This window comes from Xiphophorus maculatus, chromosome 17 (assembly GCF_002775205.1).
Source record: "Xiphophorus maculatus strain JP 163 A chromosome 17, X_maculatus-5.0-male, whole genome shotgun sequence".
In the NCBI taxonomy this organism is placed as follows: domain Eukaryota; kingdom Metazoa; phylum Chordata; class Actinopteri; order Cyprinodontiformes; family Poeciliidae; genus Xiphophorus; species Xiphophorus maculatus.
The window spans coordinates 9,898,764-10,032,624 of record NC_036459.1 but is presented as its reverse complement, the minus strand read 5'-3'; the positions used below and the strand labels follow the sequence as shown (position 1 = coordinate 10,032,624).

The window sequence follows — 133,861 nt, the reverse complement described above, 5'->3', positions numbered from 1 at the left end:
CAGGCGGTTCTGGCTGTGCACTGAGCTGCAGCTGGATTCACGTCGGTGCAGCTGCAAGTCACAAATAACATTGCAAGAGAGCTGGTTTGACTTTACTGTCATCATGCAGCACTGCTTACTTTTTTAGTGAGTTTCTACATTGCACATCTTCAGTTTTTGTAATGACGTTCTTTTCTGAAGCAAACCATCATACTATGTCATTCTTTATCTGCATTAAGAACACGGCACTGTCTCTTCAACGATTCCTATCAAAGTAGGCTTCATTTCACAAAATAATCTCCATGTTCTTAAAGAGCAGATTATGCTCTAACATACTTTAGTGTTACAAGATTAATACGTAGCTCTTCCTGAAACCTTTTCTGGTTATTCTTACTCTATTTGAGGAATTTCTTTTTATTTACTACATGTATTGATAACAGAGTGAAGTGAGGTGAAGGAAGCAGTAACTTTAACTCCATCTCTTTTACTCATTTGGAGTCTAGAGGCTAACAGAAAGAGCTGAGACCACATTTGACTTTGAAACATACTTTAAGGTAGATCAATGACAAAATAATATATTTACACCATGGCCTAAACAACTCTACATACAGAATCCTGATGACTCTCAAGAGGGAGGAGTTTGTCTGCTATCCCCAGGCTTTGTGTTAATTGTTGCCTGCCACCATAGAGCTACTACTGAGAGTGAGAGGGAAGCACTAAGCAGATTTTGCTTACAAAATTATGATAACAAGTCACATGCTGGACTCGAACACAGGATTCTTGTGTCCAAAGCACAGACACTATCCATTGTCATATGATCTTCAGTATATTTGCCAATAAACACCACTCACTATTTTATTTGGTTTTTTGGTCTTCATTAATTCTTATTACAAACGATTACAGAAACTTCTGGATTACATGGATTACAGTTGGGAATGCTGATATTGCTTTTTACAAAACACAATGTTTGTTTTCTCCCCATAAAAGTACATTTTTCACTAAATACTAACATTCAAGATCTGAATCGGCCCCCGTGGATGTTTCGTGGTTCACCTCGATTTTCTCGTCAACACTTTACTTTTCCACACGCCTTGAAAGCTTCCCACATTCAAACCTTATTTAAATTACCAGACGAGTCTTTGCGCTGATTTCGACAATAACATGTAAACAGTCGTGCGTTTTTCTACTATAGTGTCTGCGTGTCATAAAGTGTCAGAGTGACTCACAGGTAAAGAGCCGAAGGTCCGACCACCGACGCCAGAAAAGCAGAAACCGCTCCGGAGCCGCTGCCCACCTCCACGCACACGCAGGGGCTGCAAAGAGCGTGAACGGCCCACAGTTACACAATGATCACGGAAACAAACATCATCCACAGGGGAAAGTGCAGCCGTGCCTCATCTGCTGCAGCGTCTCTGCATCTTTCTCCAGCGCGTCCATCAGCAGGAACGAGTCCTCCGCGGGCTCGTACACGTCCTGGAAGCTTCCGCGTCCGGCGTGGGAGTAAACCGGCGTGGGGTAACTGCTGCTGCTGCTGCTGCTCATGTTAGCCACATCATGTAAAGAAAACCCTGAATAACAGAACACTAGTTCTTCTCTCTAAACGCTTTCGGCTGTGATCTGCCAAACAAAAACCATGTGTTGGTGTGGAGCGTTTCGTTTGTGTCCAGCGCCACCTGCCGCCCAGGAGGAAACATTACAAGAGCTGCCGCATTTCCAAAACTGCTACGGTGATGCTTAAACCTGCCAGTCTTCATGTCCATTATAAGAATCGTAAACCACCGTTTAAGAAACTGGATTAAAGTGGAAGATTCGCCGTTCTGCATAATTTGATTCTTCTGAAAAACAGAGAAATACAACGATTCTTTTTTCCCCCATCAAATACATTCAGATAATTAAACATTTTTGGTGCTCTACGTACTACGGAGCCCTCTAGGGGACATGGGGAATTTTTTTTCTTTTGCGTTCCCTCGCAAAAACTTTTGCGTTCCCTCGCAATGCTGTACTGGTCAGTTATGCAGCATAATTGAACACTGCAAGCCTTTCTTACGGTGGGCGCCGTACTTTATGCTTTAATATAAGGTTATGTGAGGTTTCTCCATGAATGTTAATATCTTTTTGTGAAATATCTGAAGTTTTATATCTTTCTTTAGGATAGAAAGGCGCCACAAACCTACGATATAAACAGAAACTTTCCGTAAGTAGGAAACAAATAAAAATACATTATAATTTGGACTATTTCTGAGTTATTATCGCGGGTAATAAATCATCTGACAGTTTTGATTGTGTCTCTGTTGTGTTCGTAGTCTGAATGGTTTAAAGAGCTGCTTTCAGTTCCATCTTAGCCTTAACAGACATAAACATGCAGTAAAAAATGAATCGATTTTCAATCAGTGTTTTGCACCAAACAGTTAATAATAATAAACAAGTTTTCACTGAGGCTCTGTAAGAGCCATATGAATGAAATAAGTAATTATTGATATAACAGGAGCAGAGGCTTTGACACTTAGGTGTGTCGACGTGGGAGTGACGTCACCAGGTATGAATGGGAAGGACACTGGCTTTGTGTGTTTTAGGAAGCGGTGAGCGGGGCGGTCAGTCCTTGCAAAGTTTGGAGCCTGATCATCAAAATGGAATAAATCGATAATTGTGACAGAACAAAGAAAAGGTTTGGAGCTGATTGATACACGGACAGATGAGATTCCCCGAGTTAACCCAGTGCGGCCCTTTACCATCATTAGTTTGTCGTGTTTTTAATAATAAAAACTTGTTAATAATAAAAACTGTTTGGTGCAAAAACAGATTGAAAATCGATTTATTTTTTACTGTATGTTTATGTCTGTTAAGGCGAAGATGGAACTGAAAGCAGCTCTTTAAACCATTCAGACTACGAACACAACAGAGACACAATCAAAACTGTCAGATGATTTATTACCCGCGATAATAACTCAGAAATAGTCCAAATTATAATTTATTTTTATTTCTTTCCTACTTACGGAAAGTTTCTGTTTATATCGTAGGTTTGTGGTGACAATTTCTATCCTAAAGAAAGATATAAAACTTCATATATTTCACAAAAAGATATTAACATTCACGGAGAAACCTCACATAACCTTATATTAAAGCATAAAGTACGGCGCCCACCGTAAGAAAGGCTTGCAGTGTTCAATTATGCTGCATAACTGACCAGTACAGTATTGCGAGGGAACGCAAAAGTTTTTGCGAGGGAACGCAAAAGAAAAAAAATTCCCCATGTCCCCTAGAGGGCTCCGTAACATTCCTTCAAATTCATATAATTTGTTAAATTCTGATATACTTTCATCTTTTAGAAGGTAAATTATTTGCATTTCCTTCAAGCACTTGCAGGAGTTCTCTTGAGTAAGCAACTGACTGAAGAAATCACTTTTACTACTTTCATTCAAAGGATTGTGAATATTGCACATAATGTTTTGGCTTTCATGTAACATCTTTACTTGATGACATCCTAAAGTTCTACCATCATCCAGGTCTAGTTTCTCGGGTTGTTGAGCCTTTTCGTGTCCCTGGATCTGAGACGGTGGCTCTAAAACAAGAGACTCTAAACCTCCTTTCTTCTAAAACTGCAGCATTTTAGCTTTCTGTCAAAACACAACACACATTTTTTTAGAAAGCTTTACTTTAATACATAAATCTATTGTACATGATCAGCTTTAGCTCTTCATAACAGTCAATATGGCTACCTCTCTCTGAATAGGCGCTAATTACATAAAGTGACCGAGCGAATGCATGAAAATGTTTACATTCTTTAATCTGAATATTTGATCTGCTAAACATTCTAACAAAAAATCACAACGTATGAGTTTTTTTAACATTCATAATGCATGGTTACGGTCATAACTCCAACATAACACGCATTCCAAACCAGATCAGAACAAAAAGACTCCTTTTTTATGGAAGTAAACATTGAAAACTACTTCCTCTTTTCTTTATAAATAAGTTGTATGCCAATCTTTACCATTTGTGGCACCAACAAATACATCACATAATGTTGATTAAGAAAGACCACGTGATGTTTGTACACCAATAATACATTCATCTCCTCCTGTGGTTGCGTGCTGTACATCATGACATACAAGAATCCTGCGATACGTAACAAACCGGCACCTCGGTGTCTCCTAGATAAACGCGGTGGAAGAAACAGACCGGCCATCTCTGACAGAGGATCCCACACATTGTCTTTACCGCAAACTTGTTTTTGTTTGTCGTTCTTCCAGGAGTTTGGAAGAAATGTCCTTTCTGTGGTTTTGTCGCAACATTTTACATATTTCTCTTTAGTGGTGATTACATTAAAATGACCACATTGAGAGAAATATAGATACATAGTCTTTGGTTACGTTAGAGAAACATATACTTCCATTTGTTTAGTTGTTTTTTTGGTGTGATTACTAACATACATGTATTTCTATTTCACTACAATGCAACTTTAGTTTGTTTTTTTTACCATTGCTGTGTTTCTATTAGGAAGATTTCTTTTGATTTCATTCTTTTTAGGAACATCAGCCAGGTGTTTGGCCTTCAAATGTTCCAATTTAGCAGATTTATCTCATCACTTGAGTCCAGAGTTTCTCTCAAAGGTCCAATTTCTCTTCAAATTAATTCACCAAACCATCTGAAAAACACTGAACTTCACATTTTCTAAACTGTACTTTATGAGAATACATAAAAAAAATTACAAACTTTACATTGACGGCCAACAGTTATCTTTCTTCCTTGCTAATAATCAAAGGAGCATTTGGAGTGTAAAGATACAAAAAGACATAAAATCTGAACATGAGCAAACCGTTTCAAATTGAAACTGAGACAAATAAACACTGAAATACAACAGAAAACATTGGCATATTTATACTGGCCATTCAGAGTTCATTTTAACTCATTAAGTGTTTTTTTTTTAACATTTAGCGATTTAAATGATGCCCAGTGTTAGAGTTATTTCGCAGAGTTGATTGAATGGTGTTGAATCAACTCTGCTGGGAGGAAAATAAGCTCCTCCCCTCTGCTTCACAGTCTTCGTTTGATTTCAATCTGAACACGGCTCCATTTTGTTCATCTCCTGTTCTACACGGTAAGTGTCCAACTTACTAAATCTTTTGTCCAGCACTATTACATTGGCAGTGAGTGATTTGACTTTTTTTACTAATTACTAGTGATGGTGAGATGAAGCCTCATGAGGCATTGAACCACTTGAGCCAACTGGTTCGAGAAAGGGTTCATTTCTTGAAGTTTCATGTGCACACGAAACCACCTACTGGCCAGGTGTATAATCACAGCCAGCTGTATCTTAACACGTGTGATGCATTGAATTTTTGTCTATTATGGCTCTTGGGAATGACTTCACAAAAGGTGTAGGACGAAATCATTTGTCTACATAAATTATGTATACACATATGTGTATAATAAAATATTGTTTGAATGTATTCTCTGTGTGTAATTATTCCCAAAATAGTAGTGTCATGTGATATGGCATGTTGTGTAATAAAGTTTTTCTGTGACTCTAGAAAAATGGCATGGGCTTAATCAGGCAGAGGACAGTGAAAGTGCTTGTGGAACTAGGGAGGGGGTAGTGAATAGGCTAATGCTTGTGTAACTTGGATGATTTCATGCATTTTTATTAAGAAACCACAATTTCTCCACAGTTTTTGGTTTCAAATGATTTCTCTTTTTTGACACTACTTCTCCAGTCTTTGAAAAGACACGCTCACATGGCACAGATGATGCCGGGGTGCATAAATAAATAAGTGCAAGTTTGTACAGATTGGGGTACAGTGACCGATGATTAGCCCAGTACTCCAGGGGGTTCTCCAGCCTGCTTATGTTTGCCTCTGACAGGTAGCGCTGGACCTCTACGGTGGAATGCTGACACATTTTGAGTCCTCTTTGCCTCCATGACACTAGTGTCCAATCTTTGCCAAAGTCTGCTACCTAAATGGAAACCACAGGTCATGTTAGTAAGTGTTGTAATAGGAATAAGTAATCTCAAAATGTAATATAAAAGATTACCTCCAGTGAATTCTTGAGAGGTGGAAGCCTGGGGAATCTCGTGAGCGTTCTCTTCTGTGTTCCGTCGGATGACGGTGGCACACTCTGAAGTCAAGCGCTTCACTGTTTCAGCAGCTTTTGTGTTGCTGAAAAATGCTATAAGTTTAAATCGTGGGTCCAGGAGTGTAGCCAGCGACAAGATGCTCATTGACTGCAGCATGTGCAGCTTCTCCCTGAGCTGTCTGATGAGCTGCTCTCCTATTTCCACTGCTACTGCAGGTGCCGACTTGGTGTCTTCCTCCTCCTGAAGGGCTTTCTCTATCATCTTCAGGAGGGGGATAACTTTTGATGCCGACACGTGTTCTTTTGCAGAGAGCTCCGTGGTGGCGTCATAGAAAGGAGAGAGTAAAGAAAGGCACGCTACAACAATGTCAGTGAAAAAGGGAATGTCAGTGTGTAATCCAGCCAATGCCGCTCCTACTGGCTCCCTCAACTCCACCAGACGTTGCAGCATCAAGTAGGTGCTGTTCCATCTTGTTTCCACCTCCTGCATCAGCTTGGTTGCTTGCATGCCCAGCTGAAGCTGCACTTGTGTAAGCTTCTCCTTTAAAGATACAGAAGAGTAGGCCATTAAGTCACTGCAGTAGGAGTACAGACAAACTATTAACATTATATATTGGAATAAAAGAAAAGAGCATACCTTAGCAGTGGTGCTGCTTCTAAAGTAGCCAACCAGCTTCCTTGCTTTGGCCCGGAGGCCAGAGAGCACAGGGTGCTGGTCAAGCGCCCTCTTCACAACAAGATTGAGGGTGTGAGCAACACAAATGTGATGGCGAAGCTTCAGCTCTCTCCTGCATGCCACCATATTAGGAGCACCATCGGTGACCATGCATGTCACCTTGCCTGAGATTCTCCATTCCTCCATCAGGGAGGCTTTCACACAAGCAATATTTTCAGCAGTGTGAGACTGGGGGAATGCCTGCACTCCCAACAACACCGAGCTCAGCTTTTCGTTCTCCTCCACAAAGTGGCATGTCACTGGCAGGTAGGCATCCATGTTGATGGATGTCCACATATCTGATGTAAGGCTAACAGCAGCCACCTTCTCTACTTTAGCCTTAGCGTGCTCCTTAGCAGACTCATATTTGGCCTCCACCATGGCCTTCAGAGCCTAAAGGAAGAAATATATATATATTGTTGAATTGTGACACATACAATAATGTAGTCATTCGTTTCATGTATGGACCCACACATACCTGTCTTGTAGGGAGAACATAATTGGGATCCAGCTTAGACACAAATGTCCTGAATCCAACGTCATCCACAATAGTGAAAGGCTGGATATCCTTCACTATCATGGAGACTAGAGCTTCATCCAGCTCTTGTTTTCTGGTGGCTGGTTAAAAGGGAATAAATACAGTGTCTGTTACCTGTCTTTATTTGCACAACAAGCAAACATCAGCATGCAAAAATTGTGATAGTGTGTTTGTAATATAGTAATGAAATACCTTGGCTGGGAGAAGCTCCAGTTTCCTCCCTATTCTCATGCAAGGCACGGTAGTGCCTTAGCATGGATGAGGTGTTATTATTGTACCCCAACTCCTTGGAGCACAATAAACACCTCACCTTTACAGAAAATAAGAAACAGTGAAAAATACAGTTCCTCATAAGCAAACCTAATGCATCTGCAAATATTCAGTTCACCTTACCTTGTTAGGGCTTATCAAATCGAAATGTTCCCACATAGGGGAAATCCTCCTCTTTCTCGCCGGCTCCATCCTACTCCTGTCCTCGTGCTCCTAAATCTCCTATCTATCTCTCTCTGTCCTAAACTCTCCAAACACCAAACTAACTGTCTCAAACTAAATAACCACTATCCAAACTATCAAAACTCTATCCACTGTCTCAACTGACCACAACTCTCCTACAACAACCCACATTTTGAATGGAGCCTGTGGGGTTTCTAAAGCTGTCAAACCTCGCGCCAAAATCTGAGCCACGATACGCGCTTTACAGAAACGCCCCCTCCATTACTCGACACACGCCTCGAAGCCTCGGCACATCACGTAACATCACTAGAAGCAGGACATTGCTCTATTCCACATGCAAACCGATAATTAGCTGTGTGTTGATGTTTCTTCACATGACTACAAAATTCTGTAAATTCTGAAGTACAAATGCTGCAGAATTTACACCTGTACATAGTTGCACCTGTTAGTACTGACTTAACTTTAAATTTACAGGAGCATGGTTTAAACATGTGAACAGTCCTTATATGTAACCAGGGTTGGAAATTAACTTTTTTTGTCCACCTGCCACTGTGGCTGAACCAACTCAAAAAATAACAGAAACTACTTTAATGTTTTTCACCTTTGTCCTCATTTACAGACTCTTATACACTATGTTGGAGATGTAATGGTACTTTTGCAGGCTAACCAGCTGTAGCAAGCTCAAAGTTATAGATTAGGTTAGCTGCTCCTCTACATTTCCAGACTATTTTGTGGCTTCAAATATGTTTGAAGAGCTGTCTTTTTACCTGTTGTCTTGTCTTTTGAAGAGATGAAGCTATGTTAGCAGTCAGCAGGACAGAACTGCACAGCCACTTGGAGGGAAAAAGCTTGGGAGTTAAAAAAAAAAAGTCATCTGAAGAAAAGAAAAAACGTTAGAATTCATCCTTGCTGACCTACGTAGCTAATCTGCAATTTTAACAAGATCGTGGTTTAAACAAATGAACAGTCATTACATGTAAAATAAAGAAAAGGGGGGGAGGATCTATTATCAGTTAAGGTTATATTGTTTGACAAAGGATGTAACAACAATGCTAACAGACACTCAGCACTGAGCTCATCTCAACCCAAAGCCGCCCGAGGAAGATTAAGCGGCAAAAGTCAAGCTAAAACCTTCAACGGTAAAATTAGCACCTTAGCTAACGTTAATTCCGAACCAGCTCAAAAAATAACATCATATTTTCCTTTCTTTCACCTCATTTACAGACACGTAACTTATAACGTTGCAATATGCCAGTTATATAAACTGCGTGCCAGAATTATATGCAAATCGATCTTTTTGCTCTAAGTCAAATAGTTTTCAATAAAAATTTGCGATACTCGACACGTTGCATGACAATGCTAAGACATGTGTAGATCTAAAATTTCAAGCTGATCGGAGCAATAGTAAGCAAACGACAGCCTTTTTGGTAATATCTAGTCTGTGTGAGTGAGCCATGTTTATATGCAAATCATTGTTAAAGTGCCAAATGTGGCAAAGTGAGGACGGAAAATCAAAAACATTTATTAGATTAGGAACATTTAATGTGAAAACAACAATAATACAGAGCAAACGTAGTCAAAAAGGTTTCTTGGTACAATCAGTGTTTTATGCAATTGCCATTTTTGTGGATAAGAGAAAAAAGCCTTTGGTCCATCGAAGATGTCAAACTTCCAATGTCATCTGATGAGATGTCGTTGGCAGCAGGCAGAACGGCATTCCAGAGTTCATCCTTGGAAGAGTACTGCCTCCCACCGGAGTAAAGCTTCCTTTTCAGGATGCTCCACAGATTTTCGATGGGATTCAAATCTGGTGAACAGGCTGCCCATTCCATAATTTTCCCATGCTTTGCAAAAATACTCTGCAAATATTCGTTGGTAAGCCTCGCAGCATGAGATGGGGCATTATCATGCATGAATACCATATTTACCCTGTTCAAAAAGGGGGACCGGAGGTTGTGCTCCAATTATAGAGGGGTCACACTCTTAAGCCTCCCTGGCAAGGTCTATTCAGGGGTCCTGGAGAGGAGGGTCCGTCGGATAGTCGAACCTCGGATTCAGGAAGAGCAGTGTGGTTTTCGTCCTGGTCGTGGAACACTGGACCAGCTCTACACCCTCGGCAAGGTCCTGGAGGGTGCATGGGAGTTCGCCCAACCAGTCTACATGTGTTTTGTGGACTTGGAGAAGGCGTTCGACCGTGTCCCTCGGGGAGCCCTGTGGGGGATTCTCCGGGAGTATGGGGTACCGGGCCCTTTGATACGGGCTGTCAGGTCCCTGTATGACCGGTGTCAGAGTCTGGTCCGCATTGCTGGCAGTAAGTCGGGCTCGTTTCCGGTGAGAGTTGGACTCCGCCAGGGCTGCCCTTTGTCACCGATTCTGTTCATCACTTTCATGGACAGAATTTCTAGGCGCAGCCAAGGTGTTGAGGGGATCCGATTTGGTGGCCTTAGGATCTCATCTCTGCTTTTCGCAGACGATGTGGTCCTTTTGGCTTCATCAGATCGTGATCTGCAGCTCTCGCTGGAGCGGTTCGCAGCCGAGTGTGAAGCGGCCGGGATGGGGATCAGTGCCTCCAAATCCGAGGCCATGGTCTTGAGCCGGAAAAGGGTAGAGTGCCTTCTCCGGGTCAGGGGGGGTGTCCTGCCCCAAGTGGAGGAGTTTAAGTATCTCGGGATCTTGTTCACGAATGGGGGAAGAAGGGAGCGGGAGATCGACAGGCGGATTGGCGCAGCGTCTGCTGTCAAGCGGGCGCTGTACCGGTCCGTCGTGGTGAAGAGAGAGCTGAGCCAAAAAGCGAAGCTCTCGATTTACCGGTCGATCTACGTTCCCACCCTCATCTATGGTCATGAGCTTTGGGTCATGACCGAAAGAACGAGATCGCGGATACAAGCGGCCGAAATGGGTTTTCTCCGTAGGGTGGCTGGGCTCTCCCTTAGAGATAGGGTGAGAAGCTCAGTCATCCGGGAGGGACTCAGAGTAGAGCCGCTGCTCCTTCACATCGAGAGGAGCCAGTTGAGGTGGCTTGGGCATCTGGTCAGGATGCCTCCTGGACGCCTCCCTGGTGAGGTGTTCCGGGCACGTCCCACCGGGAGGAGGCCCCGGGGAAGACCCAGGACACGCTGGAGAGACTATGTCTCTCGGCTGGCCTGGGAACGCCTCGGGATTCCCCCGGAAGAGCTGGAAGAAGTGGCCGGGGAGAGGGAAGTCTGGGCCTCCCTTCTGAAGCTGCTACCCCCGCGACCCGACCTCGGATAAGCGGAAGAAGATGGATGGATGGATGGATGAATACCATATTTTTCCAGAATGACAATTTCTTCTTCCTGTGCCAAGGTTCCAGGTGTTCCTTGAGGAAGTCAATATAGAGTTTGGCAGTCATTTTCACCCCATCTGCAACTCTGACTGGTCCTATCAGCTCGTTTCCAATGATTGCCGCCCAAAACATCACACCACCTCCTCCTTGCTGACACCTGATTCGATGGGGACGTGGACCCTCCTTGCAATACCATCCTCTCTTCCATCCATCGGGTCCATCAAGGGTCGCTCTACACTCGTCGGTGAACAAAACTGTTTGAAAATTGACTTTCATATGATTTCTTGCCCACTCCATCCTCTTCTTCTTGTGAACATCCTTTAATGGTGGGCGAACTTCTGGTTTTCCACATTCCGCAACCTTCCTCAGGATACGACATCGAGTTGATTTGGGTACATCTGGAACGCCTGCGTTTTCAAAAACCTCTTTGCTAGTTCCAAGAGGGTTACGGCGGATTTCTCTCTTGATTCTTCTCATTGCTCGATGCGAAACAGGTGCTTTCTTACGAATCTTCCCTTTGTCAGAACGTCTGTTGAAAAGTTTGGGTTTATTCGCAAATCTTTTGATGATACGATGATCACGGCCCAATTCTCTGCTTATTTCCAAGGTAGATATGTTATTATGAAGCCTTTGAATTATTTTAGATTTCTCAGCTTGACTCAAAGCACCTCCACGTCCCATCTTGCATATAAAGTTGGCACGTTGCACCAGATGAAATATCATCACAATTTCTGCCGTTTGTTTACAATTGCGCAGAACAGCTTAAAGTTTTAGATCTGCGCATGTGTCAGTATTACCATATAGCAGGGGTGTCAAACTCCAGTCCTCAAGGGCCGGTGTCCTCCAACTTTTAGATGTGCCTCTGCTGCACCACACCTGAATAGAATAATTAGGTCATTAGCAAGGCTGGGAGAACTGATCTACACAAGGAGGAGGTAATTAAGCCATTTCATTCCAGTGTTTTGTACCTATGGCACATCTAAAAGCTGTAGGACAGCGGCCCTCGAGGACTGGAGTTTGACACCTGTGCCATATAGCATGCCAAGTTTTGCGAATTTTAATTGCAAACTATTCCAGTTAGAGCAAATATACCGACTTGCATATAATTCTGGCACGCAGTGTAAAACACCAGAGTTAGTAACGTAAAGGGAACGTTATTTTACCAGGCTAACCAGCACAAACGAGCTCATGCTATAATGCTAAGTTATAGTATTATAGCATGATGCTATAACTTAGCATTATAAGTTATAATATATATTATAACATTATATTATAAGTTATAATGCTATTACTTAGCATTATGACTTATAATGCTAAGTTATAGCATGATAGCATGATGCTATAAGTTACTTTAACTCCATCTCAAATGTACATTTCCAGACTAGGTTTTGGCTTCAAACAGTTTTCTAAGAAGTGTTTTTTTTACCTGTCTTGAAGAGCTGAAGCAGTGTGAGCCCACAGCACGGAGACAGAGCTGCACTTGGAGAGAAAAAGCTGGTTGGAAGCGAAGCCACCTTTGATGACGTAGCTAGATAAACTGCATTAATGTTAGCTAGGGTGTGAAAAAAAACAAAAGTACATGCTCTCTTTCTGCCTTAAAAATATGTTAACCACTAAAGGAGTAAAAATACAGAAACAGGGAACCACGATGAAGCAGCTATGATGACCGTTGGAAATCAAATATAATTCTTACTGTATATTATAAGTACAGAACCACTACTGTAATGTGTAAACAGTAAATTACTGCAAATTCAAAACATACAGTAAGTTACTGTAATACTATGTACTATACCTGTTAGCAGAGTCACCCTTCCGCACAGCGTTCAACGTGACAACATGAGACTCACACGGGTTGTGGCTTTCGTGTTGAACCCTCTTTGCATGAAGGACACACCCTTTATTGTACACGAGTGTTTTAAATTAGACAGGTCACGTGATGTGACACACAATAATCCAATAATGATAAAAACAACAACAAATGAGAGCACAAAAACATTCATACTGTCAACAATACCCATAATGCAATGCAAATTACAGTAACTACTTGTAAAGATGTCTTATGGTAGTTTTACTGGGCATTTTGTGGTATTTAACTGTAAAGAATACAGCAAAGGCTAACAGTGTAGGGCTATGGTTAGCTAAGGTAAACAGATAGTTAGTAACTAACTAGGTAGCAGATTAAACGCAACAAAATATCCACTCTTCTGATTGGCCAGTTTGGCTATAAATGAAGATTTTAGAAAAAAACCACGTTAAAGCCTAAATCCAGTTAAACTGGCCAATCATTTGTTCTGTAAAGGAGGGATAGTTAAGAAAGACACAAAACCATCTCTCTTGTGATTGATTAGTTTAATTGCGCCAAAATCTGGACTTTTTATCCTTAAATGTTTCAATTATTTTGATTTGAGAAAACAGTTTAAAGTATAAATTTGTCAAAGTAGCCCTATTAATCATTTATGTGATTTCATGACAAAATATGAAACTTTAAACAAAAGTCATTGCCTCCTTTCAAATTTATTCAGTTAGAACATATTGTGCACTGTGAGATAAAAAATATCTCAACACAACATGACAACATAAAGCACATTCCCCAAAAGGACAATACTTACAAAGGTTCCCCAGTTGCTCAACACATTTGGTTCAATTAAATTATTTCTGTGAAATTCTTATATTTATGGAGCAAATGAGTCTGCAGGGCATTTTCCTGGAAAAACGTGATGTTATAAATTTAAATGGCACGTGACATTAGTGAGATGTGTGGTTTATGAACAGTTGCTGATCATTTTATTTTAATTTGCTTCTTTAAGAATAGAAAACAAAAAATAGAGCATCAGCTATACAGAATGCTGCAGGAATTATCCATTTATTTTTACAAACTGTTGTAAAAATATTTAGTCTGAGTGAGACCTCCTCCACGACGGAGTACTAGGGCCATACTGAGAACAAATAAACAAAATAAAATTACAAGAATAAAAGTCGAAATAATGAAAATAAAGTCGTATTTTGAGAATAGTCATAATACTTCAAGAATAAATTCATAATACAAGAATGGTCATGTTTCAAAAATAAAGTCAAACAAATACGAGAATAATCATATTTTGAGGATAAAGTTATATTATCAGAAAAGTCAAAATAATATGAGAAATAAGTTATGTTTTGAAAATGAAGTCATAATAATTCAACAAAAAAGTCTTGTAAATTTTTTTTATTATTATTTTCAATATGTCGCCCTAAATCGCTGGACTCCTCGAAGCAAAGTCTGCACAAACTGAAATATTAAACTCTCCTTACAGCTTTAAGCTTAAATTAAAGTGCTTTACTCTTTCTGTGAAAATGCGGGTGAAGACAGATTTTAAGGCTGGTTCATTAAAGTTCCTGGCTCTATTCTCTGTTGCCGGGGTTACGGGGCGGCGGCGCTCCCTCCATCGGCGCTGAGCTGGGAACCGAGAGCAGCTGGCCGCCGTGCATGCGCTCGTTGACGCGCAGCTGGCAGCCGTCCTGCAGCATGCGGACGGCTATCCGGGCGATGTTGTGGGAGTCGTCCAGGCCGCAGTGAGGCCGGCCTTCGTATTTCATGCCGAGCTTTTCCAACATGGTGCTCAGCTTCGTCTGCGTGCGTGGGACCTGGAGGAAACGAGGGGTGCGAGTTTAAAAGCCGTGGCAAACATCAGAAAATGTTGAAAGAAGAAATTCAATCGAGCAAAAGTCATCTCTAAGTGATTAAGCTTAGATTTAGCTGAGTGAGATTGCTTAAAAACAAGATCACAAATTTCTTGTTTTTGCTTGTTTCTTTTCTAATTAAGAAATGACCAAAAAAACGTCTTTTTTTTTTTTTAAATCCCGAGTTGTACAATGAAACATCAGGGCCAGGCTACAAAAATGTGTTTAATTACTAGAATATAGTCATAATAATAGCCAAATGGATAATTTTGCCAGAAAATTAAGTTTTACGTAACTACAAAAGTTACAAAGTTTGCTCAACATTCATTTTAAAATTTTTATTTCATGTTGGATTTCTCAAAATTATGCCTTTATTCTGTTGATATTATGACATCATTCTTGTATTATTTTGACTCCATTATTGTAAGACTGTATTCTTGTAATAAAAAGAAAATTGTAGCCTGGTCCTCATATTTACATTTTCCAAAAATTACATCTTCAAAATACCAAAATTTGATTAATTAAAAAAATCTATTTATCGTCCAGCCCTACCTTGTAGAAGTTGCAGTAAGACTTTCTTATATTTATCCATTTCTTTGCAAACTGAGGATATCGGATCCGGCTGATCCGACACTGGATGTTGAGGAACTTGCTCATGTCCCACGCCCTGCGGAAGGAAACGGAAACATCAGAGCAACCAGAGAGAGGAACGCCAAATACTGCATCAGCAAATTGGGTCGTAAAGTAAACCCACCCGTCGGTCAGCATGGCGTATTTGTATTTCGTCCCGAGTTCCCTCTCCTGCAGCCATTCCACTACTCGGTGAAGGACGTCTGGAAACGGATCCGCTCCGTCCACCGTCTCCTAGAGCCCAAAACACCAAGAGGTGCGTTAAGACTTCAACTTTTAGACGTTTAGGAGACGTTAAAGAAGCAACTCAGACCTGTGTGATTCCTGTTAGCTTCACGCAGAAGTCGGAAAGCTGCGGGTTCACCTCTGGTTTCACGTACGCCTGAAAAGTGTCCACCTGCACAGAAATCACATTTAATGGAAGAAAATCTTCCACTAATTACTTACAGACAGACCGGGGTGGGTAGAGTACACAAAGACTGTACTCAAGTGGGAGTAGCAATACTTCATGATAAAATTATTCAAGTGAAAGTAAAAAAGTATAACGCAGAAAAAATACTCAGAAAAAAGTTACTTAATTAGATACTAATCAACTCTGAAGGCAGGTCTAGTTATTGATTGAAAGTTGGTTGATCTTATCGATTAACTAATAATTGATGAATGGCCATTCTCTTGAATCATATATTCCCATAATATGAAGAGCTAAAGTTGTCACAATATAGTAAATATAAAAAAACATTAAATTTTATTTTAAGCATTTTATTTCAGCTGTATGAAATAGTGACTGAACAGAAAATTGTAGTTTATGCACGTTTTTAGACATATTTATAAAATATGAAAACAGTAACATCTTAGGATGCAGAATAGAAAAATAGATGAAAAGAATAAAATATGTGAAACACTTAATGAACAGAGATGTCTGTTGCTCTTTAGGAATATTAAAACTCTTAAAGGAATATTAAAACATGGTTGTTAGCATCATTTTTTAAAATCATGTTACAACTTCTTAGCATCATCTTCGTTTTTCTGACACATTAGTTTCACCTTCGTTAGTTATTGTTGAACAAGAAATTGACGCTGCTTCGTCATGTGGCTCGGCTGAATGAGCTCTATTAAGGTGATAAATTAAGAAACTTGTCGACTGTTTACATTTCTGAACAACTGAAGAACTTGTCGAGTGTTCATATTTCAAAACAGAACCGCATAAAACGTATTTTTCATCCCATATCGGACTCTGTTTGGACCGTTTCTCTTCCCCGTTCTGATAAAACGCCGCCATCTTAGTTTCTGTATCAACATCTATCTGAAGAATGACCGCCTGCGCCCTCTGCTGGATGGCGGGCAAACTACAACATTAAAAAAAGTCTTAACTGACGCCATTAATTAATTGATTGATTAGAACAAATTTTAATCTAATAAACAATTAATCAACAATTAACTGTAAATCTACTAACTGTTTGGACTTACGATCTGTAAGGTGTGCGTGTTGATGAGGACCATGGGGAACTCGATGATCTCATGCAGAAAGTCTGAGGGATTATCCTCCTCGCACGTGGCCTCAAAGTCCACCACGCAGATGTAGTCGTAGTAGGTATCGGTGGGCCCTCCCTCTGCGGCTGACTGCAGCAGCTTCTGCTTCTTGTAGTGGTTCTTCAACCTCTTCTTCATCACGTCCTTTACGCCTCTTCACGCACAAACAGATGGTAGATTTTGGGAGCGGACACCGAGGTTTCTATAGCTGAAAAAGTGAAAACACTCACCTGGTGTCGAGCTTCAGCTCCGACAGTTTGACCCGCAGCTCGTCTTTGGACATGCGGTTGATGTGGCCGTTAGCCAGAGCGATCTCTTTGTAAACCGGGTGACTGAAGTCTTTGTTGGACTGAGACGTCTCCGGAGCTGTTTCGTCATCGGGACATATTCTGCTGCGGGGTTTCGTCTGGAGAAGAAAATGTAACTCAGCTTGACTTCCGGTCACAGGTTACTATGACCTCCTGTAAATTCACAACACTTGAATACTGCCTAATAATCAAGTTTATCGATTAATTTAATTTTTGGAAATGTTTGTTTTTTTTCCCCCACTGGTGCATTTTTGGGGTTTCAATAGTTCAGACGATAAGCCGCCATCTTGTTTTACAGTTTCTATTTACTTGGACGTTGAATTCAGATCAAGTCTACGTTCAAATATCAGGGCCAGGCTACAACGTTTTAGTATTAATTTTTTTTTAACACGAGAATAAAGTCATAATATTACAAGAATAAAGTCTCAGTAGTACAAAAATAAAGTGGTATGACAAAATCAAAATAATGAGGACCAAGTCTTAATATTACAAAAATAGGTCATAATATTAAAATAAAGTAGCAATTTTATGAGAACTACAAGAAAAATAGAAGAAATAAATGAGGAATATTAAATCTTGTTATACTTTGGTATAAGTTTTACAGATAATACTAAAAAATCTTTTAACATATCAGCACCAAACTATTATCAGAATTTGAAACTAGGGTCCAAACAACTGTCTTCTATCTTTATAACTAACAAAACTTTTTTTCTCCTTATTTTCAGACTTTTTTTCTTTGCGTCTTTATTCTGCTAATATTATCACTATTTTCTTGTAATTAAACAAATTCTCGTGGACTGTCCCTAATACTGTGTTGTGCAACTCACAGAAATGATGGCTGAATAAAAGCCACTTTTTGAAAATACTATCTGTTCTTTGTACTTTAAATTTTAGAAACAAAAGCGAGAAAAAATAATAGAAATTGATCTAATGTTTTCTGGTAAAACATTGGCGATTTCACTGGGAAAGCAGGGCTTTATAGAAGAGGAGAGCAACCTTAGGAAAGCAACAGGCTGATCATCTGTATAGTGAGTAATTTAAGCAAACGGAGCCCCAGCCAAGTATTGAGGGGTGACACTGGGGCCAACCTTTCTGCATTAAGACTACATTTTTATTGGCCTTTTATCATATTTTATCTATCTGAGAATCTAAATTTTTTGTTTTAAAGATATTTAGTAGTCAAGATGAACAAAAATAACTGGACTACATCACTAAGTGTGTAATGAATTGCTATAGAATATGTGGGTATTACTTTTTATATTGAATCATTGACATAAAATTAAATTTTTGATAATATTTTAATTTCCTGTGATGCATTTTCAAGGTTCCTCCTCCTCGTTAGTGATTAAATAAACATACTTTTCTAAAATGTACACAATTTACTCGTTTGCAGCAAACAGATTAATGAAGATGGCAGAATGATAGCTCATCCATATTTTAAAAAGACATTAAAAACACTTAAATTAAATTCCAGACTGTGTATGGAACCTTATACAAGTAAACTTAGAAATAGTTGGGTTGGATCATTTTTAGGATTCATGTTTAAAATCAGTCCAGTTTAGCAGTAGATCATATTGTTCTTATAATGTTCAATACACATCCAAACGATGTACGTTTAAAAAAGTACACTAACATGAAATATGCTAAATTATTTAGTTGTTGTTTTTTTTACAGCACAAATGAAATTTAGTCTAAGAGAAACATGTTTCTTTAACTTGTAAACGTCGGATTTTCTTCACAATTCAACGCATAAAATAATAATGACAGATTTAAGACTGAATTAAGAATAAAAGCATGTTATACTGTCGTTAAAATAAAAAAAATATTTATCGGAAACATGTTAATTTATGCTAGACTTACCTTTTCATCTTCTTTTTCCTCTGACATTTTCACATTTACGTCTGTTCTTTGAATGTTCTCCTTGTGTTCATCCATTTAATGGTCAAAAAAGATAGCAACTGTTAAAACAAGCAAATTTCATGTAAACAAAAACTCGATTTACAGCCAAAAATGGATGCACCAGGCGATATTAACTAACATTAACTCTTCCTTAAAGCTAAAAGAAACGTGCAAATGTCATTACAGAGCAGCTTGACTGTATGTATTTATAGAAAATACGAGCAATAAGACATCCTGAATAAACAACGTCTCTCCTAAAGCACCGCTACTGCGTTAAACTTTATTTTATACGGCTGGACAGATCAGGAACTGTTTCCGGTTTGCGCCAAAAACGTCCTCCTTGCTGCTCCTCACCGCCACCTAGCGACGAGGAAGACCAGTTACATTTGAAAATCCTGAAATGCTCTACGATCAAGGTCACGTCCAAAATAAATTTAATTAAAAATAATTTTCAGGTAGTTTTAGGTTACATAAACATTTAAACATAAAAATACTTAGGCAATATATTTTTCAGTATTTTATATTGTATTTTTGCAATTGAAATTTAATTCAATAATACTTTATTTATCCCAAAGGGACATTAAATTCTCATGTAACTTTAAAAAATGTGTGGCTGTTGATGCTGTGCGTGGGAAGGCTCTCTGGTAGCAGCCAATGTCGCATCAAATCTGAAGAGACCTCTGATTAAAGTTATGTACTAAATCCTGAAGCAATAATTGCCCCAAAAAGCAAAGCCTTTACCCAAAGGATTGTGACCAAAAGTCTACAAAAATAACAAATTAGAATTAAAGCAAAACAGCCACTCCAACAGGGTAACACAATGCAGGTCCTATAAGGTTAAGCATCGTGGGTAACGATAACACAATATTTGCAAAACTGACTTCAAATCTGGATTAAAAATTCTTCTTCTCACATTTACAACCCTTAATTTATAGAGCAGTAAATAAAGTATCTAATAGGTGTGGGTTAAGATCGATTATAAGATCATTAACAATTCAGCGAAAGTTTTTTTTACTGAATTATTTCAATCAAATACAATAAAACACTTCGGACATATCAGCTGCTTTTAAGTTCAATGATTTTGAAATTGTAATGCTCATTAATGACCACTAGATGTCACTGTTGGCCAAACTTCAATTACTGAACTATTCATCGCCTAAAATGGTATTTTCTCAAGATTAGATGGTTTAGCTCAGTTTTATTTTATTATTTGTATAAACCTGAAGAGTTTATACTAAATCAATGAAACGGAAGCTTTTGAGGGACAAACGTATTAATTAAGTAGGAAACTAAATGGACGGATGCACAAAATTATGTAAGGATAGATGAACAAAGCATTTAGATAACTGGATAAGGATTAAAATCCTGGAATACAAATATTTTTCCATATTTCCAGATCAAGTCCAGGCAGAATCGTAATGCAGAGCTGCTGTCAAACTAATTTTCTTCGTCTTTTTGATCATTTTCCCATGACAAAAGCAGAGCATCACGGGATTCACGAAATGGTGAGGAATAAACAGAACCAACATGATAGAAAAACAAAGATTTATTTCCTTCTGTGAAAAAAATAAGAAGAATCTTATGAAACCCACAACTACGACCTAAGCACAGAAAGAAGTGAGAGAGTGTTTCTTCTGCTGAAAGTAGTGTTTGAGCAAATTTTGAAAAACATTCAGACAGAATGTAAAGGATTATCCATGTTTGTTGTTTTTAAATGGACATTAAACATAAAAAGAGTCAGAAGAGAATGAAGAAGCTGCATTGGAAAGGCATCAGTCCCATTTCACCGTCTTCATCGACAAACAATTTGGGGAAAATCTGAGCTACAAGTTTCAGTTCCCAGTTTGTGATGCTGCTTTCAGGTCCTGTGGTAAAAAAGAAATCCTATCACTTTTAAACCAATTTGGACAGTAATATCTTACGGAAATAAATCAAGATCTAAAGGTCAACAGCAGCTTAAAAACATGAAAATGTTTTGTCTCAGCCAGAGTACTTGGATTCCCACTGGACTTGAACGCAGCACAGCATCAAAGGCTTCATGTCAGAGTTCATTTATTCAGGTCAGTCCATAAAAAGGCATTTTGATGAGTCGCATTTAAAGTTTGCAGGCGCTGCCTCTGTCCTCACAGTACATGTTTGCACAAGTTAGCATTTTCTCCTGGAGTCTAGTTCTGCTCAGAAGTTTACATACACGTTTGTTTTGCTTTGTTTTGGTACAATTCAATTCTAAAAAGAACATGATGACCGTAAACGTGGGAGCAGAACCGCAGCTTTAAGGAGCCAGTGTCAAATGAAAACATTTACATACATTAAAACAACTTATAAAAAAAACACATTAAGTTAACAAGACGAGAGGCAGTTCAGAAGCTGTGCTGGGAATAAACCAGTTTGTTTTACTGGGAGTTTTTCTGTTTCTTTGCTGGTTCAAAGTGAAACTAAAAGTCAGCAGATGAGAAAATCAGGCTGGAAAACTGCTGATCTGAACCTCGTAAATGTGCTTATAAAATCCTTGCAGGATGGTTTTACGGACACTTTCCAATCATAGTTGAAACATTTAAAGTGACATGTCTACGTATTTCAGTATAAATGATTTTATTAGGCATGCTTTAGTGTCTCTGTGGAAAGATTTTCCTCCTGGTTTTGTGAAAGGAACTGTGGTTTATCAGTAAACCTGACTTGAAACCTGATTTCTGGTTTATTTTACACAGGAACAAAGACGGATATTTCTCAGATTGTTCCTTTATGAAATCCAGCAGAGACACACGAGACGAAGGATCTTAAATTCAAATCTTAGAAATGACACAGTAGGAGGCGCTCTCCGCCACGCTGTGTTTGGTCAGAGGTCAGAGGTGAGAGGTGCAGCTGCGACGGATGCCTCTACGGCCCGACTCGAGCCCGGCTCAGATTCCGATCCAAAACAACTTCGTCTCCTGATGCGTTCGGGTTTTTGTGGCGAGGCTCTCGGTTCGGACGGGTGAAGGTGTTGGCTACATTTCCGGCGCCCTGGCCGGTCCGGGTCAGCGCGGGAGGATCATCCTGTCCAGAGTGAACTCCACCTGTTCCCAGTTCTTCCACAGCATCACCAGCAGGGACACGCCCACGCAGGTGAACGCCATGTGCAGCCGGCTGCGCAGCAGCGGCGCGGTGAACTTAGCCGCCGTGGAAACGCAGACCAGCAGGACGGTGGCGATGGCCAGCATGATGTTGATGAGGCGGCCCAGCAGCACCTTGGCGTCGGTGTTTTCCAACTGCACCGTCTGCTGCTGCTGCTGCTGCTGCAGCTCCAGCTTAGAGACACGCGTCTGACACGACTCCAGGACCTCCTGCACGAGGCAAAGGTCAAAGGTCAGGTTAGAAATTCCCGCAGAACTGCAACCTGCGGCTTATACGATGTTTTTAAACACAGGTGTAAAAACAAATGCAGGTTTTAGCTGTTTTTCATGGAATAACTGCACTAAATTTCCACAACACTGTTAGTAAAAAGTACGAGCAACATTTATTTTATTTTATTTTATTTTTTTACATTAAATCACAGATTTTAACACGCTGCAAAAACACAAGATCTTACAAAGTATTTTCGGCCTATTTTTTGTGTTTATTTATTTCAAGTGTACAAACAAAAAAAGTTCTGGTTCTACTGGCAGAATATTTCACTTATGACATGGAAAATGTCCTATTATTAGTGAAATAATCTACCTGGGGAACTTGAAATTATTTACTTAAACCAAGCCCTTAAAACTGAACAGTTATTTGTAAGTTAGTTTTGTTTTATTTCAAGTGGAGTAAGATATTTGAACTAAAAATACTTGGTAAGATTTAGTTTTTATTTGCAACAGCCTGTAGAAGAACATTAATTTGTTTTTTTGCAAAAGTTTGTTTTAAAACCATTGAAAATTAAATAAAATTGTCAGAACTTTAATAATAACATTTATTTTAGTTGCTATTTTCTCAACAAAAAAAAAACATAAGCTGGCTAGATGGGTCTTTTGTGTCAAAAATATCTAAACATTAAAAAACTTTTATTTATGTTTAAAAAAAATCTAAGCAGAAGCTGCAAACAGTGAAAATAAAGCAGCCGAGTTTAATAAAGGCACGCTTCCTCCAGAACTCAATATCTGATTTATGCTTTGAACTGTAACAAGACTAAGGAAAATAGTCATCCATTAACTTCCAGTTTTACAGCAGGAATAATTGTTTTTGTTTACTTAAGCAGCTTCAGTCTCTCAGACTTTGTGGAAATCTTTCTGTGCCAGAAGGAATCAAAGTCTAAACATTGTGAGGACAAAAATCTGCAACTTTCAGCAGTAAAACCATAAACAGTGATTATTTTATAATGGTTTCTATTTTATAGCTTGTAAATATGCACTAAAGTGCTTTTAAATGTGTAACTGTGGGATGTTTCAGTTCATTTCACAATGCAGACTTCCTGCTTCTCCATATTTGAATGACGACATTTGAAACAGGATTAAAATCCAAACATCCATCCATCCATTTTCTAACACCCGTGTCCCTAGTCGGGTCAGGAGGTGCTGGTGCCTCTCCAGCTACGTTCCGGGCGAGAGGCGGGGTCACCCTGGACAGGTCGCCAGTCCGTCGCAGTGAAATCCAAACAACAGATTTTTATATTCAAGTTTAAAGACATTTTTCAGGTCCAGCTGCCAAACGTTTTATGAGTTATCTCTGATATAGAGATCCAGATTGTGACTTTTATTATTGTTTATTACCGAAGAAAATTAAGAAAAGTTTTATTGTTGGTAAAGAATGCTGTCGGGCGTGCCGTGGTGGCTTAGGGGAAAGCGCGACCCATATTTGGAGGCCTTGAGTCCTCGACGCGGCCGTCGCAGATTCGACTCCCGGACCCGACGACATTTGCCGCATGTCTTCCCTCCTCTCCTTCCCTGTTTCCTGTCAGCCTACTTTCGTATAAGGGACACTAGAGCCCACAAAAAAGACCCCCTCGAGGGGTAAAAAAAAAAGAATGCTGTCAGTTTGTAGGGAAAGCCGTCCTACTGATTTGTATTTCTGCTGGAAAAATGTTTTTTTTTTTATATAGTTTTGATTTAGAGTTGACATTTGATGGTGCAGAGTTTTTGCAGGTTTGACCAACTCAAATGTAAGATTTTAAAAGAATTTTTAAAACCATTATGAATGGAATTTAAGTTTTATATCTCGACAGAAATGTCTGAACTTCGTCCAAGCAGTTGGTGAAAAAGTTAGACTTCCCCATAACAGATGTAGAAAGCTAGCTGCTAGCTAATTAAAGTGTGTTAGCAGTGAGTTAGCGGTTGACTCAAACAGAAAAAACCCACAAGAAATTATCTACTACTTATTCTTATTCCTGTTAAACATGGGGAACCATTATGTAGTTTTATACTTTTACCATTTTGTCTTTTGTTTATATTTTCTTCTAATTCATCTAGAGAAACTCCTATTAGTTTATAAATTGTGAAGTACTTTTGTTTTTGTTTTGCTCTTCTGCTTTTTTTTGTTTTGTTTGTATTTCCTCTAACTCTAGCACTGTGAATTGTCTTGTTCCTGAAAATGTGCTTTACAAATAAAATTACCTTCACATTACCTACCTGGAGTTGCTTTTGAACCATCATAAACTGAACAGTGATCAATGTGTTTTATGCATATTGATGATTTTAACTCGACCAAATGCAACATCTGTTACTGTAGCTGAAATGCTCTACAAATAAACTTTAATAATTTATTGATTTTTCATCTTAATAGAAACATAATTCCCCCTAATCAATGGACATTAGCTAACAGAAGGTCAGTTTGATTAAAGGATCATTTGTTCTGTGTTCAGCAGGAGCCGGTTCAGGTACCTGGATGTCTCTGGCCCGTTCGTAGGCCTGGTAGGCCACCTTCTCCTCGATGCTGGCCAGTTCCTGCTTCAGGTTACTGGTCTCGTGCTGGTGCAGCTCCGTCAGGTCGTTCAGCTGGTCCTCCAGGCGCTCATACCTGGCAGACGGACGCCCACGCACGCAGGGAGCCGAGGAGAGAGCCAGAAACAAAGCAGGACTGAGCGAGTGTGTGGGCACAAGAGCCGCGCAGCAGTTTATAACGATGCTGCTCTGTGTGTGTGGTTGACGTAGCAACAGTCTGCTGGTTTGTGTGTTAATGTTTTAGCATGCAGCAGCTTCTAAAACGGACCATTAAACTGTCAAAGCTCACAGCAAACAACTCCTGTTTACTGTAATCTGAGACAAACATCTTAAAGGCCAAATTTAAACATCTTCCTCTGCGGAGCCGATGGAAATAATTTCAGCTCAAGAGATAAGACAGCAGATATAAAGATTTCAATTAACTTGATTTCTAAATCAAATTAATGTTGGCTCAGGTGGAATGATTTTACAACAGGCAACTTCAGTCAATTCTAAAAACAAAAACTGCCTGAACAAGTTTAAATTTAATAGACAAATCTAAAATCCAATATAGCAGCTCGTATTTTAGTTTTAACCTCAACAGATTAAAGGTTTTAAAATTCTTTAATCAATTCTGTACAGTTCAAGAATGGAAAATAAAAGAATATTTAATAAAAGGTCACATTTGTATTCTTTTGCGACCTCCCTCTTTTCTGATTTTGAACTATCTCTCATTCTGTTGTAAAAAAAAGTTTTTGTTTTTCGCTCATTTTTCTTTCATTTTTAAAAAACTGGCAGCCAGGGAAGAGAGTGATCTAAGACTGTTCTGTGCCAACGTTATTTTTTGTATTTCTCCGACTGTTTTCAGTCTTTTCGATGCATAGAAGAAGAGCACCTATTGTTTGTTGTGTCTATGGGGCTCAGCACTGCCCCCTATCAGTGAGGCACGGTACTTTCTGCCTCACCCTGCGCATTTTAACTGCGTATTTAGGGCCAATTAGAAAGGCTAAATATGTCACTTACATTAGTTAAATGTACTAGACAAACTGTGAAACATCAACATATGCAGAAGACGTGCGACTATTGTAGGCGATACGAAGAGACACAGCTACAGATGGATCCGCTGAAATTATGTTTTGTTTATTATGTGTGACACAGTGCCCCCAGAGGTGAGACACAGCACTGCACTGCTTTCATGTATTTAAAAACCTAATTTATATAAAAGTCAAGCGGATATTTTGATTTTCTCTCATCACTGTTAGCATCTATTTCACTTCTTGTGTATTTAATTTGTAAGGATTAAAGGTGAGGCTCTTAAAAAGCTTGTGTTTGCTGATATAATGAATCCTAACACCATCTGTGACAACATAAGTTTTGAGCCGACAGTCAGTGAAATGTAGCCGGTTCTTTCTACAAAAAACAAACAAAACACTGCAGAAACACAAAATCTTGCCAAGTAATTTTGGTCTAATTCTAGGGGAAATATTTTGGTATATTTGAAATAAGACAAAACTAATTTACAAGTAACTTTTCAGCAAAACATAGGAGGCAATAACATGGGGAAAATGACGTTATATGTAAAATAACCTGTCTGTGGAACATTTTATCAGCATAAAGGAATTGTTGACGTGAAACAAGCTCCTGTATGTAAGCTAGTTTTTTGTCTTGTTTTAAACAACATTTGCTCTAGAAACTAGACCAAATTTTCTTGTTCAGATTTTGTTTGCAGTGACCCTCAGTGGTTCTTCCTGCGCTGCTCACCTGTATCTCTCCTCCTGCATCACCTGAGTAAAGTAGGAGTAGTCTCTCTTGAACTGCATGTTCATGGAGTCCATGTCCTCAGCCAGCTGAGCCTGAGCGTCCCTCACCTCCCGCACCATGTCCAGCACCTCCAAAAGGCGTCCGCTGGAATCGGACCTCCCTGGGCCCCCTGACCCAGTCACAGATCCCCCAGCCGGGTTCCCGTTGGAGTCGGCCGACGCCGACGTGCCGGTGGAGCACTCGTCGTCGCTCTGGTACTTCGAGGGTTTGGCGACGGCGTTGGCGCTGCCGCTCAGGCCCCGGGACGTCCCTTCCGCCTGCAGCCCTGAGCCGCTCTCCATGGAGCTCTTCAGGTGGGCGATGTTGTCGGCGCTGCCGAACTTGTTCCTGATGAGGTTGGCGATGTCGCGCGGCTTGTTGAAGAAGAACGGCGGCGAAAGCGAGACGCCGGGGCCGATGGTCTTGATCTTGTCCAGCGCCGAGTGTCGGCCGGAGGAGCCGATGTCCCGCAGGCTGTCGTCTTTGCTGCGGGAGGCCGAATCCTTGCTGCTGCAGCTGCTGCTGTCCTTCTGGCTCTGCTTGCCGCTGGTCTCGCCGTCCTTCATGCGCCGGTGGTACTGCTCCAGCTTCTTCTGCAGGCTAGTGATGGTCTGCGCAGACTTCTGGTTCCTCTTCTCAAACACCTGGCGGATCCGGGTGACCTGCTGCTTGTCGGCGTTGTTCACCAGCTTCAGGTACTCCGCCACGTCCTTGTCCCGCGCCTCCTGCTCCACCTTGATCTGCTCCGTCACCTGAAGTTAAAACCAGCAGGAGGAAAGCTGGTCATAATTAATGCTCGACATTTCTCCTGTTTCGCTCATCAAATCCTGGGGACGGTTAAAGGGTTCAACTAGGCCTGTCGCAATAAATCAATTAATCGCATGATAAATTAAACCCAACTCAATCATTTTCATTTGCATGATTTATTGTTTCTCTCTTTTTCTACCAAGAACTGGTTGACAAAAAGTTTTGACACTCCTAAATAACTGGATAAGGCTGTAACATAACGAAGTTCATCTGGATGTGAGTAAACGCACCTTGAGGATCTTCTGCTGCAGTCGGTCGATGCCGAGCGCTCCCTTTGTAAAATCCACGCCGATGCCATCGACTCCATCGCTGTCCACCACATCCAGGTTGGACTCTGAGGAGCCGCGTCGCATCGGCACCGGGATGCTGAGGGTGTTGGCATCGTTGCTGCTGCGCTCTGCCTGTGGACACAGAGACGCCTGGTACTCAATACCCTGTATTGGACTAAAGTTCCAATAACATGACGAAATATTATAAATATTTGCCATAAATTGTGCATCCCAGTGTGGAGGAACGAGGGAATAATCAAGAGATTAGGGCTGCAATAACGATTACCTTAGTAAGCAATTATTCTGACGATTAATCAAATAAGAAATATGGCACATCCTACAGATTTTTTATGTAACCTCGTCAGGATTTTTATACAGCATTAAAAATACATTAAAAGATGCAGATAAACAAATAAATCAATTCTTTTCTAAGAAAATAAAAATTTTTATGCTGTGCTTATACCATAGGATTCCTTTAATAAATATGAACCAGGTGAAGATAAAACTATGCCACTTGAAGAGTTTCCGTAAAACATACAGAGAAAAGGTGTTTTTTATCCTAAAAATGCTAAATGTATAAATATTTTTGTACAGTTTTTGGCTTAATTACTGCTCTGGACATGTTTTCTTTTCACCAAATTGCCTTTTTCAGAGTCTGCATACTCCAGTTAACAATTAATCGATTACTAAATTACTTGAAAATGATTTCAATAATCGATTAATCACGATTAATCATTTCAGCCCTTCTAGAGACACTGCAGATGAAAGAGGCTCCTGTTTGCCTTTCAGACAAACTAGGCAGTGTCAAATGACAGATGTGTCCAGGTCTGAAATGATTAATCAGGTTATTGTGATGAATCGATTATGGAAACAACTGTCAACTAATTCAGTAATTGATTAATCGTTAACTGGAGTATAACAACAACGAGGAAAAAATGCAGTTTGGTGAAGAAACAACAGTAAGTAAGCCAAAAACTTTGCAAAAATGAAATACAGTTTGAATTTAATACAAGCACCTTTGTTTGTAAATATGTTTTATAAAAACTCCTCAAATGGCATATTTTAGCTCCAGCTGGTCCAAATTCGCTAAAGGAAAGCTTTGTTGTGGCATTTTAGACAATAAAATGCTTATTTTGTTATTTAAGAAGGAAACTGACTTATTTGTTTATTGCATCACTAAGGAATTTCTAATATTGTATAAAAAGTTTTAAGTGGTGAAATGAAAAATCAACAGTTTCTTTGTCCGATTAATTGATTAATCGATATCTAAAATAATGGCTAGCTGCAGGCCTGGATGTGTTTTGGAGGTTTTCTCTCCTCCCTGTTCTGCCTCTTAATGAGTCCATCTAAACTGAGGAGAGAGTGGAAGATCTCCAGAATGCAGAGCTAAACATGAATACCAAATGTGAGGATTCTTCTGTTTAGAGAGCCGATGAAACGGGCGCAAAAGGCAGTAAATCTGTTTTACGGCCGCACAACAGCGAGGAGCCCTGGAGCTCCAAACAAACAGCCTCCGGTGATTCTTGTTCACTGCACCGACAAAGGCAGAGGATTACATAAGGATACCTAAAATATTACTAATTCTGGTTGCCAGGAAAGCGAACCAAAGCAAGCTGCTGACATCCCCCCGAAGGCGGGTTTTTATCCCCCTCGCAGAGAGAGACGGGCTGAATACGTGACACTGTAATTGTGTCCCGTGGTTGAGAGCAAGACAGTCTGTGGCGCAGCCTGCAGAGTCAGCATTCATCATCCATCACAGGCCCACAGCATCAAAACACAAGCGCAGCATGTTTGGATGAAAACACAGACAGATGTAAGTCTGAGAAACTGGATCCTCGTGTTGTCACCCCGAACACACCATCCCACGTTATCAGTTAAACACCTGCTTTCTTTAAAATCAGAGTTTGATGGGTTGTGAAGGATGTTCTACAACTTTAATCATTACACAGCTTTAGCCATTTCCTTGTTAAAATCTGTAATAAGAGTTAAAGCAGGGCTTCTGTTTACAGTATAACCAGCTTGGTTGGCTCAATGAGGGAAAGAAAGCTTAGAATTACATAAGAGGCAACAGTTGTAGGTTTACAAACCACTGTGGGGTTTCTGAGTCCAACCCTGGCAATTACTCAACTAAACACTGCAGCTGGAGGTATACAGACAAAAAACGTCGTGTTTATTTACTAAAGCTGAGCAGCCTGCAATAAGATGCTTCAAATATGTGCATATTTCAGAGCTAAAACAGCTACAAATATTAAAATAATATGAAATAAATTATTATATTATGCCTTACCTTTGCTTTTTTCTTAATAAACACTTTTTGATGGAATCAAAAGCCTCTCAGGAAGTGAATACCATATGTGGATAATTAGCCAGACCACCAATCAGCTGCAGTTTATAGGAAAATGCTTTGTTTTATGCAGCATGTCTATCCACAAATAACATTAATTCAATAACTTCTTGTTCCAAATTATTCAGTCAAGACTGCTAGCTGCAGCTGATTGAGTTTCTAATGGGTTAATGAGCATCTGCGTGTTCAGCCCGTCAACTCGTATGAGCTAAAACACACTGGTTATGTGGAGAAAAGTGCGGCTTACACAATTACTACACAGCTTTACAAACTAAAGAAGGCTGTTCTGGTGACGCGGCTGTTGAACGGCACATCAGAGAAACAATGTCAGTCAGAAAAGACATTAGCACCTGAACACTAAAAAAAATTTCAGACTTTTATTCACAGTTTGTGTCACAAGCGTAAATTCTCCACCGCAACAAATTAAAGTGAAGCCAGGTTCAAAGTCAGAGCACTTCTAAACGACTCCATAGAGTGCTGGTTTGTAAGGTCTGACTCACAGACATTTCTTTCGACCATTTCGTCCTCTCTGGACAAACCACTGATTAAATATTTACTTTATGGAGTTAAATTCAAGCTGGAGACTTTGCTGTGCAGTAAATACTTTTTGTCTTGGGTGGTCATTGTGTTGCACAAGCTGGGTGATTCAAATAAACATCATCTCTCTGCTACTTCTGTCTGTAATCTCAGCTGTCTTGTAATCCACTTGTTATTTTGTTTTACTTTCTAAAAAGACAAACGAGGGAAATTCTCCTCGGGTTCAGATATGAGAATTAATCCATAACAAAGCCAAAATATTTGTTCCAGTCTCTCCATCTTTGCCTCTCAGACCTGAACAGTCGTAGCGTTGTGTGCGCTCCCCCTGCTCTCCCTGCACGCATTTAAAAGTAGGTCTGAGGGCACCCATAGCGAGCATATGTCTGAGAGGACACACGTGCCCGCTTTAGAGAGCAGATATCTGGTCACTTCTCACGATGCGACCCTGATCTGCATTCTGGGCATTTAGAGAATTATACAGATGGATGGACATGGAGCCAAAACACACAAGGACATGTCCCCATGGGAAACCAGAGGGCTGCATGCATGCTGTGGCGACAAAAATTAAATAAAGAACAATTTAAGCATGATGTGAGCAGAACAGAGCATGTTGCAAGTGAACTATGTTTTCACAAATGAAGAAGCAATCATTAAATGTAAAACCCCGACGACTGAGGCGGTTCACTTACATCTGATCTGGTTACTGGGTTCATAATGTAAAAGTAAAAATGTCACAGGTCACATTTCTGATGTCAGAAATGTGACCTGTGACATATAGAGATATGTGACCTGTTCTAACATAGAGCTACTATGTGAGAAAAGCTGCAACATAAACAAGTCGACAAAAAGATATTGCATTTTCTCACCACCTGAATGTCAACAAATAAGAAGACCTGAAGGGATCCTGAGGCTTTTGAATTATTGAGTAAAGCGAATCATTAAAGCACGTTGGAAGCAGTTAAAAAGTGAGAAGGTTTTATTGCAACGGTCTGAGAGAGAGCAGGCGGATCATTTAAGTTAAACAACTCACTGATGGTTGCAGCAGTTTATACTTAATTTCCATTCAGTAAGTGGATGGATAATTTCTCATCCTGAACACGTAAGCTTGTTATCTTTATTAACAAGCTTACGTGAATTTTCCAATTATTAAATAGGGTCTATTTGGGTGATTTTGCACCAACTGTCAAAAGTTTGGACATTGCTGGTTGTATATCTTGGTACATTTACAGTTGATTTCCTTTCATTTTCCTTCTATTTCATAATTATGCTCAACTTTGTGTTGGTCTATCCAAATAAAATACATTGGAATAGGCCTGTCACAACAAATTTTGCTGGATGGTGAATTGTCCCAGACGTTATTGCGATAAAAAATAATATTGCTGTTTTGAGACCATTTTCAAGTAATCTAATGGTGACAGTGCAACAATGCAAATGAACATTTAACACTAGAACTGGAAGACATTTTAAATATCCAAAATGAATAAACAAAACAACATAAATAACAAATAAAATGAACACTAAAGTCTCTGTAAGCAAAATTATCTTTCAAAAAAAAGGGCTAGCAGAGACCAAACTACCAGACTGAAAACTTTTGTCATCCAGTTTTTGGTAGAAAGAAAGAGAGAAAAGAGAAAGATTATAAATTACGACAGGCCTAATTGGAGCTTCTGTGTTTTATGTGGCAGATGTACATAAACACTCTTGAATTGTGCAGTAAAAGATGCAAGATGAGCCAGAAGGCAGAGAGGTAGTTTGCATCAGGCTTTTGTATTCAAACTAAATGATTAGAAACATGAGCTGTGCTCTGTACACGAAAAATATTCAAAGTCTGGCAGCTCGTCTGGCCTCAGAGAGTCAATGGCAGCATGGAGAAAAAGCTCCTGTAGTTGGTCCCCACATGGAAAGATGAGCCATTTACCGCGGCCTGCAGTCCACTGTTTTACTTTCCACCAACACAAAGCGGAGGAGGAAACAAATCCAAGACGAGGAAACCGTAAACAACATAACGTAATCCCCGCCCTGTCACTCGGCTGATCAGCACTAGCCGGGAAAGGCTGCAGCATTTTGTCAAAAATCAATCAGCTTTACGCGGTCTAATGGACAAATCAATCCTGGACATTTTTTCATTAACTCCAGGCAGTTTGTGGGGAATTTAGAGCCGCTTTTTCTTCAGATAAGCACCAAACATCAATGTTATTTAGCGAGCGTCAACAGCGGCGCCACAGGAGGCTTTGGCGTAGAAACTTCACCTCAGCAATGAATATTAATGAGCTGATGGGACGTTGGAGAAAACGTTCAGGGTCCAGCGAAATAAAGCCAACAAAAATAAATTGTACATTACACAATAATAAATGTGTAAATAAATGCTTAAAAACCCAGTAAAATGTACCGTCAGCTGTCTAATGGTGTTGGAGAGACATCCGAGAGGCAAAACAATTAATTAGGTGCTCTTGATTCTGGGACAAATGAGTGCTTAAAGCAGAGAGTGTGACAGATTACACCACATTAGTCATCCATTAGTCCCAAACCCCGCGTGGGGCCGCGCTCCGTCTGAACCGGTGAGCCAGATTAATACTGGCAGGGGTGAACTGGTGTGTTGGAGCGCAGGGGAGGAAGTAATGGGATTGGGCGAATCCCGATCAGGAGATTTAGAGGGCGAGGTGTTTATAAGTGGGTTAGTAAAGACAATCGCAGGAATCTGTCACATTAACAGAGTGGAGTCATGTGGAGAAATAACCGCCTCGGATGGAGCAGACTAGTACTTAATGTAACCATGACAACGATACTCAAACAGAGAGAAAAAACACAAAAACAAACTTAGTTTACACATTAACAGGAGAGTTAGATACTCATTTAGCAATGCACTACCAGAAACAGCAGCAGAGTTGCTTTGAATACCATCAAAAATCCATTTAGTTACTTAGAATATTCAGTTTTGACATATAGTTAAACTAATTTTAAACTTAGAAGCAAAAATCTTTAAGAAAAGTACTTATTTACATCATAAATGTACCTTATGCCTCCATTTAGGGGGCTAATAATAACATACATTTCTATAAACTTTTCTTACGTCTTTTGATTTTGTGCTAACACTTAGACAACAAGTAGTCCCTTCAAAATAAAAGCATTACAAATCAAACAAGAAGTTGATCATATCTTATAGTAATTAAAAGTGATAAGAAACAAGTAAATAAAGGAATATAGAGTATTTTACAAACTCAGTTCACCAAGTGAAACATATTGCAAAGATTAATTACACTGATTTTACAAGCCTAATTTTGGTTAACTATGATTATTTTCTGCTTGCAGCTAATGAAAACATGACATTTAAGATTAGAACATTAGACCTGACCAATAAATGAAACATTTCATGAAAAGTATGTTTAATACCAGTGCTATTTTAAAAAGGTACTTTTAATCTGACAGCACATATTCTCATTTATTGTGTTATCATATGACTGTACATAGAAGATGTACGGTTGCATATTGCTTGTGGCTAGGCCTTTCACGATAGCAAATTTTGCTGAGCGATTAATTGTCTCAAAAAATTATTGCGATAAACGATAATATTGTCTGAAGACCTTTTTACACTGATTTAATGGAAATGACGTAATAATGCATGTGATTTCCTGCCAAAGATACACTTTATTTTCAAAAGAATATTTAACACTGGAACTGATAAACAAAATAAACAAAACAACCAAAAACAAAATGGATTCTCAGTCTCTATTAACAAAAAATGTACTTGATAAAAACTAAACAACATAAAGCCAAAGTGGAAATAAATACTGCATTCAACCTAAGACTGCAGATTATGAAGTCTGTATATTATGTTGCCCTTCAGTAATAATTAGATTTAAATAGAGAAGATGGGCACATCGACTACCTGATGCAATTATTCACACTACATGATTTTTTGCTCCTATTTTTCCCCTTATGACAATCTTGAAACGTTGGTCTTTCTAAGATTGTGTGGTTTGTTACGGTAGATCGTCGTTGCCGCTCTGATCTAAATCAGGGGTTTTCCCAGACTGGGAGCTTTAACGCAGCCTGTTGAATGTGACAGGCAGCCAATCAGAAAGCGTGGATTCTCCTCAGTGTTTTCTGATGGGAAATTACGTCGGGGAATCCCAAACAGCTGACAGGCGCAACCCGAAGTCCAGCGGACATTGGAGATGATATGTGGAAACAACATTAATGTTTATTCAACATGCAAAGAATATAGAAATGACAAGAGGAGGAGTTGGAGCGAAATTGCTACCGCAGTTGATAAACCCGGTAACTTTTCAGCTGTTCTTCGTTAACGTGACGTAAATAGTTTATAATGATTTTCATTCAGTCAGGACTTTACGCTGACACTAGCCACATGCATTGCAGGTAGATTGTAGTAAAGCATTGATTAATGCCTGGTTTTAAAATTAGTTCACTGAACTTGTAGCCATTATTTTGTACCCATTGTTGGACACCACACGGCAGGAACGAACCCGATCGAACCGTTTTACCAAGGATTTCTGTCGGCTGTGTGGTCTATCAGGTTTTGAAAATGGGCCGACAATCGGCTGACAGCTCTAAGATCGTGTCCTGTGCGCTGGGCTTTACACTAAGGAAATGAGGAAGGGAGGGTCAGCGGAGAGCACCGGAGTTGAGCTTTTTTTCATTCTGTGTCATCAACAGAAAGAGAAAAAGGCCGGAAGAGACGATAATGCCGATAATTGAAATGACGTCGATAGTTTTAATTTATCGTACGATTAATCGATTTATCGTTTATCGCAACAGGCCTACTTGTGGCTCTTTTCGCGTAAGTCCTGTCGCCAGGGTAACGATAACTTGAATATGTAACGCTAAAACAAGTTTAGGTGGCAACACTCAAAAAAGCATTATTTCTGCTTAGAACATATATAAACTTAGAATCACTGTCATAAAATGAAAAATGGCTATCCCAAACAACTTGGCCCGAGTTGTAGTAGAGAAGATAAAAAGAAAACAGAGAAATGAAAAAAAAAAAACACTACCAAATTTACTGAAGAGGAAAAATCAGCTTTCTTTAGTGTTTGGTGGTGATAAGTGGACTCCCTCCTGCCTTGTTCATCATGCTGACCTCCTCCCACACCCTTCCTTTTTCACCAAACGCAACATAAAACCCTGCATCTCGTTGGACAAGTATGGCGATGTTCTCGGATATCATTTCAGGTTTTCGCAGGTTAAATTCGCCAAGGCAGCTCTGTTCCAGGAGCCAAGAGAAAACAACCGATCCTTTTTATTTATGACTGCGCTTCCTGGGGGCTACAGAGAGCGCTCACACATGAAGCCTCATGCATCACTCTGCCGAAGGAGAAGGTGGAGGTTACAGGAAGGAGCGCACCTGCAGGTGAATTCAAATCCAGTCAGGCTACAAATAAATCAGATGAGAGTCGCTGGTGAAAGGAAAAAATCAGAATGCAAACATGAAATGAAAATCTAGTTTGGTATAAGATGAAATGGGGAAGAGGGATCTGCCTTGACTTCATTACCCTGCAGGGGAAACCCTATGGGGCAGAGGGGGAGCTGCAGAAAGACACAGCTCCCTGTGGGGGAAAATTATCCAGAGAATAACGACTGAGAAAAAAACAGCAATGGAGCAGATGGAAAACGAGAGACAGGCTGGCAACGGATCTCAAGCGAGAGCAAGTTGAACCCTTACTGCCACATTTCAGGGTTTTTATTGGGGGGAGAGTCAGAGTGCTTACCTACTGCACAGGTATTTAATTTTCTAAATCTATAAAATGATGATAAAAACGATTTCTCTCTGTCAGAAAATGGTATTCTTACAAGAAAGTATTGTTTCACATTTCCTCAATAAAGCTCTAAAGAAACACCTTAAACATAGTAGGCTCAACGTAGCAAAAAACTGATCAAATCTTAATTCACAACATTTAAATATTGCATCTGATTTTGGTATTTATGTCAATTTCTCCTCTTAATAAATAACGTCTTTCATTCCATCTTGTTTTGAGATTTTAATGCATATGTTTCAATTTAATGTCTTCAGAAACACTGACAAAGTAAATAAGTACAATCTTAACTTCACCTTTGCCCTTCCTACAGTTACTGCCTGCATGCACACTTACACCTGCCTGGGGCCAGTTCAGGGCGGGGCAGCGGAGAGTAGACAGCGTGCATCATCACTTCAGCGAAGCACCGACTTCAGGTCTGAACTGGTGACTTTGCAGACACGCCTACGGGCCGAACTGACGGCGGGCAGAGCGGGACACGTTCCTGTTCTGCTGCTCTGTTCGAACATGGATCCTAAAGACGGATTGCATCGAGCTGGACTGTTTTCATTTACTGGATATTCACCGATTGACTTAGAGATATTTTAATTGGACCGTTTTTGACTTTATGCATTAGATTAAATAGATTTATAAACTCAATATGTGCAAAAAAATGACTGTAGATTATAGAAGTCAATGCATTTATTTAAAATAACTTGTACACAAATAAACAAATATATATATATAAGAGTTTCATTTTGATTATTTCCTCTACCAATTGTGGAAATAGTCAAAAGAAGAAAACTAAAAACGAAGCAAAAATAGAACAAAGTACAAAAATAGAAATAAGTACAAAAATTTAGGAAAGAAAAAAAATTCAACCTGATGCATAATTACTAATAAACAGTTAAAAATATGTAAAAAAAAAAACAACAAACAAAAAAAAAAAAACAAGTAAACTGATTCATGTATTTAATAAAATGTACAAATATTAAGCAACTAAGAAAAGATTCTAATATGTTCTTCATGACCCAGAGTGACAGGTGAGTCAAACCATCTGCTTTTGATTGATCCTGAAAAATAACCGCTAGCAAGCAACAATCAGAAACCAAAAATCGGTAAATAAAAAATCACAAAAACAAAAGAAAGAAGTTAAGCAGACTGCATTCGCTGCAAGATGTTTTCAGATAAGGCAACGTAAGTGTAGTTGGGAGGCAGAAATGTAACTTTAGCCGCAGTAATTAGTCAGTTCCAAGGCGCATTAACTTCAGTGCATAGTGAGAGGATGAGAGAAGGAGAACTGGCTGCCACTGACAACAGAAACGACAACAGATGTAGTCACAGCTGAGATCTCTAAATATCTCCGGAGGTTTCCGACCACATTTACAGGAAAACTACCAGGCTCTTTACTCCAACAGGTACAGCATTCACTGCCTTCATCTGCTTTACATTGCGGTGTTGCTGATTTGTTTCCAGTCCAACCCTGCAACCGTAACGTCAGCAGGTGCTCCTTTATTACACACAGGCACAAAACGACAGTGGTGTGTCACGCTTTCTGTCATCGGGGTTACGACAGAACAAAGAAGGGTGTCACTCTTCACTCTGCTTTCACCGTGACAGAGATTTTATTTTTTTAAAAGTACAATCTAGAAGTTTTTTCTCAAGCCAACGTGTTCACACTGTCACAGTTGGAGTGCGATGGCTTCTGAAAAGCCCACAGAGCCTCGTTAACAAACCACAGATGGAGGGATGAAGGGTGGAGGGTCAGAGACCAACTGAGACTCGCTGCTCTCATCCTCCGCTCACCCATTTCCCTCCGACAGTCAGAGCAAATTTAAACTGTGACAGCTAAAAGTGTTGCTAGGGGAAAACGGTCGCAGACTCACTGGATGACGCAGATATCCGTAGCACAACAAGAAAACAACAGACGTCCAGGTACTGAACGCATCAGCATCCATTATCCGCCTGCATCGTGATCGAAATAAAACTCTTCATGTGTCCAGCTTCTACTTTTTCCATGAAATTAGAAATTCTAAGAATCACTGTCATCCATTTTCTGTCGTCATCTTATTCTTACACAGGCTTGCTACACAATTTGCTTTAGATTTCTGCTAAATTTGTGTCTAAATCACCTCTCTTGCTTTTTGCAAAACATCCTGTTTCCAGGTTTAAATCTTTCTCCAATGTCGAGGGTAAAAACAGCCAAAGTAAGCTTTTTAAACCGAAGAAGAAAAGTAGGCAGCATTCATCTCTGAAAACCAAACAGAGACAAGTTGCCATTTCTTCCAGCTCCATTGTAGCCAAGGACTGGATGGGTTTTCAGATTAAATGAGCAGCATTATGGTTTCCAGGCACATACAATTAACTATGTTAATACAAAAATTGTATATATATGTATGTATATATAAAATATGACTTAAAAGAAATTTGAGTTTGCAATTTAACGCCTTTAAATTGGGCCTCAAGCAAAGACAAAAGAATAACATTATAACATGATATAAAGCTTAAAAAAAGTTATTATTTATACAATAATTTAAAAAAAAAACTAATTTAAAATGGGGGGAATACACAAAGCAGTTAATAGTTGAGTTAGGAATGTAAAGTTTATACAAAGTGAAGCAGACTTTATGTTAGATACTTGTAATATGCAATCAATGGAGATATTTTATCTGCTCAGTGACTGAAGACACAGGAGGTAAATGAACATATAGGTTAATTTTTGTGTGCGTTTGTTAAAAACAACGTCTCATTTTCTGTCACATTTCTGCTTTAGTAAATGAGGGGAAAAAGATGAATACAGTAGCTTTTTCATTTGGACTCATGCATTTTCCCAGAAACCTGGAGTTTTTTCTTGCAAATTGTTACTTCTCTAGTAGATATCTGACTATTTCAATGTAAAAAATCTGAATTTCCAGTATCAGTGAACCTCCTGTCTGGTCTCCTGCTGCTGTGCTTATTAAATTAAAAGGCATCCATAATTTCTGCCGGAAGCCATGACAGCTCATTTTATCTTCAAATGTAAATGATTTATTTCACAATTTGAAGGACGATTTAGGGTCAGGAGTGTTAAACTACTTCAAGATTAGTTTGCTTTTAAGTAAACAAAACCCTTTGGGGCAGATTCCAACCACGAGAGCAGAGGTCAAAGTTCATATGTACAGTAAATGGAATTAATCCACTACAGTGGTCGACCAACAACACAGGGAGATAACCCAGTGGAAGCATAAATCACACGGAGAAACACGGAGCTGTGGATGGATATTGAGCTAAAAATCAATGAACTACTGGCAGCTGGTTTACTATCACGGGTCTGCAGCATGGTCTAATGATGTGGTAGAAACACACACTGCCACAACACACACACTAAAAATATGAATAACGACCTGCAAGTTTACCACAGCGTGGGAGCCATGCGGTTGATTGTATTACATGATAACACGCAGTTTGGGACTCGATACAACGGAGAAGTAGTAATCCTCCGCTCTTGCTCTCCGCTTCATTCGTAATCTGAGATTTAAAGCTCTTCTTTCCAGGGAAAAAAGATTATCCACCGCTGCTCTCTTCTTCTCAGACAGCAGCCAGAGATACGAGGACAGATGTGAGCGCCTGAGGAAAACGACAGGAGTAGCCAAAGGGATTCAAAGGACAGCAAGGAGGAGGTGAAGCAGATCAAAACTGGCAGAGAAAAATGTGAGATAAAAAAAGCAAACGGTCAATGTCTGAACTCCACAAGTGGACAGTCAGAATCAGATCAGAGCTTTCAGACAACCAGCTATGTTGGAGTTCAGACAGTGGCTTTTAAATACCAAAATGTGTCCAGTTTTAAAAATTGATCACAGCGTACAGGTTTCAGATCAATCCTTGGCCTTTTGTTCTCATAAAGCTCATTTGAATCAATCAGCTGAGCTACAAAAACAAAGCAGAAACTAATCTATAAACAATCTGAGAGCAAATTTCCTACTGACATCATCCAGCAACATCAACAAAGTAACAAACACAAAATCTAACAGGGTTTCCCTCAGTGTATTATAAGCCTGGCGGGCCACTAGACTTTACTTGTGCCCCCACCGAGCTAAGCATTGCTTATTTATTTAAATCTTTTTAAAATATTTGCATTTTTCAAGACTTTATAGTTGGTGTTCTTACAATCCTTCAATAACACATGATTATCAAGTGACATTTTCATATTTCCTGTCAACTTTAAGCAGTTTTTAACTCAAAAACACAACGGCCCGCTGGATGAATGACTGCCCTAGCACCCAACCACCGGGTCTTTTAAGTGCAACAAATTTAGATTTTGACAGATTGATAAACATAAAAAAAGAGTTTTTGTTCAACCCAATAAAATGTAGATCAAAAGTAAAAGTGGTTTGCAAACACTTAATGAACTGGGGAAAGAGAATCCAAATATTTCAGTAACTGACCTACTAATCAAGGCTATTCAAAGAAGAAAAATATCACCAATTCCTGTCTCTGTCTCTGGAAAAAACTGCTCAAAACTCATCTTACAAAACGGCACAGTCCTGGCAACGACTCCCATGTCTGCTGAGGAAAACCCATGACAGCAGTCGGTATAAAACAGCTTCAACATTCATGTTTCATTTCTACTCTCTCTCTTAAGGCACTGCAGCAGCTGACACATGTGTCTGACATCAGGGTCAAAGAATTTTACAACATGTTTTCACTTATTTTTCTAAGTTGCTTTGGACATATTTTAAATGGGCGATTCCACTTCCTGACTATTTTATTTTGCAGTTCGTATATTGCAAAAAAAAAAAAAAAACACACAAAAAAAAGCAACAGCATATGTTTGTGTTTATAAATGACGTCAGAGGAATACGAACATGTCCAAAGATGCTTACAGGCTGCTAGAAAGGGAGAGAGAGCAGGACTAACTTACTACAGCCGAGTGGCTCTGTTTAATCCATTTCTATTGTAAGATAAAGATCATTTAAAATGTCAACTCCAGTACGAAAAAAGCCAGAATGCAAACACCAAGGAACATATTCAACAACTTTAAGGTATGTGATAGCACTGTAACATTTGGCAATATTAAAACTATGAGTAATTTAATGTAATATTGACATAAAACATTTAAAAAATGCAACTGTGGTATGAAATCTGAAAATAATAATGATATTGTTTACAATTAAGCCACTCCTTTCTTTAGTATCTCAGTCACTGAAATATCAGAAACTATTATACTTCAAACATAATATCCTACTAAATATGAATTAATTCCCCTTCAATAAAAACTATGCACCACTTTTACATATTTCAAAATGAACCATTAAATCAAAATGCAGAAGGAAAGTGAACCCTGCTCAGGTAGCTCTGATCATTTCCCTCTGATTCAGACGGACAGTTAATTTTTTTATGTTCAGTTCAGTGCAGCAGCTCTACGTTAAAAGCAGCTTCAGGTTCGCTTCAGGCGATACGGGAGAGCAACATCTGGGCTTCGCTTGAACATTTTAAGCAGCCATGGTGAAGTGGAAAACGTAAACAGGAACAGGAAACGGATCGACGTCATAAGGTTGTGCCAAAACGTCTGGGCAGCATCAAGTTACTGCTTTCCATCAGGCCGACTAATCGTCCCTGCTTTGTTTTTCCTGAAAGGAGAAATGTTAGTAGGTCAGACGTGCTGACGTCACTTTCCACATTTAAAGTCTGAACCGCATGTCGGCACGGTAACAGACATTTAGACTCCAATTTCATTATTTCTGTCACAAAAAACATTCATAATTCAAAAACGGCAATGTATATATTTTGAATTCTGATTTTCTTGTCAATATTTAACAATATCTCCTCAACTAGAAACAGAAAATTGCATCCTTCAGATTTATGAGAACAACTGACAACAATCCTACTCCTAATCCTCAGATATCAACTACATATAAATAGTCACACCAAGAGGAACCACATAGTGCACAGTCCTTTCCGTTTTTAGAAAACAAATGTTTGAGCTCTCCATGATTCACAATATAACACTGCTCTGAACTCACGGCACACACACACACACACGACGGTCAAGCAGCATACGCTCCTCCAGAGCTGAGGACAATAAAATGTTGACATGAGTGTAAGTATAGCCCAGCGGCTTCATTCAGACTGTGTGGGAGCATTTTAAAGTGTCCCCTGGGGATTATACAACTAAACTCTGCAGGTGTTAACGGGCCCGGGACTCTGAAGTCGGACCGCGCTGAAATATCTCCGTTTTATAACAAGGTGTTGCATAAATACATCCTCCATTTAAAACGGTCCTCTGTGATTATTAGAAACGGAAAAATCCCACATCAAAGATAAAAGAATCAGTGTATGTAACAGCCTTAAAAACTATTTATTCAAGAAAATATCAATACAGAAACTTATGTATTGGTCATTTTATTAGGAATACACACTTTCCTGTCAATATTTAATACTTTTTTAGCCATTTAATTGTTCAGATAGAAGAATTAATCATGGATTTATACCATGTGAAACCTTGGTTGGAAAATAAGTCCACAAAAAAGCCAGAAACAATGATTAGACCAACTAACATTTGCTGACCTTCAGTGTAGGATATTTATTATGTTTTATAGTTTCAGTCATGACTTTACAGATATATCTAACTTTTTCTATAGTTTTTTAACCCAAAAACTGAAATAAAGTGGCGTTTCTTTCAAACAAATAATTATCCAATTTCCTACAGTAGATATTTACCAAGAAATATAAGTTGTCCTTCCTAAAGGTCATGTAACATTAGCAGCTCTAAACAAGTTTTATTCAGCTGGACTGATGGTAAAAATGGCTCTTAGGATGTAAAAGTTGCAATCCTGAACATAAAAACAAGCAGAAGACATTTATGAATGAATCTGTTGGAAAGGTGGATTATACTGCGGTGGGTTTCAACAACGAGCTCGGTAGAAACCAGCCGTGAATCAGCTTTCTATCATGTGACTCAGGGCTAAAAAGCGTGTTAGCCCAACACTGGATCTCTTTAATGGGTTCAGTATCAGTGTGTTCGTTAATCCACTGTTCACACACAGATCACTGCCGCTGTGCGTCTGTTCACTGTCAGCTTAGCCCACTCCATCTGTAGCCCAAAAAGCCTGGAGAGGAGGATGAACTGGATGAATGTTTACATTTAAAACATCTAGATTACTCATATTTTACTGATCGTTTCTCCTGCAGCTTCCTCGTCATCCCTCATCTCGTGTCATTTACTCCTACAACAGACAAAGGGAATCACATTCCTCCGGTTGCCCTGACGACAGAGGCGGCTCGGTGGATCTGGCCTCGCACCTCGCCGTAATCGCAAACAAAGTGAGTCGAAGGCGAAGACCATCCGTCAGAGCCCATTCAGCAACATTCACTCCTCCCTCTTTGTTCAGTCTGAATGGCCCAAACAAAGACCGGAGCTCAGCTCATGGCGGAGGACCGATGAGCAGACGAGGTCTCGCTCTCTGAGCCGGCTTTAAAACCAGACCTGATACAAAAGCTGCTTTCTGCTATCCAGAAAGGAAGATGGGAAGCTCTCATCCAGCCTGGTGCTTTGAATAAATTCCTAGAGTTTCTACTCCTGCAACTGACCATTCTGGTGATTAATCGATTAATTGGATAAAAGAGTTTCCATTTACTATTTAAGCCTTTTTTAAAATAAGAAAATAAAATGCAATAACATAGTAGAACAACTCTGCCTAAAACTGCAAAAAAATAAAAACATATTTTTCTTGTCTTTCTTGCAAGTAATGGGGGCCTTTTAACACCCAGCTGACCGGCAGGGTGCAGCAACAGGTGGAGCATCAATCTGAGACTCTATACAGCCAGAGAAAACACTTTGGTATTTTATCTGACTTTTAAATTACTTGAAAACTGTAGAACAGTGTAATATTTTTTTTTTGCAATAAATAAATACTTGGCTTGCAATACAGGCCTAAATTTCAAATATCAGCAACTGTTTTTAGCACTCTCAATTTGCCAATACAATAATTTCAGAATACTGGTTTGAACTAGATTTCTACTAGATTTTAATCTAAACCAACTGGTTATTCTATTAAAAGTAGTTCAGAAAAATCCAAGTTGTTATTCATCTGTTTATTTCAATTTTTGACATAATAAGAACTGACTGAAAATGTACTCAAAAATTATTTCTAAAACATTGCCATTACATTATTTTCTATTCAAATTCAATGAAGTTAAGTAGAATTGAAATTGATGCTCACTGAATAGTAATAATAATGTTATGAACTGTAGAGAGAGAATTTAATTTGCTTTAGTTTTGCTCTACACAGAGATGGATTTGTAACTGATGGGGCAAATTGTTATTATTTTCGACCCAAATGAACTAAATGTGTAAACAAACTCGATGTGCCTGTTTGTAGACCGCAACTATTTTTGGTCATGTTGAATAAATTCCCGTTGGTGTTCTGCCAGGACAGTGAAATTAAAGCATCGAGGAAGACAAGCTTCCCGTTAAGAAGCCTGACAAACGCGCTGTTTCCCAGAGGGAGCACCGTCAGGAGCTGGGAGTCGGAAACACACCCCCATCCTTTTTCCTCCTTCCTCAAAGAGAATAAAGTCTTTGAAAGCGTCTGAAAGTGAGCCTGCCCGGCCCATGAATTATACACACACTCAGACACACATACCTGCACAAGCTGACCTTTCAGAAACCAACCGTATTGATGTCTGAAATACCAAGTCAACACTAGTTCTGAACAAGTCCTTTTCCTCGCTGGTATCAGGTCCTTTTTCACAGTGAAAGTGAAGTTAGTGTGTCCCTAAAGAGCTCATCAAAGTAAACAGAGATACGAGAAATCGACTGGTGATCAGAATCAGATGGTTTTCAGCTTCCTTGGTACCAAGTGGCTGGTTGAAAACTCAAAAATCTGATCCTTTTCCAGACAGTATGGATGAGGTGGAGCACAGAGATCAAGGAAGATATTTAAAGGGAGACTGTATGTGCTTTGACAAGCAGGTGGTTCGTTCAGGCTACAAGAGAAAAACAGGTTATAAGCAGATAACAGAATGACAGAGCACAGTAAAGTTGCTTTGGTGTTGGTGCAATTTATTCTAAAGATAAAAACAATCAGAAATTAAAAGAAATTTCACTTTCATCAAAATCTAATACTTCAAGATTTACAGTGCTGGAAAAAAGTTGCAAAATTGCAACATTTGTGATATTTTTAGCTTGTGTGATTGTACCGTTTAACACAAACTGAAAAACGATCCAAACTATTCGAAAAACTTGTTCCCCCTTTCTCCTGTGGTGGCGCAGCACCAAGAACCACTGAAGAAAACAACACAAAAACGTCTGAAGAAGACATGAGCGCAAACTTCCTCCTTCATGAAAAGTAAACATAAATGAAGTAGCGTCAGATTTTAGTGGTTGTAAGATTTCTCTTTTGTCTTTGGCAAAAGACTTCAAGGCATTTCTCCCTCCGCGTTTGCTTTGGTTGTATTTACCCAGAATATTCTACTTCCTGCTTTGGGAGCCAGTTCACTTGCCATTCACATATGCAATCAAACCAGAACTAGAGTTCACTTTAACCCTTCCGGACCGAACGCGTCGCCTATGGTCCAGCCAAATTTGCAGTACCGTAATTCCGCCACACTTTGCGCTGTCTGAAAAATTCTAACAGTTTCTGAAAGGGGAGACATTGCACTTTCCAGCCAATATCAGGTTATTACGGTAATTTCACTCCCACCGTAGCAGGGAGTGAAATTAGTATGATGAAATACTCTTTTAATAGACCGTAAATTGTGAAAATAACTTGCTAGATATTGAAGGTTCCAGTTCTTATGGAGAAATGGGCAAATATATTTACTCACAGGACATTTAAAGAACTGCATACAATTAAAATAAGCAAAAATATACAGGCAGAGATTTGAAACGTAGGTCTCACAGGGTTAAACAAACCGAGACCTAGGTTGTTAGGTGGACCAGAGCTCACTGTTTTGATCCCCATCAGAGTTCGATTGCGCGCTGACATCTCCCCAAACAAACCAGACTTACAAGACAAACAAACTACAGTTCAATTAAAGCAGACTAAACAGGGTTGGTGTAAAACAAATACTTTTTCAGAGCACTGTATGTGTTGAAGTCCGAATCACTGGATAAATGAAGTATAAAGAATGAATGATTGTTTGAAAAAGTGACGTTTTAATTTTGGTGGGTCATGAAGCTCTACTTTAAATCCTTTCTTAACCAAACTACCAGGTGCTGACTTGCAAAAATAAAATCCACACCTGTGGTGCCTTTGAGAAAAGCTTAATTTCACATCAGAGCTGCTCGGCAACAAACTGCTTCCAGGTGCAAACAATGGAGAGATGCATGGCCAACCACAAGCATCCCCTGGGCATTGACTAACGAGAGAGGGAAGGACCACTAGCAGCCACTGAATGGCTCATAAAAAGTGTCATCAGTAAAAAAAAAAAAATGTCAGTACATGTTGTTCTGTGTACCACAAGGATACCTGCAAAAACACTCCCCGCCGATGTCTCACACCACTGCAGCACTTTTCACTATAATTCTCAAACCAAGAGCGCCCAGAAGCGTTTATTTGGGGCTTTTAAATTGCTCCACACTCAGTGGCTATGAATTTCAAGGCAGCACAAAAACAGAGCACTTCAACGCCATTAAAACCCACTCCTCGTTCAAAAGTAAGCTTGATATTTCTGATTCCAAAACCGGGACAGAGAGGAATCTATCTGTCATTTTACTCAACACTGAGGAGCTGCAACACCGAGACAAGCAGGAGATGCATGCAACACATAACAGGAAGCCTCTGTTTGACTGACCGCTGGCTGCCGTCCAACAAGGAGGATAGCTTGGGAGTACGACCCACTCCCCTGGTACCACTTAAACACCCAATCAATATCCCGGGATTTTATGGTATACAATAAAGAAATTACTTAATCGTCTGCATACAGTCTGTTACTCAAATAACTAACTGTTGAGGCCAAATCTTAAAATAGACAACACTGTATTGTCTCCTTACACACTAGAGGAGATACAAACGTGTTTATGGCAGACTGCAGGAATCTGGATAAGATACAGCAAAAAAGGACTGGGTTAAGCCGCCAATTTGGGTTATTTCTTGTCAGAGTTCAAATTTTCAAACTTCCTTAAAGTCTTTATTTGTCCTTTTTATAAACACCAAAGATTACTATGAATTTACAGCAGATATTTTTTTTTACAGTGAACAGGCTTGTAATACAGGAACTGTAAAAACTGGAAAGACCAGAAAGGGGCACGTAAAAGCAGACGGGATTTATAGATCGATGATGGACAAACAGAACAATGGATGGTTTGATGGACAAACAGGTGTGAAGACTCAAACAGAGCAAAGCAGGAACAGTTATATTGGCGTACAGATGGACGGATGGATAGGCAAATGAAAGGGCAAACTATTGGATTGTTGGGCAAGCCGACAAATAAATGGGTTAATGAATAAACAGTTGGACTGAGGGGTAAATAGAGTGAAAGAATAGACACATGAATGGATTTCAGGGCAAATAGACGGACTGATGGAACAAATTGACGAATGAATTAGTGGAGAAACAGAGAGGTACATTAATGGACTGATGGACAAAAAGCATAGACTACAAATGACAAACCCCAGTCCCCAAGTGAAGTTGTCCAACTTTATGTCTGCATCTACACACCAGATTCACAAAACTAGGACATTAGGAGGTATTTCGGTCATTAGATTTAGATGTGCAGGACTTTTGTCATAGAAAAACAGAGTGTCCTCAGTCAGAGGCTCCTTCAAATTCACTGTAATACAATCTGCTATAGGAGAACCTTCCTGCCCACATCCATCACCATCTACAATAACGTTTTAACAAATGTTGAATTAATGAATGACAGCAACATTTAATTTCCCTTTGGAATCAATAAAAGTAATTTTGAATTGAATTGATCTAAATCCAGACTGTGTAGTACCTTGTAATATCCCGTCAATTCATGTTTACATGTAAGTACTTAACATATCAGCTTCAGTTGCTATAAGATGCGTCTAAATTTGAGCTAAAAACAAATTAACTTTGGTTTAGAGATAAAACAATGCATAAAAATAGGTGCAAAATACCAATATATTGGTATTGGTTATTGGTTGATGTGTACTATCCTAAGGAAGAAAAAAAAACAAGAATACATTTTATGTAAATGAAGATAGTCTTTTTGGAATAAAACATGTCAGGACCTGTGGATGGTGGAGAGCAGTGCGACAGCTGGATGTAGAAACTGGCTTTACCAATACACATCATTTCAATGTCTAAACATCTGTCTCTGTAAAAATATTAGGGAGTAAACGTTGGTTAGCTTACGTTTGACAACTTCGTCAGCAGCAGAGAAAGCCATATTTACCATTTTCCAGCCGTTAAGAGTTACCGTTTCCCCACTTCTCCTAAACTTTTCACCGCAGCGGCTCAAGCAGGTCCTGGCATAACAATCAGAAAACTCGGACCGGATCCCCCGTTTCGCTGCCCGCGGTTTCAAACGTGACCGTTGACATGTTCGGAGCAACAGATGCCATCACGGCAACGGCCGCCGCGCTCCTGCTGCTCCTGCTGCTGCTGCTGCTGCTGCTGCTGCTGGAAAGCGACCAACGGCGGAGAAGGTACGGTCCCTCCTCTCTGAGCTGCCCGCCGCGGTAATCCACCTCAGCCCAGCTAGCCGAAGAGACACAGTGTGTGTTTAGGCCCCGCCCACCCCTGCAAACTGGAGGGAGGGGCTGCGGGGCATATCGAGTACACCCCCAATTTATTTAGTTCACACGAAGAAAATATGAAAATGTCCGGGGCAGCCATAAAATTTAGATAAAAAGAAGCAAAGACAAGCTGGGGGAAAATATTTTTAAGGGATTAGATGTAGTTTACCCCGCCCAGAAAGGTACGATTGACACAAAATGCATAACAAAATAAGAAATTAAGCAAAATAGCCTAAAAAATAAACAAATAAAGGAGAAAGTTTAAAAAAGAAGCTTTAAAAAAAAAAAAAGAATATATGAAGAATACAGAATTTCAACTCCATGAAATATTTTTGTACTTTTGCAGCTAAATTTGTCTATTTCCGGTTATAACAGGTTTAAAGATACATTTTAACAAACACTACTTAGTTTTAGTAAGTATAAATACACAAAGATGTATATATACACAAAGAAAAAGAGATCAGTACAGATGGGGCAAAAAAAGAATAATTGAAATCAATCAATACATATATAAATATATTGGGGTTTGTAAGTTAATATTCACTCATTTTAAAATGATTATAATTTTAAAAAGCATGACTCATTTCTCCACAGTAAGGTCATTATGATCACCGAAGGCTCTTAAAATAAAGAACATTTAAACTAAGTGTTTCCAGGAGAAGAAATGCACTTTCTATTTTTCAAAAACATATTCAGGGACTGTACTTGAACTACACACCAAATTAGTCAAAATAATGAACCTTTTAGCTAACGAGGATCGTGTTCTTGTCTCACAGAAAGAAAAACACTTAGAAAATTGTTGGCTTGGAAACTGCAGTTCAGAATAATTCTGTAAATCACATTTGGGGTAAAAATAAGTCCATTATTGCCTAATGAACAAACACAATTAACCTTATCTGATGAAGAAAACCTGCTGAAACACTAATTAGATTAACAGACTTGGGTCATAAAGCAATATAACAACAACAGATATTATCCTACTATTTATTGCTGAATGTTATTGTTTACGATGTTGTTTTTGTGTTCACTGGCTGAAACATGTAAATATGACACCAACTTTTTATGTGGGCTGAAGCAATGGTCAAATTACTCCGCAAAGGTCTAGGGGTTTGAGTCATAAATCATTTAAAGACACAGTAGCTCTCCTTTCAACACAGTGATAAAGACTCCAATTAGTTTAGATGGTTATTGTGCCTGTCATATGATAGTTTATTGTCCAAACACACATTAAAAATTCATCCTCAGAAGATGAGACCTCTGGTGGAAACTCCGAAATGTAATAAAAAACAAAAAACACTTGCTATAATCACTTCCTTCAACTCATCCGTCATCCATTGTCACTTTTCTTGCTTTCTTAATTCACACGCAGACCCGAAGCCCATTTTACAAGAACAGCAGGTGAGTCAGCCGCCTGCTAATCTTTGAGACGGATGTGCGAGTGTTGACAGGTTACGTGCTCCGAGGCCCGGTGATTCAGGCTGCAGGCCTCAGAAAGGCACCTGGTGCTGAGGCGGCCTGCGGGGCAAAAAGCTCTGCCATGGAAATTTGAATCTGATCCCAGCTGAGTCAGTCCGCGTTATTTCTGAGTGCATCTGTAGGCGGCTCTTTGCTTCTTCCAGCTGTGATGAATCTTTATTACCTCATTCGCTCTCGGTCCATTTCTCCTGGGAATCGGTGTATGAAATTCATGCTCATGAAGAGGAGTGTAAATAGATAGAAGGCTGGGAGTTAATTGCTGCATTTAATTATGTGCAGATTGGAGCATTCTTTGTACTTTAAAATTGATTTGTCTGAGAGAAATCATTGGATGTGGGCTCCCAGGAAACAACTTCAGCCTCTAAGTGCCATTAAGAGCAGCTCTCTGCAGAGCTGCACGACACCAGCAGGAGTGGAAAACAATAACTAGAGAGCTATTTTCCCTCCTGCTTTGCCTCCATGAGAGCAAATTAAAGCACAAACAGCACAACTATTGATCAAAACAATCCTCAGGATCAACAAAACTAGCAACTGGGTAATTTTTTGTTCCTTTATGCTATGGCCGGACAATAAATAAATAACAATATATTGCAATATCAATAGATTATACGATATCTGATGAAATATTCAATTCACCGAACTCCAAACCAGAACTGCACAGCATTCTGGGAGATGTAAACAGCTCAACTAACTCACTCAGTCGCCCACTCTTTAGTTGCCAAGCAACAACTTGCCGAGTAACTTGCACAGCAACAGTTTCAGGTTTTGCCACTGTGACTCATAACTGCTTAAAAATAAAAAAAAAAACAACGTGAAGAAAATCGCCAATACTTGACACTCCCTCTAAAAGCACTTTTTGTGTTTGAATTATTTTAACAATTCAAACACAAAATATACCTTAATTTAGATTAAAACACACATTTTAGCACTACTGCAGAAGCTAACAGCTTTGGTAGTTTTTTTTCTCCACCCATGACGGGTGCAGCCAATCAGAACAAAGGAAAGTGAATGGTGCTTCTGGATTGGCTGATTTGAAAACAGCCAATAGCGCATCAAGTAGAAATGCATTTAGTTATTTCATCTTCTGAAGTTGTATTTTCTTCTACAAAAAAACCCTCAAATATTTATTTTCTTGTTTCTTTATTTTATCTGTGTACATTTATTTTCCATTTTTCTTCTTTAAATATAGAGTGTAAAAGGTGGGTGAGATTAAATAGGTTTCTACTTCTGCCTATCTACTTTCTGAACAAATAGTTGTAAAAAATGTATGTTATGTTATTTGAATTGTGAATATGTTTGAAAGAAACAGAAAAAACAAACAAATGCCTCAATTCCAGCTGGTGGAAGTGTGACGATTTGATTGTGTTTTGCCATTATAGGACCTGGACACCAAACACTGCAGAAAATACGCAACAGAATGCAATAAAAGAGCTTTTTATACACAATTATCTGCAAACCTCAGTGAACTGAAGGATCTTTGTCAAGAAATGTGAACAAAACTGCAAAACTTTATGTTTAAATAGAGCATACTTCACTTTTACAGGGACTGTAAATGTTGGAAATTTACGACCACCAAAGGAGGCCAAAATTCACATGTGCGTCAAAGATTCAAGCACTTGCGTGTATTTCTGAATTCCACATTGCATATCACATAACACTATTGTTCTCTTTCCCCCATCCTGAATGTTTGTGTTCTTTATGGACTTCCTGTCTCACTTCCTGTCTCTTTCTTAGAGGGAACATCCAGTTTGACCTCAGAAACACCAGAGACGTCTGGAACAGAGATCTGCAGTCAGTAAGCTGTTGGGCGTAGGATCAGGATGTCGTAATACGCTTGAGGAAAACCTGGATGTTCATTCATGTAATAATGACTATTGGTTAACTGTTTATTTGTGCAACAGCCAATTTTTAAAGTGTTCAAAGAAAAATATCTGTGGAGATGAACTCCTTGGCCTCAAAGTTATGTCAGACCATCTGGACGTAGTTAGGGGGTTTTATTAGGTATAAATGGGAATCATTAGAAGAATGAAGAATTCATTATTCTTTATTAGATTTTGAACCAAGGAAGCGGTATTTGGGTTTTGCTAATGTTTCTTTTTCTACTGAATTAAAATAGTTTAGCTATAGTAAACAAGATTGCTGTCTCAATGTACGTCTGGGGTTACAATGAATACATTTGAGTACATTATGTTCTTTTTATAAAGCCAAAATATGGACTACAACAATTTTTTTTAGATCTAACAAACAAATTAAGTGTCTTTGCACAAAGTATGGCATCGGTATTGCCAACACCAGCTTAAATTTTACTTGGTATTGGATCGGAAAGAAAATCTGTTGTATCAAACGTCACTACTACTTCACTGACAATTTTGGCACTTTCCCATTTGGATTGTATGGTGTCATAGAAAGGATAATAAACATGGTAAACAAAATATTGTTCAAACTATTAGTAAGTAGTAGAGTGAGAATTTGAAAAATAAACCAAAAATGTAAATATTAACCAGGACATTGAGCTAATCAATGTAACTGACTCTAACCTCATTGTGGGAGATATCAGCCATTTCAAGTCACACTTTAATAGAAATGTCATACCAGCATCAGGTCCCACATCTTGCATCTTTTGATTTAGCCATCTGACCATGGAAGATCAAAATAAGGAAGGTCCATAGCAGATGAAAACATGCCAGGAATTATATGGACACAAACTAGTATTGTCTCTGCAATTGTTACAAGTGATACATGTCAACTGTTTAAATATTAAACTAGAATTTCCAGTACACTCTCCCAACTGTACAAGTATATAAGTTCATGTTTTGAATTTTTTCATTGACAATAACACAAGGGCTTCCATTTGGACACAGTCTGCTTTAATTATATGAAGAGATTTTGTTAAGCAAGTGATTTTTTTTTTTTGCTTGAAATAAGAAGATTTTACTTAGACAAAATAAGTTCTAGACTTGATGTTTGCTTTGTAAATATTGATATTCTAGTTTCTAGTATATATTTACTCACAATAAATCAAATTAAATCAAATTTTATTTGTATAGCACATTTCAGCAGCAAGGCATTTCAAAGTGCTTTACATCATATCAAACACAGAAACAGAATGCAACATAGAACCAATAATCAAAGCACGACATTAAGTCAGGTTCCATCAATAAATTTGTAATTGATTACGTTTCAAATACAATCTTAAACAGGTGGGTTTTTAGTCGAGATTTATAGGAAGTCAGTGTTTCAGCTGTTTTACAGTTTTCTGGAAGTTTATTCCAAATTTGTGGTGCATAGATGCTGAAAGCTGCTTCTCCTCGTTTGGTTCTGGTTCTGGGGATGCAGAGCAGACCAGAACCGGAAGACCTGAGAGGTCTGGAAGGTTGATACAATAACAGCAGATCTTTAATGTACTGTGGTGCTAAGCCGTTCAGTGATTTGTAAACTAACAACAGTATTTTAAAGTCTATTCTTTGAGTGGAGGGACTTTAAAACTGGTGTTATGTGCTCTATCTTCCTGGTTTTAGTGAGAACGCGAGCAGCAGCGTTCTGGATCAGCTGCAGCTGTTTGATTGATTTGTTGGACAGACGTAGAAAATAAGTAATATTTTCTTAGTATCAAGCTTTTATATCTTACTGAGATAACTAAGTACAAAAACACTTAAAATTAGAAAAATATTCTAACATAAAAGCCTCTTGGTAAGAAAAATTAACTTGTCAGAAAAAAAACAAGCATAAACCTCCTTTATTTAAGATATTTAATCTTTCTAAGATTTCCCTTTTTGCAGTGTTTAAATTGATTAATTACTAACTTCAGAGCTTCTCTGGTTTGCAAATCGAAGGTTCATTAATCTCCAGTGTTGACGTCATTCCTGCTCTGCGACGTCACTGCCTGCATCGGTTCCTTTACCTCTGGGTTTTACAACCAGCATGTGAGGTGAAGACCAAAGTGAGAAGAGAAAGTGGGAGCTCATTGATACACCTTAGTCAGACAGGAAGGGAAACTCTCCAGGGCAGACTGTGTTCAGACATGACCACCAAATAAAACTCAAACACCAGCTTTAAACAAACATCCCTATCAAACTGCAAGTGGATATTTATGTTTACGAGGTAAGAGAGGGTTTATTCAATAACTCTTTAAAGAAATTAGCATTCAAGACGGATAAAACCTGCTGTAATGTCCTTGTAATTTTAAATTCAGTCACCGCTGTGGGAATGTGTCGATATCCTGCAGAGCACAGCAGCAGAATAATAAAACTCTCTGCTGGGTGGATGTTAGCATTAGCATAATTCCTCTTTCATTCCTGGTGTCAAACAGGCTAAGGACAGATTTCTCACATGTTTAATCAATGAAATGAAAAGAGAGACATCCACTCATAGCATAACTGGAGTATTACTGGAGTTAATACATCTTAAAATAAAGCAACATTTTCTCACTGCAGCTCCTTTTTAATCTCTCCTCAAATGGCATCACTCTTAATAAAGCTGCCAAACCTCTGCGCATTTTATCATAAGTCAGTGCCAGACATTTAATTTTCTTTCGAGACGTTCCTTCCTCTCGTGTGAATTTCTCTTCCTGTCCTTATTGCTGCTGATCCTATCATTCCTCTCATGACTTTTTATTTTATATTAAACTGAGGTCTAAAAATATATCATCCATACTTCAATACCGCAAAGTTCCTCCATCTCTTCGTCTCTCATCAGAGAAAGTGTTGATTTCTCACATTTTGAGTGAGAAGTTATTTTTCTAAATGTCTCCGCAGTGGAAAAGATATTTTTCTGTTACATCCTGGGGCGGTTAAGAAACACGGCTGACTCATGCTTTTAATGTCAAACTGTGGGTCAAGAGCTGGTCAATTTGTAATCATCTTTGCTGCCCTGCAAAAGTCAAAGAGGGACATTTAGAAAACTTTGGGGAAAAACACTCAAGTTGTCCAGAATTCAGTAAAAGTCACAAGAGGAATTAAAGCTGCAAGCAGCCTCGGGCGGCCCTCGCAGCAAGCGCCGCTCCGGCCTATTGGCCACCGCGGGGGTTCCGGCCACCGCAGAAGCTCTCGCGTGATTTCCAGAGCCGCAGCCCGCTCCCCACCGCGGAAGCTCCGCCGCAGTTTCCAGCACCGCCGCCCGCCAGCCGCCGCAGAAGCTGTCGCGCATTTTCCCCGCCCGTCCACCGGGCGACACGCGTGAATGCGTTCGGCGGCGCTGCCCGACGACTGTCGAAAAATCTGGCGCAGATCGGTCGATGCGTCGAGGAGATACAACCCATGTATTAACTTAGGGGGCGCAGTGGAGCCAAATTACATTTCAAACCCGTTGGGCTCTTTAGAGGTGAACAAAGGTCATACATATCCAGTTTGGCGCCAATCGGATGATCTATGCCTAAATAAGAGCCAAACGTATGCATATGGCGAGGGACTGATATTCGCCGTTTGGCCACGCCCACACGGTTCAGCCAGCAGCGAGCATTGACAGAGTTTATCATCCGAATCATCTTGATTAGGTCAAGAGAGCCATAAACGGAGCTTTCCAAGTAATAAAACGGCACTTCCTGTTCTGAGGGGGCGGGGCTTAGATGACGTCATAATATGATGACATAGGGTCGTCAAGGATCCCAGGGTCACTCGTGCAAAGTTTGGTGCAGAAGCTATCGACCGTTCACAGTAAAATACAAGACTTCCTGTTGTCAGAGGGCGTGGCCTACGTGATGTCATCATTTGACCATTTGATATTATTCTACACCCCAGGATGATCAATATCTCAAACTTTGGTGTCTCTGTGAGTTTTTGTTATAGAATTACAAATTATTTAATTTTTTCCTATTTAATTCAACATTGAACTGTCATTCCGTAGGGCAATGCTGCCCTCTGGTGTCGAATTACTGAAATTACTGAAATAGTTTCATTATTTCAGTAATTCGACACCAGAGGGCAGCATTGCCCTACACATGACAAAGCCCTTTGTATTACACAGTCGATCACAGGGGAACTTTGAGCCTTGCTAACCCCCCTTCCACCTGTTCAAATGTCACCAATTTGATAACTTTAAATCAGACATGCCTTATGATCAGACTGACCGAGTTTGAAGCCGATCAATCGAAATCCCTAGGAGGAGTTCGATCAAATGCAAAGGCTGTAAACGTCAAACTCGAGGTCCAAAATGGACCTTCAATCCAAAATGGCCGACTTCCTGTTGGGTTTAGAGCATGGCTCCAAGAGACTTTTTTGTACGTCCTGACAAGATACACATGTGTACCAAGTTTCGTAATTCTAGGATAAAGCATGGCTTGGGGCTGATTTTTTAAAATATTCTAGGGGGAGATGTAGAGAAATTAGGCCACGCCCACCAAATATCGCTATGGATTCCTGTTCGGGGATGGATAAGGATCCATCCTAGTGAGTTTGGAGCAGCTCACCCCGAAACTGTGGAATTCAGAGCCAAACGAAATTCGATGGCGTTCGCAACGCCGCCACGCCCACCTGCTTCATCGCAGCCGGTCGGGGTTGGAATCCACAACACACCAACATGTCTTCTGTCTCTGGACACAGTTTCATGTTGATTAGGTCAAAGGGCTAAGATAGCGACCGTTCACAGTAAAACATTACACTTCCTGTTCTCAGGGGGCGTGGCCTACGTAAAAAAATAATTTCACCACAGGGTATTTTAGGACACCCGATGACGACCAATCACTGAAAGTTTGGTCCCTCTATGTGTTTTTGTATAGGAAATATAAGAGGTTTTTGTTTCATGGCGTGTAGGTGAACTTTGACCCCTGCTAACCCCCCTTCAGCATGCTCCAAAACTCACCAATTTGATAACTTTAAATCAGACATGCCTTATGATCAGACTGACCGAGTTTGAAGCCGATCAATCGAAATCCCTAGGAGGAGTTCGATCAAATGCGAAGGCTGTAAACGTCAAACTCGAGGTAAAAAATGGACCTTCAATACAAAATGGCCGACTTCCTGTGATACTTGCACTATGACATTACTTGTAAATTCTGAGCGTCTTAGTGCGCTCTACAACTGTACCGAATTTCAAGTCTCTACGATGAAGTAAGTGAATAGCAATGGGTCTGTTGAAAATTGCTAGTTGCCGCCGTTGAGCAATTTTTTTTGCGATTTTTGCGGCAACCTTAAAATTCAAAATTTTTAAACCGCCTAGTCGCTTCCGCCAAGTTTGGTGAGTTTTTGAATATGATAAAGCCTCCAAAAAGGCGCACGAAGAGGGGGGCAGAATCGTAAGAAGAATAATTAAAGCTGCAAGCAGCCTCGGGCGGCCCTCGCAGCAAGCGCCGCTCCGGCCTATTGGCCACCGCGGGGGTTCCGGCCACCGCAGAAGCTCTCGCGCGTTTTCCAGAGCCGCAGCCCGCTCCCCACCGCGGAAGCTCCGCCGCAGTTTCCAGCACCGCCGCACGCCAGCCGCCGCAGGAGCTGTCGCGCGTTTTCCCCGCCCGTCCACCGGGCGACACGCGTGAATGCGTTCGGCGGCGCTCCCCGACGACTGTCGAAAAATCTGGCGCAGATCGGTCGATGCGTCGAGGAGATACGGCCGATGTATCAACTTAGGGGGCGCAGTGGAGTCAAATTACATCTCAAATCCGTCGGGCTCTTTAGAGGTGAACAAAGGTCATACATATCCAGTTTGGCGCCAATCGGATGATCCATGCGTGAATAAGAGCCAAACGTATGCATATGGCGAGGGACTGATATTCGCCATTTGGCCACGCCCACACGGTTCAGCCAGAAGCGAGCATTGACAGAGCTCATCATCTGAATTACCTTGATTAGGTCAAGAGAGCCATAAACGGAGCTTTCCAAGGAAAAAAAAGACACTTCCTGTTCTGAGGGGGCGGGGCTTAGATGACGTCATAATATGATGACACAGGGTCGTCAGGGATCCCACCAGGGTCACTCGTGCAAAGTTTGGTGCAGAAGCTATCGACCGTTCACAGTAAAATACAAGACTTCCTGTTGTCAGGGGGCGTGGCCTACGTGATGTCATCATTTAACCATTGGATATTATTGGACACAAGATAATGATCAATAACTGAAGGTTTGGTGTCTCTGTCAGTTTTTGTGTTAGAATTACAAATTATTTAATTTTTTCCTCTTTAATTCAACATTGAACTGTCATTCCGTAGGGCAATGCTGCCCTCTGGTGTCGAATTACTGAAATAATGAAACTATTTCAGTGGGCAGCAGAGGGCAGCATTGCCCTACAAACAACGAACATGGACTGTTTATTATGTAATTACACAGAAGATCTCTCTAATTCATTCTGAGGGGCGGGGCTTAGATGACGTCATAATATGATGACAAAGCATTGTCAGGCATCACACCAGGATGAGTCAGGCCAAGTTTGGTGCAGCTCGGTCGAAACATGTGGAATCTAGAAGCAAACGTATGGCATCGGCGTTACAGGTCACTTCGCCACGCCGCCACACCCAGCTGCTTCATCGCAGCCGGTCAGGGCTTGGATCCACAACACACCAACATGTCTTCTGTCTCTGGACACAGTTTCATGTTGATTAGGTCAAAGGGCTAAGATAGCGACCGTTCACAGTAAAACATGACACTTCCTGTTCTCAGGGGGCGTGGCCTAAGCGATGTCATAATTTCACCACAGGGTATTTTAGGACACCTATTGATGATCAATAACAGAAAGTTTGGTCCCTCTATGTGTTTTTATATAGGAAATATAAGAGTTTCGTGTTTCATGGCGAGTAGGTGAACTTTGACCCCTGGTAACCCCCCTTCAGCAAGCTCATACAGTCACCAATTTGATAACTTTAAATCAGACATGCCTTATGATCAGACTGACCGAGTTTGAAGCCGATCAATCGAAAACCCTAGGAGGAGTTCGATCAAATGCAAAGGCTGTAAACGTCAAAATCGAGGTCAAATGAACTTCAATCTAAAATGGCCGACTTCCTGTTGGGTTTAGAGCATGGCTCTAAGAGACTTTTTTGTACGTCCCGACAAGATACACATGTGTACCAAGTTTCGTAATTCTAGGTTTAAGCATGGCTTGGGGCTGTTCATTTAAAATACTCTAGGGGTCGCTATAGAAAAATTAGGCCACGCCCACCAAATATCGCTATGGATTCCTGTTCGGGGATGGATAAGGATCCATCCTAGTGAGTTTGGAGCAGCTCACCCCGAAACTGTGGAATTCAGAGCCAAACGAAATTCGATGGCGTTCGCAACGCCGCCACGCCCACCTGCTTCATCGTAGCCGGTCGGGGTTGGAATCCACAACACACCAACATGTCTTCTGTCTCTGGACACAGTTTCATGTTGATTAGGTCAAAGGGCTAAGATAGCGACCGTTCACAGTAAAACATTACACTTCCTGCTCTCAGGGGGCGTGGCCTACATAAAAAAAAAATTTCACTGCAGGGTATTTTAGGACACCTGATGTCGATCAATCACTGAAAGTTTGGTCCCTCTATGTGTTTTTGTATAGGAAATATAAGAGGTTTTTGTTTCATGGCGTGTAGGTGAACTTTGACCCCTGCTAACCCCCCTTCAACATGCTCCAAAACTCACCAATTTGATAACTTTAAATCAGACATGCCTTATGATCAGACTGACCGAGTTTGAAGCCGATCAATCGAAATCCCTAGGAGGAGTTCGATCAAATACGAAGGCTGTAAACGTCAAAATCGAGGTCCAAAATGGACCTTCAATACAAAATGGCCGACTTCCTGCGATACTTGCACTATGACATTACTTGTAAATTCTGAGCGTCTTAGTGAGCTCTACAACTGTACCGAATTTCAAGTCTCTACGATGAAGTAAGTGAATAGCAATGGGTCTTTTGAAAATTGCTAGTTGCCGCCGTTGAGCAATTTTTTTTGCGATTTTTGCGGCGACCTTAAAATTCAAAATTTTTAAACCGCCTAGTCGCTTCCGCCAAGTTTGGTGAGTTTTTGAATATGATAAAGCCCCCAAATGGGCCCACGAAATGGGTGGAAGAATAATAATAAAACAGTACAGATACAATAGGCCTTCGCAGCGCTTTGCTGCTCGGGCCTAATAATAAGAAACAGTACAGATACAATAGGCCTTCGCAGCGCTTTGCTGCTCGGGCCTAATAAAATCTTTCCAAAAAAAGTATTTTTTGTTTAATTTACTGTACTCTTCAGCAGTGACCGTATGTTTGCAGATTTCAGCAAAAAAAAAAAAATTAAGACTAAAGACTGTTTCAATACCAATGTTGACTGATGCGTGAGCTTGAAAAAACAATAAATAAATAAACGGAATAGTTAGCAGAACTAGCTGTATTACAATCAACAATAAAAAAAACTTTTTACAGCCTTAAAACTCATAATGCCAAAGTTAAAAAGTTGTTTTTTTTGCAGCTAGTCTCATGTGTGTTAGCAGTAGAAGTCAGCAAGTGTTAAAAATTAACTTCGTCCAACCAACTGGTGATTAATTTTTACTCCTTATATACACAAAAAAGCTAGCTAGCTAGCTTGATAGCTAGCAAGGCTAAATTAGCAGCTAGTTAGCGTTAGCCTCAACCGCCTCAAGTCACAGAATGAAACGAAGATGTTTAGATACAACCTAAACTTTTGTCTGACTGAAAAGTCCCCTGAAAAATAAAAACTATGTTAAAAAGTCCTACCATGACAAAATTTAAAACCTATTTATGTATTCTAGCCAACTGACATTTTATGTAAAGGGATGCTAACGCTGATGCAAATGAGCAACATTATAATCTGAAGCCTCCAGTGCTTTACAAACGGTTTTCACTCCCCTTCTTCAATTCCTTCGCATATTGTCAAATTAGGATTTTATGTGACAGAACAACACAAAGTGGTGCAAAATTGAATATTTATTTTCAAAATATTTTAAAACTATAATAAAAATCTGTATATGGAAAACTGGGGGGTGGGGAGGTGGGGGGGAGAGCTATAAGAAACACAAATTTTCAGTTTGTCATAAATCATGTAGGGGCACAGAAAAGACAAACAAAGATCTTTTTGACAAAGAAATAAAATTAATTAACTAATATTTCTGATGATGGTTTAACGTATTTAGTTATTTCATGACAGTCATGCTGGCAGCTGATTAGAGCAGAAAATGTCACACCAAGGGACAGTCAGAACTGACCAACTCAGTTTTTACAGATCATCCCCAACTGTCAAGCCCATAATACTGAAAGAAAAGGCCCGTTTATCTATATAGCACATTTCTGCAACAAGACAACTGAAGGCACTTTACATGATGAAAACAGAGTACACTGAAGTGACAGTAAAGGAAAGAAAAACTGGACTCCACTAAAACTAATTGGATGAGTTTCTTAATATCTTACTGAGACCATTTAATCCTGGAATAGTGATGGAAAGCTGACTTTTTATTTTCGTTCTGTGTTTATGAAGGTTCAGGTCTGAGATTTCAGTAGCTTTTAGCCTAAATAGCAACAAACGTCCTCTTTAGGTACAAAAATAATTACTTCTTATTTTTTTTGTTTGTTTTAAGAAAAGTTATGCCACATCTACACTTTGATTTGTTCTTAGAATCTGTTCAGTGCTTGAATAGTTAGCTGTGTATCATCTGCCTATTTCTGCTCCTGGTCAAAAACAACCAGTCGGAGCCAGGAGGAGGGTCAATCAACCTCATGTACGCACTGCTAAATGTGCTACTGGTGGAAAAACAACATACGGTTACAGAAAAACAGTTTATCTGCCATGAAAAGGCAGACACAAAGAATGCTAATGAGCATTAGCATTCATTGCTAATGCTATGTTGTGGTAAACTAGCCTAGCAAAGAGCAAACAGGACTGGCAGCATTAAGACCCTCTCCCTGACTCTGATTGGTTGTTTCTGACTGACTAGTGTATTTCTGTAGTTAGCACTGGGAGCACTGGGAGAATGTTTTCACAGGTTATCTAACTTATATTGTACTGTCGTAAAGATAATTTTAACAAAAATGTGAAAAGCATATTTAAGTGCCGCTTTAAAGCACTAACATGACAAAAAACAATTTAGAAAATTAGAAAAGAAATTCTTTATTTAGAATGAAGCTGATTTTTTAAGATTGCTTGACACAAAAATTGCCACATTTGTGAATCTTGGCCTCCAAACTACAAAGTTTCCACCAATATCCAGTTGCAGCAGAGACTGGAGGTTGGGGATTAGAGAAGACTTATTATTCTGGGCACTCACATGTACCCCAGGCAGAAATAATCAGTCTGACATGATATCATCAAGCACTCAGAGGTCAGCTGTCCTGTCTGTTGTCCAACATCACTAAATCCTTTCCAAGAACACCTCGTCAGCTGCAGCAGACGAGGTGAGAGCGTTGGTTATCTGTTTGTGATGGCGCCTGTCATTGGGTTTGATGGAGCAGGTAGAGGACAAAGAGGCTGTGAAGTTGATTTGTTGGAGACCAAAGCTAAAAGTTGAAAGCTGTCACACTAGGTCAAAGTTTCCATGTTTCATTCTAATCTGGACTAACACAACATAGTATTTTAATAAAATAAAGAACTCTGATTTACATAGAAAAGGGAGCTGAAACATAAAATCCATCGGGTTTGCCTTGTATAAATATACACAAACATTATCCTAGATGTTGATAATTTTTCTATTACTTTTGTCTGCAAGGTTTCCCCCAGAAATCTTGCTAAGCCCGGTGGTTGGGGCGCTCGGCAGTCATTCATCCAGCGGCCCACCGTTAAAAAAAAATGTTAAAAGTTGACAGAAAATTTCAAAATATCACTTGATAATTATGTATTATCGGAAGGTTAATATCTGAACACCAACTATAAAGTCTTAAAAAATTCAAACATTAAAAAAATAAAATAAATAAATAAGCAATACTAAGCCTGGAGGGCAGGGGCATAAGTAAAGCCTGGTGGCCCGCCAGGCTTATAACACACTGGGGGAAACCCTGTGTCTGGATGTGGATTCTTCACAAACCTTTGAGTTTACTGAAAGGGCGAATCAAAGAGTAAAAGTTATTGAATGTTTGTTTAATTAAAAGAATCCTTTCTGTATTTTTAACAGGCAGTGAAAATGTCACTATAAGGTTTGTTTAATGCATCAACCTGCCACCCTTGAGCCAGAAAAACAACTTTGTGCCATTTTTTATTGTAGTTAAGGGCCACAAATGGCCCCCAGGCCGCACTTTAAGCACTCCTGAATTAGTGGGAACCGTATCCTCCACGTTTCTGTTAAACTCATCCTTCCATTCTCAATTAAAAAGCAACCAGAAGAAGAAGAAGCTCCACTGCTCCTCCTCCTCCTCCTGATCCTTCTTAGCTCTTTTCAATCTCCACAATAGTATTTTGCTCTTTAGGTTCCCTCCTCTCCAGCCGACTCTTTTGTTCCCACCATCAGGGGAACTAAATCAGTGGCTGAGCCGGGGGATGTGGGAAAAAGGCTAACGGTAAATTTAAGCAGATGCGTCTCCGTTATTCACTCAGCTTTATATGCTGGAGAGTTTTATTTTGTTGCAGTATAAGTGACCTTGATACAGTTGTTATGGAGAAGAAAACAGGGGAGAATAAATCTGGATTTGAATGGGCCGAGCAATGACAGTGAGAATAAAAGGGGTTTAAATCTGAAGAGTTAAAAAGAAAATGCTCTTTAAACTTAAAATTATAAATTATGTCCATGTACAACAATTTCTTTAATAGATTGGACAAGAGGATTTGTCATCTCTTGAACCCGTCATCTACATATTTTTTAACTTTTTGTCATGTTACAACCAAAAGGTTTGATGAATTTTATTTGGATAGAAAACCAAAAGTGTGAAGTAATACTCCGATATAAAGTCAACTGCAGTAATGGTGTATGTGTAACAGGGTTTTATTTGAACAATATTATAGATGTGACAAAGTTTGCCAAAATTTATTTACTTAATCTTTGAATTTATTTTGTTTAGTTAACAAGGTGTTTCTTCAGATATTTATTATTAGTGTTTTAAGTTCTGTTACGCTGCTCTTGACAGTTGGTGGTCGCCATAGCAACGGTAACTGACAGCTCCTCCCCCATTTCCTGTTGCCATCGGTAACTGTGGCATGTATTAGAATCAACTCTGTGTTTTCTTGGGGCGTGCTGTGGCGGCGTAGTGGCTAGCGCGATCCACGTTTGGAGGCGGTGAGTATTCGTCGCGGGTTCGATTTCCGGACCCGGCGATATTTTCCGCATGTCTTCCTCCTTCTCCCTTTCCTGTCAGCCCACTTTCATATAAGGGACACTAGAGCCCACAAAAGACCCCCTGGAGGGGAAAAAACCCTCTATTTTCTTTACAAGTGTCTTATTTTATCATATATTTTAGACAAATTATATGATATTCAGTGTTTCATGAGTAATTTAGCTATGTTTTGTAAACGTTTTTAACTGTTTTTATTATTAATGTTGTCAATTTTAGTCATGTTTAATTTTGCAAATGTTAGTTACTGCTAACTGGTAGCCATTGCTTTGTAGTTTGTTTAGGGTTATTTATTGTACTTTATTTAATGTATAGGGGCAGAAGCTGCTGGACGGATGTTAACCACCAACTTAATTTTCTATTACAAAGAACCTGAATGTGTTTGCTGTGAAGTTAACCCACTGGATCTGAGACGAACACAGAAGTGTGTAAAATGCCACCAATTTAAAAAAAAACTAGAGGAAATAAATGTTACTGTTCCAGCTGATTTGACTGCTGTTTACACTACACAATGGCTACTGTAAAAGAAAAGTGTTTTGTTGTTGACTTTATGTCTGGAAATAACTTGTTGCCTTTTGTTGGTTGTGAAGGAGGCTCTACTAATGCTTTTCAAAGATGTGCATTTGAATAATTGCGTTTGTTTGGATTAAAGTGACAAGAGGCCTGAAAACAGCTCAAAGAGGCAGAACTGACCAGACTAAAACCTCATTAACTCAGAATCATTTTGTGCAAAAAAAAATGTAGACCTATCCTAACCTGTCCAAGGAAGCAAAACAGGTCACCTTTAAACCGCTTCAATCTGTATGAACTATTCATCAAAGGAACAGGGACCTGCAAAGAATTTTCTGTTACTACATTTATTCTCACACAACATGGCCTTTCTTGGAAAATAAAATTGCTTTTTGCCATTTCTGTGGGTTCCTGCTGCTTCAGCACTCAAGCAGTTTCACTCCGTCTCTGACAATCGCTGTTCATTGTTATGCATGAAAAACCTGTGGCTCACCTCGAGTCAATCTGCTCCAGTAATCACATCTCAGGTCATTACAAGCCCATTCAAATAGTTTCTTTCAGGGAAACACGACGAAGGTCTGAATTTACCTCATTTCACATCAACAGAAATATGTTGACTCCTTCACCATGTTTAAAAATCAGTGGAATAAATAGAATCTATTGACAAGAAGCCGCTTAAAGTTACTTTTGTCTAATCAGGGGTCATAATGAAATGTTTTAAACCAATTTGTACATGCTTTCTGATATCATTAGACTCCAGAAATAAGCTGTCAAGACATTTTCAAGCTGTATAAAAAGAAGAGCTGGACTTTTTCAGCCGTGTTTCTAGAAATAAAACAATTTAAGCTGATAAAATAAATATGAAAGCTCCTGTGAAGTCAGAGAAATTGAATTTCTCATTAATCTCAACATCAAGATCCAGTATGGCTGCCATGAGCAATGTGGACTTACACTTTTGAACGTCGTCTCAAGCACAAATACTGCTCTAGAAAAACTTCTTTAAGACATGAATAAAAAAGTGTCACTTGTATCACTAAAATGAGCAGTGACTGCATTTAATCTTCAAATTAATTCATATTTATTGATACCATAATTGAGCAAACAGTGGAGAAAATAGTGAAACTTAACAATTCCAGATAGTTTTGGAGGTTTTTAAACATCATTAGTTGGAATTTATCGTGACAACAATAAATCAGAATTCTTATGGTACTGAGAAATTTATCACTATAAATTATAAACGATACGATACATGCCCATCCCTTCTGCCATGTGTTTAAAGCTAGTATTAGCTGCAATACATTATTTGCACTTTCAGTTGTTTTTATCTCAATGAATCATTTGCACAACCTCTTAATTAGAACATGTTCCTTCAGTTAAGCATTTCTCTTACACTGACTTTAGTTGATTAGTATAAGCGAGGCAAACAAAAACTGAACGGCTTTGTTCAACTCATCGCTAAAACTACAGAAACACTACAATCCTTAAACAGAAAATCAACATCATTGTTCACAACGTCTTCTGTTTGCTGATTGGCCGGATTGGCCATCGTGAGAGAAATCCAACTCAATGGGAGAAATCCCAGACAGAGCAGTGAAGGGAGATGAGAATTGATAGGAATCGAATTAAGATTGGTAGTCCTAACAGGTCTAAAAAAGAAAAGTTTGGTCTGATTTAATTCCTGAAAGTAGGGGAAAAATAATTATGCAGAGTGTGTACACATCGGATCTAAATTGTATTAAAATATGCTGAGGCCTGAGTCGTAACCAAAACTATTTGTTTAGCTTTTATTCACAACTTTAATATGCCAAACCCTGCAGCTACACCACAGCATAAGCAGATGTGACCCTTTGAGTTCCTGAATGCTTTCATAGGATGCTGAGGGCACCAGAGGCAGCTTGAAATAAACATCTAAAGGGTCAGGCTTTGAAAGCATGCGGGGGAGGTTTGCTGGGACACCAGCTTTCATGTGTCGCTGTCCCTTTGCAGGCCCGAGTCACAGCCCACTCGGCACCAGCAGCTTGTGACATTTTAGCTGCTTTGTCTTCTCTTCCAGCGTTTTTAAAACCCTTCTGTGGTTTTATTTCAACATAAAATGGCAAACGTTGGGATATGGAGGATAATGAAATTGGAAGATAGAGATTTGATATTAAAAAATGAGAGGTCAGAGATAAAAATATACTGTTTAACAGACTGGCATTCAAAATGTCAGAAAGCTAAGCAGAGACATCGCCAGCATGGTGAATAAACTGTCTGCTAATTACAGAGATGGCATCATCTAATTGAGGCACTTTTGTGCAACAAAATCAGTTCAACTAGGTTAGTTTTTTGTTTACTTGTGTCTCTTTTACAGACAATGCTAATTAACAGAATCAATACTACTTTATTTTTATAGAAAGTGCTCCTGGATCACTATTTTTTTTTTTTTACCCCTCCAGGGGGTCTTTTTTGTGAGCTCTAGTGTCCCTTATATGACAGTAGGCTGACAGGAAACAAGGAAGGAGAGGGGGGAAGACATGCGGCAAATGTCGTCGGGTCCGGGAGTCGAACCCGCGACGGCCGCGTCGAGGACTCAAGGCCTCCTAATACGGGTTGCGCTAACCACTACGCCACCACGGCATTAACCAATTGAGATAAGTTAGAAAAGACAAGTTGGGGGATGTACCAAAGATGTTAGCTTTACTGAAACTGCCTCTGTTTAAAATACCAAACCTTTTCTAGTCGGTGGCTAGAGGCTACGAGAAAAAACAAGGTTATATGTTAATGAAGATGAAAACACACAAACACACACATGGCTGTGTCGCTGTTTGACTCAACTGGACAAGTCAGTGAACAAATCCTCTTAAATGCAGCATAATGCTGCTTATACATGTGGATAGAAAATGCCCTTTTTCTCTGTAGCTTGGCCAATTTGAGAGAAATAGTGTTGAAAATCACATTAAATTATTGGAAACTGGATTTATTGGTTTAGATGATCAAAAAATGTCATTTTATAAGTAGTTACTGCGATGAAATATGGCAAAGGGATCAAAATCACAACTGTACAAAGCTATCCTGGTGCTTTTAGATTATTTTATCACTTTCAGGCATAATAATTATATGATCACATTCATCTAATTTTGACTTGTTTTTTTATTATATATAATCCTCATGTATTATATATACATTAGAAATATTGCTGCTATTATTATTGTGTTGGCTTGACATTAGTGTCACAAAGATAAAAAAATAAAAAATAAATTAAAACATTCTATATATGTTTTTAAATAGCAAAAATAAAGAATTTATCTTACTTTCAAAAGCTTAGATGACTCTTCTAAATAATTTCATGCTTCTTTAATATGATATATCTAGTTAAAATCTATCTAATTTACTTGGGTCTAAAAATTTTAAATGAACTGCTAATTGCTGATAGCTAAACATGCTACGACAATGTAATACTTTGTTGTAATTTCTGAAATGGGTTATTGAATCTGTAAACTTAAATTTAATTTAATCATTTAATGGTATTTCTTTTCTTGTCTTTCTTGGTCATGGTTTTAAAGACTAAAGCAATTAGGAAACACTTCAAGTTAGCAATAAGCATGCTAGCCAAGGTACAGTTAGCATTTAGCTAACGCTTAGCAGCTAAATAGACAGTTTTCCCTAGATCTGAGACCAATTTTAGTTAAAATTTATTATGTGAACACAAGCAAATCTCTAAATAAAAGTTATGATTTGTGAAATGTGAATACTTTTTTTTTCTTATGATAGCTTAAATTTGTATTTTTCTTTAGCTTGAATAGCTAAAGCTTTTATCTATAATCTAGTGTTAGAGACGTTAACAGATGGTTTCTAAGGCAACCAGTCATGCTGTATTTTTATTCTTAAATATTTTTATGAATGTAGATTGCTTTTGCACAGTGAAATTTATGTGACTAATATCTTTTGAGATTCCTGATTTACATAATTTTTTCCACCATGTGGATGTGATGGACACCCAGAGTGAAATGTCTGGACAGCAATTACTGTAGCTGGAAAAATACCGTATGAATAATTAAGTGAAAGCAATCAGTGAGGGAACATAATGGATCAGAACCAGCATGAAATGTCCCATTTGTGAGAGAACATAATTAGTTTGTAGAAGAGTGACGCAAAAATGTGAGGCCTCATTAAAACATCATTTCTATCATGACGATATCAATTATGTAGTTAAAGACAGGATATCATGATTAATGTTCACTTTTGTCTATAGAGGCTTTAATTTGATTTTGATTTGCAGGTGTTTAAAATCAAATCAGCAGCTTGTAGTCCACCAAGCAGAAAAAGTTGCTTTGTTCTCCTTCTGAATGCTAATTTTGAGTTTGGCATCTCCTGGAAAATATCAAAACGATGACTCAGGCCCGCATGCAAACTTGTCAAGCAATTAAAGCGTGCTCAGGTTTTTTCTGTTCCTTCCTGAGAATGCTGATCTTAAGCTACAGGTTCGTTCCTAAGCCGACGGGGAAGTTCAACAGGAAGTGGATCGCAACAATTTTCCCCAGAAGCCTGAGCCAATTGACCAACAAGTTTGACCTCACTAAAAGTGAAACTCGCAGGCAGGAGAAGCACTTAATCAAAAGGGGTTAAAAAATAAATGTTTCCGGCTGAACATAAAAACCTCAAAGAAAATCAATAACTCTCAATTAACACAAACACGCAAGAACAGAAGAAAATGTCTTTCTGTCTCTTCTGGACAAATTTATTTAAATTATCCAATAATTCAGCATCTGATGGACAATAACTGGATGAAGATAAACTTTGGTAACATGATTTGTATCACTAAACTGCACAAAGTAATAGGATTTAATCATATTTTCAAATTTTCAATATTTATAGACACTTTAATTGAACAAATAATTGAAAGAAAATTGCAAATCTTGACAGTACAAAAAAAATTTTGGGTTATTAAAATATCCTTATTTGGACCTTATTGTGATTATAAACTAAAATCAGTATCATAATAAGAAATTTATCACAGTAAATGATAAACGATACAATAAATGCTTTCCTAATTCAGGGGTGGGCTTTTTTTTAATTGTGTTTTAGATATTTATCTATAAAACAATAGATGAATATAGAAAACCACCTCATGCAAACTGTTAAGTACGGTAGAGCACCTATCATGCTGTGGGTCAGTTTCTCTTAAAAACAATCTGTAATAAAATGTTTACCAGTGGCACAAATGGAGGAATATTATAGTATGTTTGGTCGTAAGAGACGCCTCAATACCTGTGGAGGTTGAAGAATGGAAAACAAAAAAACAGGAAATAAAGCTTCAACTTTCATCCATTGTACACCAGATCAGATCAGATGAGATTTCTTGGAAACTCTGGCTGAGCTGATAACTGAAAACTCCTCCATATATCTTACAGGTAGGAGAAAATATGCACCAGAGGGGAGAAAAGCAGGTTCTAACAGCTGGAATTAATTCTGAATTACCAGGAAGAGCAGCGAGCAGAAATGCTCAGATGTACAGACACTGAGAGGAAGCCAAGAATTTCTTAGAACTATGCTGTTACTTTTGTTGAAATACAGAAACAAAACCAGATCACTGACTGGTATTGTTCTTAATCAGAGTATCTGCAGGCATTGCAAGTCAACTTTATGACTTTTTAAGACCTTTTTAACACCATCTTGAATAAAATTCAAGACAAAAAACGGACGGTTGATGGAACTTGCTGTACTTCAATCAAGCACAGCAAAAAGTATGAACCAGGCTTTTTGCTTCTCATACTGCAGATGGCGCTCTACCACATTTACCCCCAAGTTTTTTTGCTCTGAGTAATCTGGTATGCATTGGCAGTAGAAGTCAGCCAGTGGCAAAAACAAGCGTAGGAAAGCTAGCTAGCTAGCTAGGGTATACATGTTAGCAGCTAGTTAGTGGTAGCATCAGTCGCCTCGAGTCACACAACACAACGAAGATGTTCGAGTGCGACTCGAACTTTTGCTTGACAGAGAAAAACAAAACTACATTTAAAATTGCTGCCATGACAAAATTTAATAGTTACATTTCAAAAATAAATTTAAGACATTTTAAGGCATTATTTTAGACACAAATTCAAGAGTTATTAAGAATATAGTAGTAGTGGCGTTTTATAACACAATCAAGTAACCATGTTACCTTCAGTTGTTATAAAAATGCTATATATGTAACAAACATGACTTAAAAGAAAATTGACATTGTAATTTAACACCTTGAAATTGGGCCTCTGTCTCTTTAAAAGCTCTGCCTTCAGGAAGTCATCACAACATGGCTCCTTGATTAAAGCTTTAAGAATGTTTTACCAGCGTTGCACTGAGAAGTAGCTGGCTTACTGAGGTGTTTGCTAATTGCTGCTGGCTAGTCTGATGGAACTAAGTGGTGGAAGCTCTGAAGCATGGAAACTGCAGCTCAGAGGAGGAGCTTCGCCTTGAAGGCGGGGCTAGGTCCACCAGGCGTTTTACACGGCTGAATGGTTGCCATGGAGATTAAATGGTTTCTTAAACATGCATGAAAGAATAACAGCAACACTTCTGGTATGTTTTATATGAAGGAATAACATTATGACATGATTTAAAGCTAGAAGAAGTTACAAATGTTAAGTTATATTGCCCGTTAACAGGCTTTTCATGACTTTCCAACTGGAAACTGGACAAATATCTATAGCAGTTGCATAATTAATCAAAACTTTTAACTCTTTTTAAATTTATGAATTAAAGTCAAGGCCGGCTTTGGATTCAAGGAAGAAATAAAACTAAAGTCAAACTATCCAACTTAAGCATGAAAGTACAAGAGCCCACATGGAGACGCAGGCCTGTGCTGCTGACACAATCTCCTCTGTCAAACAGTGAAAAACAGAGATTAATGAGAGGGACGGGCACTGCGCTGCAGAAACAGCCACCGCTGAGGGTTTGTCGGCATATCAGGGTGCAAAAACCTGTGATCACAGCCGGCGATGAAAGATAAATGCAGATCAGGAGCTGACAAATCAGGGAGCGATTAAAAAGAGGCTTCTCTCCTCGGCTGTTTCCTGGTTTGTGGACTGAAGATGACTGCTGGCGTGACAGGAAGGGCCTCATTGTGCTGCAGCAGAGGGTTTACGTAAGATCTTGGTGAGCAGACATGGACGTGATGCACCCTCTCCGCACAACAACGCAACGTTTTCTTTTTACAAAACAGAAACTTGGTATGGTATTGCTAGAAAAAAAAACAATCAACCAAACAAAACAAAAACATGTGCATCGGAGCCGGCATTCCTCAGCTGTTACTCAAACCGCGAAGGCCAACGGCAGAAGCATTTATTTAGAATGAAACATGGTGAAACCTGTCTGACTCAACTATTAGCTGTTACAAATGCACTTCCTTCACTTTTACTGCAAGTCCATGTAAACGCTTTACTGCACAACTGTAGTAAGAACAAACTTTCAAAAACCAGAATATGGTTCATAAAGACATCTAAAAGTCTAGTTGCTAGAGTAAATATCAAGTTTGCAATGGCGGGTTTGTTTTTCCCAACAGCAAACTTCAAAAACGCAAAATATTACAAGTATTTTTGTCTAGTTTCAAGAGCAAATTTCTTCGTACACTTAAAGTAAGAAGAAATGAACTTAAAGTAACTTATTAGCAAGATATAGGAGCTTTAATTCATCAAAACTGGTGAAAAACACTATCAATCAATCAATTAATCAAGTTTAGTTGTGTAGCACGTTCAGCAAAAAGGCAGTTCAACATCATAAAACGAAAACCAGTAACAGCCATTACGTTTTGACATTGTTAAAGATTTGCTAGTTCCACTGAAACATGTTGCTATCAGTGAAATAATCCGCCAGTTGAACCAGTACTTTCTCTAAAACAAGCTCCTTCATCTTGCTAACAAGTAGTTGCAGATTTTGTGTTTTTGCAGAGCAGAGATTTGACTGGAAACCACATCCAGCTAGCGGCAGCAGCAGCAGCAACAACAGAGAGAGTTTTAAAGTGCATTTCTACCTCTGTCACCCAGATGAGCGGGATGGCGCTGTAATTCTTCCTCATCCCTCCTCTCCCTCAGAGCCTGAGGTCAAAGTGCATGGAAGTGCATGAAGCCCCCTGTGGGTCGCTGGCACTCTGAAGCTTCAGTACTCCAACAGAGCAGCAAAAGCAGCAGCGTCTCTCTCTCTCTGTGTTTCGTGTGCAACAGTCTTATTGTGAAATCTTCCTCTCCGTGTGGCAGCAGCTATTAGAATCAAAGCGGCTCGGATTCCTCCGGTGGAGGTGTGTTTTCAACATTTATAGCCACCAAGCGCTCTCTCTCTGGGGTAAAGGCATGTTTTTTTTCCCCCCTCTGATTGCTATCACAGTAGCAGAAACCTGCCAATCAGGAGCGAGCAGGCGGAGAGGACGAGGAGGTTTCAGGGAAATGAATGAGTGCAGGATTCGCTCCCTGAGGGGAACACGTTTTACTGAACAGGACAGCCAGATAACGGCCGGCGTGTTTACACGGCCAGGCTGGACTCTGCACTCCCGCTCAGCCTCGCTGGGACATTCTGTCCAAACCGGGAAGAAGCTGCTTCTTTTTGTCACTCAGCCAACAGAAAGGATAATAAACGAGTGATATTTTGAGTTTGTCTTTTTTTGTTGTTCTTAGCAATTTCCCCCCGAGGAATTAGAGACTGTGCTGTTGACACAGATTCAAACATCAGACAATAAAACTCAACATTTGTTTAAAATCCTGCAAAATTTGGAAATTGTGTGTGTGTGTGGGGGGGTTCTCTTAAGAGTATCGAAACAGCAACAAGAAAATAATAATATTTATAATTTAAACTTCATAAACAACTTGAACGGAAACAAAAAGTAGAATTTTGCCTACAGGTTAAGACAAATGGTTATTTGAGAACCACGATAGGGTTCTACATGCAAAATAAAATGTGATGATTTTGCTAAAGTATTATTTTTAATGTGAGATGTTCTCAAGTTAAACGTTGGATTATTGAAACTGATTTAAACAATACTTTAAAAAAAACAGCAGCTGTGCAGTTCTGCATGGCCTTCTGTTTGTTTACATAAATCTGAGTTTATAAGAGATTAACTCGGTATTTTACAGAGGATGGTCCAAAGATAATTTAGATAAAATAAGGAAGCATTTAACCTCATTTGCTCTTCGTCCTAAGAATTTGACTCCTATCGAGGCTGCAGATCGGACTTTCATTTAACACAGTTTTTAACATTTTCATAAACAAAACCATTCTGTTCTACCACACCCTGTAATTTCACTTGCATAACTTTGCTTGAACGTACGGCTTGAAGTACCAGCGGGAAACAATCAGATGTCAAATCACTTCAGCTGACTCCTTTAGTCCAAGTCTAATTTATTTAGAAAGTCTCGTATAAAAAACAACTACCGTATTTTTCGGACTATACGGCGCACCAGATTATAAGATGCAGTATCAGTGAACGGATCTATTTTCATATACAAGGCGCATAAAGCGAAACAAAATACGGTAGTCGGATAGGTCAGATTTTATTCAAATCATTAACAATAACTGTGAGTATTACACAAAAAAGTGCACTCACTTTTTCAACCATTCATCGTCTACGAATCCATCAAGTTCCTCGTCTTCGGTGTCAGAATTTAACAGTTGGGCGATGGCGGCATCAAGCAAGCCCCAATCCCTCTCGTTATCATCCGATTCAGTCTCATTGCTGTTGCTTGGCTGTTCATTGATGATTGAAGCACCGTACATATAAGGAAAAGTGGTTCGCCACCCCAAAACAGGTCTGTCTAGACACCATAGGAAGCTGACTCCACGAGGTTTCTGACCAGCAGAGATTATGCTTCGACAATCAAAGAGAGTGGCTTCGTCGCTTACCAAAGTCGTAATAAAACATAAGATACACTGTTCATGCATAAGGCGCACCAGAATATAAGGTGCATTGCCGATTTTTCGCAAATATAGGGATTTTACGTGCGCCTTATAGTCCGAACAATACGGTACTTTATCCTAATTGTGCTGCAAAACTAACGTAAATAAAAGACAGAAAGCAAATATTCCCCAAATGTGGTTCATTTACACCCTATTTTATAACTACAGAGTTAGGTGATATGGATTATATAGAACTGGTATAAATTCATACCAGTTCTGATTGCTGATTTCTGATGCGCTTTTTGGCACTACCAGAGCTCCATACAATGTCTGACTGACGAAGGTTCCTGGTCACTGACGTCTGCCCAGCAGCCCATGGGCATAAACATAAACTCTGACGCTTTTTATCACCCTTTACGCCCAGATAAGTGCAGGAAAACCATTAAAGCAAACCCAAGATTTGGAGAATTAGTTTGGTAAACGCCGAGGAAATACCTCACACTTTCCTCGAGGAGCAGAAACCACTCAGGGGAAAACATTGACTTGTTAGCGATGTCAAATGGAGAGATAACGAGGAAGAGGTTTCACCCTCTTCATTGCATTTCTGCTGCTGGCATAGCTGCCACCTCAGCCAGATGCTGCATCAGCAGTCACAGAGTCAGAGGCTCAAATTATCTGCTCCATTTGCAGACGATGATTCAGACTGCAGAGAGACGTAGACGTAGCTGAAGAGCAGCAGCATAATAAGCCCCTTGCTGAACAAAAAAGCAAGAACTTCAGCTTGGAGTGCGCTGGGAACGCTTTATAATTACGCATCAAAGCACTCACAGCTGACTGTTCTGAAATTACTCTGAGGATTTAAATGCGACGCCTCCTTCACTTTACAAAACGAATCTCCTCTGAAGTCTGAATACAGATGGGAACGGATCCGTGTTCGCTTAAATGCTGACAGGAGAGGATGCCAGAAGCCTTCAGAGCCAAACTGATGAAGCTTTGGAGACAGGGCTGACTCGCTGACACAGATTAAGAAAAGAGCGCCCCCTTTTGGCCATTAAACACTAGTAAAACTCACCTTGTGACGATTTTCTTCTTCTGCTTCCACATCCTCCACTGGTTTGAGGAAGAAGCGACAAAAACAGAAAGTCTCCTCATTTAGCAGCTGTAAAAGTCTGAAATTACCAAAAAAAAAAAAAAGTTTTTAACTGTTGGAACATTTCTGTACACCAAGTGGAGCAAAAGAAAGAAAACAGTAACAGAATATCGCTCCAGTTTAACTGTACATACATTTCACTCACTGCCAAGCAACTCTGGTTGAGATTTAAATTTAATTTAAATCTAGAAATTTATTCTAGAAAATACTTGGAAATTTTTCAGTTTCAAAACTAGAATTGGTTTTTTTTCTACAAAATTTCTGAGATTAATCTCAAAATTACTTATTCTTATTTTCTCGCAAAATTTTGACTTTTCGAACTCAGAAATTTCCAAGTTTTTTCTAGAATTTTTATTTTAGATTAATCTCAAACGTTCTGAGTTTTGAGCCTAAATTCATATACATTCACACTGGCCCTACTGAACTTTTGTACTTTAGCTATAAGCTGATTCATTCACAACAATGGGGTACAAAGGCACACCTGTAGATGAATCTTAAGGCAAGTCAGACTCACCGTTTGCTTATGAAATATGAGAAAATCAAAAATAAATCATCATGGATATCAGATGGAAATCTTTGGATGTCCATAAGTCTGGTTCATCCTTGTCAAAATGTTTTTAAGTTAATTTCATCGGTTCAGTCACGCTGAAGTACAAGAAGCGTTCTCGCGAGATCTTGTGATGGGCGGTTGAAACTTCGCGTCAAAGTGGCGTTTGATTCGCGAGGCGCCATCTTGTGGCTAATGGCTCCTTGTAAATACAGGTGAGGTTTTTTTTTTACTCCTGCATTTGATAGCGGTGTTAGCTTGAAACAAATGACTATTTGAGACTCTTATTTTGAAGTAAAAAAAAAAAAAAAAAACTTAGAAAGGAATACTTCGTGCACTGCTGGGTTATAATCACAAACTTTGATGGCATTTCCTCGACAAGCTAGCTAGTACCGCTAACAAAAACCAAAGAAACCATTGGCTTCCATTATGGATTTTTGTTTGTTTAAATATGTTTAAAAACACAATGTATTTCATTAAATTCTTAATAAGAATGGGATATGGGAACTAAATGATTGTGTGTGCCTCAGTCTACTTTTGCATTAAATTTAAATATTCTTTGTTAAATCCCAAAGGGACAATAAATATTGTTGTAGCTCATTAATTCAAGTTCTTCAAAGAGTTATTGAAGATAGTGAGGGCAGTTGGCAGGAAAGATCTTTTGTAGCAATCTGTACTACAGTGAATCTGAAGAAGCCATCACTGGTTGTACATCAACTTCCTCTGCTGGTGGGTCACGATCAACTCGCCTCTTTTCCTGTTCATCTTCACAATTTAATCATAATGCAAAACAAGTTGAAAGGAAGGACCATCATGCTGTTTTTAAACATCAGGATAAAGATTTTATTCAGGCAGGAAACTATAATTAACAGCATGAACATAAAGCAGTCATAGTTCACTGGGTTCCAGCTTTAGACGGAACCCACTCGTGGATCTTCTTGCGGGTGGTGGGGTACGGCACGTACTGCTGCGAGGAGCCACTCACGTTGAACTGGTGAACCTCGGCGAGGAACTTCTTGGGCTCTGGAGGGTGTGTGGTGGGTGGGTCTTCTGTCATACAGTGCAGCCAGCGATGCCTGAATGATGAAGACGAGGAGATTTGGTTACATTTACAGACGTGCAACCATATTTAAATTAACCAGCATTTATTGAAATGACAGAAAGCACTATCACTGGCTTATTTTGGAGGTTTAACTTCTTCCAACAATTGTTCAAACAATTCATGAATTAAAAACGAGGAGGATACCATTCAGCTGGCACCATGCTGCCATCCACCTCCCAGAATGTTCTCTTTCCGTTCATCTCTGTGGTGTAGATCACCCAACGGTGTCGCCCTGAACACACAAATTACACATCAGAAAAAGCAGTTTATTTAATTGTCCTGAAAGACTTATGATTTAAAATCTGGAATTAAGACAGACAAAAACATACTTGCTTATTTTATTGTATGACAATTTCTTAATTTTAGACGTACAACAAACACCACAAAGTTGGGAAACATCAATTGTGTAAATCTAAAATGAGGTAAACTACAAAGTGGTCATTTTAAATAGATGAGGTGACCATAAAATTGAAACATTTCAGCAAATGTTTAAAAACAATTAGTCAAAAACGGGTAAAGTGACTAACTCAACTGTTTTAAACTAGTAAACATTAAATAAATACTGTAGCATTGTTCCAGTTTTGACTTCATAGTTACCTGTTTATACAGTACATAAAATCAACTGGCTTTTATAAGCCATTTAAGATACAGAATTTAAAAATATAATCTTCTAAAAGGTATTCATTTTTTAGTAAGTGCAGTCCTTTTTTACTTACACATTTACTTTGTTCTTGTTTTTTTTTTGCCACACTTAAATGTTTAAAGTCAAACTAATTTTAAGATCAGACAAAGGTAATATGAATAAACATAGAAAGCAGTTTTCAAATGATTTTATTTGTTAACAGTTAAAAACCACAAACCAACTCTCTGATAATAAATTAAAAAACACCCCTTAAATGTAATTAATTATTGGCAATTAACAAGACTTATCTTTTGATTAACTCTTAACTGCAGAATTGGTTTAAACTAGCAATGCTAATTGAGATTTCTTCTGGTTGAGAGCAAAATTCTGAATTTTAAAATAATTTAGCCTACTTCATCTAGTCAGACAGGTTCTATTTAATCTATGCGATTAAAGAACATTATGAGAGACATAAACTTACCAAAGAAGTAGTGCTTCTTGTCTTCATAGTATTTGTTTCCGTATTTATCAATACCAATAAGAGTGCCTGTTTTGATATCGTTCACTCTGTAAACACAAGCAAAACATTGATTTTAACTACCCCTGGATATATTTTAAGGAATAACAAACGATTCTGATGTAAAACTAGACACTTGTGAGTTTAAAAACGGGCATTCCAAATATTAAATTTCATTTAAATTAAATCTGAGTCCTTTATATGGGAAATATACCGTTTGTTGTCAACATGCTAAGTACAGTTAGCTGCACAGAGTCATAGTTTTAAGCAGGAATTTCAGTCTGTTTCTTAAGTTTCTGCGTCATATTTAAATACAGGGTGATAGTTGGTAATACTGTTGACCAACTTGACCTGAAAAACTGCGTGAAAAAACCCCGAACTCCTCCATGACCTCGTAGCTGTCCCAAAGCCCTTCGGACCAGGTTAGCATACTCCGCCATGTTTAGACGGAAGTGCAACGGAAACGTCCCGACGGAACCAAGAAGAAAAAAGGTTCCGCAATTAAGGATTTGTTTTCTTAAATATAATTATAATTTTAACCTTCAACTTTATATCATAAACAGTTTCCTCTGTTATATTTTTACTTTTATTTTTTGCTGTAACAGATAGTTAATTATATGTGTTTGATTGTATTATAGTGTTAATATAGATTAAAAGGGACACAATTTTATTTTACCCATTTATGTATACATTTATTTAACTTTATTCATTTTACTTTGTAGTCTTCAAGACCTTAAGACCAATATGGTCAATGTTTGTGATTTTTTAATATAATTGTTATTTCTTTAATCTGATATTGCTCGTTGTGTTAAAGAGCTTTCTTTGTGATGTTATTTTTTGAAATAAAGGAAGTTTTAAAAATATATATCATTAAGATATGTCACTATAACCTATGGTCTTGTACATATACATAGAATAAAGTATAAATATCTTATAGTAAGATTTACAAAAGAATGGAAACATAAATATTGAAGCTAAAATAAAAATCTAAATAGACAAACAAAAAAAGAGAATAAGACTGTACAGTAATTTAGAAGACATGATAAACAAGCTAAGTAAACTATAACAATAAATTAAAAGAAAGAAATTAAAATTTGCACACTTCTCTCTGCAGTCCTAGTTTCAATTATGGTCACTACTTACCTCAGATTGACATCCATCATCATCATGTTAACTAACAAAGAAACAAATTAAAACAAGTACAATCAATATATTTATTCACACTTTATTAAAAAACTGTTGCCTGACAGTTTAGAAATGCTGCTCATAAGAGACAAACTGTTTACAAAATGTTAAAGTACAGTCACAGAGGAACGCTTCAGAACTTGATTCTCTTAACAGGCTGCAGCAGATTTATTTATCTTTTAACTAAACTAAATTTTATTGACTCTACACAAACCAAACAGAACTAAAGACACATTTAACAAAATAAAAAGAAGATGTAGGGATTTTTCAACACATTTGTCATCAGAAATCTGTTATAAAACTGATGAAATGCTGTTTTTAAACTACAAACTGGTGGGTGACCTGGCAAGACATAAAGCACACATAAAAATGGATGCCAAATAAATTTAAAAAACAATTTTTTTTATTCTTATTATTTTTAAAACAGGAGGGAAAAGCCACAGTGTCTGTAAAATGAAATATTCACTCCTTAAAGTCTTTGCATCTGAGCATCCATTTAAAAGAAACATAGTTCACGCATTCTTCCCACAGTGTTTACGTGCAAAAATAGGATAAAAAAGAGAAAAAAAGGATTTTGATCCTCTTCTAAAAAACTCTGAATCTGAAAATAAGTGGCAGCCTGCGCTTTTCAGACAATAAATGTTCCTAGTTTATAAATATTAGCTCTCGACCTTTAAAACAAAACGGAAGAAAAAGGTCAGCATTGCTCGTTTATGTCCTTATACACAGTAAAAACTTTTAAACGTTCTGGTTTGGCTAAACAGGAGAAACAAGAAAAATATCTCCATAAAAAATTTGATATTTCCAGTTTTATCCAGCATTATTAAACATTTCTGTTTATGTTAAACTCTTAGGCACTAATATGAACGTAGACGTTTAGTGTTAAAGCTGGAGTTTAACAGTAAAATCCCAACTTGTTCCTTAAAATCTGCTTACATTATCCAGGCAAAATTGCTTCATGTAACTACTGTGCAGCAAACGGGGGATAAAAATATATCACAACCTGCATATTGAAAAACAACAGCTTAGCACCCAGATGTGTATTTGGACATAATTTCCAATGGAGCGCCATGTCTAGAACGGCCACCAGAGGGCAAACTTCTGTCTGCTAAACAAACAGATGGAAGAAAAGTTCATTTCCAAAATCAACCATGTCTTTAAATATTGATTCGGAGTAGCAGAGTGTATAAAACAGAAACATTCTGCTGTGTTTGCACCTTCCATCTACATGTCAACCGAGTTTTTATTGAGATAAATGGAGATTTTTACAAGCTGTAGTTGATATCCACTGATTAGGTCCACAATAAACCACAACAATTTACCAGGAAACCGCCTCAAAATTTAGTTTCTACAAAAATCTGAATCATAGATCAAACAAATAAACACTTTTTAAAAGAGAAAAGTCAGTCTATCGATACATGTACCCATGTCCTGTACAGTATGCACTCTATACTTGGTTGGGGCTCCTTTTGCATAAATTACTTCATCAATGTAAGGTGGCGATCAGCAATCAACCTGACTTTTCTGACATTGTCTCTAGAATAAACTTTGCTTCACAGTCCTATCAAGTGTATCCCAAAGGGTGTATGTTAGTACTACACTTTTTTTCTTCCACTTAACTTTCCTCTGAATAGCCAGGTTCTTCAGCAATACCTTTTTGGTGTTTACCGTCCTTGAATGGGGTTATGTCTGTAAGATTACCTGAACAAATCTGTACCTAAAATATTTTTTATTTATCAGAACTAATATCATGATTGTAGTTTTTCATTAGCTGTAATCCATAGCAGTAAAAATGAACAGAAATAATCTTTTAAACGTCATTTCTCAGTGTGTAATTAAGATTCACTCTTTGAATTAAATCACTAAAATAAATTAACTTTTCCATTATGTTCAAATTTTTTACTTCTCTTTCTGTCCTCTTCTAATTCATTATAAACCTTTACAACTATTTTGCCCTCAGGACAGATGAATAAAACTTGTTTAAAACTGCAAATGTTACTTTTTAATAAAGAGACAACTTTTTAGAGTTTTTAGGAAATTTCTTAAAAAAACAACAGCATTTTATTTCTATCTTTAAAAATATAAATATAAAAGAGTATCGATATATATTTTTAAAAGCACACTGATTGCAATCTAATAACAAGGAAAACAGATCCAAAACATATTTCTGGTACTTTTAGTGTCATTCTTTGTGAAAATTCAGTGCAAAAATTACAGGAAAATGTTACAAAACAATTGAAAACCTCCATTTATTATTACATTTTTCTAATAGCTTGACATTTCCTTTTTCTGTGTAACTTTTTGTGTTGCATTTGTTGCTGCTTCTTGGCCAGGACTCCCTTTAAAAAGAGGTTTTTAATTTCAGTGTGTTTTTTATTCTGGTAAAACAAACATTAAATAGAAATAAAACCATTTAAAAACAGGAACTGGTTCCTTTTTTAACCAAAGTTATGAAGAGCCATTGTGCCACAGGCTGCGACTGTTGTTATAGGCGATTTTGGATATTTTACTTTTTCTATTTTTTAAATATATTTATGTCATTTTAGCTGCCTTTGCTGTTACTGACCGTTTCCTATTGTGTCCAGTTTCTCAGTTTTCCACATGGTCTCAGTTGGATGACCTTTCACCTTTGCACCTCCTGCTTTAATCTAATCTCCATCTGAGTGCTCAGCTTTGTTTTTGTCAGTGAGTGCTTGTCGTGATTCCTTCATCTGAAAGCATTTTGAAATTCATTCCCAGACTTTAGACTTCTGAAAATTTCTCCGCACACTTTGGTTAAACTTCCTCACACGTGCTTCTGGACTTGACTGTTGACCTGCAGCCGCAACTCGCTCCGAACCCGACCCGAGTCCGCACGGCCGAGCGTCAAGAGGCTGGCTTTTTGTTTGAAAGGTTTCCGTGTGCGGTTTGTAATCCGTCTGGATGGATCTGAGTATCTACTGCTCCAGAATCATCGCCTCTTGGAAGGCTTCGATCCATCTAAATGTGGAAGCACAAAAAGAAACTAGATGACAAAATTCTTCAGTTTGGTGCTTTGGTCTCAACTTGTCCTTTTTTGAAGAATAATTTTGCTTACAGAGACTTCATTATTGATTTTATTTTTTGTTTCTGTTTTATTTATTTTTCATGTTTAAAATGTCTTCCAGTTACAGTATTAGAAATTAAAGTTTGTCGATCTTTGAGAAGGTGAACTTGCATTATTATGCAATTACAAATAAATTACTTGAAAATTGGTTCAAAATATCAATATTATCATTTGTCAAAAATAATTTCTGGGACAATTTATTGATGAATGCATTTCTTTGTAAACTTGATTACAGTCCACCAACCCTACATGTGATGTAGTAGCTTCAAAAAGTTCTCACACTACTGTTAAAATGTTGGGTTTTTCTGATGTACAAAACAAGAAACTAAGGTAAATTGTTTTAAAGCATGCTTCACCTATAATGTGACATGCATCCTGTGCAACTGAAAAACAAGGGAAAATATAATTTTTTAAATCAATATTATGGAATTATTTTTGCTGAATTGTTACTTGAAAGTTAATTTCGTCTTATTTCAAGACAAAACTACAGCTGACTTTTGTGTAAAGTCAGCGGTTTACACAAAAACTACACTTTGTGTCTTTTGAGTATAAGTTAAGGTGCTTTGTGAAGGAGGCTAAAAACTATTCCAGACCCAAATTCAGTGTTCAGTATTTTTTTCTCTAAGCTTTTTTAAGGTTTTTAAATAAATACCTATATGAATTTGTGTATGACAGACGGCTGTGTTTATTTGGGCACCTCTGCGCTGTGGGAATGTCGTCAGCCTTAAAGATGTAGAACAGCGTGTTTTTGTGATACAGCTTGAACTGCAGCTTCTGAGCCGGCCCGTTCTTCTCCTCCCTCAGGAAGAATCCCAGCAGCGGTTGGCTCTCCAGCGCCGCCACGTCCTGCACCAAAACACACCAGGACCAGTTTAGAGGGAGCCGAGCCGAGCCGCGACGCGACCAGGAGAACACCAGTGGCGTACCTCACTAGCAGCGTAGGTGTACAGAACTTTGTTCTTTATGACAAACCACAGCCTCTTCCACTGTTTCTTGTTGCCTTTGGATCGGTGCAAGTAGCCGCTCATGGAGGAGTTTTCAGTGTTGGCTGACACCTGCTTGCCATGGAGATAAGTCAGACCCAGGTCATTGAATATATCGACTGAGAACATCGTTTGTTCAGGTGTCGTACCTCCTTTAGCGCAGCTGGAATCTTCTTCTGTTTTCTAGTGAAGGAAAATGCTCCAGATTTAATGGGAGATGTTGATGACGAAGCACAGCGGTCGCCTAAAATGGATTGCATTAGATGATAAAGTTAATTGTCTTTTCCTCAGAATTCTCAATTTGTTCTCAGAATTCGGACTTTAATTTCAGTATTTATTTATTTTTCTCAGAATTCTGACTTTCATATTAGAAATCGGATTTTTTTTTCTCAGAATTCTGACTCTTCCTCAGGATTCTGATTTCTGACTTTAATCTCAGAATTCTAATCCTGTGTCAATCTATGGAATAACGAAAACATTCTTAGGTGCATGTCAGTTATGTTGCTAGCATATGAAAAATAATCCCATAACTGTTTGTTCACACTGAAAGCCTGCACCAGAAATATCTGGTAGAGTTGAGTTATAATTCTGGATTTCCAAGATGGAGCATAAACAACTTAAACAATTCTAATTCTGAGAAAAAAACTGAATCTTTATTTTTGGAAGTGGCCCTAATCCTCTTCCGTATGCCTAGTAATAGGTAATAATGTGAACAATTTATTTTATAGTCCAAATTTGAAATTTTGACCACTATTTTCATCTCTATTTTCATTTATATGGCATCATAAAGATGTCATATGAAGATAACTTATTGACTGCATGCATCTACTCTGCATAGCCACATAAAAAACAAACATCTCTTTTCTCTAACTGCTGATTATTGTGGAAAAACTCACTGTTTTCCTGAAGCTTGGCGAAGCAGTGGTCGCACACGCGAGCCGGTTGGTTCTTCAAGTACTCCAGGTAGTACTTATTGGTGGAGCAGGCCTGACACACCACCTGGTGGAGAGATAAGGAAATGCGCATTAGGGCTGGGTTGCTTTATTTCGTTAAAAGGTGGATCCTAAATGTGGCGCAGACCTTTCCGCAGGCCCGGCAGTGATGCCTCCTCCATGTAAGGGTGAACTCACAGGTGCAGATCATGCACATAGTGGCCCTGAGGTCTGGGATCCAGATTGGAGCTTTTGAACCTAGGGGGGCGCCGCTGTCAACGACACATTCTGCCTGCATGGACAGACACTGAGCAAATATTACAAAAATAAACCAGTATCAAAAAGCTCATTTTGTTGACACCTGTTGCTGGTGCACTTTTTTTTAGCCATATTTTTTTTCTTCCACTAAATTCTCAGTGAAAAAAAAAAAAAACTAAAATCACCCAAAATGTACCTACTCAACAATAAACTAATTATGAGCTATTCTAATTAAGCAAATAATAAATATATTTTTTGTACGAATGGGACTTTAAAGGTTTTTTCCTCGTTAAATAAAAAGGCATCCACTTTGATTATTATTTTGGGCTTGATGGAAGAAACGGAAACATATATTATTTGTTCTCAGAAGTAAAAGCAGCATCTGAGGTCAGTTTTCACTTGAAAACACTTTCTGTATTCAGCTAGGTTTTAACACAGCAGTTAAAAACAGAGTTAGACGCACCAAGGTGTATTTTAGAGTATCAGTCAATGAGTAGATGGGGTCCCAGTTACCATGACAACCATGAAGCTTGGAAAAAATGATTGCTCTGTGTTGCAGCTCACATTTTTGTAAGTAGGTTTTAATTTAAAAGTTGTAGTTTTGCTCTTATTTGTTTGTTTGTGAACTGTGGTCAGGAGGGCCACACACAAAAAAAAAAAAATCATAATGTAGGGGCCACAAATGGCCCCTGGGCCTCACTTTGAACATCCCACTGCAAAAACACAAAATCTTACCAAGTATTTTCAGACTAGTTTCCAATGCAAATATCTTAGTGCACTTGAAGTAATACAAAATTAATTTATATAGGAGCTTGTTTAAGGCAATAATTCCTTAATATTTATGACAAAATACCAGTTCCACTTGCAGATTATTTCACTTATAACTAGTACTTTGTCATCAATAGTAAGGAATTATTGACTTAAAACAAGCTTTAAGTTTTGTCTTATTTCCACTAGAAACTAAACTGTCAGAAAACTAAATTAGAGTTTAATTTGCTTGCATCAAAATTAATATTGTTTGTGTAATAAACCTATTGAATGAGTCACTTTTCAGTTATACAGCTGTCATATATCAACGTTGCCTGAGATGCCCACACAGATTTATCGTTACCTCTTCCTGACTGCGACTGGATATGAAGGTTATTTTCTTCTTCGTGTAATCTTCAATGGCCTTCCCGATGGCCTCCAGCCACTCGTCTCTCTCTTTAGCCGAGCTGCGAACACAAAGCGCATCAGAGCTCAGAGTCACAGCAGACGCTCGGCGGTGGCAGCGTCACTCTGAAGCCGAGTGCCGACCTGGCAGACAGGATGAAGGAGCGCTCAACGCTTTCGATGTTCAGCTCGTTCTGATAGGCCTCCTGGCTCGGCTTGCTGACCTGGAAACGCAGAAAAAAAACAAAATCAGCAAAGATGTTGAGATTTTCTTAACTCACGGTGGCCATAACTAACCAAGGTTTGGATTTATAAAATCACGTTAGCCATAAAAAAACCCCAGCAAAATAATCATAAACCGTAATCATAACTGCGTCTCAAACCTTCATTCCAGCCAGCGACAGAACACTGTTGAGTTTATACTGGGCAGACTGGACCGGAGTGGTGTACATGAGTGCATCATTAAACTGGAAAATAAAAAGAAACAATTCAGAAATAAGTTATATTAAAAAAGAAACCTAATATGACACATAACCTCCTTTTTAAGGATGCTTCTTCAATTGTTTTTAATCTAAACAGGTCACAAATGTGCCATTAATTCAATAAAAATAGAAATAAATCAATATTTTATCTAGTAGCTCCTTTTCCCATAGTAAAATTCAAATGCTTTTTACACATTTTCTAGGTAATTTTTAAATTTTTTCCAGCAGTACACTTTGGAGATTAAAAACAATATAAATTAACTAAAAGAGACAGTTTAAGTTCACCATTATATGATATAATTTATTACTGTTGTTAGTAACGTCTTCTGATAATGCAGGGACAAGGTAAACTAAAATATAACAAAATGTTTTGAAATGTCTCTCGCACACACCATGATCAGCTGACTGCTCCAAGAACAAAAGATTAATTTAACAGACAAAAAAAAAACAATTTCAGAAGCATTTAATGTATAAAATATAAGACAATCTTTATTTCAGCTACACATAAATAAGTCGTTGAGAAATTAGGAATAAATATTCAATAAATTAAAACAATCAAAAGAAATTGTGTTAAAGTAAACTACCTTCCTGTTAAAATATACAAAAAAAGTCACAAAAAAATGTCTTAAAAATTTTCTCACTACATTTTCTGGCATTTAGCAGATTAGATTAATTTTAGTAATTCTAATTAATCTAAAACACAATAAATTTAATCTGATAGAACTTCAGACAGTGAGAAAAAAATGTGTATGTGTTTTTTTTTTTTAGGTGTATGAAAATATCTGGCTGCAGCTGTAAGTAGCACTTTTCGAATTATCAAATTAGATTTAACTTTCAAAAACTTCATACAAAAAGTCAAACTTAATGAATGACTTGATGTTTCTCCACTGAAGTCGATGAGCAGCTCAACCAATCAGATTACAGAATGCTCTAGCGGAAATCTTGTTGCTCACCAGAAAAAACATTCTCGGCTGCATGACTTTCCTGGACAGCTTCATGAGCGTCCCCTCCTTCAGGAACACCTGGAAACGGAGGACATGTTCAAAACACACTTCTGTGTTGCTTGGCTTCAGCCTGAACCTGTGACAGGTTGTTCAGGACTTTTCGGGTTCTGGACGTACCCTGCCTGGCTGAACGATCTCATGCTGGCCGTTGAGGCTGTACTGAATCTGCATCAGCTTCTGAAAATTATCCTGCAGCACAGAGGAGAAGAGGCGAGGCGTGATGCTGCAAAACAGACGGCATTTAGTGGGAATAAAAGTCTCACCCCTTGTTTCATGATGTCATTCGCATGATTGGCCACTTCCTTCACGACGCTGAGTGCAGCTGCATGGAGAGGAAATATAAAATATCAGTGAAAGGCATGTTTTCAGTCTCTATGCTAGAGGTGAACACAGTTTCATCTAACTTTGTGTGTCTTTATAGTCCTCAGAGTCTTCAGGGAGGTTCTTCAGATAATCTGCAAAAGAGTAAAAACAGCTTTAAATACAGATTATTCTACAGCAAAACTCTGAGGTTAAAGTTCAGTTATTTACTTACTGTTCTCACTTTGTTCTTTTTATTTTTTTACTAAAAAGTCAATTTTTTATTCTGTCATAATGTATGTTATTAAATATAATTTTCTTTAAGTGAAAGACTCACAAAATTATATTTTTTAAAATCAATAAATGTACCTAAATATGGACTTAATCGCTATTTTTTTTCTGTCTGTGATATTTATTTATTTACAGATTAATGTTTTATATAAATCTGTTTTTATAGAGGACTTTACAAGTAAATCTCAAAGGCTGCAGAATGACAATGAATGAACATGTATTTAATCTAACTTGTCCTATTATTCATTTATTTTTATCATGTTGTGTTTTTAGACAAGTTTGGTTATTTAATTTAGAATTTTTACGTTTTATTATATTTTAAACATTATTTTTGTCTCACTTTAAACCTTGGTAATCATATCCTCTTCCTCTTTTTTAAGTCTTTTAGTCAAATAAATAAATATAGTTGATTTTGAGATGGCTAAACTTTTCTATACCATAAAAATACTAAATAGCTTAGTTATCTGAATATTTTTCTTGGTCCTATTGTAGAAATTTTTTTTGCCTCTGACAATAAATCTTGTAACTAAACTAACCAATTTATCTTGTCCCTATTCAAGAATGTTACAATAGTTTAAATAAAAAGTCTCTCCAGGATAGATTTTTACAAATGTTCACAAGGTGGCGATATGCTGCAGAAATATCCACTACTGCAGCCAGGACAAATAAATGCTGGTTCATTCTCGTGCTGCCAATAAAGCGTTGCCATGATCTAATAAACTGGTGACCTACAGTGTTCAGAGGAAGAGGAGGAGGAGGAAGAAGAGTCTGTACCTGTGAGCAGCAGCTGGTACTGAGGGATCCTCTGCACTGGTTTCAGAAGATAGTGTTTCAGAGCCAGGTTGGCGCATCGTGGACTCATCTGAGACAAAAAAAAAAAATGCTGAGCAATTCAAGGCTGCAGCCTTCAACACAAACACAACAAACCTTACAAATTATTTAAACTTGTGTTGCTGTGATGTAGCAACAGTACATCACTATTAACTATATTTGCGCTGGAAGCCAGAGGCAGGAGCTTTAGCTATTAAATAAGACTTAAAATGAACTAATCTTTTATTGCTGCAGCATGATCTCACACAGGAAAATATAGATAAAAAATGTTAACCAACTTAGCTTTGGAGCAATTCTTAATCTCCCTGCTGCTTACTTTGTAAAATAAAAAACATTTTTCCAATTGGAAAATTAATCTTCTATGACATTTTACAAGTTTGGAGCGTAAAGGTGAAAGAATATTCCAGGAAAATATCAATAACATCAATATTGTGGCGAATTTGAAACAGTACAACATGGAATTATAGTATGTTCAATATATGAGATAGAAAGAAGATTAATGTTGGAAGAATAAAAAAAAAAAATTAAGAACCTTTTAATTTATTTATTATATTACAGGGAAATTCACCAAGTAAATTATTCCATACTTTTAGTAAAAGTTGATTAAAAAAATATAATAATCAATACTACATGTATTAAAAAAATATACATTTTGAGTCACCCTCCGTACCAGTAGGTGGCAGTAATGCTTACTAAACGTTTCTGGTCAACCACCAATAAGAAACAGAAGAAGGCCATTTCTCTTCTCTTAATAATATTTAGTTTATTTCTACATAAATGTACAAACTTCGCCCAGCAAAGTGGCAATAAATTTGCATTGACAGGATAGATGAAAAAGGCTACCTAGTTAGCTAGTTAGCAACAGTATGTTAGCAGCTAGTTAGCGGCAGCTTCAACCGCCTCAAGTCACAACGCAATGAAGATGTGCGACTGCAGGGGCTGAAATTGGAATGGAGGAAAGCTGTTTTTTCTAGTTAACCATTTCTGTGTGATTTGACTTTCTGTTTTGGATTATTATCATACTGATTACCCATTTTCTAACAGATATATAACCTTAACCCTAACCCTACAGCTAAAGGTAAAATCCTTAGTAGATATTATACCACTGCAATGCAAAGAGAAAAAACATGAAATAAGACCCCAAATCTACCTCAAATTCCCTGACGACAGCTGCTAATGCAGGGTTCTTCCTGCACTGCTCGTCCAGCAGGGCTACATTGTTGTCAAACTGGCGGATGTAGGTGGAATACATCTTCAGATAGGGACCTTTCTGGACAAAAATGTCCGATAATCTCTGGTGGTCGCTCCTGTTAAGAAATGCAAATAGGCTGTAATGAATCAAACGCCCTGAAGGGTGAAAACTAGTTTCACTTTCCAATAATAGAACAGATTCTGCTGGTATCTAACGCATACTAAACTAAAATATACAGAAAAAAGTAAACAGTGATGTAAAAAACATTTTGTGCATATCAGAGGTGCGTAGAGTACGCAAATCCAAGAAATTATTCAAGTAAGAGTAAAAAAATGTTGGTAAAATGTCTACTCAAGTACTGAGTAGCTAATCAAAACATAAGTCATTTAATATTTAAAAATTACATAATCATATGGACCAAAATATAAAGTTTTGAATAAATTTTGGTATTTTAAAGACATAAGTTGAAATAATTTATATAAATAACATAATTACAAAATAAGGAAAGAAAAGCATCTTTCTAAATCAATTTCTTTCAATATAAAATGTTTAAAACTAACAAAAATGGCAGGTGTGTGTCTGTAAGTGGGGTAGGTAGAGAATTCAGAACTCTCTCTACTCTTACTAAAGTAAAAGTAAAGCATTGCGAAAATACTCCTAAAATACGGGGGATATTTCTTTAAACGTAATTAAGTAAATGTAGCTAGCTACAACCTCACTCTGATTAATTTAATATAGTTATAAAACTACTGTAATTTAGTTGTAATAATTAAAACGTTAGTCAAGTAAATGTACTTAGTTACTATCCAACAGTTGTGAATACTAAAACGTTTGGTTAATGCTGAAAACTGACTTCAAATGAAGGCAAAAATGATCTTATAAAGGGTCAAAAATGTTTTCTGAGAGCTGCTCACTCACTAAAATCCAATTTTTTGTCTGTTAACTTGGATTTATTGCTAAATCTCAGTGTAATTTAAGTGTTCAGAGTGGGAGCGCACCAGTGTGCCACCCTGTCCTCCAGCTCTCGCAGCAGGTCTTTGTTTAGCTGGTACAGCTGCGGCAGGTAGTACAGAATCTGACTCAGGATCCGCTCGCCCACCACTGGCTTCCCGTTCTGACGCGTTGCCTTAGCAACAGCATCCCGAAAGTCCTGAAGAGACAAACCAGGTCAAATCAGAGACATTAACACACCCAGGACTTGTGCTGCAGCTGAACAGGAACATAAATGCCACCCCACTTCCCTCCCACATTTTATGACAGCCAAGTCAGCGTTTTGAGTTTGCCCGGCAAACCGACGCACACATGCACCTGGAAGGAAGGGAAGGGAACCCGAGCATGGACCCGACGTCCGCTCTACTGAGCCTGCCAGCTCACAAAGTAAACAAACCCAAATCAAAACAGGGTCTAGCAGATTCGGAAACATAAGCACGTAGTACAGAGAATTATGATAGGTATGCTTGTGTGGAGGTCACGGCTTGTAGCCGGAGGAAGCAGCTGCTGCAAAGCCAGAAGAATGTGATCTAACCTCTTTTCTTGGACTCTGCTGGTCCTTCCCCCTGGAGAGTTTTCTACTAATCGTGCTGCGGTTTTACTAAAGCTACCAGACAGGTGGACTCTCCAGCCATATTACAGGCTGCTAGGAGATCTGTTACCTTATTTTACTTCTGTCTGTGTCCTTAAATGAACAGAGGCTGACTTTTATCTTTACCTTTTGACCAGTTCCATCGCTCAGCTGATATAAATCTTGTGTTTGGGTCATTCTCAAGTAGAATTGCATATATTAAAGGGGATCTATTATGCAAAATGTATATTCTGCACGTTTTTGTATTTCCATTTGTTTCTAAACACAGCTAAAGTGCTTAGAAAGAAAACACACAGTTGTTTTTTTAGCAATAAGTTAATATTTTTGGTGTTTGAAAAACCTTCCAAGTACCAAAAATTGGCTGGGGTTGGACTAGCAACCCCAGCCTAGCCCAACCCGTTACCTAGCAACCCAAGCGGAGTTCCAGCATGTTTAGTCAGCTGATTTTTCCCCATCCAGAAACTGCTTGCTGCATTTTTGTTGGCTCCACTTCTGCTTTTCAAAAATGTACAGTTGTATGATTGCGCATCTACATGTAAGAGTGTAAACGCTGAGTTTGGTGCATGGCCAGCAGTAGCTTATTTGGATTTAAAGTGACAGAGGCCCTTCTTAAAGAAGGTCAAAATAGGAAGAACTCAGTAGAATAAAGAATAATTTTGTGAAAAAAAGATGTAATGAACATTTTTAAATTAGTTTTAATCTATTTAACCTGTTCAAGAAAGCATAATGATCACCTTTAATATCCCCGTTAAAAAAATTATTGGTTTGATGTAGAATAAGTAAATTAAAATCTCAACTTCACCTTAAAGTCTTTGTTAAAGTATTGTATAATTTCAAGTAATACTATGTATAATCAGAGGGGTTAACAATCAGAGTTATGAGTGCAGTGGGGACTTTTTCTGCATGCTCTTTTGCAAAGCTAAACATCCTATGATCCCTATGAATAAACTAAAGGTGCAGCATGAATCTAAACATTGGATGAGAGGTCAGTAAATGAATAATGAGATAAAAACATAATTATTTAACAAACCAAGGCTGCTGGGATCAGTAGGCTTTATGGACATGTATAGATAAAAGTCTTGTGCAAAGAAATGTATTATTTACTACTATTACCAATAAACTAGCCAAGAAGAAAAATGTAAATTAGGGCTAAACAAAATATTGTGACTATATTGCCAATCAAACAGAAGTTTGTGCAATATTGGTATCAAAGGACAGCTTGAAAAATAATAATCATTTGCTAATATATTCTAAGTGTTATTAAATTGCATTTTCCATTCTAATGTAGTATTAGCCCAGCTGGACAGAGTGTGCTTGACACAAATGATGGTGCCCAAAATGCTAAATGTCAAAGACTAATTGTAGCGTCTGTGAGAGGAAAGCATTTATAGAAACTGATATCATCATGGAAATAGCTTCGTGCAGCCCAAACGTAAAGAGAAAACAGAAGGAGGCCAGCATTTCATTCCTGAGGTACGCTATAAATCAAAGAAGACAATGAGTTATTACTAAGGATTGACCGTAGATTTATTTAGAGGGGAACAATTTCAAAACTTTTATCTTTTACCAATAACTATATTTGTTCAAGGAGAATAAGGTAATTAGAATGATGCCATAGACCATTCATGCCATAGATCTATCCATCCATCCATTTTCTAACACCCTTGTCCCTAGTGGGGTCAGGAGGTGCTGGTGTCTATCTCCAGCTAACGTTCCGCGTGAGAGGCGGGGTCACCCTGGACAGGTCGCCAGTCTGTCGCAGGGCAACACAGAAACAGGCAGAACAAACAACCATGCACACACACACACACCTAGGGAGAATTTAGAGTAACCAGACAGTCATGTTTTTGGACTGTGGGAGGAAAAAAAACAATCAGGGAGAACATGCAAACTCCATGCAGAAAGACCTCGGGCCGGGAATCGAACCCAGGACCTTCTTGCTGCAAGGCAACAGTTCTACCAACTGCGCCACTGTGCAGCCCCACCACATAGATCTAAATAACAATAATTTCTCTGTTTAAACTTGGTCATCTTCTCATTTAAAACAAGCTTGTACCAATTAAAAACTGGAAAAACAAACAAACAAAACCTCAAGAAAGAATTTAGTTTCCTCAAAACCTCAAAGGGCTACCAAATAACATCTCACAAGGTTTCCCCCCAAAAACTTGCTAAGCCTGGTGGTTGGGAGCTGGGGCAGTCAGCGGCCCGTCGTGTTTTTGAGATAGAAAATGTTTAAAGTTGACAAGAAATTTGAAAATATCACTTGATAATCACGTGTTATTGGAAGATTAATATCTGAACACCAACTATAAAGTATTAAAAAATGCAAACATCTAAAACAAATAATAATAATTATATATAAGTATTGCTAAGCCATGTGGGGGCACAAGTAAAGCCTGGTGGCCCACCAGGCTTATAATGCACTGGGAGAAACCCTGTCTAACATTAATAAAGAATCTTTCTGTGCTCCAGAAAAAGAAGTCTTACCTTACAGATAATCACAACAAATCAATGCAAATTTGTCTTGAAGTGAAGCAGCTCTTTAAATGATTGAATTTGACGAAAACAAACAAAACTGCAAATGTTTTCCTTCAATTCATCATCCATACGCTAACCTAACAATAGACGCTAATGTAAACACCAACATCCACCCATCTTATGGGATGTTAATCATCTCTTTATTGGTATTCTTTCATTCAAACAAACACAATCCCTTTACTGAGTTTCCAGTCAAAGAAAAGTTCAAAGCAGCTCCTTCCTCATTGTGGTTTGGTATTCACCTGCCTACTGCTGCCCCAGTGAAACCAGTAAAACTCTCAAACACAGCCCAAATCAAGAGAAAATGCTTTGATGGCCACTCAAACAGTAATCACAGACGCCGCTGATTGTCCTCTGGCTGCTCAAGCAAATGAATAAAAGCAACACTTACTATGTGTAGAAGCTTTAGGACGTCCACAAACCTGAAAAAAGTGGAAATAAATGATTTTAGCACACTTTCAGACACAAGCTGCAAGTCCTGCATCAGCGAAACACTCACACTTTCTCTGAGCTCATGATTTCCTGGGCGATGTGCACCACCTTCTTCCTCTTCATCTCATCCTCCTGCTGAAAAGCGATAAACAGTAAGAAGATCGCTCAGAAAAGGTCAAAACCACGTAGCGTTTACTCACAGACTCACTGCAGATCACCATGATGATCTCTGGGTTTTTTAAACCAAAAAACAAAAGCCTCCTCTCTCTTTCTTTCTGCTGCTGGATAGTAACGGGGCGGTCGCTGCGTCACTCGATTTGGACGCTGGCCTTGGCCTCTGCCTGCCTGCTCCTATCTGAGGCTGTATTTGTCGAGCATTGAGGGGCTTCAGACACAGGTGTTGACAACATCATGCAGAGGGTCATTTAGGACGCATAAAGGAAGGGAATAAAAAAACTGTTTCACGCAGAGAGGGAGCTATTCCTGAACCCGCAGTGCCTTCTGTGTTTGCTCACCATCCCCCTTTCAACACATACTCATAGACTTCTAAAAGGCCGTCACAGGGAGCAAACATGCTTGGCAGCATGCGTGCGCTGAGTGTTAAGTCTCCAGTGCTGATTAGAGATGTTCACTGTGACCTAGAAATGTTGAACTAGAGCTAATGAGGAAGGAAGTCGGTTCAGTAGAGGTGGAAACATCGATAATACCAGTATCGGATCGATACTTTAACTTCAGATTCTGATTCAACTCAACGCTACCTCCAAAAAGATTTTGTTTTGATTTGCCCTCTTTCATAATTTTTTGTACAGAACACAAATATGTTCTGCTTTTCTATTGTTTTTGTTTGTCGCATTGATCATTCCCCCCCAGTATGTTGCAATCTTTTATTTTGGTTATTGCGAGCTAAAGTTTCTTTCAAAATGTTGAGGTCAAAATTGTGATTTTTTTTTTTATAACCTGGTCTTGCAAAAAAGTTTAAATTGCTGTACATAACTATCCCACACTACAAAACATAAAATCTTACCAATTATTTTTGATCTAGTTTCTAGTAGGACTGGGGGATATGAGGAAAATCTAATATCCTGATATATTTTTGCTATATCATGATACCCGATATATATCACGATATTCTTAAATGAGCTCCAATGTTATTTTCAGCCAGGGATGTCCAAAGTCGGTCCTCGAGGGCCAGCATCTTGCATGTTTTAGTTCTCTCCCAGGTGGTAGAAACAACCTTCTCAGCATGTCAGTATTCTCCTAAGGCCTCTAATGAGCCGTCATTTGATCCAGGTGCGTTAAACCAGGGAGAGAACTAAAACACAAAGGATGCGGCCCTTGAGGACCGACTTTGGACACCCCTGTTTTAAACTATAGACCCCCTGCAGCATGATGTCACCCATGCAAGTTTCCACCCCCATTTCCCTGCTAGACTTAAATGTAAGCTCATATAAAAAGGAATGTAGCGTTTTGCTATGAACTCTCTATGCCCTGGTCCTCAAGCCACGCTGTCCTACATGTTTTAGAGGTTTTCCTGCTTTAAGGTGCCTGATTCAACTGATTGCAGTTCAACAAATGCCTGTTAATCAGTCATCAATTGAAATCAGCTGGACTGAAGCAAGGAAATACCTAAAATAAGCAGGGCAGTGTGCCTTGAGGACCAGGGTTGGGAAACACTGGACTAGATAACAAGGTGAGAAAGTAGGTCAGTTAGGCTTGACTTTGACAAACTTAACAAATAGATGTGCTGTGGAAATAGGTGTGTTTTGGTTCAGCTTAAAAATAAAAAAGACGACCTACACCCAAACTGACAGATCATCAGTAAAGCAGTTGTTTAAATTAGCTAATCAGCCACCGCTGTTAGATTAGCTAATAGCAGCGGTGGCTGATCTACCACAGTGAATTTTAATAAAAGCAAAATTCACATCAAGCCTAAAACCCCCAAAATGTAACGAACTGAATGTTCTGTTCTGGGATCATGTCTGAGTGTTTTTGGTGCTGAATCCTGATACGTAAAGATGCGTTGTTGTCAGTTGTTATGGCAACGAATCTGCTCGTATCGTAAAGCCGACACGAGAGCGAGAAAAAAAAGAATGAGCGGTTTTTAGTTATTTTTCCCATTGCATTAAATGAATCATACCTACGTCTCCAGGTTTCACTTTAACGGACTAATTCTAACGCGGCAGCGCGGCAATGATCGGCATGTAAAACAATCCTCTGATTAGGCGGTGAAATAAATTTGTGGTACAACCTTTTGTGGCAATAATTTTATAACATGTTTCGCAAATTACCTTATTTTGTTCGACATCCTCCATATAAAATCCAAGCCACTGCCAAATTATTGGTCCAGCGCTGTTTCTGTTCGGAACCAGACTGGTTCATCTGATTCGTCTTCAGTTACCGTCTCATTCACGGCTCGCCTCAAACTCTCGCTGCCACCATGTTTGTTTTCTCCGCGCAGCGTGATTGGTAGAAACATTTCAGGTTGGGAGGGGGAGGAACTAGTGATGCATTCATAGGGTGTAGGATAAACCACACTCACAGTGAATTTGACGACGACAGTTTATTATTCGAACGACAATTTATACTCGATAGTAACGACATAGCAATTTTAAGGAATTATTTACTTAAAATAAGCTCCTTTATCCTGCTGAAAAGTTACTTGTAAGTTAGTTTTGCCTTATTTCAAGTGTCGTAAGATATTTGCACTAAAAACTAGACCAAAAATACTTCACAAAAAAAGATAGGATTTTAGCACAGTTATTTAGAGTGCAAATAACATTTTCAATGCAGAAGAAGAATTCAAGTTAACATGAAAGTGTTTACATAGTATAAGAAGATCCTACAAAACACCTCAAAATGTTTTTTTACAAAAAAGAGGGGAAAAAAAGTTTATCTCTGCTGGTTCAGGAAGTGAAATTAGGTGAGGGGAAAGCTGATTGGTTGAAATTCTGCCAAGTTGCAATGATTGGTCAGAAAAGAGAGAAATACAGAAAGAAGATTTGCGAAAAAGATAAGATGTTGCGAATGATTAATAATTTTCCTGGATAATAGGTTATTTAGCTATTTTATAAATGCCTATAAACTTTGTCTAGATTCTGTTCTATGTTTTAACAAAAATAACTTAAAATTCAAAAGAAAGACTACAAAAACATGTAAATATCAGAAGCTTGAGCATCAAACTTGAATAAAAAGCTCTGTATTTGCTTGGTACTGGATCAAAATCAAAATATTAAGTATCTCACTCCTGTAGTTTTCAGATTTCACCATTTTCCTCATTATTCCTGTGGAATAATGAGGATTCCACAGGATTTCTTAAGACTTCTCATAATGGGCAGATTTGTTAAGAGCTAATTAAAGTTTGTCCTGTCAGCAGATTCACACCTGAGAGGTGTGTCTGGATTTTCCCTTGCAAAAAGTTTGTTTTTGCATCTGGCAATTCCCCCAAAATGCATTAATATACATAACATTTTGTGGCCAAAATGTGAAAAAGAAATGTCAATTCCAGGTGTTATTCCCTCATGTTTCCTCTGATCTTATCTTAAAAAATAGATGTCAATGCCACAAGTTATTGCTACAAAACAAAACAACTGACTGAACCTCCTCCAAGATTAGTGACTCCATGTTTTTCTGTGTTGTGCAAGTGGCCTCAGCCGCTCTGGATGTCGTAAATCACGCCGTATTAGCAAATGTTTTGGTTTTAATTTCATACTTAATTACTTCCTGACTGAGGTGAGTCATTAAATCGCTCTGCAACCGAGTAAATTCCAGACAGGATGAAATGAGCGTACCTGTCTGTCTGCCTCGTCCAGGTGCTCCTTGCTGGAGGTGGAGCTGTTGTCCTCTTCGTCTGAACTGTGCATCTCGTCCTCCTCAGAGTGGACATCGTCCTTCAGCCAGTCGCTGTTTGGGAAGAGGATGTCAGTGAATGAAATTAATGTTTTAGACATGTACAGTATGTCTGTGCAGAAGAGTGGGTGAGTGCTTGGAAAAATACTTCCTGGATAATTAAAGATTTAAAGAAAGCTTGTGCAAAGATCAAAATCCCAACCTGAGTCACCTTGCGCCGACACTGGAAAAATAGTAAGAAGTCTGACTTTAGTTTCCAAGGAAAATATTTCCTTCACTGTAGGATTCACAAGTCATACAACTAACCAGTGAACTCCAAAAATAAATCCTTACAACTAGAAAAAAACTCAAAAGAACACCTAAGCATTCCTAGGGATTCACTGATCCACTTTTTTCACTTCTGAAATCGAATCAGATACCAATATTTGAGGTTTAGTATCAACTGAAACTGATCCAATACAGAAAAATAGTGCTGGATTAACTTAAAACATTTATTTTTTTAAACAGACACAAATGTACTTAATTACAAATGTATTTGATACGTCTGCATCAAACTTAAATATAACAATAGTCCTGGTCAAACATGTAAACACAATACAACAGCGACTGTAAAATAAACAATATAGAAACTGACTAAAACAATAGGTTGACTACCCTAGTCAAACATGTAAAAATAAACTGCAACAAATCTTTTAAATGATTCAGAAAGTGCAACTAAAAATTCTAAATAGATAAAGATAAATAATAAAAAACTACAGTTAGAGCACAAAGCAAAGAATTAGACCGAATAAATCAGACACCAATATCCGATGTAGAATTCTTTTCAAAATCGTATCGGCGCATCTCTAAACCTTTTCTGAAAAACCTTCCTAGGAATGTAACTAATAGCAGTTCAGCTTGTTATCAGTTAAATGCCCTTATGTGGAATTTCTAACAAGTACAAACTGCTTCAGCTCACACCAGAGCGTCTCAGTGATGGTTTCCCTAAACCAGCATCTTTCTCAGGCGGTCCTGGTGGGATTCCGGGCATGTTTTGGGTTGTTGTCATGTTGCAGGTCCAGCTCTGCTCCACGTCTAATAGTTTTAACAGATAATCTCAGCTTTCATGATGGGTTCTATAATGGTGAATTGGCCAGATCCAGATTGAACAAACAATCCCCAATCATGATACTTCCACCGCCGTACCTCAAAGTTACCATCACTCTAAACTGGTCTTCATTGACATTGTTTTTCCTTGCACACCTCCCATGAAAGTTTAGCTTCTATTTACTGAATTTATTGACGTTTTCTGCTGCATGAAGACTAAAATACTGCTTTCTAACCAAATGTAATTGTTCCAGGTACGGCTGAAATGATTAACCGGATTAATCATGATGAATTAATTATTGAAATAATCTTTAACTGATTTAGTAATTAATTAATTGTTAACTGGAGTATACATATTCAAAAAAGGCCATTTGCTCCATACTCAGAGCAGTAATTAAGCCAAAATTGTGAAAATCTAAACATTTTGCATTTAAGACAAAAACAACTTTGTCTTTAATTACGTTCTACCCAAAATTCCTCATGTCATATTTTTTGCTTCATTTTGTTCAAATTCCTTTAAAGAAAAAAAGTCACATGTTAAGCAACTTTTACTGTACAATTCCAATTATTAATGAATTAATCCAAAAAATAATCAGCAGATTAGCCATCACTGCTTTGATGTTAAGTCAAGAAGAAACTGCTGATATGTTTTAGCTGGAGATGCATCCTTTGCAACAAAGTGTTCACAAAAGAAATGCTGTTTTAGCATGTTATTTACATATAAAATGTTTAGTTTCTTTTTTTTTTTAAAGGAATTAAATAATTTTTTAATTAGCATCTTTTCATGTTTTCTCTAAATGTGCCAATTTTTAAAGTGATTTATTGACAGAATAATTTATTAATCTTTAGCTGTTCCAACTCTAAAGCACGAAGGTGGCTGCATCATTCTTTAAAGCCGGGTTTGAAATAGAAAAGCCAGGGCCCAAACACTGATGAAAACCTGCCAACAAATTCAGCCAAAGAAATCGGTCAAATTTGCAGCCAAAATTTTACCAAAAGACTTGAAATAGGACATTTATCAACATGATTGAAAGTTTTTAACAGATTATTGTTGGCATAAATCCTTTATTTTCCGCCAGTTGAGACATTTAAAGCTGTACTTCTAAAACTTGCTTCTTATCTTGCCGCGGGCGACTGAGCGACACTCAACAGGCCGTCTCCGCCAGCTCAGAACAAGCAGCAACATGAGTCTGTGCCTCTGATGTTTCCATTTGGCTCGCCTGCAGAATAAAGCCGCCTGATGCTAACCGGAAAGTTCACAACAGGAGGAATTTAATTTAGTTCAAGTATAGCTTTGTTGTTAGAGGAAAAAGAAACAAAATTTCTTGCATTTCTCCTCAGGATCTTTGTTTTTCTCTTACCTAAAAGCCCAAATTTCTCTTCTTTACCCCTCGTATTCCCTCTCTCCATTCGGTTTCTCCAGCATTGTGGATCAGGCACAGAGCGCCACTTGTTTACAGCCCGAGGCTACTTACATAAACTCAACAGGCTCGGATGCCTGGGAAACACCACGGATTCGCTCGCTGCTTCTGTCTCCGCTTTAACAAACACCAAGATCTGCATTCCAGACTGAATTGAGAAGCAGAGCACATCTTAGACGCTTTCAAGGCTGATTTAAAACCCGTGTACAATGGAGCCATCCTGGCTGCATCAGTTATACAGAAGAAGATGTTGCAGATGGTAGATAAACAACGGTCAGGAATTAAGTCTGAACACTTAAACTAGAGGTTTTATGTTAGATAATAAACCAGAGAATGACATCTGACAGCAAACATCCCAACAAAGTTATTTACATTGTCTGCACATGATCTGCTTTTCATCACATGTTTTTATTTTTATAGACGCTCTTGAGCTGGTTTTGTATAAATAATAGTCTGGATTAGGGCTGCACAATATTGCTTGAAAGTAAAATCTTTGATTTTTCTCATACTAGATCTAATTTCCAATTTTAATAGTTTTTATTCTTGTTTTCATGTCTAAAAAATAAATTACAAAGGACAGAAATTATTTTCAAAAACTGGCTTTTATTTCAACCATCCCTTTTGAGTTGTATGATGGAGAATTAGGACCATGGTATGAGAATTTTTGTTCAATTACAAGAATATAGTAATCATAATATTAGCAGAATATAGTTTTACCAGTTTTAAAATTAGGAGAAAAAATTTGTTTTAATTTCTTTTATTGTTCTTGCAGGAGTTTTCATAAAATTAAGACTTCATTCGCCTAATATTATTACTTTTTCGCTGGTAATATTATGACTTTATTCTCATATGATTTCAACTTTATTGTAATTTCACTTTAATCTTTTATTACTACAACTTATTCTCATAACTTTATGATTTTATTTTTGTTAAAAAGAGAAGATCTTAGCCTGACCCTTCATGCCCAAATAAATAGAAGCGTTTAGACAAGATGGTGGCCTTGGGCGTACTGATATTACTGTAAACATTGATGGAAAAAAATATCCAGATTTTCCAAAACTTCAATCTTTAAAAACCGAAAGTTCAATTAATTGATGAAAACAGAATATTGCTAAATGATGCTTTAAAAAAAAACGGGAAGGCTTTGTTCTGGGGTGGAGAAGATTTGCAAAAAAAAAAAACAACTTAAAAATTATTTAATGTGAAATTTAACTTTCCTTAGCTCTTTTTTTAGCATGAGAACAAACCAGCCAATCATACTGTTCAGGAGAGGAAAAAAACAGAGTGTTGAGGTTAAAACGAGGTTAAACGTAGTGCAAGGGCAGCCAGAACGAGGCGGTGGTTGCTGGAGGTACATTTTCCCTGATTTAGAGAGCCGTGTGGCGATTTCTGCGATTCTCAAACATTTCCTGCTCCGGCCACTGAAAATAACCCACAGGAAAACAGGCCCACTCAGACCACATCAACGCTCTATTGAAACTCAAAGCCACTGACTCAGACTCAGACGCCGACATATTTGTCTTCTAGTAAATACAAACCGCTTCGGTCACAGCCAGTGAACCTGTCGCCGTTCTCCCACTGAAAGAGCTGGAATTACTCCAGTATTGTTATTCAAATTATGGGTCCAAACAACTGATCGACTAACGGTCAATTGTTAGTTTATTAAATAAAAATGAGTTCCATATTGATTTACTCATAACGTCCGTTATTAGTGTTGTAGTTTGGCCGCCGTCCAGCAGAGGGCGCCACTTGTAATCCTTAAGCAGAGGTGTAAACAGAGCCGTTGACGGAAAATCTAAATTTATTTATGTGAGAAAACCACAATTTTCTGTTTATTCGGTCAGTAGTTAATACAGCTGACACAAAATAATGTCTTTTTTTTATTGAGCATATCTTGAAAAATTTAGCCCTTTATGGTAAACAAAAAGTTAAATAAACAACATATACATAATTGTAAAGTGAAAGTTTTCTTCTTTTAATGTTCTGAAATTAACTGCATAAAACCTTTTCCACTCTAATCTCTCTGATAATTTTGTAAAATAACAAATATGAAGCATTAGAGCAACATAAAAGTGCGTGCTGTAGTCTGAACCCACCTCTCGTATTCATGCTCGCTGCATCTGTGGAAGGGGTCCTGCACCTCGTAGATGTTGGCGTCGCCTCCGTCAGGGTCGTGCGGCCAGCCCAGCCTTGCTCCGTGGAACGGCAGGTTCATATACTCCGGGATCTCCTCGTACAGCGGCACGTTCTCATACTCCACATCCTCCCTGTGGATATCAGGGTCCTCGATGCAGCTGCTGGGCCGCCCCAGGCTTTTGTCCGTGCTGGTGCAGTCCAGGGACTGCCCCCCTTTGGCCAGCAGCTTTGGCAGCATCTTCACATTCAGCCGCAGCTCCAGCAGCTTGCGTAAAGAGAGGCTCCTCTTTTGGGACGAGCCGGCCCGGGTTGCCAGGTCGGCTGCGGAGAAGGACTGCGCCCTCTGCTTGCCCCCCAGCGCTGGTGCTCGGCTTTTGGGCGGCACGCTGCTCCTGGTGGGAATCTGACGGCTGAAGAAAGTGACGTAGGGTCGCGAGAAGCGCCAGGCGGTTCTCTCCTGAGGAGGCGGCGGCAGATCCCTCATGGGAGTGCTGGCATGCGGGGGCGCAGGAGGGCAGACAGAGGGTGGCGGTGTGGCTGGCAGGCTGTGTCTCTGAGGTTTCCTTGGTGGTGCCCGGGGCGACTGCTGATCCTCGGCGGAGAGGGCTTTCCGGTGACAGCCCAGTTTGAGCTGTTTGGGGAGGGTGTGGGAGATCGGGTACCGCTCGAAGTCGCCGTACCCGTCCTCCTCCTCATTCTCCTGTTGAGCCTCCTTACCGTGACCCTCGGAGTCGGGGCGGGACAGCAGGTCTAAGGAGTGGGAGGTGTTTTTGTTGAGCAAACAGCGGACAGTTCTGTGCAGACTTGGAGAGAGGGAGGTTTGTCTTGGAGGCGGGACGGGAACGTCCATCTCTAAATCTACCAAACACGAGTCTGTCTGGGTCTCAGAGTCGTCTGCTTGCTGCAGCTCGGTCTCATTCTTCTGCTCCTCCACCAGCACCGCCTGATCCTGACCCTCCACGCCGTCCTGCCTCACCAGAGCCGGCTTTTTGAACTTCCGTGGGTGAGGCACTGGGAGAGGCTTACTGGGAGCGGCGGGGACTGGTAGATTGGGCTGGGTGCTGATGGGAAACGTCTGTTCTTCTGCTTGAGAAGACTCCAGTGGATGGATGCTTGTCAGGATGTTGCCTGCAACATCACAGGCTGCTGTCTGCTCTGCTGTTTGGGCCTCAGTCGGCACGCCTGAATCCTCCTCAGTCCTCTCTTTGTTCACTAAACCCCTATCAAGATGTCTCTGTCTCTGAGGTTTATCCTTTGGCTTTTTGCTAATTCTTTCACTCTTATAGTCCGCTGGACCTTTCTCATGGGTCTCCTCTTCCTCTTCTGTGCTTTTGCCGATGGTGACCCCGTTCTGCAGCGGCTCTTTGTCGAAATCTGCTGCAGATCCATTTGTGTCTCCGTTTTCCTGAGGGTGACACTCCCCAGCGGAGCAGGAGCAGGTGGAGATGATATAATCCGACTCACGACTCTCTGTCTCAGATAAAATCCCATTCTTAGAGTTGAGGTGGAAGAGGTTCTCATCCAGAGCCAAACTGGTGGGTTCGGCTGGTTTGAGCGACGGGGGGGAAACAGGTGGCGATGAGGAGCCCGAGGATCTGGGTAGGCATGGTTTAGGAGCAACAGCTGGCTTTGGCCTCTTAGGGACAGAAGGGGAGGGCTGGGAGAGAGGACATGGCTTCGGGGCAATGGGAGGTTTGGTTGAAACGGGGAGTTTTGGTTTGGGAGCTAATGGAGGCTTCTTTACACCTGCATATAAAATAAAAGATAATACTTTATTTTGTCTCCCTGTACAGCTTATCAAAACATCTCCCCTTCCTGCTGAAATGTAAGAAAAGACAGCCGTAAGCAGGAGTTTAGGCTGAGGTCAAAGGGCAAATCTTTGGGTCAGAGGGTAAAAACAGAGAGCCAATTAAATTTTTAGAAAATGCCATTCCTTAAATAAATTATGTAAATAGATATTTGAATATTTTTCTTGAGTTTTTTGCCAATAACAGCATAGTTTCTATTGTAGGGCTTAAACAATTAATCGTGATTAATCAATTATGGATCTCAAGTAATTTAGTACTTAATTAATTGTTAACTGGACAAATGTTAAAAAGTCATTTGCTGAAATAAACAACAAACTCAGGGGAGAAATTAAGAAAAAACTGTATAAAATATATTTAAAGTTTTAAAAAGCTTTTGTTTCTCATTATGTTGTTGCAGTTTTAGCTTCATCTGGTTCAAATTATTTAAATAAATCTCCTTTAAGAACCTTTTGCTATTCAATTATTAATTGGTTAATCCAAAAAAATAAACAGATCAGCCCTATAGTGTATTGATAATAATTGAGGAAGACAGAGCTGAACTTTTTATATGTTGCTGTTATTTCTTTAGCTGCAGATAAATTATATGCTACAAATGATCAAGTATTCACTAAAGGAATGCTGTTATTGCATGTTAGGCAAAAAAAAAATTATTAAAGAAAAGAACTGAGTTTTATTTACATATTTTAATGTATTTGTAATATTGCATAGGAAAGCCTTAAGTGGTAAATGAAAAATCTGCAGAATGTGACATTTTTTAAATCTTATTAATTGATTAATTGCCAGAAGAATCCATTTCCAACATAATTGTTAATTGCTTTAGTTAAAGCTCTTTTTAATTTTTTTTTACTGTAAATAAAGCTGCATTTAACCAAAAGTTAAATTCCTTAAATTTACTTTCCTGGGATTTTAAGTTATAGACCAACAATAACTGAATAACTATGAAGTTAAATGAAATTTTAAAAAAAAAACATGATTTTAAAAGTTTCTTACAAATAAAAATTGTTAAAATATGATGCATTTGTTTTCTGACTAAACATGGCAAAGTGTGAAAAACTTGAAGCGGTTTAAATATTTCTGCAAGGCCTGAAAAATCAGATAAAGACTGAGAAGGTTTTATTTACTGCTGATTTATATCCGTGCACACCTAAAACATGAACAGTTTTCCTGCCACATGTGGATGTCATGGCTCAGTAGAACTTAACTATAATTATGTAATTTTCCACATTCTGTAAATTAAATCTGGAAGTGGGGAGACGACCTGGATCCGCAGCGGGAAATAACCTGGTTTAAATAAAGGACAAAACATCCCCCTGGTCAGACAAATGAAAAGCTGTGAAATCAGCTAGTGGGGATATATTTTCCGCTTTCCTGGCTGAAACTCCTTGCTAGTCGACACCATGAGGAGTGGAGTCATCGAGCGGATGTTTCCGAAAAGGCCAACAACTAAAAAAAAACCTCTGCAAAGCATGCAAGCTGCAAGCCTCACCAAACTCCATTCACAATAACTCATAAACATAATCTTCTCTTAAATATAAACACACTCGTTCCATTATTTGTGCATTTCTTTACATATTCTTTTATTATAAGGCTCACTTCATAATTCGGCTATAAAATCGAGTTTAAAAATATTCGTTTTACGCAGTTATTACCAAATCAAACAGCTAAATCCAAGAGTGGCGGTTTTGAGCCTTGGTGTTAGTTTGTATTTTAGAAATAAACCGAATGTGTCAGCACATGTTAACATAATATTCTGGTTCATAAAACACGGAAAAGCGAGAATAAAGAAGGAAAAGTTTAAATTCACTTAATTTCTTTTTTAGAATCTGGCTTTATTTTGATGAGATTGCCCTATTTTGTGCTACTGAATTTAACAACATCCACCAATCTAAAATGAAGATACTAGCAGTTTATACCGCTAGAATAGCACATGATGGGTCTGACTTGTTGCATCAACAGCAGGACAGATGTTTGGGACAAAGGATTTGCCCCCTCTAGCTACCACAAACACAAAGGATTATAACTGTTATTTAAAAATCACCCACATTTAAGCTCAAACCCGATGCTTTTCTATCTTTTTGAAAGCTGTTATTATGAAAAACTGTAATTAACTCTGGGTAGGATTTTTTTTTTTTTTTTAAATTGAGTCAGTGGATGCTGGCGACGGTTACAGTCTTACAAATGTAATTTTCTGTTCATTCATAGCGCAAAAACTTAAGTAACTGAGACTAACGTTCGTATTTCGCTTTAACTGAACATAACCACAGAGCTGGTCTGCAGCTAGGAAGAGCTAGCTTCGACACAAACCTGTGCTCATGACTCCCGACTTCTTCTCGCTCCTTTCTCCATGAGCAAAAACTTTACTTTCAATGGAACTCCGAGAAAATCGGGATTTTATCTCCCTCCCTCGGCATTGTCAGAGAAAAAACCGACCCAGGGAGAAAACAAGAGGGTCCATCGCTGTTGTTCCTTATCTCTCCAGCGGATACGCGGATAAAGTTGGTGAGCCAGTTAGTTTTCCCATTTTTTTTTTTTTTATTATCGAAGTTTTCAGCCACGGTGCTTTTCCCAACGGTTTGATTCAGAGTTGAGCTCAACATGGAGTCGTGTTTCGATTGGTTTCAAAATAAAATTACATACAAACAACACAGTTTAATTTTTTAGGATCACATCGTAAAGAACAGATTATTCTAGAATTCTTATTAATAGTTTGCTTGTTTTTGGTCAACAAAAATGGTGCGGCATACGATTGCTTTACCAGACCAGTCATGTGTTTTAAATGAAGGTGATTTATTTTTAAAGTATTTCCGGTTAGTTCAAGCTAAATTTTGCTAGCTTGTCGTCTGTTTCCTTCCTTTGCTTTCTCGAAAATATACCGCTTCGTTTTACGACCACTTGGGGCGCTCTACGGGATTTTGAACGGCTCACCACTATGCAGCAACACGTCAACGTAGCTGCCATATCGGAAGGGGAGACAGAGGCCAAGAGATTATTGAAATAATTTCTGCTTTAACTGGGTTAAAAGAGGCTTCAAATTTGCTTATTTAGTATTACTTGTTTTTATTCTTTTATACATTTTAAAATGCATTCTTTTGTTCATTTTTACTATTTATTTATTGGTGAGTTGAGTCTTTAGTCATGTTGTGCAACTTTGATTCAGGTTGTTAAGCAAAATCCTCAAACTAAATGTCTAAGACATGTTCTTATAGAAAAAGTATTTACATCCTTGAAAGGTCTTGATTTACAGGTTTATATTTAAAATGTATAAATTCAGTAACTTATAAACATAAGTATTTTAAAGTCTATTCTGTGAGCCAGTGTAAGGACTTTGAATGCTGCTGCTCGCGTTCTCGCTAAAACCAGGAAGATAGAGCACATAACACCAGTTTTAAAGTCCCTCCACTGGCTCCCTGTAGCTCAAAGAGTAGACTTTAAAATACTGTTAGTTTATAAATCACTGAACGGCTTAGCACCACAATACATTAAAGATCTGCTGTTATTGTATCAACCTTCCAGACCTCTCAGGTCTTCCGGTTCTGGTCTGCTCTGCATCCCCAGAACCAGAACCAAATGAGGAGAAGCAGCTTTCAGCATCTATGCACCACAAATTTGGAATAAACTTCCAGAAAACTGTAAAACAGCTGAAACACGGACTTCTTTTAAATCTCAACTGAAAACCCACCTGTTTAGGATTGTATTTGAAATGTAATCAATTACAAATTTAACCTGACTTAATGCTGTGTTATGATTATTGATTCTATGTTGCTTTGTGTTTCTGTGTTTGTAATGATGTAAAGCACTTTGAAATGCCTTGCTGCTGAAATGTGCTATACAAATAAAATTTGATTGATTGATTGATTGAACTGGGGGTCAGGGGATGTACTGTTTTTCTTCTAGTCTTACTGAGAATGTAAGCAGACGTGTTCTGGACTTTTTAGGCAGAAATGTGAAAACACAGTTACAGTAATAAATTTGATTAAATAGAATTGCATGGAGGAGTATCTTGCTGGGATATTAGTCCATTGATCCTGGAAAGGTTCTTTTAGTGATAGAAGGCTGGCTTTGTAACTGTCTTTATGTGTTTCTGAAAGTTCAAGTCTTAGTCCATCTTAGTACACCCAGATTTCAGGTCTTTCCAGCTGTAATAATTGAAGCTGTGTACTCTTGGTTGTTTGTCTTTGGATCCAAAGAAAGCAACTTATTTATTTTTACTTTTTACACAATGTATACTTATTGTGCATGTTTTATACTTATGTTTTGTTTTCATTCTTTTGTTGTCATTGAAATATTAAATATAAAACTTATGTAACTAATGCTTAGAATAGATAATGTAGGTGTTTCAATTGGCAACACATAGTGTTTACTGCATGTTTTTAAGTTACAAATGCCACAATAGGCTGGGCACATGGTAAATAACAATGCGACTAAGAAAAACTGAAACTGTTCCAACAGTTACAGCAGTGTAGTTCATTTTTGGCTAGATTATTACACTGTTCTGTAACTGATTAGATAATAAATCTTCTGTTTACAAGGAAATTTAAGAAAACAACTTTAACACAGCAACGCTTACCCTCTTTAACATAAACTCGGTTTTTCTCATGCATTTCTGGTTAAAGTATTCTCATCATTCATTCAGTGAAGTCACGCATGCTGAGTATCCAGAAATTCTACTCAAGAATAGTAGCGATGCTTCAGAATAATATTGCATAAGTAAAGTTTAGTATAGCAAAACTAATCTTAAATGTACACTTTTTACTCAAAACGTAACTATTTAAATGTTATTATATTATATTATATTTTGAGAAAAAAAGTTCAAAATATATTTTATCATTCCTCGCGAGGAAGTGGCAAATCGAATTGCAGTTTGGGAGTTGTAGTTTTAGCCGAAGGTTAGCGCCCGGCTAGCTCATAACTTCCCAACCGCTGTTTGTGACAATTCTCGCCTCCAACTGGAGAATGCTGAATGGGTTTGGTATCGATGGCGGAGAGCAATGACGGAGGAGTTTGACGAAGATGTGGTATTTGAGGTTTGTAGAAGCGCGCCTCTTTTTCTAAACGAACTGATGCTTTGTCATAACGATTAGAGGTAAATATGGGCTCATTAACAGGGTAGCAGGTAAGCTAGCGTCGCTTTAGCAGCCCCACTGCCTGTTGCAGTGTAATCCCAAACAACTCCACTTATTTGGCTGAGTTTCTGAGCGTGTTCCTGTCGAGCCAAGGAGCTTTGGTGGTCATGAGGGAGGCTGAGCCGGTGTTTCATCCGCATTTATAACGAGGTGGGGTGGGGTGATCACATCCATTGCTGCTGCGTCGGTCCTGAAAAATGACTCCAGCGTAGCTCTACATCTGAGGGTTTGCTTTATGACAACATGAGCTGCGACCTCGTGTGACAATGCATGTGAGTAGCCATTGTTTGCTATAGCTGCAGTGCAGGCAGTTGGCAATGATTGTAGAGGTCTTGAAATGCTTTCCTGCAGGAATTAAACACAGAGGAGCTGCTCAGATGGATATCATCCAGAAATATGGGCTCAGCAGCTGGGAATAAGTGGGTTAGACATCATTTGGATAAAATCATAATTGCATAACAGACAGCACTTTTCTATCTGGGATTAAACAAGCTTATACTTTTGTTCCCCTAAAAACTAAAAATTAACATGCTTGGATTTTTATTCACACCATGTAAACATGGGACCAGTTTCACCTTGCATCCTTTCATCTTCCCTCAGTTGACATGACATTTTCCTCCTCCTCATTCAGATCAGTAAGTTTCTCTTTCTCTCCATTTCTGCAGAACTCCCCGCTGTTCCAGTACCTTCAGGATCTAGGGCACACAGACTTCGAGTCATGTCCGACGGCGTCGCAGGAGGAGGAGTACGGCGGTGCAGAGGGAGACCTGGGATCTCCTGGCCAAGAGCAGCAGAAAACCTCAGTGAGTTCTCCTCCATCCTACTTACTGATACGAAACAAACTTTTCTTGGTAATGAGAGATTACCGAAGATTTGTCCTGCTGAATATCACAAGTTTTATTCATTCCGCTATCAGATGGAATCCAGAATGAACAACGTATTTCATCTTTTCATTTGGTCAATTTTCAGAATATTTTACATGATAATTTAAGGAAATATGGTGAATTATGCAACAGCTTACTATCTGATAATGTCAGCTAAAACATTGCAGAGAAAGTCTAGGATTTGGTAAAAACCATTTTTTAGATTTGGATAAGAATATAAAAAGACAACAGAGTATTGTATTTATTTCCTTTTTTATTCTATATCCATCAAAATATCCATTCATGCTTTTTTCCATTCATTCTTCCCCAATTTTTCTTATTTTTAGTCTGAAGATTCACAAACTACTATCAGTAGTTTTTTGTTAGTCTTGTACTGTATGTTATTATTATTGCTATTGTTCATCTGTTTTTTTATGTATTGTTTTTTAACACTAGGAACCTTTTGTCTGAATCTTTATTTCTGTTGCTTTATTGCAGAACCATAAAGGTGTTTTTTATTTTATTCACAGAATATTCAAATTCAAAAATACTTTATTGATCCCAAAGGAAAATTAAATGTTCAAATCCTTTAAAGACCTATTGTAGAAGGTGACAGCTGCTGGCATCATTTTGTGGTTTGACAGTGTAATAATAATAATAATGATGATAATAATTTGACGAAATTTATGCAGTAGATATCAAAGTCGCAGTGTGATTCTCTTGTTCTGCATCCATCCTGAATTCCTCTTGCGTCTGTGTTTGTCATGTCATTCCCCTTTAATAACTTGTGCAGTCAGATAAAAGTAATTAATCAGACTATTGACCCCAAAAAAGGGCACATGCTGGCTTCTGTCAAACAAGGCAACAAACATGGCAGGAGAAGCTTCCTACATCCAGATTCAGGTATTATGTTTTTACATTTTGTTTTTGCTTGTTGCATCGGGTAGATAAAAAAAGAAGAAGATTGCCCTGATTTTATAAGAGATTTCTGTAATGCGATTACCGCCATCTGGTTGTTTTTTTCTCTGATGTAACCCCTCACTGTAACAGGAACTTAGTATGACATCTGTGTGTTCATTCTCCAGATGTTTTTAGTAGAACCGAGCACAACCTGAGTATTAAAACAACCATTAGTGACTCTAGTTTTAGGTTTTATTCAGTTGTGCAGGCGACGTGTCCCGGTAAGCTTTGGTGGGGGGGAGATCACATGACTCAGCCTCTCCTTGTTTGCTCTCCTCATGAAAACGGGAAGCGGAGCTACGCTCGCCTCGCTCGGGAACTTTCCATGCGTGTCATGCTTCCTCCCCGGCGGTGTGTTGTTCTAAGGAGTTAAGGAGGATGAGAGACTCAGATCTGACTCTTCCCTCTTCCAGGCATTTCCTGGAGCCCAGATAAAGGTTAAACTCGGATAGATAACTGTCTGTACTGCTGCAAACACTCATAAATGTCAAAGTCCTGATTTGCTGCCGTGAAGGTTTGCACGATTTTAAAGGATGCATCCTTTAAATTGGGGTGTGACATGTTGCAGCCAGCACTCGAAGACTTAGACTTTGTTCCAGATGTAAAAATATGCAAAACTGGATGAATTCTTCTGGAATATAATAAGTATATATGATATTAACACATAAAGCAGCTCTCAGTTTATGTTTTATAGTACTGAAGTACCTTGTTACACAGACTGCTACATAATTTACAGCCTCATTTACCTGTTTTGTTTCTTTTTATTGTACTTGAACTGCTTAAGCAAATACAGTCCTGAGGAATTGTTCAGTCTACCAGTAAATAATTTATCTGGTATAAATGTATCCTTTCATGTGAAACACCTGCTGCTACTTTATTCTAGTCTTTTCCCACTATGTGATGAAACAATACTGCATGCGTTTGCTGTGGTTAAGCTTCAGTTGTCATGTTTTATGTGTCTACTAGCTTTACATATTGTTATTTTTCTTCCACTTAATAGTTTTGTTCTACTTTGTTTTGATCTACCAAATAAACCCTAATGAAAAGCTCGACAAAGAAAAAAGCCAATAGAATATTTAAACCTAACGGCTTCATCTGTATCTTCACCAATGATTCTGACCAGGAAAGAGAGAAACTTAAACACAGATACTCTGGAGATGGAAAGTAAACTGTACATAACATTGCGTTTCTACTGTAGTGTCATTTTCAACTGGTTTGTGAACCAGTTTAGTGAAAATAGAAAAAAATAGCATGATTTGCTGTGAGCCACTGGCTGTAGGGGTTGAAGACAAATAATTGTTTCTGCTTTATTTTGGAGAGGCTTTGCATGAACTCCCACACCTTTCTGCACAAGGAGTTTTTACTCCAGTTCTTCGAATTACCGACACTCATCAGAGTTGCAGTTTTTCCAGAAGCTGCAGCAGAATACAGATGAGCATCAACATGAGTACACCAGAGTAATAACTAGATTTGATCCATTCAGACTTTGCATCATTTCTGCTGTTGATTATCGTCTGCGGTACGGCTCTGGGCAGAGTTGTGGCCTACATTGATAATTCTACGGATAAAACTGATGATCAGTGGCGTGTGAATGTCCCATTGGTAATCAATATGGCTGCAGTTGTAGAGTAAACACACTTAACCGCCTCTGAAATTAAACAAACATGAGCGCTGACATGAGTCCCATTTTCACTCAAACACTGTAAGCAGATTAGAGTCGAATAAATCCTGTTCACAATGAGGTATTATGCATTTTTGGGAGGATCTGGCAACAAAACCGAGCAAGATTTTGAAAAACCTCTTGAGCTTTGTCATGCATCCAAACGGTGCTGCACTGAAACATTGTAGAAGTCTGTGGTGATTTTCCTCTGTGAAGGTGTTGACAGGGGAATATGCTGATTAAAATACGTTTTGTGTATTTCTGCAACAGAAATACAGTTTGATACTTGACTTTTTTAAAATTGCACAAACGTGACAAACTCCTAACAGAAACTCAAACAAGTTTTGCAATTTGTGCAGCAGAACTCCTTTACAGATTATTGCATGAAAGACTTTGGGAACTGGGAAACTCCTTTGGTGTGTGTTTGACTTAAGAATTTGTCCATAAAAATATCACACTGCAAAAATACAAAATATTACCAAGGATCTTTGGTCTAGTTTGCTGTGCAAATATCTCGGTACACTTGAAATAAGACAAAACTAACTTTTCAGAAAGATATAGGAGTTTGTACTGCATAAATAATTCCTTATTTTGATGAAAATGTACTAGTTCCACTGTCAAATTATTTTACTACAAGACATTTTTTCTATAAGTGAAATAATCTGCATGTGGAAATAGAACTTTTTTGACTTTACCCAAGCTCCTATATCTTGCTAAAAAGTTACTTGTAAGTTAGTTTTGTCTTATTTCAAGTGTGCTAAGATATTTGCTCTAGAAACTAGACCAAAAATATTTGGCAAGGTTTTGTGCTCTTGCAGAGCAAATAATTTAGCAATCTAAACAGAGATAAGCCTATTGTGAGTTTATCTCTGAATTGCTTGGTTATGTTTCCTTGCTGTGTGTCTTTTTCAGGGAGGATGTTTATGGAGGCTGGTTGAGGCCTTGCGGAGATGGAGTCCTCTTCACCAGGCAGCTGACTCTCGTAAGCTGGATCAACAGCTGGTACGTCCAGAAATGTATTTATTTTTGTCATTTGCAAATGTGTATTGTTTATGGTTTGCTTCACTGGTTTCCCGCCTCCTCGTCATAGGACAGTGTTTTCGGCCAGTACTCGGTCAGATGCATCCTGGACCAGGACGTTCTGCTGCAGGAGGACGTGGAGCTTATTGAGCTGCTGGACCCGAGCCTGCTCACCCTGGGCTCATCACCCTCCGGCTCTCCCAGCCGAGTCAGCTCCCTCCCAAGACAGAGTCTCGTCTCCACTCCATCGCTATGGTATTTCTCTCTTAATAATTTATTAATTTAAAATGGACATCATTCATTAATAATGAAAGAAGTTAAATGTAAATATGTCCAGGTTAGCTAAAAGGCTAGCTTGAATGAGTATGTCATATAATTAATCAGTAATTTAAGTATTTTTATTTATTTCTATATTTTTCTAGTTAAAAAACTAAAACATTGTGCAATAAATGTGATTGTTTCAGCAAAGACGATCCACATCAATAAAGTGTTTAGACATTGCTCATTCTTAAAAGCTCATTTGTTTACATTGTATAATAAAAATCTGTACATTGGGTAAACAATCTTATTCATTATGAAATGACTCCAACTGAGAAGAGAAGGTAAAACAATAATATACATCCCAAAAAATAATTGTACCTAGCATACAGCTCTGTGGGACACCAGTTAACAAACATAGGAACCTGGATTTATAATTGACAGTTTTTCCAGTTAAAGCTACTTTAACATCAAATAACTTGACTGTGTAATATTCTCCAGTTTTATTATAAGTAATGTTATTGTTTATTGCAATAATTACTGACAGTTTATCACCCAACATTTTTATTGTGATATTCAGTTGTCTGTTTCTATATTCTCCCTGCCTGTGCAATCCTCACATGACTCCAAATGTTCAGGCCACTCCTAAAAACCGCAAGTCACAATCATTAAGGTGCTGTCCATAAATCTAACTTAATGCTGAGTTGGATTTAACTTGGCATTAAGTTAAATGACGATGGCTTTTGGGAGACAATTGGGAGAAAAAATAATTTTATGTCAGTTGATATTGATAATTATTGATTAGTCTTTGGTTTTGAATATCTGAAATACTACAAAATTGTAGTCGTGACCTTGTGTTTGTGTAATCCACAGTTTTCACTTCACGCCGTTATTTTTTATTTTTAAGCAGTTATGAGGCACAGTAACAAAACCTTAAGCTGCTGCTGATGAACTTACTCAACAGGCTGTTGCTAGGGAACCAAAGAGAGATAGTGAGTTGCTAGGTGACGAAAGAAAGAGTGAGTTAGTTGAAGCCACCAATCTAGCTTAGCTGGTCCAGAGAGGTTGAGCAGTTAAAGTTTTTCCTCTGCCCACATTTCCCAGAATGCTGTGCGGTTCTGGATCAGAGTTCAGTGAATATTCTATCATATGTATTATGTATTGATTTTGATCTCATGTCTATGATGATACATATTTTTATTGATTAGTGGTCCAGCTTTAATTATAACCTTGGTGTAAAAAGCTTAATCTTCTCTTCTTCTACTTTAATCAGTTAATGATGAATTTATTTTGTCAGGGATGTGGCGGGGCTGCTGGGTCTGGCTGCCATGCTGCTGGGCGTCTGCTGCTCTCCGGACAGCCTGTGGTCCCTGGCTGCGGCCCCGTGGGCTCTGGCCCTGCTGGGCTGGGTGGCGCTGAGGGGCCTGGTGCTGTGGAGACGGAGGCGGATGCAGAAGGACGTCCAGACCAGAGCCACGCGGCTCCAGACTCTGGTCCACAACAGCAAAACTCTGACGGGACTGGCCCGAAAAGCCCTGCGGCTGGTCCAGGAGACGGAGGTCATCTCCAGAGGGTTCACCCTGTAAGAGCTTCACTCTTCCTCATCCAATCACAGAAATTCTTCTAGATTGATTTATTCTAGATTGATTCATTATAAAGATGTAGTTTTAGGATAATTTAATGTTGCCCTGATTTTAACTGGATCTTTTGGAGTAATTTAAACCAAGTTGGGCGATATGAACTTAAAATTTGATCACAATATTTTTTGTTACTGTTGTGATAATAATAAAGAGTATGATAAAATACTTATTTTTTCAGGTAACTGTATTACTGTGTTACATAGCACAACATTCATGGCGCCAAAAACACAAATATTGTTGTTGAAAAACATTCCCATTTGAATTGGGCGTCTTCAGGACTCTACTAACTTAAAAAAAAAAAAAAAGCTTGATTCATATCACTAAACTGCTCACAGTAACTGCAGTTAATCATATTTTCAAATTTACTAAGATTTATTGATTTGCTAATGGAGCAAACAGTGGAGAAAATGGCAAAAATAACATTTCTGATCATACTTTTGTTTTTATTTTACAATCAATATCTGGAGTTTATCATGACAGTAAATCTAAATTCCTACAAGTCATTTTTTATGATAAATGATACGATAAATGCCCACCCCTAATTTAAACTACAAATAATCAAGACTGACATTGAAGGGTAAAGATGCGCTTTATTTTGAAAGTGCAACTTGTTTTTCATCCTGGGATAAGCCTATGAGGAATTTTGGAAAATTTGAACATTTAGATGAAAGACTCTTTCTTTGAATAACATTGTTGAGCTTTATTTTGATAAGACAGTAGATAAAATAATAATGGATTAAGGCTCAGATAAATGGACGCATGATTTTAATAACTTATTATGTGAACGAACGTTTTAACGTGATTTTAATTCTGTTTCTTATTTGATGGAAACACTGCAATTGTAAAATAGTATTTTGTGATATTAACAGAATATTGACAAAATTCTGTACACATTTATAATAAAAATGCAGGTAGTGATGCTGCATTTTAATGATTCTTCATAATCTTATTTATTATCTTCAATTCCTTCCTCATGTTCTTTTCTTTCTTCCTTGTATCCTGTCTTTATTTTGTCCCTCTTTATTTCATGTTTGTTTTCTTTTTATTTCCTTTGCTTTTATCCCTTCATCCTTTTATTTATCCCTCCTGTCTCCATGTGTCGGACCTGTTTTCCTTCGTTTTATCGTTCTTTCTCTCCAGTTTCTGGTTTTTGCAGGCTTCACGTTAAAGTCTTGCCACTCTAGAAATATCTGCTGTAAATTTATAGTGAAATTTCATGTTTCGTGTCTGGAAAAAGAACCGAAAACTCTTAAAAGTTTGGGGGGATTTTTACATGAAAGGTGCATTTGTTTGATGCCAAGTAGAGTTCATGTCTCAGTCGCCTGTGTTGTGTGTTGTGTGTGCCCCCACTCCTCTTTGGGACGTCTCCACAGTTGTATCACATTTCACTTGTCAAGTTTGCTCGACAGGGTGAGTGCGGCCAGCTCCTTTAGCAGGGCGGGGCCCGGGGCGGTGCCTCGCAGCCAGCAGCTGATGGGACTCCGGAAAGTGCTGTACCGGGCTCTCCGCTCGGCCTTCAGAGCCTCGCGCCGGGCCACCTGCCACATGCTCAAAGCATATCCTTTCCCTGAGACAAACCAGGACCTCCATGATGTGTCCTGTTGTAAAACTTCCTGAAGCTTTCATCTGGTTCTGTGCCACTGCTGCTGTTTGAATTGGATTCCTTTGATTAATGTTTTTATTCACACCATAAATTAGAGGCTGTGAAGGACGAGGATTTCAGTGTCTTCTCGGGAGTTATCAGATTTTTTTTTCTTTACATTAATGTAACTATTTACTCTGATTAATTTAATATAGTTCTAAGAGTTTTTTCTTTCTCAGCATTTTCATTTCTCTATTTTTCATGCTCTTTTTTTAAAAATTTCTTCTTTATCCTTTTCTGCTTTTTATTTGTTTTTATTTCTGTTCTGTTTCCTTCATCTTTTCTATTATTTGTTGTTTTAGTTTTTTTCCTCTTCAGTTTTTATCCTTTCGTGTTACACGCTTTTTTCTATTTTTTTCCTTCCTGTTTCTTTGTCTAATTTTATTTACATTTTCCTAATTTGATTTTTCCCTCTTGTCTTTTCCTTTTTAATTTTTTTATTTCTGTAATTTTTCTTTTTTTTATTATTTCTTGTTCTCTTTTAACCTTCTTTTTTAATCCATTTTCATCCCTGTTTATTTGCTTCTGCACTGAAATATAATTTTTTTATTAGCTCAGATCCCTAACCTTCCTTTAATGACTTTCAGAATTGATTCTTTGATGCATCAGGACATATTTTCACCAAAAAGATCCCTTCTCGTTAGATGAAATAAGCCTGAGACATAAACCGGGAACAAATTAAAGTTTATAAATGTGAACATTGCTTTTCCACATATGTTTTGTGTCTTTAACTCCCCTGAACGTTCCCGCTGAACTCTGAGGTCGACAATGTGACCAACTATGTGTGCGCGGTGCCTCTGAAGGAGCTGGGCCTGGGCCTGGGGATCGAACACCTGGGGGACGAGCAGGCGCAGGAGCTGACCGACGACTACAGCCTTCCAGCCCTCAAGGTTTGGCCTCCTCACGGTTAAAGTTCGGTATTCCCCAAGTAATGGAACCAGAAGATAGAGAAACTTTGAGATAGGGATGCAAAAAATTTGTCGACTTACAATTAATTGTCGGTTAGTGGTTTATTAAATTAAAATTCGTATCAGAACGGGAAAGAGAAACGGCCCGAACCGAATCCAGTGTGGGATGTGCAATGCACTTTATGCGGTTCTGTTTTGAAATATAGACACTCGACAATCTCCTAAAGTTATCACCTTTATAGCACCATTCAGCCGAGCTACATAACGGAGCAGTTAGCAACGAAAGTTCTCAAACAAAAATTACGGATGTGCTACGAAGGTGAGGCTAATATGTCAGAAAAGCGGAGGGACTAGTGGTGAAATATTGTAATATGATGAAATATAATAATACGATGCCAATAAACAAGGTTGATTTTGTGGGCTGGTGAGAGTTGATGTAATTCATTTACTTTATTCCTTCAAGAGCAACCACCGCCTCTGGTCATGGAGAATTAAATATGGCACACAAATATTTTTCTTTTCATCTTTTAATTTTCTATTCAGAAACTTAAGAGATTCCTGTTTTGTTGTATTTTAAAAATATATATATTTAAGTTTAATATAAGAAAACCACAATATGTTATTCAGTGAGTATTTTATATTCACTGAATAAACAGGGAGTACATACCAAATGTCGTTAAAATTAATTAATTTTTTTATTCAGGATATGAAAAATATAGTCATTTATATAATGGAAAGATGGTCGGTCAAGTTTTTAAGAAAACGGCCATTTAGTTAATCTTTAGTAGATCAATAAGATTAATCAGCTTTTAGATTAACTAATTAATTGATAACTTGCAGCTGATTATTATTTTATCTCTGCAGATGTTGTTCCAGCTGTGGTTGGGTCAGAGCTCAGAATGTTTCCGTCGGCTCGCTCTCCTCCTCTCACCGCACCGAACCGCGGAGTCCGAGGAAGGCAGAACCAAAGAAGACGTCCCTCTTCCTTCATCTCCCTCGCTTCCTCCACCTCCGCTGCACCGGTCCGTCGCCGCGGTGACAGAGCCCCTCCATCACGCCCTGGCCAGCTGTCTCGGCGACGTGCAGCGCAGCTACGACTTCCACCGGCACTTCGAGATGCAGCCCAGGACAATGAGCGCCGACAGGAGCGGACGAGCGAGGGAGAAATGTCGGGAGCTCAACGCTTTGCACACATCCATCCGCAGCCTGCAGCTCCACCTCAAGACGCTCCTCAGCGAGTGAGATTCATCCACAACTCGCTTTGTTTCACTTTGTCTGCATTAGATCAAGACCAGATTGACCTCCACCCTTTTGAACCAACAGGATGATCATCTTGGAGGACGATCTGGAGAAGCTGATGGTGTCCAAGGAGCTGACGGAGCTGACGCTCGAAGGCTACCAGGACCTGAGCGAGCGGCTGCAGCAGCTGCAACCCCACATGCAGGCCAGCACCGGCTGCTGGGAGGACACGGTCTGCCAGGTGGAGCGCATGCTAAGACGAGCCAACGCCAGTACAGGTAAGCAGGGAAAGTAAAAAAGCCACATGTAGCACTTTTTCAGTTATTTATAACAAAACATTTAAGTCACTGGCACTCCTGGTAAAGAACTGTGCAAGTCCTGAGAATAAATGTGTCTTTTATTGCAGCAGCATTCTCTGAGAATCCAACCTTAAATCAGAGTAAATTTATTCAATTCTAAAAAAGCTCAATGAAAACCATATAAAAGTATCAGAACTTCTAAGATTTTCTCATTTTTAAAGGTGACCTGTTATGCTTCCTTGTACAGTTAGGAAAGATCTACAGATTGTACCAGGGGTGTCATTTTGGGCCATATCAAAAATCTGAATGTTCTTAAAGAGCCAATTGTGCCAGAATATGTTGATAAAACCAATTAAACTGTTAAAATATTAATAAATATCTGTTCCTCCAGGATTTTGTGATTCTTTAGTGTGTTTTTTTTGCAATGAAAATGATTTTGTGGTGATAATTTGGAAATATTTGTCATGAATGTTTACAATATTTGCGCTAATGTATGATATTGAATGCGACTTTTTATTAATCGCTGTATGAGTTACAGACTGTATCTTGACATCAAGTAAGACTGAGGGAAAAAATTTAGAGATTTGTTGATTTTTGTGTGAATTTTGCAGATTTGTGAAAAACTGCAAGGACTTATTGATGTAATTTGGAGTTTTAACTCAAACGCTGCAGCGGGCCAGATTTGGCCGCCAGGCCTCAACACCTGTGGACTATACAAACATGTTCATTACAAATTTTGCACAAAGCATTTTCTAGATTATGAGATTTGAGCTGTTTTAGGGCATCTTGTCACTTTAAATCCCAATAAGCTGCTGCTGGTCACAACCAAGAAGCACTGCATGCCCAATTATATCACAGTGGAAGATCTGTCATGCTGTGGGCCTGTATTTCCTCCAAACAAAGCTCTGGTGAGCTCATAGCGCCCCCTCTGTCCAGGTAATGCTGACGACATGGCGCAGTTTGCTCCTCTTGTTCCTGAACTTCCTGCTGCTCCTCCGTCCTACCCGCTCATCCTGGACAGAGACCCGGTGCCAGAGGAAATGGTGAGATAAGATCCCCGACTTTTCAGCTTAAAACCCGCGCTGCGTTTGTCTCAAATGAAGATTCCCGTCCCTCTGTTTGGTCCCACCAGGAGCTGGAGGCCTACGTCTCCGACTCGGATTCGGACGGGGAGGGGAGAGGTTCCTGGTCCGACGTTCTGTCCCCAGAGGAGCGGGAACGGCAGCGGAGGGAGAGGGAGGAGTCACGGCGCGTCCTGTCGGAGCTGAAAGCCGTCCTGGGTTTCCGAGCATCCGAGGGGGAGAGGATGAAGAGGAAGCAGCTGCTGTTCAGCGACCAAGGTCTGGAGTTATTCCTGGAGTGAAGCTGCTGTAGTTTCTGCTTCCAGTCTGGATGATAGAATAGAAAAGCTGCAGGTCTGTTCTTAACCCAAACAAGCAAAATTACAACTACTGTCTTTAGTATGAAGTAGAATTATAATTACTTCATATTAATCAGAGTTGGCTAGTAACTAATTACATTTACTCGAGTAACTTGGGAGGAAATTTACCTTTAGGAGTATTTTTGCTACGCTGTACTTTTTACTTTTACGAGTTCTGGATTCTCTGCCCAGAAACAGACACTCACCTGCCATTTTGTTTTTTTTTTATAAGTTTTATATTGAAAGAAATTGATTAGAATTTTTTTTTCTTTTGCCTGATTTTATAATTATGTTATTTGTATAAATTATTTTAATTTTGGTCTTTCTACACCAAAATTTCCACATTAACTTTATGTTTTTTTAAATATTAAATGATTTATGTTTTGATTAGTTATTAGTACTCAAGTCGCCTTTTTACCAGATAACTTTTTTACTCGAGTGATTTCTTGGACGCCTACTTTTTACATTTACTAGAGTAGAAACATGTTGAAGTAGTTCTACTCTTACTGAAGTAGTTTTTGGGTTGAATATTTTTTATTCATTTATTTATTTAATGATTGATTAAGCAATTAATAATTGGACAATAAAAGCCGCAATAGGATATATATATAATTTTAAATATATATATATATATATATATATATATTTGAATTTGAACCAGGTGAAGCTAAAACTTTTCCAGCATAATTACATAGGCTTTCTTTATATTAAATGTAAAATTTATGGGGGTTTTTGTGCAGTTTTTGCTAAATTACAGCTCTGAATACGATTTTCTTCCAGCAAATGACTTTTTTTGAGTCTATTAATGATCAATAATTGATTAATCTCAATTAATCTGATTAATCGTTACAACTCTAGTTGTAGTAAAATCCTAAATGTTTCCTTTCTGCCCCTCTTGCAGCTGCTGCATTGCCTTTGGTTCTGACCCAGAGTCCTGATGCTGCCGCTCCGGGTCCAATGGGCGCTGCAGGAATCGGTTCTGAGGAAGGAAACTACCTATCAGAGCGGCCTGCAGGAAACAACGGGGAGCAATGGGAAGGAAAGGACGACAGGGTGAGGCCCGACCCGGTTACAGAGTTCAGCTGTGGCTCAGAGGAAAGCGAGATGGGCGGACCTTCTGTTGGAGGCGGAGCTTCAGAGCTGCACCAGTACGATGGCGTCACGGAGGAGGAAGAGGAGCGTCGGAACGGTCTGGACTGCTTCCTGAAGCCGAAAATCCCCGCCGTGTCGGTCCTGGACAGACTGACGGAGATCCACGGCTCGGAGACGCTCAGCTTCAGCTCCGCCCTCGCCGCTCAGGTGGCAGCGCGCTCACAGTCGCTCGCCAACAGGGAGGAACAGACGTTTGGAGATGATGAGGAGGAGCAGGAGGAGGAAGGAGGAGAAAACTCCAGAACCTCAGAGAAGGATTAGACATTAAGCAGAAGCTGTATTTATGTCTCAGTCCGGTCTTTGTCTCGTTGCGTCCTGATGTTCCACCCGTCCGTCCATTACTCTGTCACCTGCGTCTCTGACAGCTGTGGAAACTCAGGAACAAGAAACACAAAACAAGAAAACCTCCCCTGCCCAGCTACTACCAGATCATTTCATATCTGCAGTCAGTTTTTATTTAGCTGATTGTTACTTCACTGCTGAACTCTGTGTTTATTCACTAAGTAAATGGTTGTTGGATGAATTTGGCCAAAATTAGGTATAATTGTAACTGTTTCTATTCTTAAAGAACATCTTTATGCTTTTATAAGACTAAATCTGACCTCATATCATATAAATGTTCCTTATATTTATGAAAAACTTGACCACTTGTTGAGCTGAGCTGTACAGCACCTAATGTTAATGAAATATATATGTATATATATTTCTCTACTGTTTTGATATGTTTAAAAAAGAACAGAAACACAGATAGATGGCAATATCTGTTTTTCATATCAAACTGGTACAATCTGATATTGATGTTATTGCCAATATATTGTTCATCCCTGTGAGCAAATATTAAAGGAAAACATAGCAAATGATTAGGAAAATAAAGGCTAATTTCCCTTTAATACATGTGCAGCTCACAAGAAAAAGAACTGGAGGCTCTGCAGGTTTGCAGTTAATCTGGTCCAGTTTGTTGGTGTGTAAACACAAACAGTTCTGCAGTGAAATCCAGAAACAATCATGAACGCACGACTCAGCTGACTTCTTCTCCTAAAGACACAAGGGAAGAAGAAGAAGAGGTAGTCTTGTGCTATTTTTTTTTTTTTTTTTTGACAATCAGCGCTTCATTTTGGTCCTGCCCCCCGACCCTCCCTGTTCCCTAAAGCAGAACGTACAGTCACAGTGATGTAAAGAGAAACTCCCATTTCATCAGTTTGTGTGTTTACAGGGGGAAATGTTTGGATTTGAAGTGGTTGACGTGAATGTAATTTACCGCGTTGCAGATTTGAAGTTAAAAACTTCTCTCTTTTTTCTTTGTGAGGGCGGCGTGTCGCTTTAAGAGAAAGCACCTGAGCGTGACGGCGTCAGTCCTCGTCTCCACCTCGTCACCATATTTGCCTTTTCCCGACCCTTCTTGCATTTTTTCACTCTGAAATAAAACGCCACTCTGGAAGTGTTGAATGAAGCGTGTCGTTGTGTGTCACAGTGGGGGTCTACAAACTGGTTCTGTGGGTTATTTGATCTGGTTTTTGGATTTTGCACCCTGACTAGTTCACACAAAAACTGTATTAGTTTTTTAATGGGCTTCACTTATTTGTTTCACTACATTTCAGGGTTTTTAGAAGTCATTTCTCAGATTAACAGGAGAAAAACTATAATAATTCACGTCTTCATTTACATGAAGTTAGTTATTTACTTTTTTAACATATAAACGTTACTATTTCTATTATATTTCGCTTATTTCTTAAAGAAGCAAATTCAAATAAAATGATCAGCAACTGTTCATGAACCACACATCTCACTAATGTCACGTGCCATTTAAATTTATAACATCACGTTTTTCCAGGAAAATGCCCTGCAGACTCATTTGCTCCATAAATATAAGAATTTCACAGAAATAATTTAATTGAATCAAAAGTCTTGAGCAACTGGGGAACCTTTGTAAGTATTGTCCTTTTGGGGAATGTGCTTTATGTTATGTTGTGTTAAGATACGATTTTATCTCTAAGTGCACAATATGTTCTAACTGAATAAATTTGAAAGGAGGCAATGACTTTTGATTAAAGTTTCATATTTTGTCATGAAATCACATAAATGATTAATAGGGCTACTTTGACAAATTTATACTTTAAACTGTTTTCTCAAATCAAAATAATTGAAACATTTAAGGATAAAAAGTCCAGATTTTGGCGCAATTAAACTAATCAATCACAAGAGAGATGGTTTTGTGTCTTTCTTAACTATCCCTCCTTTACAGAACAAATGATTGGCCAGTTTAACTGGATTTAGGCTTTAACATGGTTTTTTCTCAAATCTGCATTTCTAGCCAAACTGGCCAATCAGAAGAGTGGATATTTTGTTGCGTTTAATCTGCTACCTAGTTAGTTACTATCTATCTATTTACCTTAGCTAACCGTAGCCGTACGACTAGTGAGATTTGATTGGTCGCTGTTCAATCACCTTTAGGCTTAAAAAGTGTCCCTAAAACATAAATATCTATATTAAGACGCAATCAAACTAACCAATCAAAAGAGAGATTGTTCGTTGGGTTTAAAGTCCCAAACACTGTAAAAAAAATATCCGTAAATTTTACAGTTAAATAAAGTAAACCATGAAAATTTAAAACTGTAAATTGGAAATCAGTTTTAGACTGTTTCTTTAGCAAGTAATTACCGTAAATAAGATAATTAGGAAAAAATGTAATTTTTACTATTTTCCTTCAGAAAATGTACATTGCCCTGCTGTTCTCTGTGTATTTAGGATTAGAGCAGTCTATGTATGTGTGTTTTTATCTATTATTATTATATAAAAGTGTAGTTTCATCACAGTAGAGTGTGTCTTTTACATACATAAATATGTAGTGAATTTACCACATTAAGCCTCAATAGACTTGGTCCAGAGATGTTTCATGTGACCTCACAGCTTCCCTCTCACTCTCAGTAGTAGCTCTATGGTGGCAGGCAACAATTAACACAAAGCCTGGGGATAGCAGACAAACTCCTCCCTCTTGAGAGTCATCAGGATTCTGTATGTAGAGTTGGTTAGGCCATGGTGTAAATATATTATTTTGTCATTGATCTACCTTAAAGTATGTTTCAAAGTCAAATGTGGTCTCAGCTCTTTCTGTTAGCCTCTAGACTCCAAATGAGTAAAAGAGATGGAGTTAAAGTTACTGCTTCCTTCACCTCACTTCACTCTGTTATCAATACATGTAGTAAATAAAAAGAAATTCCTCAAATAGAGTAAGAATAACCAGAAAAGGTTTCAGGAAGAGCTACGTATTAATCTTGTAACACTAAAGTATGTTAGAGCATAATCTGCTCTTTAAGAACATGGAGATTATTTTGTGAAATGAAGCCTACTTTGATAGGAATCGTTGAAGAGACAGTGCCGTGTTCTTAATGCAGATAAAGAATGACATAGTATGATGGTTTGCTTCAGAAAAGAACGTCATTACAAAAACTGAAGATGTGCAATGTAGAAACTCACTAAAAAAGTAAGCAGTGCTGCATGATGACAGTAAAGTCAAACCAGCTCTCTTGCAATGTTATTTGTGACTTGCAGCTGCACCGACGTGAATCCAGCTGCAGCTCAGTGCACAGCCAGAACCGCCTGCTGTAACCGGGTCGCCCTGCAGCCCGTCATCACAGACCTGGTACAGATCACGGAGAAAAGTTCCAGAAGTTTATGCATATGTTTTTTAATGAAAGTGTGACTTTAGCAAAGCATTATGAAGGAAAGAGTTACACAGTGTCATTGTAAGTCCAAGGAAGCAATTAGTAATGTTTGAAATAGTAACATGATCTCTGTTTTGCAGGTGCAGAATCTTTTGCCAAGGCTTAGTGGGAAGGTGGACGTCGTCCTCTTCAATCCTCCATATGTGGTCACTCCATCAGAAGAGGTATGTATGTATGTAGCTAGATAGATAAATTCTTAGATGAGTATCTAATGACCTGTTGAACCGTTCAGGTGGGCAGCAGAGGTGTAGAGGCGGCGTGGGCCGGAGGAGAGCGAGGCAGACGGGTCACCGACAGGTTCCTCCCTCTGGTTCCTCAGCTGCTCTCCAGTAAAGGCCTGTTTTACCTGGTCACCATCGCCGAGAACAAGCCAGGTCAGTAGAATAGCTTATGATGCAAAAAGTAATCCTAATGAGAAACTAAAGGCTTTGTTTCCCCACAGAGGAGATTATCGGGTTAATGAGCCAGTTTGGGCTGGAAGGAGAGACCCGCCTGTCAACCAGAGCTGGGAATGAGAGGTTGTCGGTCCTGCGTTTCCATAGAAACCAGCAGAGGTGACAGGTAAGAGTCCTCAATGTAAGGAGTACAATTGACAGTGATGTACTTTATTGTAAACTATGGTTTCTGATCATTAGTCAGACATGCATTAGTAGAGACATTTCAACGCCCTTGCTTCCAGACTATGTTTCCATCTGGTCCCAGTTGCACCGCTCCACTGGCCACCAGCTCCAGAGCTTTAGGGAGCGCTTTGTGCTCGGCCTCCCCGATTCTGGCCGACAGACTTTCCTCTGTGTCTCCAACCAACACCGGAACGGCTTCCTGGACCACGACGGCGCCTGCATCAACCTCTTCCTAGAAGAAACGAAGAACTTTTATTGTGTGGATTTATTTGATGAGCTTTATATGTGTTAGCGCAACACTTACAGCTACAAAGTGGACGGTGCACCCAGTTATCAGCACTCTGGCCTGGAGAGCCTGTTGCTGGGCATTGACCCCTTTGAATGAAGGCAGCAGGGAGGGATGAATGTTGAGGAGCCTCCCTAAAGTTAAAGTTACAGTTACTTGGGTACAAAAGAAAAAACCAGCACAAAAATACATTTTATTTTTAAACACAATAAAACTTTACACATAAACAGACTTTTACCATGCCATTTTTTCACAAAGATCCCAGTCAGGATCCTCATGAAACCAGCAAGGCAGACCAGTTCCACTCCAAACTCTTTAAGGAGAAGGTCAATGGTGGCATCAAACTCAGCTCTGCTGCCATACAGCTTGTGATCCACAACCTGTTGGAAGACAAAAACAGAGATGAGTAAAACTTCACATTAATTAGGATGAATCCTAACCTACGCTGGTCTGGATGCCGGCCAGCGCTGCTCTCTTCAGACCCTGAGCTCCAGGTCTGTTTGAAACCACCAACACCTTAGGCTCCTCCCCCTTTCAGGTGACAACAAACACCTTTATTGTCATGTTTTCCTTTTGTATGAGTTGAGCTGTAAAACTGTAGGTCAGATTTGAACTTTTTCAGGTTTTGCTCAGTGTTCAGGTCATTGCCAGCCAACATTTTATTGCAGGAAATTATTTCAGGAAGGAACCAATAGATTCAGGAGTCTGGGAGATGAGACTGTAACCGACCTGAACACTGAGGCCCCAGAGCGCCCCCTGCAGGATCTGCTGCACCATCACCGTTTCCAGCAGCAAATCAATCATCTGTTGGTCCAGACAGAAAAGCTGAAGCTGTCAGTGAAGCAGATCAGAAGCTGAGCAGCAGAAACCCAGAAGAACTGGAAGCAGCAGCAGGAGATGAACTGGACCTCTAGGATCACTGATGCTGCAGCTGAGGAAGAGGAGGACGATGAAGGTGAAGCTGCCATCCTCAGACTTCTTGTTTATCAACCCAAGAAAGCAGAAAACCTGCAGAAAATCAGCTGAAGAAGAACCACGAGGAGCTGGAGACGTCCGGCGCCCTCTAGTGGCTGATTGAACTACTGCACTGGGAGAACTGGACCTTGACGCTACTGCAGCTCAGCGGCTGGTTTCTCTCTGAATGGACCAATCAGAACCAAAGAGGATTCAGCTCTGAGACAACTATTTACAACTACACACAGTAGTTACACATATGCACAACATGTTAGTGTTTCTAAACACTTATCTAGAGTTTAGAAAACATAAAAAACTATCAGGAGTTGTCAGAGGAAAGTTTTAAAACATTAAAACTTAACCGTTGAAATGAAACCATATAATTGTTTACTAAAATATTTCTTCATTGCTCCTGTAACAATAAAACGTAATAAATGTCTTGTGTTTTTATAAGACTTTTATATCAGTGATTTCAGAGTCCAGGTTTCATTTATTAGAGAAACTCAACATCTGCTTTATTATAAATACATTTTCTTTCTAGTTTTCCTTTTTTTCTTTTAAAAAAAAGGAAACCCACCTAAATTTAAAAGAATTAAAACAGTGATATCTAACATATTATGTCTTGACTGTCTGGTTGTTGATTCTCAGTTGTCTAAAGTAGGTTTGATTCATTTTTCATCAGGATGTTTTAAGAGGCTACGAAGAGCTTTAAAAACCCAACTTACCGCAGAGATGAGATATTATCCCACTTTCTCAGTCAGGAGAACATCCGATTGGCTGGTCAGTGTCCTGCTGGTTCTCTCTTATCTCTACCTGCTGCAGAAATGAACCGATCCATCTAATTCATCTAGGAGGGGTGGAAGTGTGTCATTAAAGAGAGAAATGGGAAAAAAACTGCATCATATATGGTATATTTATGATGTAATAGTTAACAATACAGGGTTTATAATTACCTGACTGATATGAAAATGCATATTTCACCAAATGCTAAATAATAAATAACAGTCCAAGTGATGCTTTTATGGGCTATTTGTAATCGTAAACGATGACGTCATTCGCTGACATAAACAAGATGAGGCTGCTGAAGGTTTGTTGCACCTTCTGTGTATTTTTTTTTATCTTGATTTTGTTCCCAGTTCTTTTCTCATTTCATTTTCAAATTAGAACAGAAAAATCCTCACTTCTGTAAGTGAGCCTGGTGCTGGAAATTGGACACGATTCGCTTTTAAATATGCGAATCGTACTCAGAAGCATCAACTCAGCTTCTGAGTACAGAAGCGGTCTGCGGTCATCAGCGTTTTTATGATTTGATTTGTTTAGAAGTTATGTAAAGAAAACCACAAGTATTATAGACATTTAGTTATTATTATCGGTTACTTTCTGAAAGATGTGAAACAGAATATAGAAACAACAAGTTGTGTATTGAATAATGTTTAAAATTTGTGCTGAAATTTGGCTTTTTCATCCATGATTCTTCTCATTGTTGTTTGGACGCCGAACGTCATCTTAGCATTTGCTTGCTAGATGGATCATTATCAGCTGCGACCACAAGAGGGCGGTAGAGGAACAAAAAGAAAATCATCTTTGTTTATTACAGTGAGCTCTTTGCACCTGCCGCGCTGACTTCACAACCGCATGCGCAAATGCGGCTCTTTTTTTCCGCTTTGAGTTTCTATGACAGCTAGAAAAGACAAAGTGTCGTTTCAGACGAAAATAAAACCATACTATGAACATTGCTTTCTTCCTACACTGTAAAAAAATATCCGTAAATTTTACAGTTAAATAAAGTAAACCATGAAAATTTAAAACCGTAAATTAGAAATCAATTTTAGACTGTTTCTTTAACAAGTAATTACCGTAAATAAGATAATTAGGAAAAAATGTAATTTTTACTGGGGGGGTTTTTCAGAAAATTTACATTGCCCTGCTGTTAAAAAAAATCTTGTCATACTTTTAACAGTAATATGCTGTAATTTTTCTAGTAGTACATACTGTAGTTTTTGCACTCATCTTTCTTAAACAATACAGTTAGTAGCTGTTAAGAATGCATACTGTTGTGACAATTACAGAAACATACCGTAATTTTTCTAGCAATGTATACCGTAGTTTTTGCATTTAATAATTATAAAGTATACAGTTCGAAACTGTTCAATATGCATACTGCTGTGGCAATTACAAAAATATACTATAATTTTTCTAGCAGTGTATATCGTAATTTTTACATGTATAATTAATCTAAAGTATACAGGTCAAAACTGTCAATATGCATACTGTTGTGGAAATGAAAAAAGAAATTGTAGTAGCGCTGTAACCTTTGCATTTAATTCTCCTGACAGCCCAAATTATGTAAAAATAAACAAATACTTGCAATCGTCTTAAGTTGTGGGTCCTGAATCTGGAATCTATTAAAGTTTGACTTTTTGAATGGAATTATGGAAATTAAATATCTTTCCACGAAATGTTCTGTACCGTAAATGATCTTGTTGCCAATATTGGATTTTCTTTCATTAACAAATAAATTAAAATAATCTGTACTCAGTCACAGAAAATGTTTTAGAGATATTTGTAGTCTATATTGTAATATAATTTATTCGGTTTAACAAAAGTCATGTAAGTCAAGTTTCCTGCCCGTAGCCCTGGCAGGCAGCCTGTAGTCAGTCTTAATTAATGGGGCCCCTGCACCTGGTCCGCGCGGACAGGCGAAGTGGAGTTCTGGCGGAAGTTTGGAAGCGGTGGATTTGAGGACCCGTCGCACTCGGTGGTTCGCGTTTTTGTCCAGCTATTCCGCTCAGATTGTGCAGAGACTTCATCATCCAACCTTCTCCGTCTGATCGGCTCTCGTTCTCAGGTAAGGAAATATTGCGGAAAATTTCAGAAAACAAATAGTTTGAGTTGCATTCGGTTGGTTGAAAAGACATTTCAGGGGAAACGAGGAGAAAAAGAAGTTGTGGAAAGTTAGCCTCTCCACAAAGCTATTGCTTACATCCGTTTTGTATCGCCATCGCTGTAAGCTATCCATCGAAGTAATATATTTAAGATGTATTCATGCAACCTGTGTGCAGAAACAGTTAAATCTGTTAAAGCCTTTGTTCTCCATTGCAAACTGCATCGCAACGAACCGAGGCGTATGTTCAAGTGTGTTGCAGCCGGTTGGTTATGCAGCATTAAAATAAAAATAAAATATGATTTGTGAAACAAGTAATGAAGATACTCAGAGTGCTACCACAAAAGATTCCAGTGCGCCAGATGCAGAAGACACAGTCATAGAAGGACCAAATTTCAGTGACTTGTATCTTAGAAATGTCTGTATGTTTTACATAAAACTACAGGGACAACATCTTCTTCCATCACCTACCATTCAAAACATTGTGGAAGAGATGCAGAATATACATGAATTGGGACAGACATACTCTTTAAATAGATTGAACTTGCTTCTTAAAGAAACGTCATTTGCAGATGAAGACATTGCAAAAATCTGCGACACAGTAAAACAGTCGGACTTGTTCTCAGCTTGCCACACAGGGCCGATGAGAACGGCTCATTCTAGAGCCCGGTGTTTTAAAGACATGTTCGAATATGGGGAACCCAAAAAAGTGTTGTTGGGCAAAGATGAGGACAGAAAAGATAGATTTGCATACTATGTTCCTGTGCTAAATACGTTAAAAGTAGGCCTGTCACGATAGCAAATTTTCCTGAGCGATTAATTGTCTCAAAAAAGTATTGCGATAAACGATAATATTGTTTGAAGACCTTTTTACACTGATTTAATGGAAATTAAGTAATAATCCATGCGATTTCCTGCCAAAAATAGATGCACTTTATTTTCAAAAGAATATTTAACCAAAAACAAAATGGATTCTCAGTCTCCATTAACAAAAAATGTACTTGATAAAAACTAAACAACATAAAGCCAAAGTGGAAATAAATACCTAAAGATTATGAAGTCTGTATATTATGTTGCCCTTCAGTAATAATTAGATTTAAATAGAGAAGATGGGCACATCGACTACCTGATGCAATAGTTCACACTACATGATTTTTTGCTCCTATTTTTCCCCTTACAACAATCTTGAAACGTTGGTCTTTCTAAGATTGTGTGGTTTGTTACGGTAGATCGTCGTTGCCGCTCCGATCCAAATCAGGGGTTTTCCCCGACTGGGATCTTAACGCACCTTGTTGAATGTGACAGGCAGCCAATCAGAAAGCGCGGATTCTCCTCGTGCTTTTTGAGGGGAAATTACGTCGGGGAATCCCATACAGCTGAAACGGCGCAACACGAAGTCCAGCGGACATCGGAGATGATACGTGGAAACAACATTAATGTTTATTCAACACGCAAAGAATATAGAAATGACAAGAGGAGGAGTTGGAGCGAAATTGCTACCGCAGTTGATAAACCCGGTAACTTTTCAGCTGTTCTTCGTTAACGTGACGTAAATAGGTTATAATGATCTTCATTCAGTCAGGACTTTACGC

The 133,861-nt window shown here is 38.6% G+C and overlaps 7 protein-coding genes and 1 long non-coding RNA gene across 14 annotated transcripts in view; 2 read left to right on the top strand and 6 right to left on the bottom strand.

Annotated features, from left to right (window-relative positions):
- The window catches only part of LOC111611874 (hemK methyltransferase family member 2-like), an 88,586-nt gene extending 86,934 nt beyond the window's left edge, over positions 1-1,652 (bottom strand). Inside the window, exons 1-3 of the mRNA XM_023350627.1 lie at positions 1,373-1,652; positions 1,206-1,292; positions 6-51 (exon numbers count right to left, since the gene is read on the bottom strand). Coding sequence (XP_023206395.1) covers positions 6-51; positions 1,206-1,292; positions 1,373-1,521 — 282 coding nt within the window. The 5' untranslated portion in view covers positions 1,522-1,652. The remainder of the gene's footprint in view (positions 1-5; positions 52-1,205; positions 1,293-1,372) is intronic.
- An 11,910-nt stretch (positions 1,653-13,562) lies between these two features.
- eri1 (exoribonuclease 1) lies at positions 13,563-19,398 on the bottom strand. Its single transcript, XM_005799064.2, has 7 exons — positions 19,056-19,398; positions 17,118-17,293; positions 16,825-17,041; positions 15,671-15,754; positions 15,482-15,591; positions 15,280-15,394; positions 13,563-14,691 (listed from the first exon to the last, which is right to left on the bottom strand). The coding sequence occupies exons 1-7, from the start codon at positions 19,128-19,130 to the stop codon at positions 14,449-14,451; spliced, it is 1,020 nt and encodes a 339-aa protein (XP_005799121.1). The 5' UTR covers positions 19,131-19,398; the 3' UTR covers positions 13,563-14,448.
- A 1,224-nt stretch (positions 19,399-20,622) lies between these two features.
- On the bottom strand, positions 20,623-73,826 carry tmcc3 (transmembrane and coiled-coil domain family 3). 2 transcript variants are annotated; one of them, XM_023350574.1, is made up of 5 exons: positions 73,285-73,826; positions 27,802-27,972; positions 26,726-27,516; positions 24,926-25,061; positions 20,623-22,417 (listed from the first exon to the last, which is right to left on the bottom strand). In XM_023350574.1, exons 1-5 carry the CDS (start codon positions 73,327-73,329, stop codon positions 22,112-22,114), a joined length of 1,449 nt encoding a protein of 482 aa, XP_023206342.1. In that variant the 5' UTR covers positions 73,330-73,826; the 3' UTR covers positions 20,623-22,111. The 2 variants fall into 2 exon arrangements, with proteins under 2 accessions (XP_023206342.1, XP_023206343.1); XM_023350575.1 differs by lacking the exon at positions 73,285-73,826 and adding an exon at positions 48,818-49,122.
- A 3,825-nt stretch (positions 73,827-77,651) lies between these two features.
- Positions 77,652-79,537, bottom strand: ndufa12 (NADH:ubiquinone oxidoreductase subunit A12). The gene is made up of 4 exons (XM_005799063.2): positions 79,427-79,537; positions 79,040-79,125; positions 78,081-78,168; positions 77,652-77,910 (listed from the first exon to the last, which is right to left on the bottom strand). The coding sequence occupies exons 1-4, from the start codon at positions 79,513-79,515 to the stop codon at positions 77,730-77,732; spliced, it is 444 nt and encodes a 147-aa protein (XP_005799120.1). The 5' UTR covers positions 79,516-79,537; the 3' UTR covers positions 77,652-77,729.
- A 747-nt stretch (positions 79,538-80,284) lies between these two features.
- Positions 80,285-108,156, bottom strand: LOC102233833 (FYVE, RhoGEF and PH domain-containing protein 6-like). Of its 3 annotated transcripts, none has more exons than XM_023350289.1 (21): positions 107,924-108,156; positions 103,772-105,557; positions 99,111-99,222; positions 95,390-95,457; positions 95,282-95,312; positions 91,769-91,920; positions 90,729-90,885; positions 89,522-89,609; positions 88,561-88,611; positions 88,420-88,478; positions 88,274-88,345; positions 88,106-88,174; positions 87,054-87,137; positions 86,815-86,894; positions 86,630-86,732; positions 85,409-85,567; positions 85,225-85,327; positions 84,478-84,572; positions 84,272-84,400; positions 84,043-84,191; positions 80,285-83,239 (listed from the first exon to the last, which is right to left on the bottom strand). In XM_023350289.1, exons 1-21 carry the CDS (start codon positions 107,931-107,933, stop codon positions 83,197-83,199), a joined length of 3,600 nt encoding a protein of 1,199 aa, XP_023206057.1. In that variant the 5' UTR covers positions 107,934-108,156; the 3' UTR covers positions 80,285-83,196. The 3 variants fall into 3 exon arrangements, with proteins under 3 accessions (XP_023206057.1, XP_005799143.1, XP_023206058.1); XM_005799086.2 differs by having other exon boundaries at positions 85,409-85,552; XM_023350290.1 differs by having other exon boundaries at positions 95,390-95,454.
- Positions 108,157-110,505: 2,349 nt separating this feature from the next.
- Positions 110,506-125,842, top strand: vezt (vezatin, adherens junctions transmembrane protein). 2 transcript variants are annotated; one of them, XM_023350461.1, is made up of 12 exons: positions 110,506-110,643; positions 111,408-111,545; positions 115,138-115,227; positions 115,316-115,500; positions 116,801-117,085; positions 118,553-118,699; positions 119,528-119,675; positions 120,558-120,931; positions 121,017-121,210; positions 122,168-122,274; positions 122,364-122,571; positions 123,553-125,842. In XM_023350461.1, exons 1-12 carry the CDS (start codon positions 110,608-110,610, stop codon positions 124,062-124,064), a joined length of 2,424 nt encoding a protein of 807 aa, XP_023206229.1. In that variant the 5' UTR covers positions 110,506-110,607; the 3' UTR covers positions 124,065-125,842. The 2 variants fall into 2 exon arrangements, with proteins under 2 accessions (XP_023206229.1, XP_014324268.1); XM_014468782.2 differs by having other exon boundaries at positions 118,541-118,699.
- Positions 125,843-126,879: 1,037 nt separating this feature from the next.
- LOC102217749 (hemK methyltransferase family member 2-like) lies at positions 126,880-129,823 on the top strand. 3 transcript variants are annotated; one of them, XM_023350630.1, is made up of 5 exons: positions 126,880-127,443; positions 127,606-127,689; positions 127,758-127,899; positions 127,968-128,086; positions 129,100-129,823. In XM_023350630.1, the coding sequence occupies exons 1-4, from the start codon at positions 127,333-127,335 to the stop codon at positions 128,081-128,083; spliced, it is 453 nt and encodes a 150-aa protein (XP_023206398.1). In that variant the 5' UTR covers positions 126,880-127,332; the 3' UTR covers positions 128,084-128,086; positions 129,100-129,823. The 3 variants fall into 3 exon arrangements, with proteins under 3 accessions (XP_023206398.1, XP_023206397.1, XP_023206396.1); XM_023350629.1 differs by having other exon boundaries at positions 128,228-129,823; XM_023350628.1 differs by having other exon boundaries at positions 126,884-127,443; positions 128,205-129,823.
- On the bottom strand, positions 128,110-133,058 carry LOC111611875. The gene is made up of 3 exons (XR_002754287.1): positions 130,111-133,058; positions 128,670-128,811; positions 128,110-128,565 (listed from the first exon to the last, which is right to left on the bottom strand). It is a non-coding gene; the product is annotated as an uncharacterized LOC111611875 (long non-coding RNA).
- Positions 133,059-133,861: the final 803 nt, after the last annotated feature.

Bases quoted from the DNA above. Each gene is read 5' to 3' on its own strand.
- eri1 (XM_005799064.2), bottom strand. From the start codon at position 19,130: ATGGATGAACACAAGGAGAACATTCAAAGAACAGACGTAAATGTGAAA. The intron at 17,042-17,117 runs GTGAGTGTTTTC...TTGTGCGTGAAG, and splicing joins GAGCTGAAGCTCGACACCAG to AGGCGTAAAGGACGTGATGA. The intron at 15,755-16,824 runs GTAAGTCCAAAC...ATTTCTGTGCAG, and splicing joins ACACGCACACCTTACAGATC to GTGGACACTTTTCAGGCGTA.
- vezt (XM_014468782.2), top strand. From the start codon at position 110,608: ATGACGGAGGAGTTTGACGAAGATGTGGTATTTGAG. The intron at 115,228-115,315 runs GTACGTCCAGAA...TCCTCGTCATAG, and splicing joins GTAAGCTGGATCAACAGCTG to GACAGTGTTTTCGGCCAGTA. The intron at 115,501-116,800 runs GTATTTCTCTCT...TTATTTTGTCAG, and splicing joins GTCTCCACTCCATCGCTATG to GGATGTGGCGGGGCTGCTGG.
- tmcc3 (XM_023350574.1), bottom strand. From the start codon at position 73,329: ATGAGGAAGAATTACAGCGCCATCCCGCTCATCTGGGTGACAGAG. The intron at 27,517-27,801 runs GTGCGTTTACTC...TTTTAACTTCAG, and splicing joins TGCAGCAGAAGATCCTCAAG to GTGACGGAGCAGATCAAGGT. The intron at 22,418-24,925 runs GTACCTGAACCG...TGCCTCGTGCAG, and splicing joins AACGGGCCAGAGACATCCAG to GAGGTCCTGGAGTCGTGTCA.
- LOC102217749 (XM_023350630.1), top strand. From the start codon at position 127,333: ATGTTATTTGTGACTTGCAGCTGCACCGACGTGAATCCAGCTGCAGCT. The intron at 127,444-127,605 runs GTACAGATCACG...TCTGTTTTGCAG, and splicing joins AGCCCGTCATCACAGACCTG to GTGCAGAATCTTTTGCCAAG. The intron at 127,690-127,757 runs GTATGTATGTAT...TGAACCGTTCAG, and splicing joins TGGTCACTCCATCAGAAGAG to GTGGGCAGCAGAGGTGTAGA.
- ndufa12 (XM_005799063.2), bottom strand. From the start codon at position 79,515: ATGGCGGAGTATGCTAACCTGGTCCGAAGGGCTTTGGGACAGCTACGA. The intron at 79,126-79,426 runs GTCAAGTTGGTC...TTGTGTTTACAG, and splicing joins TTTTTCACGCAGTTTTTCAG to AGTGAACGATATCAAAACAG. The intron at 77,911-78,080 runs GTATCCTCCTCG...TTCATCATTCAG, and splicing joins AGCATGGTGCCAGCTGAATG to GCATCGCTGGCTGCACTGTA.
- LOC102233833 (XM_023350289.1), bottom strand. The intron at 95,313-95,389 runs GTGAGTGTTTCG...CACTTTTTTCAG, and splicing joins ATCATGAGCTCAGAGAAAGT to GTTTGTGGACGTCCTAAAGC. The intron at 84,192-84,271 runs GTACGCCACTGG...GTTTTGGTGCAG, and splicing joins ACACCTACGCTGCTAGTGAG to GACGTGGCGGCGCTGGAGAG.